The sequence below is a fragment of the Lygodium microphyllum genome, chromosome 9, assembly GCF_053477565.2.
Source record: "Lygodium microphyllum isolate KBCC chromosome 9, Lygodium_microphyllum_v1.1.10, whole genome shotgun sequence".
NCBI lineage: Eukaryota > Viridiplantae > Streptophyta > Polypodiopsida > Schizaeales > Lygodiaceae > Lygodium > Lygodium microphyllum.
Genome location: NC_141143.1, coordinates 8,301,962 through 8,446,140, shown reverse-complemented (window position 1 = coordinate 8,446,140; position 144,179 = coordinate 8,301,962). Strand labels below are relative to the sequence as shown.

Sequence of the window (144,179 nt, the reverse complement as noted above, 5' to 3'; positions counted from 1 at the left end):
CCGCCAGGGGGGCCGCTGGCCCCCCTGGGACCCCCCAGCCAGGGGCCGCTTCCGCGGCCCCCGGACCCCACAATAGGGGCCCCTTTTAACTCCCTTACCACGCAACTCAATGCAATGTGCCTCGAGTTGCTACCAGCTTAACCACTCCGTCTAACCCAAAGATTAGACCCACAACAGTCACCTTTTTTGCCATCCGGTCACATAGACCTCATCTGATATACAAGTCAGGACTCAACCAATGTCCGGGCTCACATTTGGCTTCTCCTCATAATGGGGGCCTTACAACTTTGAGCACCATGGATCATTGGTAGCACCTAATGAGGGTGGGGCATTGATCATATCTAACACCCCCCCTCAATGTCCACCCATAGGTGAACTATCTCCTCGGCCCAATGCCGAGTCTCTGAAGATGAACTTGAAGCAGATCCTTCGTAAGTGCTTTGGTGAAGATATCTGCTCCATTCTCCTCTGTTGGACAGTAGACCAATTCCACTATCCCATCCTCCATCAAATCACGCACATAGTGATACTGGATCTCTATATGTTTGGTGCGTGCATGAAACACTGGATTTTTGGCAATGGCGATGCAACTCTGATTGTCACATCTCAGCACAGTTGGTTCTTCATCCTGCACTCCCATATGCCATAGAATCCTTCTCAACCATACGGCCTCACATGCAGCAAAACAAGCTGCCTTGTACTCTGCTTCGGTAGAAGACAATGCCACTGTTGGTTGCTTCTTACTAATCCAAGAGAAAATTCCTGAACCCAAAGAGAAACAATAACCAGAAACTGACTTCCTGGAATCAATGTCTCCTGCCCAATCTGAGTCACAGTTCCCCACAAGAGAAGTTCCGAAACTGTATGTGATACCATAGTCAAGAGTTTTCTTCAAGTATCTGAGCACTCGCATCCCAGCCTTCCAATGACTCTCATGAGGTTTGTTTGAGAACCTGCTCAAAACACCAACAGCAAAACTGATATCTGGTCTGGTGTTACACAAGTAGATTAGACTGCCGACCAACCTCCTATACCTCCCAATGTCTGCTAGTGCTGATGTATCCTCAACGGATAACTTTACATTCACCTCCATAGGTGTAGCTATCTCCTTGCACTCGGTCATGCCAAATGCCTTCAAGATCTCCCATGCATACTTCTTCTGAGAGATGAAGATCTTTCCTGGCTCTTGCCAGACTTCAATCCCCAAACAATAGTGCAGCAAGCCCAAGTCTGTCATTTCAAACTCAAAACTCAAAGCCTTTCGAGTTTGGTTGATCATATCTTCATAGTCACCTGTAATAAGAAGGTCGTCCACATATAGGACAATCACTACAGACTTTTTACCATCCCTGTAAACATACAAGTTAGCATCTGAGGCACATCTTTTGAAGTTTAGGTTTAAAAAGAACCTATCTATCCGTTGGTACCATGCTCTGGGGGCTTGTTTCAGCCCATACAATGCCTTCTTCAGTTTACACACTTTGTTCTCAGAATGGGGGGCCTCAAACCCTGGTGGCTGAGCCACGTACACCTCCTCCTTGAGGTCACCATTTAAGAACGCTGACTTAACATCCATTTGGTACACTGGCCACTTCTTGTGGGCAGCCACTGCAAGTACCGTGCGAATAGTGGTCATTCTGGCAGTTGGGGCAAATGACTCTTGAAAATCAAACCCTTCAACTTGTGAAAATCCTTGGGCAACCAGTCTAGCTTTGTACTTTTCTAAGGTACCATCAGCCTTGTACTTTACCTTCCAGATCCACTTGGTGCCAATAATCTTCCGCTTTGCTGGCCGATCCACTAGCACCCAAGTGTCATTCTTCATTATGCTGTCATACTCCGCCTGCATAGCAGCCTTCCATGATGGATCTGCAAGTGCTTCTTCTAAGTCAGTTGGCTCCTTTACTTCTCTCATAATCTCAACCATCAAGGCCATGTTGACTATGTGAGCAGAAGCCCTCCTTTGCTCCTCTATTCTCTGAGACCTCCTTGGTCCGTCTGCCTTCTCCTCAACAGATGCAGGCATAGGATTATTGTGGTCATAGAGCTGCTTCACCCAGCGCGGCAATGGCTTTTCCGGTGGGGTGATGTCAGGTTGGTGAACTTTTTCCTCATCATCTGAAGATGATGCTTCCTCCTCCTTAAGGATAGGGATAGCTCTCGGGACAGGTTCATAGTGGACTACTTCTTCGCTTGATGATAAAGTGGAAGACCTTGCCTTCTCCTCCTCCACTGTATGCGGCTCCTCCTTGAACACCACATCACGGCTCGCGATGATCTTCTTTGCCTCTTGGTCATATAACTTGTAAGCCTTTTGCTCATCACTATAACCCAAGAAGATACATTTTCTGCTTTTTGGTTGTAACTTGTTTCTCTTCTCATCTGGAACATGTGCATAACATTCACATCCAAAAATTCTGAAATGTGAAACAGATGGTTTCTTACCAGTGTAAGCCTCATGAGGTGTTTTTCCCTTGAGAGCCTTTGTGTAGCTCCGATTTAGAATGTAGACTGCAGTATTAACAGCTTCAGCCCAAAAATGGTTAGGCAATCCCTTGCCCTTTAGCATGCATCTTGCCATCTCCACAATGGTACGATTCCTGCGTTCCACAACACCATTCTGCTGAGGTGTGTGAGGCGTCGTCAATTGACGCTTGATCCCTTTGCTCTTGCAAAAGCCTTCAAACTCCTTTGAGTTGAACTCACCACCACCATCTGTTCTAAATTTCTTCACACTTTTCCCTGTTTCATTCTCAACAAGTATTAGCCATTCTTTAAACTTACCAAAAGCTTGAGCCTTATCACGAAGGAAGTACACCCACATCTTCCTACTGTAGTCGTCGACAATCAACATAAAATAAGAAGATCCCCCCAAGGCCTGTGTAGGCATCTTACCACACAAGTCAGCATGCACCAACTCTAGAGGAGCATGTGCTCTATTCTTGCTTTCTTGTGGAAATGCCTTTCTCTGTTGCTTGCCCATCATACAAGCTTCACATGGTTCCTTCAATTCAGTTATTGTAGGTAGGTGAGCAACCATACCTTGCTTTTGCATCTCCTTCAATACTGCAAATCCGATGTGTCCAAACCTTTCATGCCAAAGCTTACTTGTGCCCACTCCAGCGGTGGCTGTAAGAGCACTTAGCTCATACAGGTTGTTCCTCCTTTCTCCTTTGCCAACAATTGTGCCAGCACTATCAATAATTTCTGCACCTGTCTTCTTGAACCTTACTTCATGACCAAGATCAGTTATGGCAGCAACTGATAAGAGATTTCTTCTGATTTCGGGAACATACAACACATTTGAAAGCTTTTTGACTTCACCATTTGCAGCAACAAAAGAAATAGTACCTGTGCCCGCAGCAGGGCATTTAGCATCATTTCCAACCGTCACAGTGATGGATTCTTGTAGAGGCTGCATAGAACTGTATAGACCTTTCTTGTTGGTCATGTGACGGGAGGCCCCACTATCCAACACCCAAGAGTCAGTGGTAGATTCTTCTTGCGCCGAGGAGCACACTTCCTCAATGGTCGCCATGAATAATTCCAACTCTGCTTCAGCCGTATTGGCTGTCTCTTTCCCTTTACTTTTAAGGGTACCATTCTTTTCATCTGCCTTCTTGACACGACAATCTGCAATTGCATGTCCTTTCTTCTTACAGTAGAAGCACTCTCCTTGAAACTTCTTCTTGCCGCCCTTTTTCTTTTTGTCACCATCATTTTTGGTGGAGGAAACACCTTTGCCTTTTGCATTGGCAGAGAATGCAGCATCTCCATTGTTGCTTCCTTCTCGGGCTTTCAGCCTCAACTCCTCCTCCATTAATAATGCACAAAACTCCTCAAAAGTCAAAGCTTGAGGTCTCACCTGAGTATTAAGGGCAGTTACTAGTCCATCAAACTTTTGTGGACAAATCCGAAGACACCTCCGAGCTAGCTCTTCGCTAGTCTTTTGTATCCCAGCGCCAGCCATCTGGTCGCGTAGATTCTTAATCCGAGTGATGAATGCTTCAACCGTCTCTCCTTCAGCAAACTTCTCCGCTGCTAGTTGATTCTCCAAGTTTTGAATCCTTGTTTGGTTTCGTGTTTCATACTGACTCCTTAGTACATTCCAAGCCTCCGACGCTTTGGTTGTATGCTGAATCAGAGTCAAAACACTGTCAGAACAGCTTGTAACTAAGGCACACAATGCATCTGCATTCCTTCGTTTCCAAGCTCGTAGAAGATCTGCATTCGGAGGAATCATCACACTAGGATTTGATGGGTCGGGGGTAGGCTGTGGTTCTGCGTCAGTCCCCAGCACAGTCTCCAGAAGCTCATAAGAATCAAGGATAGTAGTAATTTTGAACTTCCACAAGGTGTAGTTTGTACCATCTAACTTGCCTTCGCTGAAGGTTGGTGGACGAATCCTCAGTGTTTGAATAGCCGGTACAGCAGCACCACCTCCTGCACCGCTTCCGGATGCGCCAGAACTGCTTCCCGGAGTCGACATCGTTTCTCTTTGCTGTTGAAGCCTTTGCCTCTTGCACTCTCTCCGATCTCTAGAGCCCCCTGGGCTCTGATACCATGTAAAATATTACACGGCGCAGCGAACAGAATCTGAGAAAGAGATAGAGAGTACACAACAGATAAGAGGAGAATCAGTAAAATTCTTTAACTCCAAACAACTGATACAAAGATGGCTCTGTCCACCCGTGCGCTTCCAATGAATGAAGCTTAGATGGCGATCTAGACAGAAGATAGGTGAAGAGCTTAAGGCTAGCTGGAACAACAACTCTGACTGGGTGAAAGATAAGTGTAAGATGGCTGCGAAGGGGTTTAGCTTTTATAGCCCGCGAAGGTCGTTAGGTCGGCCTGCTGACCGACCTACCATATGAGCCTCCACTAGTCGGCCAGGGAATATTCCAGGGAATATTCCCTTTACCATCGGGCCGGGGGCGCTGCCCCCGGACCCCCGCCAGGGGGGCCGCTGGCCCCCCTGGGACCCCCCAGCCAGGGGCCGCTTCCGCGGCCCCCGGACCCCACAATAGGGGCCCCTTTTAACTCCCTTACCACGCAACTCAATGCAATGTGCCTCGAGTTGCTACCAGCTTAACCACTCCGTCTAACCCAAAGATTAGACCCACAACAGTCACCTTTTTTGCCATCCGGTCACATAGACCTCATCTGATATACAAGTCAGGACTCAACCAATGTCCGGGCTCACATTTGGCTTCTCCTCATAATGGGGGCCTTACAACTTTGAGCACCATGGATCATTGGTAGCACCTAATGAGGGTGGGGCATTGATCATATCTAACAATTGTTGCATAGACTCTATAGGTCCTAACCATTCGGTGATAGCCCCTCTCAAAGAGGGCAATTCCAGTTCAACCACAAAGATGGCTTTTGTACCATAGACCAACTAGAAAGATGTATATCATGTTGTGGCCTTATGGGAGGTTCTATATGCCCAAAGGGCTTTTGTAAGTCAATTGTCTCAATTATGGTGATGTGTAGCAATTGTCCTTGTCAATATCGAATAGAGGATGCGATTGGTGACTTTGACTTGGCCACTTGCTCTAGGGTAATAGGGTGTGGACTTATGATAGCAGATCTTGTAGATCTCTATTAGCTCTTCCATGATCTTATTTAGAAAGTGAGTGCCTTTATCACTAACAAGCTCTACGGGTGACCAAAGCAAGTGATAATGTTCTTGTATAGAAACAAATCTATGCTATTACATTCATTGTGCTTGAGAGCTTTGGCTTCACACCACTTCATTAGTACATACCAGAATGTATTTATTATGTTTCCTTCTATTTGGAGGGTTGATTGGGCTCATGAAGTCAATATCCCACTTCTCAGATGTCTTTAGGAGAAGGATGGGTTGCAGTAGCATGTCATTGGTTTTTATAAGCTTTCCCATCTTTTGATAGACATCACAATGCTTACAATAATCATAGGTATATTTATGGAGGGTTAGCCACCAATATCCTACATGTCAGAGATGCGGGATCTAGAGCATGGAAAAGGCGGAAGCTATGGAGGATGGAAGATGAAGAGAGAACTCATGATGACATTGACAAAGACAACTGTTATTACACAAGTGAATTAGGTTCCAAGATTGAGACTTGGACTCATAAAGACATTCTTGTAGTACTAACAATGACATAGACACTTGATAGAAAGACACAAGTACTATTGCATTATCATCATATGAAAGTGATAGTCAAGTACATCATTATATAGGATTGCTTGGTAGCACACTACATCATTGTGCCTATGGGATCTGTCTCTCTTCCTAGAATGAACTGCATCTCCCTAGCCTAACTGTTCCATACAAAGGGGCATACATAGGGTGTGATTGGCAGATTCTCAACACCCCTCCTCAATCACAACCTGAAAGTACAAAGTGTGTAGAGGCTTTAGTGAGAGCTGCACCTGCAAAGTGTGGGCATACCACAAACATGGCAAAACACCAGAGGCTGTCGCAAAAAAGGCTAAATGTGGGTACCATAAACATGGTGGACATCCAAAGGCTGTAACAGGGGCCTCACAAAGTATACAGAGGCTGTAGTACAAGGCTACATGAGGAGTTTTTACAAGCTTATGAAAGGAACATTAAGGCAGGTACAATGCTTTTAAAACAGAAAATGAGAGACAAGGACCGATAGGCCCTTGTGGTCTTTTTCAGCATATGCTTTCTCTTTGTCAGCATGGAAAATCTTCTTGTCTTTCATCTTTGGTTCTTCAGCTTTGAATGATGTGATCATTTGGTCTTCATGGCAGATCTTCTTCTCATCCTTCTTCTCTTCTTCATTGTCTGTTTGGTCTGCTTCTTCTTTGACTTTGCTTGCATCTTTAGTCTTCATGTCCATGTCTTTGTCCCCGTCAAGCAAAGACATCTCATTCTTCATGATGGCCAAGGTAGCTGGAGTGTCTTCAAAAACTTTAGATGGAATCATTGATTGCACTTTAGTGTGAGCAACTCCATGTCTCTCTGCAAGTAGATCACAAAAATCTTCTATGTAGTGTAGATAAGCAACACAGGTCATGTTACTTTTCATGAAGTGCATTCACATAGAAATCTTCTTGGTTATCATAGATATGACCAAGAATCTGCTTCAAATCTGTGAGTAAATGGCAACCAAGTTGATCTTCAATGTGTCAAAAGACACAAGTGAAGATAGTGTTAAATCAACACTCTTAAGTATCAAGGGATACTAGAGTTGAAGATGGTGATTCTTGATGTCGATCCTTTGCTTGATGAACCTGTTGTTTGAGTCCCATCCTTGCTGGTAAAATCTTGCTGAACACTGAGTAAATACTCAGATCAGAGTGATAGTACTTGCTTTGCCAAATGGAGGAAGAAGCTTGAGACTTGGTGTTGATGTCTTTGAACTTCCTTTACTGATTTGATGCTGGAAGCTTCAGATCTGAGTTGCAATAGCCTTGTCTAAGTGCCAATAGCTTGACAGGAGTGAAAATTTCAAGTGGTTTATGAGCTTGAACTTGACATTGCTATGGTGGAGCTTTAGGGTTTCTGCAATCAGGCCGACTGGTTTTTGGGCTACTGCAACTCGTGGGATGGATTATTCGGTGTGCTGGTTGATGAGAAGCAAGCCTATGGGGTAAGCTTCAAAAGCCCTAAGCCCGCAGGGTAAATCGCGCAGCGCAGAGGTAGAGTCGGCCAGCACAGGCATAGATCTGGACAACAATCACGAATCTGAGCAATGCTGGAGCATAGACCAATGTTAGACTGTTATGCAACAGAGGGAAGCGCAAGGAGTTTAGGAACAATCCTCCAGAAGGAAGCATATGGAGATATTGCTTTATTTGGGAGATCCAAGGCCTCAAAGGCAGGTAGGTGCAGGTTTGGCTATGGCTGCCAAACAGGGCTGTGAGAAAAAAGAGTAGAAGATGAAGTCTTGAGCTGGGTTGAGCTCAAGCTGAGCTAGATGAAAGTGAAATGGAGCTTAAGAGTAATGCCATGCCCATCTGGGCTCTGATACCATGTCAGAGATGCGGGATCTAGAGCATGGAAAAGGTGGAAGCTATGGAGGATGGAAGATGAAGAGAGAACTCATGATGACATTGACAAAGAAGACAATTGTTATTACACAAGTGAATTAGGTTCCAAGATTGAGACTTGGACTCATAAAGACATTCTTGTGTAGTACTAACAATGACACAGACACTTGATAGAAAGAGACAAGTACTATTGCATTATCATCATATGAAAGTGATAGTCAAGTACATCATTATATAGGATTGCTTGGTAACACACTACATCACTGTGCCTATGGGATCTGTCTCTCTTCCTAGAATAAACTGCATCTCCCTAGCCTAGCTGTTCCATACAAAGGGGCATACATAGGGTGTGATTGGCAGATTCTCAACACTACAAGTAGAGCCTTCATGGCCACCATCACTTCTCTTGCAAAGTGTCCACCACTTGGCTCATCATGGCATGCCTTCAACACAATCCCAATCTCACCTCCTACAACACATCTCCACAACACTACATCTTTGTCTTTCTTGTACAAAGCGTTGCCTAACAAGGTGTAGGGGAGTGATTCCAACAAAAGCTTCTTCTTCTCTCTACTAGAGAATCCATCGGGGTATTGTTGCGTGGCCAAGAGGTTGGCAATATCTGCATACCATAGAGTCACAGTCTCTACTAGAAACATAGATGTGTTAGGAAGATCAAGATCATCTTTTTCCTCTTTTGCAGGTGAAGGGATTTGTGACAAATGATCAACCAGAACATGGGAATGACCAAGTTTAGTAACCACTTCAAAATCAAACTCCTGAAATAGAAGGAGCCATCTCATTATTCTTCCCTTGACATCTACATTATTCATTAGAAATAATAGAGCTTTATGATCCACATAAAACTTGAAGTGCATCGAACAGAAGGTAATGTCGAAACTTCTCCAAGGCGAACACCACCACCAAGCACTCAAGGTTTATCATTGTATAGTTCCTCTCTCTATTAGTGACTTTTTGGCTTGCATAATAAATTGGTTGGTCCAACTTTGAGGAGCCTTCTTAATAAAGAACTATGCCTAGCCCTTTGACCAATGCATCAATGTACACATAGAATTCCTTTGTCCAATCATGAGGTTGTAGGATGGGTGCTTTGATGAGATACTGCTTCAAAGTGTTGAAGTTTTTTTTGAAATTTCTTGTCCAAATGAACTCTACATCTTTTCTCAAGAGCTTATGCAAGAGGACTACCTTTATTACAAAATGTGTGGTGAACCTCCTATAATAGTCCACATGGCCAAGAAATCCTCTCAACTGCTTTAGGTTAGTCAGTATAGTTAGGGCCACAATCTTCTCAATCTTCTTTAGGTCTATTACTATTCCTCGTGCAAAGACAGCATGGCCCAACACAATGCCTAAAGAGACTCCAACAATGTATTTGTTAGGACTGAGAGAGATCTCATACTTCCTAAATCAATCAAAGCACTACTCTAAGTGTCCCTAATGCTTACAGAGCAGCCTGAAGTCACAAAAATCATTAAGATATACCTCAATAAAATCATGTAGGTGATTTTGGAATATGGCCATCATGACTTTCTAAAAGGTATCATGGGTGCAACAAAGCCCAAATGGCATCACCCTATAGGCATAGGTACCCCATTCTATTGAGAAGGTTGTCTTTAACTAGTCTTCTTCTGCAATTTGTACCTAATTCTATCCACTAAAATCATCCACTAAGAAATAGAGTTTATGGCCTACCACTACGTCTAACAATTGGTTGGTGAAGAGGATAGGAAAATGATATTTTTTTGTTTTGAAATTTAGCTTTCAGAAGTACACATAGATCTGCAACTTTCCATTCTTCTTAGGTACAACCATGAGGGGCAAAATCCTTTCACTATTGGCCATTGTGGATAGATGAACTCAGCTTCTAAGAGCTTCAAAAACTCTGCTTTCACCAAGGTAGAGTAATTTGGATTCATGTGTCTCTATCATTGCCTTTTACAGGCTTAGCATCAGACTTTAGATTGGTGTGATGTTGACATACAGTGGGATCACTCCCCTTTAAGTTTTTGTAAACCAAGCAAAAACATTGAAATTCTCCTTCAATAGGTTATCCAACAACTCCTCTTTTGGAAGGCTATTGTCCATTTTGAGGGAGATGTCTTTTTGTGTTATCAACATCAATAGAAGTTTTCTTTTCACCTTCCACTTCCCAAATGAAGGTCCCATGGATTTCTTCTAGATATAGGTTAGTCTCCTTCAAGTGAGTGGTATCCTCATTTGATGCTCCACTAGAACCAGCTTTTTGATCTTTCGTGGGGACTCGTCTTGCTCCTTGGAATGCTAAAATGGTATCAGGTTGTTTTGTATTTTGTTGAAGAATTAATTACTTCCTGACTTGAGAACTCATCTTCTAAGGATACATCCAAGAATGTCACATAACACAGACCATCTAAATTTTGTTCAAGTTGCAGAACTTGTTCACGAGGTGCATCATCATCATTCTTTCTCAAGGCTTATTTTTCTTAATCCACTTATTATAAATATTTTTCCTATGATGAGGTTCATTTACTAGTCCAAAGGGTACCACAGTCATGCTGTCTAACAGCATGGGATCTTGAGCTTTTGTGGCCTCTAGGACTTCATTCTCATTAGTATCCTCTTTTGGTTGGATAGCTTGTTCCACATCACTTTCATAATTTGTACCTTCACTTTCATCATCGTCCACTTCGGATTCTATCTCTGCCTTTGTGGGGGGCTCTATAGTAAGAGAAAAACAGGTTCTCTATTTCTGCTTTTGCTTTTGTCTATCGCTCTACCATGGCCATGTAACATAGGGAGCAATGTACCCATCCCTCTATCTCACTATTAGAAGTAATTTTAGAAGCCATTCCTAGCTCTAATAGGAGATATTCACTCATTAACAATGACTTTGCATCTTTAAGAGTTGTCTTTTAGTTCCCTTACTATTAGGGACTGTGCTTCATGTTTCTTTGGGAAATTTTGCTTGACAACATCTTCTTTGGCCGATATTCCATGTGTAGCCTCATTGGAAGGATTAGAGGAAATCTCTATGGAGGTGGATCCATGTCCTTTTTGAGCACCATATAGTTTCAATACCACTTTCTTTGGTCCCCTGCCTAGAATTAGGATTCCTTTGAACTAATTTATCCTTGCTTGTGCTTCAAACATCCATGGTCTTCCAAGTAATAGAGGGTAAGATGTTCCATAAGAGTTGGGGACTTTACCACTAGGTATGTCATCCAATAATCTCATCTTGCAACGATGGTCTTGATATAAGGAAGGACACCTAAAGGCTTGATTCTACTCTGATGAACCACTAAGTGGGTTACATGCCTTGTAGACCTAGATCTTTCATCATCACATCTATCATGATGTTCACTAAATATACTCTATCTATCAATGCATTTGCAATGAAACAACCTTCTATCTAGATTCCAGTAGTCTCTAGTGTGCTAAGGTTTAGAAAGGCATTGGCTATGTCCACCTCTTTTAGAGGCTATGGGGCTCTGTTGAGTTTTGTAACAATTGCAAGGTTTGCAATCCTTAGACCACATCATCACATGAGAATACCTTTGAATCTCTTTCTACAACACTAAAGGCGCCTCTGCCTACCCGCCCATGTATTACTACACTGACAGTACCCGCCACTGCACACTGCAAGTGGCAGACGCCCATCACCATCACTTTATTCTTTTTTTTTGTAACAATTTAAATAAAGGAAGGCTCAATCACACATTGTGACTGTTGAAGTTCCCATTTGGTCTCTCTCTCTTTCTTTCTCTTGCTCTCCCACCGTAGCTCTTCCAATCAAGCTTCGCTCCTTCTCACCTTTCAATTAGTATCATTGAGCATGGTTGCTCAAGCATCTCAACTTTCTTTGTGACTCCTTCAACTTCCTATTGATTACCTACACTCATTGGGTCTCCTTTTCGGCAACCATAGCCAACTCTCCCGAGCTTGCGTCACTCCCCGACTTCCCAAGCACCTACCCGACCCATTTGGGCACCCTTAGGGCATTCCCTCACATGTATTGGAGCTCTCTTTTGTTATTTTACTTCAATCCACAGGTTTTGTGAAGCAGGACAACCATGTCCTCTTGCTTCTTGTGATGCCTACTCTCTACCGATGACTTTTCCCTTCAAGAGGGAGCTCCTGGGGTCCTTAACCACTCCCCCAATCTTGCCTTGACCTTGCCCAACCCTTCCATATGCCCCAAATCAATTTGGGCTAGCTTGAAGACCTGCAAAAATTACGCTTTTTAATTCAGCCCTCACTTGGCACTCATTCACAACTTGAAAACTGATTTACCTCAATCCAAGACTGTTTTCCATAGTCCACAAACAACCACAAATAGTGTTACATCAACACTTTATGTTTATGCTTCGTTGGCATTGACATTGGTTGCTCAATTGGTCCCGAATGCTAAGGGAATGTCTGCCTATGATATGAGATGCTTTTGGGGCTGAATTTGCTCAGGCATTGACTATTTTACACAATCCACAGGCAGCCCAAAACAGAATAGCCCCTTGTCATTACATTTTATGCTTATGCTACATGGTCATTTGATGCCCGATTATGCTCGGTTGGTGCCTATACATATGGGGAATTATGTCTATGGTTTTGCGCTTGGATTGAGTCATTGTTTGCTCAATTTTGAACATTTATTTGCTACTTGAATATTTAGGGTTGAAGCTCTTTTTCTTATGTTTGGATATGCCTATTGCATTCGGGCTATGTCTTGGATGTACACATTGATGTAGTGACTCTCGGGGATTGACATAGAGCTTGGATTTGCTCTCAAATCATTGGTTAAGCTTGAGCTCACTTTGCATAGCATTGGGATCTTCATCTCTTATGTACTGTGCTTATGTCTGATCGGTCTTGACATGCTTGTCCTATGCCACTACTACATGCCCGTTATATTGTTTAGAGTTGGATTCTACTGACCCTTTTTTTGTCTTGACATTTGATTGTTGCTGGAGCTTACATTGACTATTTCTCGGTTTGCCAAAGTTATAGTTTGGATGTACTTGATGTCTATGGATGCTATGTATGGATGCTGCATGGCATATATGCCCATGAGATCTTATTGATGCTTGATCTTGGATCTTGTGGGACTGGTGCTATCATATGCCCTTGTTGAGCTTCTTTACTTAATATTTATGACTTTTATGCCAGTGGGACCATCTTTATACACTTGGTAGAGCGGTTTATGGTACTTGAGCAATTGAATACTTGAGACTGGGATCTTCACTTGGATGTTGTATGGTTGATATGTGGTGGCCCTCACAGATGTACTTTGGCTGATTTGGGCTTTGCACTCTTGAGCATACACCTCTTTGTGTTAGGTCTTCCCATTGTTGTGTACACTTTTCCCTATTACACAGGGGGTGTGTCGACTTACTAGACGGATTCATTTGACATGCTTGGGTGTTTGCTCGATGTACGTATGACTATTACATGCTAATTTATGACCGCTTGATGCTGGTTATGCTTTGATTGTCAGTTGACTTAGTGCATTAATTTTTCCTATAGTTTGCTCTCATTGTACCTGGATGTAATTTATTACAACAAGCAATTATGCATGGATTGACATGGAATGTTCATGCTGAATCATCCTGATTTTATGTACTTTTAATGATACTTGGTAGGCAGCATCATTAGCTATTAGTTCATGGTCATTTTGCCTTGGTTTTGATGGTATTTTGGATGTTTACAACAGAAAATAGCAAGCTGTTTTGAACTGTCTACACGATTTTGGACTGCAGTATGGCATCTTCTTCTACTGATAGTTCTATCTTCAACATCACTAAGCTTGACAGTACGAATTATGCCTATTGGAAGAGCCAATTTTGGCAGGTATTGGTACAGAAATCTCAAATCAAGCCACTAAGGATGCATAGCAAGTAGCATGAAACTATGGATGATGATGAATGGGATGAGCTTGATGAGTTATGCAAGTCCACCCTCATCTTGTCTCTCACTGAATAGGCATATTACAATGTGGTTGAAGAAGCACAGAGTACTTGGCGGCTTTAGGATAAAATTAAGAACCTCTATGACAAGAAAATTCCAGCAAGTCAAATGTATTGGTTGAAGCAACTTATTGACCTACGTGTGAAGGAGAATTTGACAATGTCTACTCATTTGAGCCAGTTCCATGCTATTCTCAAGAACTTGACTTCACAAGGCATTACCTTTAATGATGAGGTTACTCCATTGTTTTTGCTTGGGATTCTAAGTGAGTCATGGGATGTATTTTGCACTATCTTATGTACTCCTGCTACTATTTTGAACTTGCCTGATGTAGAGAGTGCTCTTCTATAGGAAGAGATCAACCATAAGAACTTGGATGCCTCTCATGTGTCGCATGCTTTGATTGTTAGAGGCAATGATGGTAAAGGAAAGAAAGACCATGGGTATGGACATGGCAAAGACTCGAAGAAGTCTAGGTTTAAGTCGTGTGGTAAGTCGCGCAACAAGTCTCGTGGGAGAACTGCTAATGTGACATGTCATCATTATAGCAAGAAGGGTCATATGCACTCACAACGCATGAGTTGCGCAATGAGAAATGCAAAGAGAAGGGGAAAGACAAAGTACAAGAAAAGTCCTCTGATCACAGCATTATGCCTGTGAAATCTAGTGTGAAAATCGAGGAGATAAATGTCACGCAGATTGATGAATCCGATGGGAAGTACATACTTGCAGCTAGCTCTTGTGATGCTACACTATTGACAAGGTTCACTCTATGCATGCACAGTGTTGTCTTTTGGATTCTGGTGCTTCATTTCATGTTTCACCATGCCATGAGTGGCTCCATTCCTACCGCACTGTCTCTGGTTCAATTCTCTTGGGTGATGACAAGTCACTTGCGATTGTTGGCATTGGGGATGTACGACTATAGTTTTCTACTGGCACTACTTTTATGTTACAGGATGTATGTCATGTACCTATTCTCACATGCAGTCTTATGTCTGTAGGGCAACTTGATGATGCTAGATTTCATGTTTCATTTGGGGATTTTGCCTAGAAGATCACCCTTGGCAGAGCAGACTTGTGCTTGCTAGAGATGTCAAGGGTGGTAGCCTCTATCCTTTTGTAGTTGATGGGTCCTATGTTGACTATGTTTTGTTAGTCAGTTCCATCCCACATGTATCTCTTTGGCATGCCCGTTTGGGCCATATGTCCTTGAAGGGAATGAAAATGCTTTCTAGTTTGCAGTAGTTATCATCCCTTGACTATGCATATTATAATTCATGTGAGCATTGTCTTTATGACAGACATATTAGGAATACACATAAGAAGTTTGGTAGGACATGCATGAGTGAGCCCCTGGTATTGGTACATTCGAATGTCTTAGGGCCCATGCCTTTTCAATCTATGGGTGGTACAAAGTATTTTTTGACATTCGTTGACGATTTTTCATGTAGAGTCTGGGCTTAACCCATTAATAAGCTTAAGTCAGATGTCTTGGCTATGTTTCAGAGATGGCTTACATTGGTTAAGAACCAGACTGGGCATAGGCTGAAATGCCTTAGGACTGACAATGGGGGAGAATATGTGTCACTTTCCTTTCAGCAGGCTGTGTGACACAAGGGGTACTAAGCATTAGTTGATCGCCCCCTATACCCCACCACTCAATGGTTTAGCTAAGCAAATGAATAGAACCATCCAAGAGAGTGTACGCAGTATGCTTAGCCATGCAAGCTTACCACAAAGCTTTTGGGCTGAGGCAGTCAGTATAGCTGTGCATGTCATAAATAGATCACCTTCTAGTGGTTTGGATTCCCAAGTTGCAGAGGAGATATGGACTGGAAAACCTCTGTCTTATGCACATCTATGTGTCTTTGGATGTAAGGCATTCTGCCATGTGCCCAAGGTACTAAGCTAGATCCTAAGAGTATCAAATGCATTTTCCTTGTCTATGGAGATGTAGGAGAGATAGGTTACCGCCTCTAGGATCCACAAGCACAGAAAGTCATCCATAGTCATGATGTAGTCTTCCATGAAGACAAGAAGCATAGGTAGCTTGAGAAGGTGGTAGAGATACGCAAGGTTATATTCTAAGAGGAGCCACGTGCTCCTGCACAGTCAGTTGGACAGCCTGCAGCAGCAGTTGGTACACATAGCCATGGTGTTGGACAAGATGCTAGACATGCAACAGAGCCTTCAGTAAGATGGTCTACTAGAACTAGACTTCCACCTCATTGATTTGAGCCCTCAATGCATTATGTCTTGGTTGTAGATTCAAGAGAGCCTCTCGCCTATGATGAGGCTCTGCGTAGGGGTGACAATCACTCCTGGGAGAGGCCTATGTAGTTGAGATGGACTTCCTGCATAAGAATATGATTTGGGATTTCGTTGCATTGCCTCAGGGAAAGAAGGCTTTGCCGTGCAAATGGGTGTACACGCAAAAAAGTACCCCTAGAAACCCCAAGCTGGCTTATAAGGCAAGACTTGTTGCTAAGGGTTTTAAACAAGAGCATAGAGTTGATTTTGATGAAGTATTTTCTCTTGTGGTCAATATGACCACCCGACGCTTGGTTTTGGCCTTAGTCATGCAGCTTGACTTAGACATGTATCAAATGGATATCAAGACTACATTCTGTCAAGATTGTGGGAGAGAAGGAAGGAGTCTCGCTTGAAGCTTTCTTGCTTGCACAATGGGGGAAGACACACAAGGGTGGAGGCTGAAAACTGTTTTTTTCTTCTTAGTTGTGTAAGCCAAAAGAACTCAAGTACAAAGAAAATAGAAGAACCCTCTATATGGGTCTCAAACCAAACTCAACTAACTAAGGTGGCATACTAACTGAGCCACGAACTAGAGTAGATAAGGATAGCTATCATGTAGCTATTATTCATCGGCGGTGTACCAACCGCGTCTGCAACTGACAAGTCGGTGACATAAGTACTCAACGGTCACCCTGGCGTATCACGAGTGGAGCTTGATATCTCAACACTCCCCCTCGAGCTCAATCCCAATTCCTGCACACCAAGCAGGTCTCTGAACTTGCGCAGCTTCTCTGCGCCCAATGCCTTCGTGAATATGTCAGCTACCTGATCCTCTGTGCTGACATAAACTAGATCAATAAGACCTAGTAAAACCCTCTCTCGCACATAGTGATAATGCACCTCAATGTGCTTTGTTCTAGCATGATAGACTGGGTTATTTGCCAAGTGTATACTACTCATGTTGTCACAATAAATGACAACTGGCCCATCTGTAGACTGATGCATATCATAAAGTAGCTTATGCAACCAAGCTACCTCACATGCAGCCATTGCTGCACCCCTGTACTCAGCCTCTATGCTCGACAAGGCAACTGTAGGCTGTTTCTTGCTGCTCCAAGTGACTGCAGCACTCCCAAAAGAGAACACATATCCACTTGTAGATCGTCTATCAGAAATACTACCAGCCCAATCAGCATCAGTGTATCCATGCAGCTGTATCTGAACCCCAGTCTCATAAAATAGTCCATACTGCAATGTGGACTTCACATACCTGAGTATGCGTCTAGCTGCATCCAAATGTGGTTTCCTTGGAGCCTGCATAAACTGACTTACCAATCCAACAGCATAGCTCAAATCTGGCCTGGTAATAGTCATATAAATCAAACTTCCTACTATGCGTCTGTACATAGTAGGGTCTTCTAGAAGCTCACCTGCATCTGTGCTCAGCTTCACATTTTGCTCCAAAGGAACTGAAATAGGCTTACAGCCTGTCATCCCATATTTGGACAGCATGTCCAATCCATACTGCCTCTGCAAGAGCTGTATCCCACTTGGTGATCTAATCACCTCAATGCCCAAGAAATAACGCAGCTCTCCCAAATCCTTCATCTCAAACTTCTGCTTCAATAGCATTTTCACATGAAGGATATCTTCATCACTGTCACCTGTCATAATCAAATCATCAACATAAATGACAAGTAGCATTATACCTTTCTCTGTTTTTCTCACATAAAGTGAGAAATCTGCCTTGGAAATCTGAAAGCCAATAGTGACAAGATACTGTCCTATCTTGTCAGACCATGCTCTAGGTGCTTGCTTCAAGCCATACAAGGCTTTCTTCAACCTGCAAACAAACTCAGGATGAACAGCATGCACATAACCTGGTGGCTGCTCCATATAGACCTCTTCTTGCAAATCACCATGCAAGAAGGCATTCTTTACATCCATCTGATGTAAAGACCATCCCTTTGATGCAGCCATAGCAATGACTGCTCTTACGGTTGCCATCCTTGCAACCGGACTGAATGTTTCTTCATAGTCAATGCCATATGTTTGTGCATACCCCTTGACTACTAATCTTGCCTTGTATCTATTCACAGAACCATCTGCATTGTGCTTCACCTTATAAACCCACTTACAGCCAATTGCATTCTTACCTTTAGGCAAAGGTACCAATTCCCATGTAGCATTTGCTTCCAAGGCATCCATTTCTTCATCCATGGCTTTCTCCCATTTTTCTTTTCCCATGGCTTCCTCAAAAGAAGTGAGTTCTGGTTCCTGTATCACTTTGACCATATATGCATAGTGAATGGCTGTAAATCCATCATATTTCAGCCTATCCACAGGATACCTAACTCTGGTAGACCTGCGCAAAGTGGGTTCACTCCCAGGTGCTCTCAAAACATCCCTGGTCTTCCTTACTCCAGGTGTAACAATAGAAGGAATACCCAACTCATCATCAATGCTCTGTTCTGAGCCACTGGATTCACCATCCACATAAGAGTGACCTGCATTCACATCAAACATGGGCTGATCAACCTTCTCTTTTCCTTTTCGTGATACCTGCATACCACTATCTGCATTGCTTTGAGAAGATTCTCCTGATCTCAATCTGCCTGTCCATGGCGAAGAATGTGAACCACTGCTAGAGGACGCTCCAGGTCCACTAATATTTTGTGACTGCTGCTGTGAATTCTGTGTAGCATTACCATTTTGTGCATCTACATCATCAATCACATTTACTGGTTTATACCAGCTACTCATCTCATCAAAAACAACATCTCTGCTCACTGTAAACTTACGAGTAGAAGGGTTATAGCATCTATACCCTTTTTGCTGCAGAGAGTAACCAATAAAGATGCACTTCTCAGCTTTTGGATCCAACTTGGATCTCAACTCATCTGGCACATGTACATAGGCAATGCAACCAAAAATTTTCAAATGAGAAATATCTGGTTTCCTACCAGTATACCTCTCCTCTAGAGTCACCCCATGTATTGCTGCAGTGGGAGTCCTGTTCATTATATAGACTGCTGTAACAACTGCTTCAGCCCAATAAAAATCTGGCAGGTCTTTTTCATTGAGCATGGCACGAGACACCTCTCCAATATGTCTGTTTTTTCTTTCTGCAATTCCATTTTGCTGTGGGGTATGACTGCATGAATATTGCTGCTTTATGCCATGCTCCTGCAGGAACCTTGCAAACTCATTTGAGAGGTACTCTCCCCCTCCATCTGACCTTAGGCATTTTATCTGCAGACCTGTTTCTTTTTCAGCCATAGCTTTAAGAGTTTTGAAATGCCCAAAAACTTCACTTTTCTTTTTCATAAAATATACCCAAACTTTTCTGCTATAGTCATCAATAAAACTGAAAAAATAATGACAGCCTCCAAGAGATGCAGCTTTAGTAGTCCACACATCAGAGTGGATTAATTCCAATGGCTTCTTACTCTCTTGAACATGTCTAGGAAATGGTTTCCTTGCCTGTTTTCCAAACTGACAGGCTTCACATACCTTATGCATTTCTGCAACCTTGAATTTAGGCAATCCTGCAACAATGTTTTGGGCCTGCATTGATTTAAGTCGCTGTACATTAACATGACCAATGCGTTTATGCCAGATATCAATATCTTCAACTACACCGGTCCCATGTGCAAACATTGCTGCACTCAATTCAGTCATGTCTGCATCCAACGTAAACATTCTGCCCTTCTTCTTTCCTTTTGCTATCAAGCGACCTTTATTTTTCATATCCTCAACAAAGCATCCATGAGGATTAAATCTGACCTGCAAGCCCTGCTCAACCATTTGACCAACAGAAACCAGATTCTTGGTGATATTCGGGACATGAAATACATCAGACAGGTATTTCTTTTTCCCATCCTGCATAGACAAGGGAATTTTTCCAATCTGCACAATAGGATGTGCAGTATCATCACCAGTCTCCACAAATCCTGGTTTTTCCATTTTACTTGCATCCTCCATCCATTCTGCATGACCTGTCATGTGGTTTGATGCACCTGAGTCAACATACCATACATCATTGCTTTCTTCTACACTTGTCACAGAATTGTTCATGTGGTGCACCATGAACAGATGCTCATTTCTGTCTTCACCCTGTCTACTAGAAGATGCATAATTTCCTTGTTGCAGTTTTCCATTCATGATGTCATTCTGCTTTTTATAGCAGTCTTTAGCCATATGACCCATTTTACCACAGTAGTAGCATTCAACATTACTGTTTGCATTTTGACCTCTTTGCCATCCACCACGACCTCTTTGGCTCCCCCTGCCTCTAGAGTTACCACGTCCTCCTCCATAGGATTGGTTTTCTTGAGTTTGCTGCATATTCTGATTTCTACCACGGCCTCCAAATCGGCCTCCTCTACCTCTGCCTCTACCTCTTCCAGCATTTGAGTAGAAGACAGCTTCTTTTGAAGTTCCTCCTGAAGAAGATGCACCACCATTTCTCTGCTCCTCAGAAATTAGAAGAGCAATCAACTCCTCAAAATCAGGAAATCTTTCACGAACTGAAATGGATGTCCGAAACTGTGCATAATCCTTTCCTAGACCATTCAAGGTCACAGAAACTAAATCATCATCTTCCACCGGCGACCCAATGGAAGCAAGTGCATCTGCAATCTTCTTCACCTTCATGTGGTAGTCATTGATGCTCATATTTTCTCTTTGCACATTGTGCAACTCTTGCTTGAGCTGCATTTTCCTGGCTTGCGTATTTGTGCTATACATCTTTGACAGAGTATCCCATGCCTCCTTTGGCGTACTTGCATCCTGAATATGCACAATCATAGAGTCTGAAATGCTGATAGACAGCCAATACATAACTTTCCTGGCTCTCTCATGCCATGCTTTGAATGCCTGCATTTGCTGTTGATTGGGAACATCAGGAAGAACTGGTTCTTCTTCATTTCCTGCAACAAATTCCCAATATCCTTTTCCCATAAGGAAATTCGTCATTCTAAACTTCCATGCTTGGAAGTTGTTCTTGTCAAGCTTTTCACTGACAATCTGTGAAAGTGAATCAGACGCCATTACAGAACACTGCAAAAAATTCTGTCACTGCAAAAAACACAGCATCACCCTCACAAGGGCAAATCTGCAAAACTGGCGAAAGTGGTATTTGACCACACAGTCACTTCCTAGTGACGATTTTGCATCAACAGGCAACAGGGATGATTCTGTAACTCCCAATGTCTCTGCGCACAAGCATACGATGCAATTTCTACAGAAACTTTTCACCGACCTGTAGAACAGTGGTCGCACAGCATAAAACAGGGCTTTTTCCTGAGTGCGTGCAGAAAACTTCCGCCTCCAAAACAGGCCCCGAAATGGCCTCAAATCAAAAAAACAGGGTCGCCGAGAGCTAAAGCTCTCGCCCGCAGCATATACTGCCCTCTTGCTTCAGCGCGAAGGGCGTCTCAACCTGAGACAATGCACTCCTGCAATTTCCGGCTGTGCTACCTACAGAGATCTGCTCCCAAAACAGAAAATGAAAGCAACACTGCTCCTCTTACCAGAACACCGCGAGCTTGGCTTGCTTTCTTGAGCTCCTTACCACGAACAAGGCTCTGATACCATGTCAAGATTGTGGGAGAGAAGGAAGGAGTCTCGCTTGAAGCTTTCTTGCTTGCACAATGGGGGAAGACACACAAGGGTGGAGGCTGAAAACTGTTTTTTTCTTCTTAGTTGTGTAAGCCAAAAGAACTCAAGTACAAAGAAAATAGAAGAACCCTCTATATGGGTCTCAAACCAAACTCAACTAACTAAGGTGGCATACTAACTGAGCCACGAACTAGAGTAGATAAGGATAGCTATCATGTAGCTATTATTCATCGACGGTGTACCAACCGCGTCTGCAACTGACAAGTCGGTGACATAAGTACTCAACGGTCACCCTGGCGTATCACGAGTGGAGCTCGATATCTCAACACATTCTTGCATGGGGATTTGCATGATGAGATTTACATGGAGTAGCCTAAGGGCTTTGTAGAACCTGGTAGGAAGCACCTAGTGTACAAGTTGAAGAAAAGTCTTTATGGCTTAAAGCAGGCACTTAGGGAGTGGTACCATAAGTTTGTTGCCTTTATGCAGTCACTGGGCTGCAACAAGAGAGCTATGGATCCGTATCTTTACATGAAGATAGCTCGTGATGGCTCATTGCTTATTTTGGTACTTTATGTGGATGATATGCTGATAGCACGAAAAGCTCATGATGTGCTGGATGCTCTTAAATATCAATTGAAGAATAGCTTTGAGATGAAGGATTTGGGACATTGGAACAAGCCTCTCACATTCTTGGTATGCACATTAAGCGCAATAGGCATCAATATGGACTACTCTACCTCTCATAGAGAGAGTACATTCATAAATTCCTTGAGCATTTTTGCATGCAAGATATGAATCTTATTGACTATCCATTACCTTCTTATGTGAAGGTCTCACAAGCTGAATTTTCACAGATAGATTAACAGAGAGCTAAGATGACCAAGATTCCTTATGCATTAGCCATGGGTAATTTGATGTATGCCACGATAGCCACTCATCCAGATATTGCCTTTGTAGTTGGTATTGTAGCATGCTATATGGCTACGCCCAACAAGAAACATTGGGATGCTTGAAGGGTATCATGAGATACCTAAAATGCACAATAGATATGTGTATTTGCTATGGCAGCTAGGATACTGAAGTTGTGGGGTGTACACAAACTCCGATTATGCAAGACATGTAGATAGTAGGAAGTCCACTTCTATCTATGTATTCACCTATGCTGGAGGTGCTATCTCTTGGATGTCCAAGGTTCAGAAGTGCGGCTCTCTCTACCACTGAGGCCGAGTATGTTTCAACTAGTGAGGCTTACAAGGAGGCCATATGGTTGGGTGTTTGGTTCATGACCTTGGGATTGATTCTATACCTACGCTGCATTCAAACTCTATGAGTGCTATTTAGCTAGCCAAGAATCCGGTCTTCCATGTGAAGATGAAACACATTGAGGTGAGGTATCACTACATACGTGGGATTGTGGAGGACAAGTCTGTTAACCTTGTCAAGATCTCCACTTACGAAAATCTTGTAGATCTGCTCACGAAAAGCCTCAATACTAAGCACTTTGTCTATCGCCTCATGAGATTGATAGGCATTGGATGAGATGACGCTTTTCCTCATCCTGTTGTACATGTGTACATTGTATTGTCTTTTCTCTTTTTCTTTTTCACTCCTTTAGGGCAGATTTGTCTTTAAGTGTGGGAGGTTGTTAGGGGTAAAGGCGCCTCTGCCTAGCCGCCCGTGTATTACTATACTGAGAGTTTCCGCCACTGCACACTACAGGTGACGGGGTGCCCATCACCATCACTTTATTCTTTATTCTTTTAGTGACAGTTTGAATAAAGGAAGGTCTGGTCACACATTGTGACTATTGGAGTTCCCATTTGGTCTCTCTCTCTTTCTTGCTCTTGCTCTCCCGCCATAGCTCTTCTAAGAAAGCTTCAATCCTTCTCACATTTCATGGGAGACATTAGCAGTTGATGGAATGTCAAGTTAGGATGACAGAAGGTATCTAGATCCTTGACCAATTCATATTCCTTTATTACATCCAATGGCTTCTCCAACCAACTAGGGAATAGTTCTATACCCACTTTCAATTTACCTCTTTCTTCAAGCAGGGTTTGCATCACCACTTATTTTATCATGGGAGATACATCCACCTCTTCTGTCTACTAGACCTCTGGTCCTACTTCTTTAATTGTCTCTATATCCTTATGTGGCACTAGACTGCTCTATACTATACTACTCTATGGCTCTGTTGGGAGCTTAAACTCGAAAACTTTTGTAGGTAGGATGTTCTTTTTTGGAGCAGTTAGATCTCCTTTCTTGGCGTACATTTCTATAGTAACTTCCAACTACACCAAGTTGGAGGCAAATTCTTCGGCCTTCTATTGGTTATCTATGGCATTAGCCTTGATAAGGGCTAGGGACTAGGATAATCTTTGGTAGTGTGGCTATCTCCTTTGCACCGACTGCACAAGACCTTGTAGTTCATGGACCTTCTAGGGTTTGGACAGTTTAGGGAGGTATAACTCTTCTCTCCACATCTGTAGCATTCCACTTCTAATCTTTGTCTACTACCAAACTATCTTCCTCTGTAGCTTTAGGCATAGGAAACCTCGTTGGACCAAAATTATGACCAAACTCTTTGAGCTTTGGGCCGATATCTTGGGTTACCATCTTGGATTCTAGCAGGTTGAACCTTGCTTCCTCATCTTTCTTCCTTTTATCATGCATCTCCTTTAGAGAGCAGACATACTATGTGTGGTTGTTTCTTAGGAAATATGAGAAAAGGCTCTAGGAATAGTTATTTTTTTGGTACATTAAGTAACACCATATTGGGGAATATGGGAATTTCCCATAAGTTTGGGACATGTGATCAAATCTTTGGATTTGTCATAACTTGAACACTATAACTCCAAATCAAGCGCTCTATAGCTCAATAGATTCCATTTTTCAAGCACTTTTCAATGATAGGTCACATCATATGGTTTTGAGAAACTTATGGGCATGCTATCCGGGTGCCACCTTTTTAGTATTCAAAAAATGGGAATTAGGAGTTTCCCAAACTCACTAATGTTATGTTAAGTGGCTAAATGTCCTACTTGATAACACTTTCTGCACCATTTATTCGATCACATCACATCTCTTCCACCTCATGCAATACTAGATATGATAGTGTTATTCATTTTTAGTATCTGCAATGGTTCTGTAATCACATCCATATGCTCTTTCTTAATGATTACAACTAAATTGGACAAATAGTCCTTCAAATTTTCTCCTCCTAGAGTACTCACAATATAATTTTGAAAAATTTCTATAATTGGTGCATAGGCTAGTTGGGTTGGTCCAAAGAGTTCTCTATTCTAACTCTGATTCAAAGCCCCTATGGAAATTGTTGATTGTTAATTCCAATCAGGAGAATTCCATTGTTATTGTTGAGTTAACATTGGAGGAACTATTTGAGATCATTCTCTTTGTAGTTGAACTATCATTTGAGGCATTGCTGCACAACTACCATGGATTTGGTCAAGGTCTTCATTGTATTCTCCATTGAAGATTGGCAATGGGACTACATTCATTGGTCTATCATAAACATTTCAAGGATGGATCTAGCTTAGAAGGGGACATTGGTTCACCATTGGGATTTCTGTAAAGAGAGTTGCAAGGACATTAAAGGAAGCTTTTGTTGTTAGCTTGTTCTCATAGCTTTGAGTTTTGCCTTCTCTCTTCTCATGTATCTCTAGATTCATTCTAGTGCTTGCCTCTTGGTCGCATCATTCATTAGGGAGTTGGCTTCACCCAGTTTTTTTGTACTCAACAAAAGGAAATTAAAAGGGATTTAGTCTCTGGAAGACTCTCTTGCTAACATATCTTCTACTTCCTTCTTTTCAATGTCTTTGAATTTAGCTTTCGTGCCACTACAAAGGGGAAGATATATAGTTTTGAAGATATCAACATTCATTCTTTTGAGGATCGTCATAGTGCCATTATCCTGATAATATCAATTTTGGAGGATTTCAATAACATAGGTTGTGAAGAACATTTTCTACCAGCTTCCAATGGCTTCCCAATCAGACAAAATAGAAGGTTGTTAATACAGTAGGTGTCCCATATATCTTACTATTGGATATCCACGAACAAGTCTTAGCTCTTTTCCTTATTATTCTTGTGAACCTCAACAATATGAGTCTTGAAGCTTCTTCACAATCTTCCACTTAATGATATATGGAAATTCTTTATGAAATGAAAAATCTTCCATTAATACTCATTCTATCTATTTTGGTCTTTAGTTTTATGAGAAACATTTGGCTATAGTGATACAACTTTCTATAGCTTTTAGAAGACAGTGGGATCAATCTATCACATAGAGCCCACATCAAGATAGTGACATGTTTCCACCATTGAGAAATGCACTTCTTGTAGAAAGTGTCTTTGGAAATGAAGATCTCCAATTCTTCAACAATAATAAGAATCCTACAATCTTCCATTGCCTTTCTTCCTCTTCAATAGTGCCATTGCTTTCATTTTTAGCCTTTGTTGGTGCTTATTGATGGAAGTTCTATCTTGTCACACCAACAAACATGTTCTTTATACTTTGATCAACCACAAGAATTTAAAAAATACCAAGAATAACCAATCTTCACGTAGCATCATATAGTGAATCTCCCATGAACAACAAATCTTCAACATCTTCTTTATATTCTTCATGGAAACCATCAAAGAACCAAAAGAACACAAAGGAATTATCAACTTTGAATGGAATTCATCACATAGTATTCATATTTCATCATCTTTATTGTCTTTATAGTTTTTCTCTTAATCTCTCTCATGTAGATATAATGTTTCTTTATATAAATTTTCTATCTCTCATACACTATATTTCTCACATATGCTCTCTCTCAATAGTACATTAGAATAAAAAATAATGAGACTCAATAGTCCTCTCTTGGTCATTGATACCCCTCTCAAGAACTATGCCCAATATTAAGGGTCATTAGAGACATTATGATGACCTTTTGAAGCTCACTACTTTCATTGTCACTTTAGTCTTCAATTCAAGTCTTCATCAGCTACTTCTTCTATCTTCAAAGAACTTTCACTAATCTCTTTCCAATATTAGAAAACATTTCCAAGCTAAACATCCATCCATCAGAACACTTACAATAGCAAACATGACAAAACAAAAGATTTACAAAAGCTCTACAAAACACTTCACAGAAGGTTTACAAAAGGCATAAAAACCATATAGCTCATACCAAAACCCACTCAAACCATTAAAAAATATCCATTATACTCTCAATCATTTCTCAAACCATTCATCTACAATCATAACCTCTCAAACACAAAGAAAACAAACCAAAATAGAAGCAAAACAGACCCATCAGAACCAAATATACACCACAAAACCAATCAGTATATCATAACTCAATCAGAAACCATCATGAGCTCCTTAAAACTACTCAATCCATTCCAAAACACTTCAAAAAACTTTCAAAATCAATCAATAAACCCTCAAAATCAACCATTCAACTCATAAAAACAACAAAAATCATCTCAAAAAATAAGTCAATTTATCCCTCAACAATGGCTAGAGCAACACTACTTTTTCCTATTGACATTCAATCCAATAGTCAGAAGAAGCTTGGATCTTCGAGTTGTGTCAAGGATTTTGCCTTACATTCTATTTGGTGCTTCCAACACAACATAGTGATCGTTGTCTTAAGTAGTGGTCACAACACTTAAAATTATTTTTTCATAGCAGTATGCAAAATCCAATATGGGATAATGTCTTTGGTGATAATGTTGATGCCTACTCTAGGAAATTGGACCTATCATGGTGATTGGGGTCCTAGGGCCTTTGATATAGCACACAATGGTGGCTTGAGCCCTTGGGGCTATCAAATGATAGTGACAACTATTGAAGCAATCACCATGGCAATGTTGTTGATGATACTCGAGGCATCACCCACATACACTATTGACAAACGCAAGTTGATATGATTCTCAATTCGTTGGCTCAATGTGTTGTGTACTCAAGATACTATGGATCTATGTACCACACACTCTTGGTCAGATTTGAGACCTTGGTGTATGGTCAATTTGGTTTAGCAAGAATGTTCTATGATCTCATGACAAGGCCATGTCCAAGGTGGTGGGACTCAACCCAAGGTTCCAACATGATTGAGTTGATACTATCAAATCGAGCAAAACTATGTCCTACTAGGAGCTCAAAGTAGCCTTTTAGACACCCTGTAAGGCTTGTCAAATACATGGAACTTTATGCCCATTTTGAAGTGGTCCAACACTCATTATTTGCTATTAATAATAGTAGATTATGTAATATGTAAGGGAATATCTTTTTATACAGCATCCCTTACCTCCTCAAATTATGCTTTGTTTCACACCCGTATGAAGAAGTTAGTCGACACTATGGAAGTCTATCTCAACTTTGGAGTTCCTGTGGTTAGTAATCATCAATTCTCAGAGAAATTGCAAGTCTATGGATTTCTCTGGCTGAACACAACAAGACTTTAGGTACTTCAATAAGATTTAGTATGTCATCTATCAATCAGACTAGCTAAGTATTGGTACCATCATAGCTAGTTGTACTTCCAACTATCTCGATTGAATCTTATGTCCATTAACTTAATTTTCAAATAATGTTCATAGATTCCCATAGTGAATACACAGTAAATTATAGCAAGGATATTCTCTAATCATCGATCAAGAAAAACACTCACAAACAATTTGCTAAAAGACCAATGTTGACTACCTAGTCATCAACCAACTAATCTCTATGCAACCTCTTTGAGCACAATAATGAAAATTCAAAAACTTTAGAGGTTTTTAATAGTAAATTTTTAGAAAACCATGTCTCACAATTGATTCAAAAAAATAGTCCCAATCATACCCCTATTAATACTGACTATGTTCACTGCACCTAATAGTCAATGTGTGGGTCTAAAAATTTGTCATGAAATCACAATACCCCATGCATGTTCAACCCTAAAACTAGATTTTACACTCATAATTTGAAGCAAAAAGACCAACAGTCTTTGTTCCAACCATGCACTTATGCTCTTGCTTTTTTGGGCTACTCATAATGACCACAACTAGCAAGTTTTTTTTCGTCTTCAGGGTTGTGTGACCCACCAGACTATCTACTTTTCAAAAGATATTTTCTCACATACCCATGCATCATCAATTGCACTTTGATTTTACAATTTTCAGGGGAGTGAGTCTAACACTCAATAAAATTTAATTTTATAATTTTTTCCCATAAGTGACATGGCATTTAATTTTGACACCTCTTGTGTCAAAGGATCATTGTTCTTTTCTCACTGCTTGCACTCTCTTTATCTCTTTTTTCAATATTTTACATGCTCTTATTTTTTTCTTGTTTTTTCTTGCTTCTTGGTCATTTTTTCTCTCTTGCTCCACTTTCACTCGATTTTGCCAAACTGGTTAACAATTAGATAGGGTGTCAAGAATAAGAGGCACCCTAAATGCAAACAAGCTCAACCATATTCAAGGTGAAAAAATTTGAAATGAAATCGTTCTTTTGATTCCAAACTAAATGTATCTCATCCTTGTTCATCTTCCATATTCTTTGTGCTTCAACCATGAGCTCTCTATTGAGAGAAGAGGCTATCAATACCTCTTAAATTAGTTGAAAGAAGAAGAAAACTATTACTTCAATCCCTTGAAGGCTCACTCACCTTTTTCCTACATTCTAATGCATACTATGGATTGTGAGAGTGAGAGAAAGAAAGAGAGAGGTGTTAACAAAGAGATACCATAGAGAGGGAGAGAGAGGTAATGAGCTTGTTCCGACTTCAAGGAGCAAGTAGAGTAGATTGATTTACTGTGTGTAAGGGACATGGGATCAAGAAGCACAGAGCCATGAGAGGAGTGACAATCAGAATGGGTGGAGCTTTGGAGCCCATTGATAGCTTCTAGATTCCAACTCAGTGAATTCCTAATGCCCTTCTATTTTCTTTTTGTAGTGGTTTTGATAGCTAAGCTTGAAAGAAGAATACCATCTTTGACTAGGCAAGGTTAGAGAGATGCCATGGCTTGGAAACCCATGGTGTGAGATGCCGTGAGTGATTGAAAGGTTGAGAGTATGTGAATCGATACACATTCGTCCACATAATCCATTTGGAGAAGAGGGAGAGTATTGAGAGGCTCACAAGAGAATGAGTGAAACAATTACAAAAGAGCCCATTACACATATGCTTGAACCTCCCATGAAATCATTTTGTGTGCCTATGATCATACTAAACCTCAAGCTATTGAAGTAGCCTGGGATGAAATGGATTTGCAACCTTCTCTAATAACTTGAGAATTGGAAGATACTAACATAGTGGCCATGGTACCCCAATGATAGCCCTAATGCTAATTTGCTAATATATGAAGGGTTCTTAAAGAGACCTAGATGACAATGGAACAAGCTGCACCAAATGCTATTTGATTACCATAATGACCTAACACCAACCCTAATGCAAACTAAAGACTCTGAAGAAACAAAATATAGACCATTAGAGTATGAGAGTTTTAAATAATGAGTCAATTGAGAATGACTTGATGGAAGGACAATATAGCAAATTTGGGTGAACCTAGATCCCTTGAAGTTAAAAGTTGGTTATTGATGCTAATATATTAGAATAAAATCCTAAATTGAAATGGCCAGAGTACCTAGAGGTCTTGAATCACAAAATTTTAAGGTAGAAGCCCATAGTCCTAATCCTTGCTCTTGAATTCCTTTGGATAGAGAAAAGAGAAAACTCAAACCACCCTAACCACCCTAGGAAGTCAAAAGAGTCAAGCCAAGAGTTGAAATATAGCATAGATAGTGACCATGAGATTCCCCAATCTACCAATGTGCAAAGGAAGAAGGCTGATGTTCTAGTCAACTTGCAAAGAAGGTGATTGAAGACTGCTCAAAGGGATGTAGACTTCAACATAAGAAGTCATAAGTAATCCTAGGATCTCCCAAAGCACTTGAAAAAATTCAAGAAGGGGAATCATGCCATAGTGATGATTGGCACAAAGAGACAAGCTAAATCTAGTGATCCCCTTGAGGGACTTATAAAAGTAAAGGATGTAGACATTGCATTAGATGGAGAGACACCTACACTAGTGTATGTCAGGACCTTACTAGGACAAGCTTATAAACATGCTTAAGGAGTTTTGAGACATGTTTGCTTGGAATTATAATGATCTCAAGGAACTTCCACACCTTGTGTTAACACATTCAATTTTAATAAGCCTTGACACCAGGACAATCAAAAAATGACCCTATCCATGAATCCAAAATATGCATATCATGTTTTCAAAGAAGTAGACATGCTTCTCAAGGTAGGATTCATCTATGAAATTGAGCATACAAACTAGATATACCCAATATTGTGGCAAAAAAAAGAATATAAAAATATGATGTGGATAAGAAGGTAAATGTAGCTACCAAGAGAGACTACTACATCCTATGTGAAGCACATGATGGAGCACTTGGTAGGTAAGGAGATGTACAACTTCCTCAATGGCTTTTGGGGTTGTTCAAGTCCATTCGGATGGTAGGTATAAAACAATTTTTGCCACACAATGGGGAGTGCTTGCATATGTAGTCATGCCTTTTGCCTTGACCAATGCATCAACTACATTCCAACACCTAATATGCATGACCTTTAAGGACATCCTATAAAAAATGTCTTGAAGTGTTTATGGACAACCTTTATGTCAACTCTAGTTGGAATGAACACTTGAAAAATATAAATTTGGTCTTTAAACAATGTAGGAAATTTCAAGTCTCCCACAATCCCTTAAAATGTTAGTTCTAAGTAAAGCACGGGCTCATTATGGACCATATCGTATCCAAGAATGACATTATGATAACTATAGTGAAGATTCATGTGATTACAAACTTACCACTACCAACCTGGAAGGTAATCCAATGCTTATTGGACCACTATTGATAATACATCATTATTATTATATGAATTAATATACATGTCATGGGAGCTCACGCTCAACCACCAAGACCCATAGACTGCTTATTTCTTCAAGCGTTTCAAGAGAGCTCTAATGGCTATCTCTCACCTAGCCATCCTACGAGTGTAGTGAGCTTACCTTGTTGTCAATGTGAGTAGCCTCCTCCCTTGCACACCTTAGTAGCTCCATGATTCTTGATGCTAGCTCAAGCATCCTCAAACCTCCTCCATCTCCAAGCTCCATCCTCCATAGCCGCACACGCGAGAAAAGAGAAGAGAAGAGAAGAGAAGATGGTGAAGAGCTTCACCGTCTTGATCCCTCACTCCCACACACTCACTCCCTCACACTCTCACACTCCCTCTCTCAAGAGCACACACAAGAAAGAAGAAGAGAAGAAGAGAAGAAGAAGAGAGCTCTTGTTAGCCACACACCAAAGAATGAGCTTCCATTCATTTTTTGAACTTTATATACAAGCCCTAAAATCCCATGGGCACCCATCCCCTTTTTTACATGACCGGCCATTGTGGCAAGGTCCTTTTTCCATTTCCCTCTTCTAGCTTTATGCCTCTAGCCTATGCCCATCTAATATTTTACAATTGGCACAGGAGGGAGCCTGGTGCTCTTTTACAAGAGTTTTCCAAGTTTTTTGAGGCGCCTTTCATTTAAAATTGCACCTTTGGTCTCGGCTTAGCTTTTAGAGGTCGCTTGCGTGTCTTTGCTCTTCTTCCATGCTTTTTCCACTTTTTCCTTCATTTTTGGCCATCTCGACTTGGGGTTAACATTACTCCCCTCCGAGACAGGTGCCAGTCCCATGGCACTTTTGTGTTGTTGTAGGGTGGTAGGCACTTGGGCAATGACGGTGTAAAGGGAAGGGCCACATGTAGATTCAGGTGTGTATGGAAGCTGATGTTTGTTGGGGAAGCCAGATGGATAGCAAGTGGTTGACGAGGGCCTCTGAAGTTGGTGGTTTGCCGCTTGTGTGATGCCTAAAAGGAGAAGGTGCGGTGCTCTTCCTAAGGGGAGTGTCTACCTTACTGTGTTAGTGCAATGTGCTCGTGCTAGTGGAATTGGGAGGTGGGTCTAACCGCAGGCAAGACTGGGTGATGTCCCACACTTGAGGACCCCATTTGTGTTAAGGGAGGTGCGGTGCAAGTGGCTTAGGGTGACAGGTCTAACCATAGGCGAGTGTTAGCTCCCTAGGTATGTCCTGCCCTTGATGTGCCCTAAGCATGAAGTGGGGAAGCAAAAAGGGCTAGGGGGTTAGGAGCGGAGCCGGCCGACCGAAGCCACTGAGCACGCCTAACTTGAGGACCCCTAGGTGCAGTGATAGTGCTCTATGTGGTGTTTAAGTGCTTCTACAAGTGAGTGCTTGTGTGCTTTTCCTTTCATGTTATTCTTTTCTTTGCTTTGACTTTCCTTTTCTTTCTTTCTTTCTTTCTTTCTTTCTTTCTTTTTAAAGTTGCAGTTGTGGAATGACAGCCAAGCCTAATTTTCTTCATCTGAATGAGGAGGGGAAGGGGGTCGGATGGATTTGCTCAAAAATTGGTAGCTTTGCATGTATCCTTTCATATTCATGCAGACGTGGAGAGAAGTGGTGGAGAGGAAAGGGTGATTGCACCTAGTGAATTGGTTGTCATTCATATCTTCTAGGAGGGCTAGGCAAAAAGAGGGGAGGAGACTAGCCCTCATCATAAGACGAGCCATGGCGCAGCTGTCAATAGAGTTAGGGTCAAAGAAGAGGGGAGGTAGGCCGCGCTCTTGTGGAGTCGGGTCCTGCTTAAGGAGTAGCTTAAGTAACCTAAGGTAATTACAGGTTGTTACAAAGGCGAGGTCAAGGCATGAGGAGAAATCTGCAAGAAAGTGTGTCATAGAATCATCTTGGCTTTTGGAGTTAAAGAGAAGGGCATGCTCGAAGGATACTACATCAGAGTTATAAATAATAGGGAAGTCCTACCGCCCATGGAGGGTGGCATCAAAATCCACACCTACCCTTCGAGGGTATGCCATGTAGGGTGTTACAAAACGCCATCCAGGCGAGCATACTGATGTCGCATACTCGCCTCCTCCACAGGGGTTGGCTTTTATAGCCCTGTATAGTGTGCGGAACTTCAAAAACTTTGTTCTGCTTCTAGTAATCAGCCACTTCTGTTCCCCAAGAGGTCGGGGTTTTTTCTCGCTCTTCTAGCCATCTTTGCCCCAACCGGCCACCAATCGTGATGACCTCATCCATCACCTTGAGCGGCAAGACCCTCCGCAGACTGTTGGATAGGAGAAAACTAAAGGTGAATGGATCCTTTTCTTGTTCTTGTCTCTCCCACAGCACCAATTCTGCATGGAATCCAATGGGGATATTATCAGGGCAAGGTGGGAGGGGTGCGGATGGCAGCACGGCTGGTTTGGCTCTCAGCTATTTCCTGGTTTCCTCTACTAGCTTTCTGTGTCTTTCCCTAGATGCGGCTTGTCTTTCCGCAAATGGGTCCTCCTATGGTGGCTCTTGAGACTGCGGTGAGGGGGTTATGGGACTACATCCTCCCTGAATCGGTTCATGTTAATCTCAAGTTCTGCTTCCTCCCCCTGCCATTCTCCCTATGGTGCTTCCTCTTCGAATCCGAGGGCGTCAATTTCCTAGGGGGTTAGGCCGACCAGCAATAGGTATTTTCGTTGCTCGTCCAAGCTCAGCCTAACCTCCGTAGGTTGGGGTGGCATCTGCAATCCAGCATGTAAGGCTCTGCGTGCAATGTTGAGCTTTCTTTGTGTCACCTCCAACGAGTCTCCTTGCTCTGAGCGGGTGGTGTTCATGATGGTGTCGAGGAAGGCTTTTTATTGGGCACCAAAGGCCACTTGGGCGGCTTCCGCCTTGCTCTCTGCAATGATTTTCTCCTTCTCTACCAGAGCAAGGCGATGTGCCAATGTCTTCACCCTCTTTTCATTATGCACAGCCCACTCCTCTGCTCTCTTATTCATTTCCTCCATGCTCTCTCCTTGCTTCAGGGTTAGTATCATGAGCATTTGCTCTTGGTCCTCCAACTCCCTGACCAGTCTCTCTTGCTCTTCTTTTTAAGAGTTTAATTGATTTGTCAGGCACTCAATTTCTTCTTGCTACTCCTCTATGTCTTGTTTTCTCTCCTCATCTCTGGCATTCATCTCAGCCACAAGTGCATCAACCTGAGCAGATTTCGTAATGAGCTCCTAGTATTGCACTATCAGGAGCTTGTGCACTCTTTGCATCTTCGCTAGCTCTTGTGTTTCGTTCTCGAGCTGCTGTCTCCAGTGCTCCTCCCTGTCATCCTTAGCCTTTATTTCTTGTTTGAGATCTGCGATCTCCCTTTGTTGCATGGCTATCATCCTCGTTTTATCCAACTGAAAGGTTGCTACTGATTTCTTCTCAGCTGCCAACTCAGCCACAGCTATCTTGTGTTCCTCCTTAGCTTTCTCCAATTGGGAGAGAATCTCAACGATGTACTCGTCGTAATTAGCCGATGGCATCATCGTTGTGTGGATGGGTAAGGTTGAGGCTTCCACCTTCTGTCGTTTAGGATCTTGCATGGATTCCGCATCAGTACAAAGCTGGCCTCTTTTGTCATGTGGCCATGGTTTCTGTGCTCTGTCCCTAGGCCATCTCTTTGTTGATGAAGTATTGCATCCATGCCACGATATTTGACATGTCGGTACTGGTCGGGATGCTAGGGGTGATGGTGGTGGGTTCAATGGAAGGCACCAAGAGGGTAGGAATTGGATGAATTGGGGCCTTGCCCTTGCCCTTAGTGACTATAGGTGGCACGATCTTCGGCACCTGTGTGCTAGACTCTGGCCCTTCTTCTCTATGTGGGCTCAAGTTTCCCAATTCATCAGCTCAGCTTTGTTGCTCGATGGACCGGCGTGTGGCTTCAGCCAAGTCCTCTTCCTCCTTCCTTCTTACTTCTTCCTCTTCCTCATTAGCCTTTCTTCTCCTTTCCTCCTCTACTTTTCTCTGCTCTTCCTTCTTTTTCTCTTTTTCTTCTTTTTCCTTTCTTTTCTTCTCCTCTGCTTCATGTTTCGATGCCTTCTTTGCTTTCTGTAATTCTTCTTTCTCCTTCTCTTCCTCCTGTCTCTTCTTCCTCTCTCTCTCCTTGGACTCTTTTAGGAACTCTTTCTTTGCCCTTTCCAAGTCTTCTCTCTCCTTCTTTCTGCATTCGTTATCCTTCTTCTTTCTCTGTGTTGTCTTCTTTTTGGGCTTCTTGGTTGTCTTTTTGCTTGTCTGTTCTTCCCCTTCTTCCTTTGTCTCAGTTCTATCGGTGGGCCTATCGTTGTCCTGGTGAGGAGGTGACCTTTCTGGCATTTTTCCTTCTCCTTGTTCTGCATCCTGTGCTTCCTTCACTGCCTCTTGGATGAGCGCAGTCAAGACACCTCCATACCCGATGAAGGAGGCTTTGGAGGAGGCTTTCTTTCTTTCTGTAGCTTTAGAGGCTGGAGATTCTCCTCCTGCTGGCACACTTCCTAGGGCCAATGCTTTGGTTGCCTGGTCGATCGTTTTTCGCACATACCCATTCTAGTCCACTTCATCTAGGGTATGGGCTACTACATTCTCCAGCACAGGTACGCTAATTCGATGCATCAATGAGTTGCAATGCTGGCTAGAGAAGAGCATATGTATCATCTTGGCTTGCATCCTAGCTTTTGCATTGGGGATATCTTGGATGCTTATGCTGTCATTTGTGAGCACATCTTCCCTCTTCATTTTAAGCATGGCATAAACATCCCTTTTCTATTTCCTCTCCGTCTTTGGCTCCAACCCCAAAGCCTTCTCCACCAAGGCTGGGTCTAAACGAACCTGTACCTGCTTTGCATTTTCTCCTCTGCCCACCGTCACAGTGCCACATTCTTGATATGGGTTGTACATTTTGAGGAACTCCACACACTTCAGGTGGTCCAGCTCCTGCGAGAACTTTTCAAGATACTTTGTGAGGTTGCATTGTTCAACCACCCTCCTAGTTGCTTCCTCCTTGGCCACCACAACTTCTACATTGTGGATGGTTCGAAACTTAAGCTGACTGAAGGCACGGTTCTCTAGGTAGATGTGGTATTGCTCTCTTTCCTCATCTGTGAATGGGAGTCATTGGGCGTAGTCTTGCTGCGACATTTTATGTTCCTGCCATAAATTGTAACTTTCATTAGTGCTTTCCACATATTAATTCGCTGATTGCTAGAAAAGAAAAACTCTATGCTTTTTGAATGAATTCATTAAGAAGCAATGTAGATTTTCCTTTTCAGACTTGGACTTTTTTCCCTTTACTTCAAAGTTTTCATGCCCATTTTCCTCCCATCCGATTTTTCATAATAAATGTTTATGTTTTTCACTGATTGATTTACCCCCTCTGATTCATTTCACGTTACCCCCTCCCCTTCCATCTTGAGAAGAATCCTTCCTAGGATTGAGGGTCAAAAGGTCAAGGGCTTTCGGCATGTTGGTGTAGGATTTACTTGTGAAGGAGCCAAGTATAGAAATTTGGATTGTATTTCAATTGAGCTTCGTGGTCCAAATCAAAGGGTCGAATTCCCACGTGCGTGATCTATGTGAGAATATCTGTGAGGAAGTCACCAGAGTCGACACGGCTAGCAATGTGTAACTCTTCCTCAGTCAACAAGCGATCGAGGTAGGGGTGTCCTTTGATGTATTCTTCCATGGGTCGGCCCCGAAGAGTAGTTAACACTCTATACGAGGTGGGCACGATGTAAGTGGGATCATACTGTGCTGTTTTGATGGCGCGGCATTCTCAGTGTTGGTCATTATGCGGCATCCTTCAACTTCTCATTGCAACCTAAGAGCGTACCACTGCCTCAAGAAAGGTGATCCAGTATCAGCGAGTTGTGATAACTCCGCGATTTCTTGGTCAGTGATAGCAGAAGTGGTTCGTGGATCGTATGATGTGATAAGGCATTGTTTGATGGCTTGCTCCTTGGAGATTTCACTATTAAGAAACTCAGCAGAGCAGAGCGTGAAGCTTTTGCGAACGCGAATTCAAAGGTTTCCCAAGAGCAAGGCATATTTTACACTTCAGTTGCAAACTTTTAATAGACCTAAGTCCAAGCGGTCGTAGCTTAGCGCGAGTGACATGAAAGTGTCATCTAGTCTTTTAATACAATCCACCACGTCATCCCCAATGTCTTCAGCGAGATCAGCGGCTAGCGCTAAAAAGGATTTTCGTTCATAGGAGGGCATAAGGCGACAGGTGGTTAAGGTTTGACAGAACAAGAGCTTTTGACAACGAAGATGGGTGGTTGGGAGGGTTTGCGAGTTTGTGGTTGGGCCGCTTGGATGTTGAGTGGATTAGGAGCAGCCCCACCGACGAACGAGCTGCTACATTCAGGTTGGAATTGGGAAGGCGGATTGACTTTGGCGGGTGATGACTCTTGTGACGGAGTCTGTGGTTTGGGCCAATAGGCTTGTGGGACTCTCTTGAGCCTAGGCGTGGATGAGGTGGATGGTTGTGGTTCAGGAGAGCACTGCAACTTGTGGTTTTGAGGGTTTATGGAACGCGATTTGATCAAGCTTGAGGGCGGTGTATGAATGGTGCCTTTGGCCGTGTGGGCCTTAGGGATCCATAGCCAGGTATTTTCCTCGTAGTAGCCTTGCACACGTAAGAGGGCTTTAGGGATCCATCTTTGCTTGATCATGCGGCGCTTTCTGTGACTACGTCTTGGCCTCCTAAGTTTAGACTTTTTGGTCTTATGAGGATAAGAGCATCGACTCCTAGGCAGCAGTTGCAGCTGCTTAGGCTTCCCTTGAAATCTAGGTTGTTGAGCCTTATGTTTTGCTACTGTGGGCTGTGATTCCTAAATTCTGGGAGGTGGCAACTGCACACTACCTTCCTCCTTAGATTTGGTTATGGAGAATTCTATCGGTGGCTTTGCGGATGGTGATGAAGTCGCGCAGCCCTTGCTAAAAGCTGTGACAATGCAAACGTTGCCTATTGCGAGGTGGATGCGCTGCGACTCATAATCGACATTGCAGTGAGTCTACTTTTTGAAAGTGCGCCCTACCAGCGACTCCGTGCTTGTGTCTTTAGCATTTGGAAACACGTAAAAATCATTGCCACAGTCTCAGACTCGATAGAAACGGCTACTTTGCACTTGCCGAGGAGTGCATAGAAATGGGCCCCATATGGGCTTACTTTAGCATTCGTGGGCTGAAGTGGTGGCCTACCAAGTTTGATCCAATGATCGTGAGTTAGGACATTGAAGTCCGCTCCCTCATCGATCAAAGCATTGAAAGCACAGGTTTGTTTTGCAATGACCGTTATATGGAGGTATGCGGGCTCTACGGCTTCCTCATCCTCGTCATCAATCTCAGTGATTGTGGCCACTCGTACTTTGACAGGCAATTCTAACATCGGAGGCTCGTGCAAAGGATGGGTGGGAGGGTAGTACTTCTTGACACGACTACCATTGAAGAAGCCTATTCCCTCACCATCTAAGGTTTCGAGTTCGACATTGCCTATGCGACTGATCGCATGAACTTTGAAGGGTCCAAGGCCTCGAAATTTCATTTTTTGTTTATGTCCCTTAACGGAGTAGAGGAGCACTAAGTCGCCCTGTTCAAAGTCACGCTGCTTGACATGCTTGTCAAACCAACTCTTGCGACAAGCCTTCTCACATATAAGTGCATGGGTGGCTAGAAGATGGGTCTCTAATAGGCGTTCAAGCTCGACCAAGCGTTGCATCCATGCCTCCTTCCCTTCCCATCGTTCTTGAAGGGCTATTCTCAAGCTAGGAACAAAGAATTCTAAGGGTAGGATTGCTTATGTTCCATAGGTCAGCCTGAACGAGGTTTGACCGACATCCGTTTTATAAGCTGTACGGTAAGCCCACAAAGTTGCCATAAGCTTGTTGTCCCAGTCGCTACGTGAGGCTAAGACTACTTTGGTCAGGACATTGACGAGAATCTTATTCGTGGATTTTGCCTAACCGTTCGCCTGAGGGTAGTATGGCGATGATTTGCGATGGATAATGAGAAAGGTGGACAGGAGATGCGCTATCACTTCGTTGATTAAGTGCGTGCCTTGGTCACTGATCAGTTTGATGGCAGTGTTCACCTTCTTGTAATTGACACACACTCGGATTTTTCCATTCTTTTTCATCGCGATGACTATGGGTGATACCCAGTCTGTGTGCTCAATTTCGTAAATGAATCCTGCTCTCATCAACTTGTCAATTTCCTCTTTGACAGCATGAGCGTGTTTTGGATTCATAGGGTACGATCACTGCTTGACCGGCGTTGTGTTTGGTGTCATGGGCATGTTGTGAGTCACGACACTCGGATCTACCCCCTTAAGCTCTTCCAAGGACTAGGCGAATACGTCTATGTACTCTCGTAAGAGAGCGACAAGACTAGTTTCTTCTTCCTCAGTCAAGTCGTCGGCAATGAATACTAGTTGGGGTGTTTCCCCTTCCTGGGCCAGATTCACCTCCTTGACCTTGGTTGGTCCCTCGATTGGTTCGTTGGTTTGTCCTTGACATTTGGCACCTAACAGAACTACTACCCTATCCCCTTTTTTGAATTTCGTGAAGCGCTTAGGGAGGTCCTGCGGTTTTCGTTGTTCTTCCATTCGCGTATCCCTGGGTTGTTTTACATTTTCCTTCCTTAACCGTCTGCACCTTAGGTGGACGGGTAGGTCCCCCTTCGTACATCTTGTTGTGGGCGGCCTAGGGATTTCTGGATCACTATCCGAACTAACCTTCGACTCAGAGTCAAACTCCCCGTCTTCGCTAAAAGAGGTAGTTTCCCCTAGTGGATGTAGTTCAGATGGTGATTCTGTCCTAAGGATTGGTGTCGTCCCTGGCTGGGCTAAGCCTGCTTGTTCAAGGTCTATGGCTCCTACGTGTTCCAAGGTCACATTCCATGCGCATGACCCCTCGCTCTATCCTAAAGATATTTCTTTTCTACGGCTTGGAGTCTGCTCGTATTTGCTCTATTTCTTGTCCTTCAGTGTCGTATTCTACGGTATCTACTTCACCCTCAGTTCCATCACTGAAGGATTGGCAGTCTTCGTATTCGTCATTAGAATCCCCTTCATCAGACTGCTCGTCATCTCCTAGGGCTTGGTACACCTCTTGTCGTTGGTCAGGGAGTAGGGCCCAATTATACATGAGGTTTAAGTCATGCACTCTAGTCCATTGCCAATTGGATTCACCTAAGAGATCCTGGAGTGGTTTGAAGTTTGCAGCTGAATTGCCAGCTAGCTTGTCTGTCAAGTATTCCAGCATCTCCTGGAGCTCCCTTTTGTTAGTTGGGACTTGGAAGTTGACAGGCTTAGGCTTTTCCCGAAGGGTTCCTGCCATCATGCAGACTGGTACAGAGAGTGTGTCGCTAGGCTTGCCGATCGTTTTAATGGTTTGCTCATACGCCTCATGATCTGAGAATGGCAGGTTGACGTGCATCCCATCCCACTCATCCTCTCGGCATGGGATATACTTGGTTAAGGGCCCATAGGACTCCTTGACCTAAGTGTTACCCTTCAGCATAGCAGAGATGGCGTCTAGGTTGACTGGTGAGGTCTTCCAAGTATCCATCTCTATCCTTACGGCATCCATTCTATTACTAAGGAAGGTCAAGCCGTTACCCCAATCTTTGATGACTCTAGTGTTGCGCATCCAGGGTCGGCCTAATAGGATATCGTAGTCCACTCCCTTCATGACTATAAAGTCAACAGAGAACTGGACGCCTGCAATCTTCACTAGCCAATTCTTAAGTACCCCGAATGGCTTTACTCTCATACCATTTGCTAGTGTGACATTAAACCTAGCAGTTTCAGCAGGCGGGTTTTCCCAAGTCTGAAGCATTGCGTGGCTAAGCACAATAACCTCAACTCCCGTGTCTACAATTCCCTTTCTTGTTGTGTCGCCTAGGGCTAGGACCGGTAAGACTACGTGCATCTCAGAATCTTCCCAGAAGGCATTGACGTGCAAGGATTTAGGCACAGAGTGCAGCGTCAAACTCAGTATTTGCCTTTCTGCATCATGGTCTTGAGGGTCTGCCATGACCTGCTCTTGTGACCCTTCGACCCACTGCTTAAGATCTTGCCATAGGGTAGGATGCTGCCTAAGCAGTTCTCCCAGGCTAAGTGTTATAGGGGTAGTCACTAGCGTGGTCAGGAGATCGTTGGATACTCGTCTCTCCCCCAACCTGGATTGTCCTGGCCAATGGCCTTGACTGATCTGCGACTCTGTAGCATCAAGGCTTGGTCTTAGCGGCATTGCTTGTGGTGCGGTTACTTCTACCGACTTAGGTTGAGGCAGTGATATTGGCATGCTTACACTAGAGAGATCATCAATCTCGTCCTCTATGATGGGCTCAACATCCTTGAGATGCTCTTGAGCCTCCTTCACCCATTCCTTCACCTTTTCTATGGCCTCTAGCTGTCGCTTCGGATGCAGGTATTTCCATACCTTAGCGCTTCCCTTTCTCGGCCGTCTTAGGGGCTGAAGTCTCTGCCTTTGTGTGTCTGAAACCTTCTTTTCAGCAGGCAGAGTCGTAGCACTCTCGGTTTTTAGTGCGACTTTAGATTCCGATCTCTTCTTTTTCTACCTGCAGCTTTTTTCCCTATCGAGGCTGCGTCAAGATTGCTAGATCCTGGCAGAGAGATGCTGGCCTACTTCGTTTGGTCTCGGGTCATGACCCACAATGGGATAGGTGTGGCCTCCCCATCAAGGTTTTCAGCACCAAACAGCCCCAATGGGACAGATGGTACATTGGCTGAGCTAGAAGATGGCTTTTGCTTTGGGCAATCTACGAAGAGATGGGTGATTCTGCACTGTGCGCACCTTTGGTCAGCCTTGTCTCTGTTTTACTGCTCTCTTTCAGGGCAGCGTGATGAGATATGACCGAGGTGACCACAAGTCCAACATATGATTGGATCATGCGTCTGCCCTCCTAGGCCTCAACCTTGTCCTCTTCCTAATGCCATCACTGGCACGGGTCGATAGTCCATGAGGACAGTGTTGCCCTCGTCATCATGCGAGATGTAAGGGTATATGTAAGTTTCTTCCTCACTTGGCTCTTCCACGTAGTGGACTGGAGCATCGCTCGGTGGATGGGTCACGTAAGGACCAGGCGATCTAGGGATGCCCGTAGGATTTATTTCCATCCTAGGAACAGCTAGTTTCATATCATTAGGCGCAGGAAGGGCCAATGGGGCTCCCCTTCCAAAGAATGGCTGCGGCCTGTTCGCTAGGTAAGGCTGGCCGTAGGGTTGCGAGTACGGAAGTTTTCTTGGTAATCTACAATGCACGACATCATGGCCAAACCTACCGCAGTTAGCACAAGGTCTTGACCTAGGGTCTTGACACTCGGCCGGTAAGTAGTTTCCGCCATAGTACACGCATTGGACGTGCAGGTGTGTTGGTCGTCTCAACATGTCTTCCAACTTGGCTAATTCCATCCTGACTTCAACCAAGTGTCTCGGTGGCCTTCCCCTTATCTTGGGATGATGGGATTGATCGCTCACTAGAGGCTTACGCTCTCTTTGAACCTCGCGAGTTGGTCTCCTCTACGTTCGAGCTCCTGGAGCTCCGCTCTTAGCTGATCATCGACTCTGATGGCTTCCTCAAACACTCTAGCTATCGCGTCTCGCTGCAAGCTTGAATTGCCTGCCAAATCCTTATATAACTCCTCGTCTCGAATTCCGCTGATGAATACAATCGAAACTGCTCTATCAGTCAGTCGCTCGCCCAGAGGAATTCTCTTAAAGAGACTCCTCACATGGGTTACGTAGTCGCAAATGTCCTCCTCTTTCTGCTTGACGTTCATCAAGCGTACTAGTAGATTATCGGAGTATCCAAGCTCGAAAAATCTCTTAATGAAGAGATCCTTGAGGCCATTGAAGTTGGCACGCTCTGCAGCATCTAAGCTCGTATACCACGTCCTACCCTTGTCCCCCGAATGCTTGCGAGCGTTGAGTTAGGTCGTTGAGGCCGTTGTCTTCGCAGACTTGCTCAAATTGCTCAACAAAGCTGTATGGGTCGTCATGGGGTTGGTACTTGTCGAGTTGCTTGCCAACGATCGGTATTTTGGACTGGCTCTTTGAGCCTTGGTTCACCCCTAGTCCTACGAGCAGCGATGTCGCTAGTGCCGCGGCACTTTGCTCTGCAGTCATGTTATCTAGCAGTCGCTTCATGAGAAGCTCGCTCAACGTCAAGTCCCCCTCTAGGGCTCTCTCGCGATCTGCTCGGTTCCTACCTGCTAAGTTTAACACTCGTTGCACCTCGCGCAACTCTGTACTTTGCCTTTGGCTTCTAGCCTGTTGATCCCTATTGTATTTGGCTATGCTTTGCAATGCTTTGCGGGCTAGCTTTCTCTCCTCTTCTAGGTCTGCGATGATAGCATCTGATGTCCTACCGCGGTGCTCATACCGGGCATGTGCGTCGTAACTGCTTACCAGCTCTACTGAATAGCATCTGGGAAGACGTTCAAATCCAGTTCCTCATTAGACCTGTGGTCTGAGCTTTCCTCTGCCATTGTCGAGTTGTCTTGCTCCACCAAGCTGTCAATTAGATTCAGTAGACTTGTTAAATCCACGTCGCTGGCGCCCCTTGCTTGGTCCTAATCTGCGCTTTGATGGTTTGTCTATGTCTTGGGTCCTCTCCTATTGGTGGGTTCCTTGAGTGGTTTATCTCAGTGAGTTCCTTTAATTATTGAATACAAACCTCAATTTATGATCACTCAGTGCGTGTGTCATTTCTCGTGCACTTGTGCTCAATCAGACTTTCAGCTTTCTTAAGTGTACTTCAAGTGTGGAAATTCAATGTGAGTGCAGCAAGCAATTCCTAAGTGTCTTACACACTCTTGCTTGTTTCGGGCCTGATAGGCTTGTAGATCAATTTTCTGGCCGTTTTGTCAGGGTTTAGGAATTTTCTCATATGTCGCCTTGTTCATTTTCGGTCAGTCAAGTTTTACAGCTCAGCGGTTCGCATCTAAGTCCTTGGGTCTCGCAACTGCCTACTTCTAGCTGCTAAGCGGCTGCGCTTTATGATTTTTTCCTATTACGTGTGCTAGAATCAAGTTCTGAGCGCCTGAAGGGTTTCGACAGTTTACGCTGCTGCATTTTAACCGGGTCAGGTCAAATTTTTGAAAATTTTGATAAAATTTTACACTCGGACCAACTGGTCCAAATTGCACAGTCCGAGTAGGTCACTCGAACGGGCCGAGGCACAGGGTCGAGGGCCGAATTTCAGGGTTCGACTCGGATAGTTTTGATTCGGATGGGCAGAATGGCAAATTTGAACAAGGTGATTCGGACGGGCCGAGGCACTTGGACCGAGGGCCAAATGTGGAAAGTGGCCGAGGGCCGAATTTGAGACACGGACGGTTCGTTCGGACGGGCCGAGGCCGAATGTGCCACCTGGCCAAAAGTTTAACTCAGATGGGCTGAATGGGTGGACTCGAACAGTTTGCCTCGGAAGGTTCGACTAGGATTTGGGCCGAGTGGGCCGAGTGACAGGGGCCAAGGGCCGATTCTGGGACTCGGCCCAAAAAAGGCCACTCGGACGGGCCGAGTGCGGTGCATGTAAACAGCGCGAACACAAATTTGATCGATTCACAAGATTTAAGCAAGCACAATGGCCATGCACTTCCAGATCCTATCTAGGGGAGTAGAGGGAGAGATTCATATACCTGAACGGGCCGGTAAGTGCGTCGGTGATGCGATCGAATCGATGCGGGTTGGAGCCTCTCTCTCTCTCTCTCTCTCTCTCTCTCTCTCTCTCTCTCTCTCTCTCTCTCTCTCTCTCATCTGCATATCTTACTATATGCAGATGACATTGTGTTGGTGTCAGACTCAGCTCAGGGATTACAGCAGCATTTATTAGCATTGGATGATTTTTGCATACAGAGAGGCATGACAGTGAACCTTGGTAAAACCAAGGTTCTTATATTCCATACATCAGCTCAGATACGCAGATAGAGTGTTTTCATGGCAGCAGGAGGGAGTATTGAGGTCACTGGATCATACGTATATTTGGGAGTCACCTTTACAGCAGCTTCAGGGACTTTCTCGATGACACAGGCAGCTCGTGACCGCCTCACTAGAGGATACTCAGCATTGGCTCTTATGGAGCGACAGTGTCATCAGGCACATTTCCAGGAGCCCCGCACCAAGGGGTGGCTCTTTGATACTCTAGTCACTCCAGCACTGATGTATGGAGCAGCTATGTGGGGGCCAGGCCTTGCTGATTATGTCTGGACATTGATGGAGAGACCTCAGGTGATCATGATATCTAGATTGATTCACAACAAGGCCTCAGTCCCACATGACATTGTGCGAGCAGAGCTTGCCACACCGCCCATGCTAGTCGAGGCATTATTTCAGACAGTCTGCTTCCTACACAGATTTCAGGATATGGACAAAGATCGCATTGCATATAGAGCATATATGGCATCTCAAGAGATGGCTCGAGCGGGGGATACCACATCATGGTATGCACAGACTAGAGCTTGGCTTGACAGACATGGGCTAGACATTGATAGACTCCCACCTCTTCTATATGATACTCAGGCTCCCACTTACACCCTCTCTCTCTCTGAGAGGAACAGAGTCATCAGACAGGAGATATGGCATATTTATATACAGAGGACATGGGTCAGCCCTGCACAGCCACTGCCATCGAAGATGGCACATTATTATACACAGTTCTTGAGGATATCAGAGCAGGGATTCATAGAGATTCCGAGATATATGCAGATCTATATGCCACATCGATTGAGAGTTCTTATTGGACAGCTCAGGGTATCATCACATCAGCTTATGATTGAGAGTGGCAGAGCCAGTGGCATCCCGCGGGAGGAGAGGATATGCCCCCTTTGCAGATCAGAGGTGGAGAGTGAGGAGCATTTTGTTCTTAGATGCCCGGCATACTCAGAGTTGAGATCTAGATACACATTGAGAAGCTCACTTCAGGGATGTATGACTGATATGGATCAGAGATCATTTGGCCGTTTTCTGGGAGAGGCATGGCACATCAGAGAGCAGAGCACACAGCGGGTCCCAGTCAGAGAGGGACCCACCCAGACGACTATTACACAGTTCTTTTAGACAAACAGAGTGAGAGCTACTGTACCAGCCTCCAGCCAGACCTCCGGGCTCACACTACAACAGGCTGAGGACCAGCGTACCCGACGCCGCACGAGGATCCATGGGTTTCGGACCCCACAGCCACACCGACAGGAGATCCGGAGGATTCTTGATCTACATCAACAGCAGACTGAGATCCGACGACACTCGACACATTGGATCTCAGATCTCCAGTTTGCTCTTTCTCCACCGTCGATGTACCACAACCTGCATCCAGGAGGGATCACCTGCTATTAGCGACTTCGACGACTGCTACTACATCCCAGGATAGTATATCTCCTTGCATCTGTTATATATACACATCGCACCACTTTATCACAGCCGACAGTTGTTCCCCTATCACAGCCGACATTTGTTCCCCTTTTGTAGCCATTATCTGGAGTACCAGAGCTACATACGCACATACACATACACGACACTTATCACACTCACAGCACCGTATTTTCAGTTTCCAGTTTTTAGCTTTTCATTCAGCACTTTTATTTTGGATAGCTGGACCTCATCAGTTGTATCACGGTTTGTCTCATAGGCCAATTTTGGTCTTTAGAAGACGTTAATATAACTTTCTTTCTTTCTTTCTTTCTCTCTCTCTCTCTCTGAAATGGCACAAATGAGCTCTCCCTTGGCCTCTTGGCTCTTATACCCCTTCCCGGGTGTGGTGTTGATGCCCCCAATCACTCACTTGCCGATCTTAGGCATCACTAGCGAGCGTTTTACCAATTTTTGCACGCTTTTTGCCCTATTTTGTCCTATTTTAAAACAGTAAACCCTACCGTTCTCCGGTTTGATTTCCTAATTCTAACCTACGCTAAATGCAACAAAAATCGAAGGCAAAAAACTGAAATAAATTCTCCATGTTTTCTAATCATCAAACAACCAAAATATCCCAAAATACGTACTTGTTTTGAAGATCAAAAACACCCAAACTTCCTACCTATCTCAAGCTCCGTTTCGGGGATGAATCCCCTACTCCGATGCTCGATATGAGGCGCGTAAGTGCTCAAGCTTGAATCCGTTGGTCCCGACAACGGAACCAAAATGTCATGGGAGCTCACGCTCAACTGCCAAGACCCACAGACCGCTTATTGCTTCAAGCATTTCAAGTGAGCTCTAATGGCTATCTCTCACCTAGCCGACGTGTCGTCGATCCTACAAGTATAGTGAGCTTACCTTGATGCCGATGTGAGTAGCCTCCTCCCTAGCACATCTCGATAGCTCCACGATTCTTGATGCTAGCTCAAGCCTCCTCCATCTCCAAGCTCCATCCTCCATAGCCGTGCGCGCGAGAAAAGAGAAGAGAAGAGAAGAGAAGAAGAGAAGAGGAGATGGTGAAGAGCTTCACCCTCTTGATCCCTCACTCCCACACACTCACTACCTCATACTCTCACACTCCCTCTCTCAAGAGCACACACAAGCAAGAAGAGGAGAAGAAGAGAAGAAGAGAAGAAGAGAAGAAGAAGAGAGCTGTTGTTAGCCACACACCAAAGAATGAGCTTCCATTCATTTTTTGAACTTTATATACAAGCCCTAAAATCCCATGGGCACCCATCCCCTTTTTTACATACCGGCCATTGTGACAAGGTTCTTTTTTCATTTCCCTCTTCTAGCCTTATGCCTCTAGCCTATGCCCGTCTAATATTTTACAATTGGCACAGGAGGAGCTTGGCGCTCTTTTACAAGAGTTTTCCAAGTTTTTTGAGGCGCCTTTCATTTAAAATTGTGCCTTTGGTCTCAGCTTAGCTTTTAGAGGTCGCCTGTGTGTCTTAGCTCTTCTTCCATGCTTTTTCCGCTTTTTCCTTTATTTTCCGCCACTTTTCGCTATCTCGACTTGGGGTTAACAATACACTATTGATATTAATATTTCAACATACAATATTTTGTATTAAATTACATCATTATTAATTAAAATATTAATATCATTAAATTTATTCATATTATTAATAGATCAATGTTAATGAGATACTTATGTTAATATTATCTAAGTTATTACTAATATTAACTATTTTAATTGTTATATTCTATCAATATGTACTAATAAGGTTAGTGCAATATAAATCTATGCAATGATATAACTATTAAAATTAGTATATTAACATAGGTATTAATATTAATCACACTAATAAAATAGTATCAATGTATTTGACTATTTACAATATATTCAATATTATGGACTATTATTACTATAAAATATGGAATGTTAATTATAAATATAGATAACCTTAACAATAATCAAATGAATGCTTAATATATTTGGATATTTACAATATATTTAATATTATGGACTATTACTAATATAAGATATTAATTATAAATCACAAATATAGGTAATCTTAAATGCCTTTTGCATAGTGTAGATTTTGGTATATTAAGTATTTATTGTATGATCACAACAAGAAAATGAAATGCCTATGTGTGGAGTATCTTGCCACATGAAGCAATATATAAAGCATTGGTATAATATTATATTTAATATTAGATATACATATCATATTATATAACATTATTATGTGCATGCATGTGCGTGTGTATATTTTTTATTAATCTATATAGATTAGAACTATAAGATTTAAAATATATATTACGTTATATGCTATATAGCACACGTGCATCTCTCTCTCTCTCTCTCTCTCTCTCTCTCACACACACACACATCCTGCATCCAGGAGGGATCACCTGCTATTAGCGACTTCGACGACTGCTACTACATCCCAGGATAGTATACTTCCCCTGCATCTGTTACATATACACATCGCACCACTTTATCACAGCCAATAGTTGTTCCCCTATCACAGCCGACATTTGTTCCCCTTTTGTAGCCATTATCTGGAGTACCAGAGCTACATACGCACATACACATATACGACACTTATCACACTCACAGCACCATATTTTCAGTTTCCAGTTTTTAGCTTTTCATTCAGCACTTTTATTTTGGATAGTTGGACCTCATCAGTTGTATCACGGTTTGTCTCATAGGCCAGTTTTGGTCTTTAGAAGACGTTAATATAACTTTCTTTCTTTCTTTCTTTCTCTCTTGGCAGTTGCACACCTCCTCACATCAACTAGAGATTGAGACTGGCAGATATAGATCCATTCCACCAGAGGAGCACATATGCCAGATATGCCAATTAGAGCCAGAGACAAAGGTGTAAAATATTACACGGCGCAGCGAACAGAATCTGAGAAAGAGATAGAGAGTACACAACAGATAAGAGGAGAATCAGTAAAATTCTTTAACTCCAAACAACTGATACAAAGATGGCTCTGTCCACCCGTGCGCTTCCACTAAATGAAGCTTAGATGGCGATCTAGACAGAAGATAGGTGAAGAGCTTAAGGCTAGCTGGAACAACAACTCTGACTGGGTGAAAGATGAGTGTGAGATGGCTACGAAGGGGTTTAGCTTTTATAGCCCGCGAAGGTCGTTAGGTCGGCCTATTGACCGACCTACCATATGAGCCTCCACTAGTCGGCTAGGGAATATTCCAGGGAATATTCCCTTTACCATCGGGCCGGGGGCGCTGCCCTCGGACCCCCGCCAGGGGGGCCGCTGGCCCCCCTGGGACCCCCCAGCCAGGGGCCGCTTCCGCGGCCCCCGGACCCCACAATAGGGGCCCCTTTTAACTCCCTTACCACGCAACTCAATGCAATGTGCCTCGAGTTGCTACCAGCTTAACCACTCTGTCTAACCCAAAGATTAGACCCACAATGGTCACCTTTTTGCCATCCGGTCACATAGACCTCATCTGATATACAAGTCAGGACTCCACCAATGTCCGGGCTCACACTTGGCTTCTCCTCATAATGGGGGCCTTACAACTTTGAGCACCATGGATCATTGGTAGTACCTAATGAGGGTGGGGCATTGATCATATCTAACACCCCCCCTCAATGTCCACCCATAGGTGAACTATCTCCTCGGCCCAATGCCGAGTCTCTGAAGATGAACTTGAAGCAGATCCTTCGTAAGTGCTTTGGTGAAGATATCTGCTCCATTCTCCTCTGTTGGACAGTAGACCAGTTCCACTATCCCATCCTCCATCAAATCACGCACATAGTGATACTGGATCTCTATATGTTTGGTGCGTGCATGAAACACTGGATTTTTGGCGATGGCGATGCAACTCTGATTGTCACATCTCAGCACAGTTGGTTCTTCATCCTGCACTCCCATATGCCATAGAATCCTTCTCAACCATACGGCCTCACATGCAGCAAAACAAGCTGCCTTGTACTCTGCTTCGGTAGAAGACAATGCCACTGTTGGTTGCTTCTTACTAATCCAAGAAAAAATTCCTGAACCCAAAGAGAAACAATAACCAGAAACTGACTTCCTGGAATCAATGTCTCCTGCCCAATCTGAGTCACAGTTCCCCACAAGAGAAGTTCCGAAACTGTATGTGATACCATAGTCAAGAGTTCTCTTCAAGTATCTGAGCACCCGCATCCCAGCCTTCCAATGACTCTCATGAGGTTTGTTTGAGAACCTGCTCAAAACACCAACAGCAAAACTGATATCTGGTCTGGTGTTACACAAGTAGATCAGACTTCCGACCAACCTCCTATACCTCCCAATGTCTGCTAGTGCTGATGTATCCTCAACGGATAACTTTACATTCACCTCCATAGGTGTAGCTATCTCCTTGCACTCGGTCATGCCAAATGCCTTCAAGATCTCCCATGCATACTTCTTCTGAGAGATGAAGATCTTTCCTGGCTCTTGCCAGACTTCAATCCCCAAACAATAGTGCAGCAAGCCCAAGTCTGTCATTTCAAACTCAGAACTCAAAGCCTTTCGAGTTTGGTTGATCATATCTTCATAGTCACCTGTAATAAGAAGGTCGTCCACATATAGGACAATCACTACAGACTTTTTACCATCCCTGTAAACATACAAGTTAGCATCTGAGGCACATCTTTTGAAGTTTAGGTTTAAAAAGAACCTATCTATCCGCTGGTACCATGCTCTGGGGGCTTGTTTCAGCCCATACAATGCCTTCTTCAGTTTACACACTTTGTTCTCAGAATGGGGGGCCTCAAACCCTGGTGGCTGAGCCACGTACACCTCCTCCTTGAGGTCACCATTTAAGAACGCTGACTTAACATCCATTTGGTACACTGGCCACTTCTTGTGGGCAGCCACTGCAAGTACCGTGCGAATAGTGGTCATTCTGGCAGTTGGGGCAAATGACTCTTGAAAATCAAACCCTTCAACTTGTGAAAATCCTTGGGCAACCAGTCTAGCTTTGTACTTTTCTAAGGTACCATCAGCCTTGTACTTTACCTTCCAGATCCACTTGGTGCCAATAATCTTCCGCTTTGCTGGCCGATCCACTAGCTCCCAAGTGTCATTCTTTATTATGCTGTCATACTCCGCCTACATAGCAGCCTTCCATGATGGATCTGCAAGTGCTTCTTCTAAGTCAGTTGGCTCCTTTACTTCTCTCATAATCTCAACCATCAAGGCCATGTTGACTATGTGAGCAGAAGCCCTCCTTTGCTCCTCTATTCTCTGAGACCTCCTTGGTCCGTCTGCCTTCTCCTCAACAGATGCAGGCATAGGATTATTGTGGTCATAGAGCTGCTTCACCCAGCGCGGCAATGGCTTTTCCGGTGGGGTGATGTCAGGTTGGTGAACTTTTTCCTCATCATCTGAAGATGATGTTTCCTCCTCCTTAAGGATAGGGATAGCTCTCGGGACAGGTTCATAGTGGACTACTTCTTCGCTTGATGATAAAGTGGAAGACCTTGCCTTCTCCTCCTCCACTGTATGCGGCTCCTCCTTGAACACCACATCACGGCTCGCGATGATCTTCTTTGCCTCTTGGTCATATAACTTGTAAGCCTTCTGCTCATCACTATAACCCAAGAAGATACATTTTCTGCTTTTTGGTTGTAACTTGTTTCTCTTCTCATCTGGAACATGTGCATAACATTCACATCCAAAAATTCTGAAATGTGAAACAGATGGTTTCTTACCAGTGTAAGCCTCATGAGGTGTTTTTCCCTTGAGAGCCTTTGTGTAGCTCCGATTTAGAATGTAGACTGCAGTATTAACAGCTTCAGCCCAAAAATGGTTAGGCAATCCCTTGCCCTTTAGCATGCATCTTGCCATCTCCACAATGGTACGATTCCTACGTTCCACAACACCATTTTGCTGAGGTGTGTGAGGCGTCGTCAATTGACGCTTGATCCCTTTGCTCTTGCAAAAGCCTTCAAACTCCTTTGAGTTGAACTCACCACCACCATCTGTTCTAAATTTCTTCACACTTTTCCCTGTTTCATTCTCAACAAGTATTAGCCATTCTTTAAACTTACCAAAAGCTTGAGCCTTATCACGAAGGAAGTACACCCACATCTTCCTACTGTAGTCGTCGACAATCAACATAAAATAAGAAGATCCCCCCAAGGCCTGTGTAGGCATCTTACCACACAAGTCAGCATGCACCAACTCTAGAGGAGCATGTGCTCTATTCTTGCTTTCTTGTGGAAATGCCTTTCTCTGTTGCTTGCCCATCATACAAGCTTCACATGGTTCCTTCAATTCAGTTATTGTAGGTAGGTGAGCAACCATACCTTGCTTTTGCATCTCCTTCAATACTGCAAATCCGATGTGTCCAAACCTTTCATGCCAAAGCTTACTTGTGCCCACTCCAGCGGTGGCTGTAAGAGCACTTAGCTCATACAGGTTGTTCCTTCTTTCTCCTTTGCCAACAATTGTGCCAGCACTATCAATAATTTCTACACCTGTCTTCTTGAACCTCACTTCATGACCAAGATCAGTTATGGCAGCAACTGATAAGAGATTTCTCCTGATTTTGGGAACATACAACACATTTGAAAGCTTTTTGACTTCACCATTTGCAGCAACAAAAGAAATAGTACCTGTGCCCGCAGCAGGGCATTTAGCATCATTTCCAACCGTCACAGTGATGGATTCTTGTAGAGGCTGCATAGAACTGTATAGACCTTTCTTGTTGGTCATGTGACGGGAGGCCCCACTATCCAACACCCAAGAGTCAGTGGTAGATTCTTCTTGCGCCGAGGAGCACACTTCCTCAATGGTCGCCATGAATAATTCCAACTCTGCTTCAGCCGTATTGGTTGTCTCTTTCCCTTTAGTTTTAAGGGTACCATTCTTTTCATCTGCCTTCTTGACACGACAATCTGCAATTGCATGTCCTTTCTTCTTACAGTAGAAGCACTCTCCTTGAAACTTCTTCTTGCCGCCCTTTTTCTTTTTGTCACCATCATTTTTGGTGGAGGAAACACCTTTGCCTTTTGCATTGGCAGAGAATGCAGCATCTCCATTGTTGCTTCCTTCTCGGGCTTTCAGCCTCAACTCCTCCTCCATTAATAATGCACAAAACTCCTCAAAAGTCAAAGCTTGAGGTCTCACCTGAGTATTAAGGGCAGTTACTAGTCCATCAAACTTTTGTGGACAAATCCGAAGACACCTCCGAGCTAGCTCTTCACTAGTCTTTTGTATCCCAGCGCCAGCCATCTGGTCGCGCAGATTCTTAATCCGAGTGATGAATGCTTCAACCGTCTCTCCTTCAGCAAACTTCTCCGCTGCTAGTTGATTCTCCAAGTTTTGAATCCTTGTTTGGTTTCGTGTTTCATACTGACTCCTTAGTACATTCCAAGCCTCTGACGCTTTGGTTGTATGCTGAATCAGAGTCAAAACACTGTCAGAACAGCTTGTAACTAAGGCACACAATGCATCTGCATTCCTTCGTTTCCAAGCTCGTAGAAGATCTGCATTCGGAGGAATCATCACACTAGGATTTGATGGGTCGGGGATAGGCTGTGGTTCTGCGTCAATCCCCAGCACAGTCTCCAGAAGCTCATAAGAATCAAGGATAGTTGTAATTTTGAACTTCCACAAGGTGTAGTTTGTACCATCTAACTTGCCTTCACTGAAGGTTGGTGGACGAATCCTCAGTGTTTGAATAGCCGGTACAGCAGCACCACCTCCTGCACTGCTTCCTGATGCGCCAGAACTGCTTCCCGGAGTCGACATCGTTTCTCTTTGCTGTTGAAGCCTTTGCCTCTTGCACGCTCTCCGATCTCTAGAGCCCCCTGGGCTCTGATACCATGTAAAATATTACACGGCGCAGCGAACAGAATCTGAGAAAGAGATAGAGAGTACACAACAGATAAGAGGAGAATCAGTAAAAGTCTTTAACTCCAAACAACTGATACAAAGATGGCTCTGTCCACCCGTGCGCTTCCACTAAATGAAGCTTAGATGGCGATCTAGACAGAAGATAGGTGAAGAGCTTAAGGCTAGCTGGAACAACAACTCTGACTGGGTGAAAGATGAGTGTGAGATGGCTACGAAGGGGTTTAGCTTTTATAGCCCGCGAAGGTCGTTAGGTCGGCCTATTGACCGACCTACCATATGAGCCTCCACTAGTCGGCCAGGGAATATTCCAGGGAATATTCCCTTTACCATCGGGCCGGGGGCGCTGCCCTCGGACCCCCGCCAGGGGGGCCGCTGGCCCCCCTGGGACCCCCCAGCCAGGGGCCGCTTCCGCGGCCCCCGGACCCCACAATAGGGGCCCCTTTTAACTCCCTTACCACGCAACTCAATGCAATGTGCCTCGAGTTGCTACCAGCTTAACCACTCTGTCTAACCCAAAGATTAGACCCACAATGGTCACCTTTTTGCCATCCGGTCACATAGACCTCATCTGATATACAAGTCAGGACTCCACCAATGTCCGGGCTCACACTTGGCTTCTCCTCATAATGGGGGCCTTACAACTTTGAGCACCATGGATCATTGGTAGTACCTAATGAGGGTGGGGCATTGATCATATCTAACAAAAGCAGCATTATATTTGCCGCTACCCAGTGTATTATGAGGTCCGTGGTCATTTCCACTCTCTCTTTAGAGATGGATTTGGACCAATATCCAGAGTCATCAATTTTGCCAATCAGTGATGCCTTGGCCTCTTTCTTCTTGAGATATGATGGCTTCGTGACATGCGCCTCACGAGTACAACTACTTCAGGACACCGAGGCCCTTCATAGAGGCAGCTCAGAGACTTCTTTGCAAAGGAGACTCAGAAGACTGCAATATAGTTATAGCCAAAATCCACATGAGAGCCTCTCTCAACGCCACAGTCCATGCACAAACGAGTATTGATTGATTGAGCCGTTCAACTTAGCTGATCCAGATGTCCTAGGCCTCGACACAAACACCTACAACACCTTCATAGGCGGATACAGGGGATTGTTGCTCGGCTAAAACTAGGCCCTCCATACCCACATGAGATTGTACCATTTGGAGCTCATTGTTACTAGATAGAGCTCTATGTTTTACACATAGCCATAGTCAATTTCCTTTCTTATTTTTCTTTGTGCTACATATTTTGCCTAGATAGTTGTACCATCATACACATGATTGTAACTCATGGTCTCATAGGTCATTTTGGCCTTTTGTAAACATTAATATATCATTTCATCTCTCTCTCTCTCTCTCTCTCTCTCTCTCTCTCTCTCTCTCTCTCTCTCTTTTTGTGGCCCCCATCTCTCTCCGATTACTCTCTTTGTCTACTACTATTACTACTATCGATGTTGCTACTGCTACTACTACTACTAGAAATCAATAAGCTCTGATATATCAAGTTGAAAACAATAACAATACATTAGCAAACTCAATTTCATGGTTTACATGGCATGCATGGTGTAAGGAATGTTCATTTAAGATATCATGCAACTTTCACCCTATCTTTGTTGCACCTCGCACTCTCAATCACTCGCTCTTGCTCTCTCTTTCTTGACATTCAATGTCCATGGTGTAAGCAATGTTCATTTAAGATATCATGCAGCTTTCTCCCTATCTTTGTTGCACCTCGCACTCTCAATCACTTACTCTTCCTCTCTCTTTCTTGACATTCAATGTCCATGCTCTCTCCACTACACGTGTCATTAAGGTAAGGTGTGTGTGTGTGTGTGTGTGTGTGTGTGTGTGTGTGTGTGTGTGTGTGTGTGTGTGTGTGTGTGTGTGTGTGTGTGTGTGTGTGTGTGTGTGTGTGTGTGTGTGTGTGTGTGTGTGTGTGTGTGTGTGTGTGTGTGTGTGTGTGTGTGTGTGTGTGTGTTCTATTTTCTTGAGGGAGGGAGGGAGGGAGGGAGAGACATGTAATTACATAAGTATGAGAGGCATGTAAGCATGAGAGATTGAAGTAAAGAGAGAGAGAGAGAGAGAGAGAGAGAGAGAGAGATGCATTGTGTAAGAGGAGGATAGAGAGAGGGAGAGACAAAGATAGAGAGAGAAGAGAGCTATTGTTCTAAGAATTGCTCCCAAAGTCAGTATTTATGAAATTTGAGGTTGTAAAAAATCTAATAGTATGCCTTTTGTCAATACTCTATTGGTGAGCCTAATTATTGCTTGAATGAACTTTCAAGTTTGTTGTAAGAAAATTCATCTCTTTGTAAAACTCTAATCATATCTCTTGGGAGTCGGGTGGTGTATCTACATTTAATATTGTTGGAAACAACTTACACAATATTTGGGAATTTTAAAATTGTACTAGGAGCTACTTGAGAGGTAAGTTGTTTGAAATAATGTGTTTCAAGATACCTATTGCTAGTAATTGCATGACTCCTACTTGATTAAACTTGAGAGGCTAGTAACCCCATTGCATGATGACGGTGTTAACTTCACATAATTAACTTCTTCAAATTCTACTCCAATTTCCAAGGCATTGTTTGTCCCATTCCCATCCACATTCAACTACTATGTGCTACTTGTAGCCACTTGTTAACATTTTTTACTCCAATTTTGCTTCCAATGATATTGTTTTCCTATTCCAAGGCATTGTTTGTCCCATTCCCATCCACATTCAACTACTATGTGCTACTTGTAGCCACTTGTTAACATTTTTTACACTACTAATTGTTTGTTTCTATCAATGTATTTTGTCCTTATATAGCTTTGCTCTTACCACGAGAGGTCTAGAGTGTAGATTGCCACCTAGATGAGAGATCACACGTGAGGAAGGTTCATTACGTAATATCATACCAACCATACAATAGGTAAGAAATCCTTGGCAAAAACGGTGTATAGAGATGGGCGCCGAAGAGACTCTAATAAGAATAGAGGGGTAATCTAGTCTAGGGTAAGATATTCCATGCTATAGAAATTTGGGATAGGTCGAAGTATCCCTTCAGTATCATTAGAGATTAGATTAAATGGAAACTATTAGTGAAAGAACTCATGGAACTTTGGTCAATTAAGTAATATCAAACTAGTCTTATAATAGGGAAGAAATATTGGCAAAAACATTGTATGGAGATGGACACTAAAGAGACTCTAATTAACTATTAATTACCATTCTTCAAGGTACCAAATGATCCATCTATATCCATGTCCATAATTGGGTTGTTCCTATCCTGCAAAGCCTACCTATTCCATTTCTGTCCACACTCAACTCCTCTATTAACATTTTTAAAGCTAGCAATTGTTCTATTTCTATCCATGCATTTTATTCTTACAAGACTATGCTCTTGTTGCCATTGGAAAATTAGTTGCTACCATTCTTCAAGGTACCAACTAGTCCATGTGTTGCCATATAAATTATTTTTTGAAAGTTTGGCTCTTGTTGCTTCTCTTTTTTTAGGATGCTTCTCTTTTTGTGTAAGTCAACCTTTTGCAAGAACTCTCTCATAACATCATCATCTTCCTCATTTCCAAGCATAAGAAAACAAATCTGGCAAACTTATAGAGGCATAAGATACAAATCATTAGAAAAATGATTAGACATTCAAGAAACAAACTTGTAGAAGCATAAGAATATAAATCACTAGAAAAATGGCTAGACGTTCAAAAAAAGTTCCTAAATACAAGTTGTAGAGGCTTTTTCCACTTCTTATAGTATACATGGCACACTACTCTTTTCACTTTTTGAAAATAAAGATTTTACCAATTGGCTTGCTATTAGCCCCAAATATGGAAAATTCTTAAAATAGATTGTTTGAATCTTCCACATCATTCACAAAAGAGCCCTATACAACCTTGAATGTTGACATAATATTGAATATCACCTAGAACTCAAGGATTGTGGCCCTAAGGAAGTGTGCCTAGTTGTGATACTAAGGATATGTTAGGGTATGGTTGTGAATCTTGTGACCTAGGGCTCAAGCTGCAATTGTTCCTGTGCAATACAAGTGTGCAGCTTATAGGATTGGGTGCATATGCCTAAATTCTAATGTATATGTGAGTGGCCTGTGTGTCTAATGTAGGTTATGAGCACCTATGTAGTGTGAAGTTAAGAATGCAAGCATCTACACCTAGATCTTTTCTTTTCTTTTTTCTGGGGGGGGGGGGGGGGGGGGGGGTTTCAAGGGCTTTCCTCCTCAACCTAGCCTTCTATACGGTAGTGCCTATGTATCCTAGTAGGTGTGATGCCTTAAGGTAGTGAGGGTGCCCCTATAGAGGTGAATTCCTATACACATAACCTAATGTCTAAGTGAGCTTGTGAACATAAGGATATGTGAAGTGGTGATCCTAGGGTATGGCCTACCTAAGGGATGTGAAGTATGGTGATATGCAACGAATGTGTAAAAACGAGTACTCTAAAGTGATGGATGTGGTGGCGAGTGGGTAGTTGAAGTGTGTTTATGAGTGTGATGAGTGAGTTTAGATGTGAAAGCAACTTGGTGGTGAAGCCACAAATGTGAACAAACTTTACTCATTAGACTCGATGCTTGCGATGTATCAAGGATGATAGCAAGTGTTGCAAGCTATTATCTAGACAAGTGAGTGCCTAAATGCAAGTCTCATTAACCCTAATAATATCAACTAGGCATAATTGTGGCATGATTGAGCGTTCATGTTGCAAACCCTAATCATGCAATCATGGGCAAACAATGTTGATCAAACTATTGAATGCTTGAACAACATGATTTCACTTTAGCCATGTCCCTATCTATGCCTCGCTACACAATGATGGAACCATAAAGGCGAAGCATCCCAAAACAAGCTTTCGAACCATCAATAGCTTGATGCGGACCTCCTTGTCACATTGATGTCATCTTGTGATGATGCCCCTGAAGCGGTCTATATGAACACTCACATAGAAGCAAAAACGGTTGTCTTGATTTGCTTCCACCTTCTAATGCAGCACATCTTAACAAATCATTGTGTTGTCTATTTAGTCAATAAATACACAGAAGAACGCAATAGTCAAACATGATGAACAAACTCAACAATCCCACATTTGCTTTTAACCTTGAATCTTAGCTTACAATCAGGTTCCAATTTTCACTCTAATGTAAACAACTTATGAGTCCAAATAAGGTCATTTATTTTCATGTCATACACACACACACACACACAGTGATGCACCTATGCTAACTAGGCGAGAGGATTCAACATTTATGCTAACTCGGCTAAAGGATGCAATATTTATTAGTCACTCAAACATCCCATAAGGTAATGAACTTCGGTGGTTGGGTACTCTTTCAGTCTGCTCCAAAAGGATTGACTTAAAGATCCCTATACTTCTAAGGTCTTCCTAAAAACAACAATCTAACTTCAATCCAAGAAAGTCATTTTGCAATCAATGAAAGTTGAGAGTAGCTAACACTGCACTTGGTTCAAAGAGTGATAGTTGCTTCTATGGCTTCAAGAGTCAATACCTACATTTCCCTAAAACAATGTTAGCTCGAGTTCTATCATTTTATACAAATGGACACAATTGCTCAACGCTAATCATAATAGTAACAAAGAAAGTTACCCAAATAATTGGATCCATTTGTTCTTAGGATAGGTTGTCGATACCTTTATCCACCCTCTGCACCCAACATGCTTTAGTTATCTAAGCAGTTTAAGCTACCACACTGTCTGAATGCAAAATCAACTTCCTTCATCAACGTGCCACACAAGGTTCATTGCATGTTCCTTAAGCCACAACCATACCACATTAACAATCAATTATTTAAAATTAGTTCCTTTTAATAATTATTCAATTGTTTTATTACGATCCGTGTAAGATATTGGCTTCCAAAAAGTTGCTCAATCTCCTTTTAGAGGTCTTCCATCCCAAAACTACTAATGGGGATCATGAAGTCCAACATTCCTATCATAGGCTATCAAGGGATTTACTTGCTTGGCGCTAACCTTATCTCATCTACCTAGGTGATGAAGCAACAACATGCTTGGCCTTTTCCACCACTTGGCTCTCAAATCTCGATACCAAGCAATGTTCTTTTGGGATTTATTATCATCTTCACCAATAACTCCAATTGCCATATAAGCACTTGAATCTTCTTATTATAATTACAATAACATTTATAAATCACTCAAACAAAATTAGCGAATACAATTCTTTCTAAGACATCCTAACAAAGAGATTAATTTAACAACATATCCAAGTTACAAAAACCTAAACTTGTCAACTTAATAATTGGAGATCACTTGCTCCTTCATCGTTTGATTTCTGGTGACCTTGTTACCTCAAATGACATCTCTATCTCACAAGGCTTCTGTATCTCTCCTTTTGGGCACCATAGTGATTCATGAATAACATCTCAATGTTTGACTTAATGAATGAAATCCTCAATGATCTTGACTGATGGTGAGTCAAGAGGTGAGAAGATTGTTATCTCTTCCCTGTATTTATCTTTCTAATCTACCTTCTCCTTTCCCTCTTATAATAAGTTCTTTTATATATATATAGGAGAGAGAGAGAGAGCACGTGTGTGGACACATCCTTACGAAGTTCCATTTCAACCTTGTGCACCTTCTTTGCATTCGAAGCCCAACTCTGGACATCTCATCAGTGAAGGCTTTGTCCAATGCCTGGAGGTCTGGCCCTCTGTCTTTTGCATGCGATGCGTGCGAGTCTACCTCCATGCCACCATTGTCTCCCACCATGCTCGGCCTGCATGTAGACCAGGAGGGGTACCACGACAACAGGCTGACTCGACAGCTCACGGAGTTCTCACAGGCTCTTTCTCGCCAAAAGATTGTTCTCCCGGTGGGTCTTGTTAATGGCTTCCAAGTAACGTTACTGTTAAGCTCCAACATCATCATGATAGAAAGCTTTGCCGAACTCGATCTAGACAAGAATAGACTTACTCGCCTCTTTATGTCCTAACTCAAAACTTGTAATAACTTACCTATTCACGATGTTAGATTCATGTGTTGTTGTGAAGACTGTTAAAATCTTGAGGTTTTGCATAAGACTGCGTGTTATACTTTCAAGGTCCTTAAATCTGTGTGTCACTCTTTCATAAAAAATATTAGACACGAAAACTTTCACACCTTCCATATATTTGACTAATGTATCAGCTATGGAGAATACTGTTTCCTGCCTCAGAAAGTATAAATCTGCTTCTGCTACCAGCAAATATTTGATTCAGTAAACAGCTTGTAGCTTTTCAACCCATAGGTTTGAGGATTCACATAGAGCAGATCACTTTCCTTTTTGGATACACCATCTACAATCAACATTCTTTAGGCATTGTTTAGGTCTCCCTTGTTTTAGGAAAATCACAACTCATCTGAAGTATAATCAAGTTCAGATTGTTCATTTATCTCCTGGAAACATGCTGCATCCCATGGATAGGGGAACTTCAGCACAGCTGCTGCATGTGGAGAGTCCCAAGTCTTGTAAACAAACCTACAAAGAGCGATCAAGCATGCATCAATAAAACCATAAAATAAAGACATTAAAGATTGTGGCCATTGAAGATTGACTAATCAGATTGTAAACCTTTTCATTGAGGAAACTAAGCCTTCATTAGTCTGAACCAGCACCCCTCATCCATGTCTACCCAACCCTTGAAATCCTCTTTCCCTTCCAAAAAAATCCCCCCCACACACACTGCACTTTCCTGGTCTTCCCACTCTCACTCCACACATGCACCCCCACTTTTCTCATCTCCCCCACTCTCCCTCCACCCATCCACCTCTGCCTTTCTCCTCTCCCTCCACACATGCACCCCCACTTTTCTCATCTTCCCCACTCTCCCTCTACCCATCCACCTCTGCCTTTCTCCTCTCCCTCACTCTCCTTCCACCCACACCCCCTCCACAAACCCACCCCCACTCCTTATCCCCCCCCCCCCCACTTTTCACCTAGCACCTACATGCCCCCTCCTTTCACACACATTCCTCTCCCCACACTCCTTGTTTGGTCATTTATGACTAGAATGAGCATGCCTTTCTTTGTGTACTCAAAACCCTGGTTTGCAAGTGCTCATGGCATGATGCCTTTGTTTAGAGCAAAGTGGCATGTACAGCTAGAGATACCCACCTGCAAGTAATTATCATAGATCTCAAACTTGGTGAGGTAATGGCACGATACACACACAACAAATTGCATCCACAAAAAATGAATGCATGCAAAAGAAACACAAAACAATTGCAACCACAAAAATGCATGCATGCAAAAGAAGGTAAGTGCCTGCGTGTTTAACATCTGTACTTTCTGACAATATGTGGGCTTAAAAGAGTGTGTTGATAGCAACTCAAATTGTGCCACAATAGACACCATTCAAACCTCAAAAAGATGAGGGAAGTTAAAGAACAAAATTTATTGCAATCGATGACAGGATGAGGAACTTACACTTTGATTGGAGGCCGTGATATTATCACAACAACCTGCAAGTCTTCTTGTGCATCTGTGTTCCTTAACTACATGTCATCATAAACAAACAACTTTAGTACTAAAGTTTCATCATCCATAACATAGTCGTTGGCAATAGGTCCTTATTTACCTGATGGACATAATTGACAGGGATAGTAAATGTGGTGTTCGAGGAGATGATGTGTTCTTTTGGTTGCCCTGGAAATTTTGTTTTAGTTTCAGTTTCCAGAAAAATAGATCCTTTCCCTTTCAACACTAGAAAAACTTCTTCGCAGGAGTGCCTATGAATCGGAGTTCCAGATCCTGGAGCAAACGTTTGAAGCCAAACTTCAACCTGCACAAAATTAGCACCATCAGATCCAGAATATCAATAAGAGTGACACTCCAAGGCATTCTTCCAAACTTTTGCAAGCAAGCCTGGATTTCAAAACCTTGGCATGCAATGGAAGTCAAAAAATCATGAGGAATAGCTCAAGTGTGGGGATAAGCACGATAGATCTACCACACGACCTATGATGTAACATCCAGATGGTGAAGCAATACAAGTAGCTGTAGCAACACCACGTGGTCAAAACTGCATAGGACAAGAGCATCCATACAAAGAAGAGCTAGTGAGAAAGGCTTTAGTGAAGATGTGCGGCAGAGGTAGATGCTGTCTGCATGAGGCAATCCAAAGGAATACAAGGCTGAAGGTTTTTTCGATAAAGAAGCATGCAAAGCAAATTTGGCATATGCTTGAATCATACAAGAGGCAGGTGGCCAGTCTTCGAAAACACAAGTTGCATTTGAAACAGGAGGTTTTCATTTGGCATTGTCTAATCACAAGTTTACCCTACAAGAAGTCAATCCATGATGTTCTACTCACAAGTTTTCTAAAAGACCTTGTATTTCATCTTAGTGAACATTTGGTGGCTCACTGGGTACCTCCCACCATTCCATTACTGAGTTGCGTGTCTTTGTTATCATTCTCGTGTGCTAGCTTTACATTTTCGTGTGTATAAACTGTGTTCTTGTGATGTGAACGTGTGTGTGTGTGTGTGCGCGCGCGCGCGCACATTCATGCACATGCACATCCATCTCTCTAGGCTCATCTGCTTGTATCTATCTGCTTGTCCAACAACACAGCTCATCCGTCTCTTTCTACTCATTTGCAACAACACACTAGTTTTCTTCAACACAGATAGACAGTCCGCAATGCAAAGAGTCAGTCCATCCGACACAATTCGCCTTCTCTCTCTCGTAGCTGATGGACAGGTCATCTACACACTAAGCTTGTAAAGCATTGTCTATTCAGTCTGTCTAGTCTATCAAACTTGATCACCTGTAGCTTTGCTCTATTGGATCCCTTTCTTCTCTCTTCGGAACCGTCTATGTCAAGCCACAGCAAAACCTAGGATCCTTGTTTGTTCCCAGATCATCTCAACAATACAGCTATTTGTTCTCTCAGCAAAGTGCCCATCTGCTTTCTCAGTCCTAATCACTAAAGCCTGCTCTCCAACAGTACAACAATCAATGACCCTCCTTTCGACCCAGTCCACCCCCTTAAGCAGTACAACAGCTCACCTTCAACAATCCAAGCAATCTCCTCTCTCTCTCTCTCTCAAATAGTGCAGCAATTGTTACACTTATCGTGTTCCTTCGTAGTTCTAGTGTGAATGCTCCCTTATCCATGGGCACTTTTTACCTTCTAGCTAGAGAAGGGCTTTTTCCCCAACCGAACATCCCTCAATGGTTGTGCTACTTAGTATCTATCTTAGGGATTGCTGCCCACAAAACATCTGACAGCCGGCGCACTATCCATCTGCCATGCTGCTATAAAACTCTGACTAGTGACCTAATCTTCCCCGTCTTGCGACAGCCGTTAGAAGCAGTCCATGCAACACGAGCGCCAACAGTCACGTTGCTTCCCTGAGAGCCTGTATTGTATGCCAACAGCCTACGTCACTCAAATTCAGCCTGACAGTGAATATTACAAAACTATTCATACACCCGGCCTTAATCAGCATTAACCCCATAAATAAAATCATATTCATGTGCAGCCATCTTAACAGGCACAAAATTTGGGGATCTTTGCAGCAAACTTCAATTTGCACTCAATTTCATAAAAAAATTGGAGCTTTTGTCCAAAATCCCCAAATTTCACAAACATTTTGGGGTTCTATGCTCTATATACAAAAATCACGAAATTTTACATCAAAGATTTCAGCCTTTTCACATTCAAGCCCAAATTTCAACAAATCGACTTGGGGCTTTTGTGAAATTTATCCAATCCATTGACATTGAGACCAATTACACCTTCTACACCAACATTCGGTCGTGCACAATAGCCAAGGATACTTCGGATAAGCTTGCTTTGTTGTATCAGGTGTGCAATGAGGCTCGTGTAGCCTATTTGTGCAAACGGTTTGAGATGGAGCACATGATAGAGGGTGATTGAGTGAATGTCTACATTACACATATCAAGGACATAACAAAGCAACTTGCAAATATTGATGAAATAATTCACGATGCCTCTCTTATTTTCATAGTCTTGGCTAGCCTACCTGATACTTATCAGAGTTTCGCTACTACATTTCGCTACTTGCAAAAGGAGATGTCGATGCATATATATTTGATACGCTAGTGTTTGTTATTGCAAAAAAAGCAATCACTCATAAATCGCTCTAACATAAGTAGAGAAAATCAAGCATTTGCAACTAGCCATAGAAACAAAGGTAAGTCATGGTAGCCTTCAAACTCAAAGGGTAAAGGCAAATCATCTTCTTTCATGAACTCTTCACGCACAAAGGATGAGGGTGCTAAGAAAAAGAGATGCAATTACTACAAGAAAAAGGAGCATGTTATTGAGAAATGCAAAAAAAGAATTGCAAGTGAAAAAAAAATGCAATCGGGCATGACTGTTGCTAAAAATTTGGCACGTGTGAAGGATACAGCATCACATTTAGGAAGTTTGGACATGTCTTATGCTTTTTTCCGTGCATTGTTCATATGATCCTTCTTCACATACACATGCCTTATCAGTGGGGCTAAAAACAGTAGTACATGGTATTTTGATAGTGATGCCTCCTAGCACATAGCATCCTTTCGTGACTTATTTGTAGCATATACAAATGTACAAAATGAGAGATCAATTGTATATGCAAATAATGCTTTGTATGCAATCCAAGGCATTGGAGAGATTCCTATCATTGGGGTAGATGGAAAAACTATCATGCTTAAAAAGGTCTTGTATGTGCTTGGCATAAAGAAAACTTGCTTTCAGTTTCAGCTATTCATATGTTGGTTTTGTGGTTAAATTCCATATGAATCGATACAATGTCTATGACTATAGTGAAGGGAACACTGTCATTATCATTGGCACATTGTACAACGGCCTCTATTAGCTTGATCTATATAAGAGAAAAGCGATGCACTACAAGTTGATGTCACCATTATGGATGACACTAAGTTATGGCATACTCAATTTGGTATTCATATATATGCTTTAAGGTATAAATCAAAAGTGTTTGCATGCTTTCAAGCCTTCTTGGCCTTGGTTGAATATGGCAGTGGATGCAAGTTTATTACACGGTATACAAATAGAGAGGGGAACACATGTCATAAGAGTTTAACTTCTTATTGGCTAAAAGGGCATTGTACAGCCTTACACACCTCAACAATCTAATACATGGCCAAATATTCAATTTGGAATCTCTCAATTGACACACTTTATACACAACCCTAGTACTACACATTGGCAAGCAATTAAATGTATCTTTCGCCATCTTAAAGACACTCAAACAATGATGATTGGCACTTCTCTTTGCTTGCATGCATTCACGATCAGTGATCATTGAGTTGGTTGTTTTGACGCATGGGTAACCACTAGTGAAAATTGTTTCATGCTTTGTGATTTATGTGTTTCTTGGTTGAGCAAAGAGCAGTCTACAATGGCCACATCTCACTATGAGACTGAATATAGGGCAATATTTACAGCTACATTAGAATGTGTATGGCTCACATGCCTTTTGGCCAATCTTAGGGTGGGATAGCAATCATCCACTCCTATCCATACTGATAGTCAAAGTGCCATGGAAATTGCAAGGAAATATTTTATGCTCGCACTAAGCACATTGAGGTGCATTATCATTATGTCAGAGAGAGGCTCCATACAAGGGAGATTGACTCGATTTATATCCCTACACAGAATAACTTGGTAGATGTGTTTAAAAAGCTCTCTCTAGAGAGAAGTTTAAAGCCTTTCATAAGACTCTAGGCTTGATACCATTTGGGGATTAATCTACCTATTTCTTGTATACGTTCATATCATTCACTCGAGGGGGGTTTGTTATACTTACCATGTTCCTCCATAGTTCTGGCGTGAATGCTCTCTTATCCACACGCATTTTTTAACTTCTAGCTAGAGAATGGTTTTTTCCCCATATGAATACCTGCCTATGGGTGTGGTACTTAAGAATTGTACTTACTTTCATTATCATTCTCACATAGTGGATGTGACCTTCCTTGAAGTTCCAGCACTCTCTTCTTTCTTGCTATTTACTTGTTCACTATGAGTGTATCTAAGTGTGTGTGTGCTATTGAATCCTAACCTAACAGCAATTTGTCTTCACAATCTACAATCACCCTCGTTCTCAAGCCCCCTATCCCCCCCCCCCCTCTCCAAGCCCCCTTTTCTCTCCCTTTCAAATATCACCCAGATAGCCCAATCGCTTTCCTCACCATCCCCAAAGTCCATACATATAGCCAGTCCTTATCATTCACAGAGTCAGCAACTAGTTTCCTCGAACCCTTTGTCTAACTCCCAAATAAGAGCTTGTGCATAAGCACGTGTCTTCAAAGAGTTTCAATATTTACGTCACCTCCCCATACAAGGGCAGCACCTAGTGGAGAGAGTTAGACTTGAATTCTCCTCCTAACAGCAAGATATGCCCAAAGACTTTCTCAACCATGCTGGCCACACCACCAAAGCCAACTTGAGAGCCAAGCTCATGGGAAGACCATGGAGCCACCCAAAACCACACGCCCCATCTCTCCTCCACAGCCAACTAATCCATGTAGCCTGACTTCTCTCTCCCCCCCTCCCCCCCCCGCCCCAAGAGGGCAGAAACAAGTGGTTCACAGCAGCAATACAAGGGCTGTTCATCCATAATTTTCAGCAGCAATTGCAGGTGTTTTTTCAATCAGATTGGCAGGATCATCTCCCAAGACCCCCAGCACAAAGGGAGAGAACGATAGAGAATACAATGGGGTGTGGGGTCAGTCTAAACACACAGTGGAATTGAACGCACAGAGCTGCCTAAACACACCACATGAAATTTGCAAAATGCAAGACAGTAAGCTGGAAATCATTCAAAAGCAAATGAAGACATGTATGAATGAAATCATGGGCAACTTACAAAAGGCCATGCACACTGATATGGCACAAATGCTCCTGAAATGTAAGGACAGTTCTTGCACAATTTGTGTCATGGAAAGAGGATATAGAAAAGGGCATGCATGAGAGGAATGAGGTTATTATTGATCTGAGAGAAGAACCCATGGAGTGCAAAAGGCAGTTGGAAACACGGAGGAAAGACATGTATGACAGCCACATACAAAGAGGGGTTGAAAGAGGATATAGAAAAGGGCATGCATGAGAGGAATGAGGTTATTATTGAGCTGAGAGAAGAACCCATGGAGTGTATAAAGGCAGTTGGAAACACTAAGGAAAGACATGCATGACAGCCACATACTAGCAGAACTCCAAGAGGGGTTGAAAGAATGTAAAAAGCATACATTGTTTCATATGTATGAGAGGGGGTGATTACCCCAAAAGTACAAGATGAAATAAATGAGATTTGCATACACATGGAAAAAGAAATTAACTCACGGGCTACAATGACCAATGGAAGCACAAGTGAAGGAAACCACACAATGGATTGATGTGGTCAAAAAGCAAAAAACAGCACCCATCCACAAAGTGGAGGTCATAAATGCCACTCTTGAGGAGGCAAACCATAGAGTGCACACAACACCCAAAGATACTAAAGTGGAAAACTATATGCTAAGAACCAGAGAATGCTTGATGTAGGGTCATCTAAGAGGCTGCCACGATATAGGGTGCCACTCGAGCATGTACACCAAAGTGTTAATAGCCTCGACCCAAAGGCACTCAACAACCTCTGCTACGAACAACAAAGAGCGTACCATGTTCATGATTGTCCAGTTCCTACACTCTCCAACGCCATTTTGAAAAAGAAAGTTAGTAGAGGTGAGCTAGTGAGAGATGCCATGCTCCAATAAAAACTCGATGAACACGTAAGAGATACCACAATTGTCACTCCTCACACAACCCACACGACGACCGGTCTGGTTATGAGCCAGCAACACCCATGCAAAAAAGTAGGTGAATGCATCAATTTCATGCTTTAAGAAGCACACCCACCTGTTGGATGTAAGCCCACACAAATCAACATGGATCGATCTCAAGGGTGTCTCACCTCTATATGTGGACTGCTGAGGGAATGGAGTACGATGTTGTTTCTGTGAAAGTGCGCAATGGAAGGACAAGAACATAGAGAAAAAGGTAGAGAGGAACAGTAGTAAGAAGAAGAAGGAAGATGAATGCTGAATACAACGTGTGGATTGATTAGTCCCTGCATGCAACCCGAGGCATCAGTGAGGGTACCAAATCAGGTTGAGAATGATGATGGCAGAGGAGTATGCCGGAGACGGAGGAGTGAATCAGCAACGTGTAGAAGATGAATGAATCTGCCCCAGCCAGCCACCTATAAATAGCTGAATAATGCCGAAACTGGCCAGTCTGCGGTCTACAAGGCCAAAAATGGGCCAACCTGCCATAAATACTGCTGACCGCAGTAAATGCAGTCTGACTACACATGCTGCCTGCAAAAATGATGGCATGGCAGTAGGATGCAGACGTGGTAGTCGCAATATGGCTGAGGGCAGCAAAATGATTGGAAGACACATAGAAAAAGCACACTAGGCTATCAGAGCTCCCATGTCTCCGTCAAACTCTGACAAGAGCTCACAACGAGGAGATGACAAACAAACAATCCTAAAGTAGGCAGTATTAGCAGCTTATGCAAGATTGTGGGATTACTCAATTCTTTGAGACACCTCTTTGCCCACGCAAATCAGCCAGGATTCATGCCAAATGGGATCTTTCACTCTGTGTAAACTTTGCCCTTATGTCACAAATTCTCCAAAACCATGAGCCTACTACAATCCATGAGGCTCTTGCATAGGACGTTTGGCGCAATGCTATGCACATTGAGCTTCATTCTATCAAGCGGAACCAGACTTGGGAGCTGGTTCCCCATCCAAAGAAGCGGAAAGTGATTAGTGTAAAATGGTAGTGTAAAATGGGTCTATAAGACCAAGTATCTTGCAGAGGGGACCTTGGACAAGCATAAAGCTCGGCTCATTGCCGCAGGTTTGGATTATTTTGAGACCTTTGCACCTACAACTCGGATGTACACTATTTGAGCTATCTTGGAGGAGATTGGTTCTCCCCAATCAAGACCCACTCAATTGCATATGGACAACCAAAGTGCCCTAGCTTTGGCTAAGAACCCGGTGTTCATGCCCAGACGAAACAATCGAGGTTTAGTACCCTTATGTTCAAGAGCAGATCGTGAATTCTGAGTTATCTATGGTTTATAGTCCCATAGAGGACAATGAAGCGGATCTCTTCATAAAGCCTTTACCCACAGCTTCCATGCTTCATCACATGAGATCGCGGAGCTTGTTTGCTCTAACTATTGTTTAATGACCCGTGTTATGCAAGATCGAGAACCCACCTCCATAAAGGAGGCTTTATAGTCCACACCATGGAAAAAAGCTATGGAAGCCAAGTTGGAGGCTATTGAGAGGAATGGCACTTGGTACCTCGTGCCTCGCCCCTCTCATAAGAAGGTGATTGGCGTCAAATGGGTCTTCAAGACCAAGTACCTTAGAGATGGTTCTTTGGACAAGCACAAGGCTCGTCTTGTTGCTAAAGGTTTTGCACAGCGCCCAGGATTGACTGTCATGATACTTTTGTCCCCACTGCTCATATGGCGACTATTCGAGCTGTTCTTGCCTTGGCTGGCCATAGGAGATGGCCTGTCTACCAGTTGGATGTGAAGTCGGTCTTCCTCAATGGTGATTTGAAGGAGGCGATCTATGTACAGCAGCCTCCTGGCTTTGGATCTTCAGATGGGAAAGTCTACAGGTTAAAGAAGGCCTTGTATGGCCTCGTGCATGGAACGATAAGATTGACTCTTTCCTTCAGTCAAAGTTGGGATATCGACGTTCCAAGGCTGGTCCGCAGCTTTATGTACACACTTCCGAGGCTGGTTATGTGCTTTTTGTGTTGTATGTTGATGATTTGATTGTCACAGGTGATCATGCACAGAAGGTCAAAGAGACGAAGGCAGCTTTACATCAGGCGTTCGAGATGACGGACTTGGGTCTACTCCACTTCTTCTTGGGCCATGAGATTTATTAGTCTCAGAGGAGGATTTTCATCTCTCAGCAGAGATATGTACAAGAGCTCTTGGTTTCTTTTGCGATGGAGGATTGTCAGACCATTTTGTCAGAGTGCAGCGGTGCGAAAGCGTAGGACTAAGAGAGAGAGAACACAGAGAGAAGAGAGAGAAAGAGACAGTGGAAGATGAAGATCTGCTATATCTGCTATATAAAGTGTGATGTATACAAAGATATGCAGATATGTACACGGGCGCAGTGCGCTGGACTACGTGTCTCCACCTCGACGATGCAACCTGCTGTTCACCTCGAAGTCCGCTGCAGTCTGCACGGTCTCCTGTCTGAAATCTGCGAACAGAGACGGAATCTGCGCGAGCCACCAGCCTGTAATCTGCGAGCAAAAGAATGTGGGCAGAAGACTGAAAACTCAGCTATAAATAGCCAAAAACCTGGGGGCCAGAATATGCAGGTCGGCTGCATTAAATGCAGCCGACTGACAGGAACAGGTCGGACTGCCACGTGGCAGTCCGACTGCAGTCCGGCCGACTGGCTGCCGGCCTAACGGCTCTGATCGCTAACACCCCCTCTCAGAGCTTGGGCGGGGCAGAAGCCTGAGGGATCTGGCATGTCTCCGAAGTAGAGCCTGGGGAAGTGCCTTCGTAAACAAATCTGCAAGATTGTCCTCCGTCTTGTAGTACTCCACGGTGATGGTCTCATCCAGAAGCTTCTCTCTGATAAAATAGTACTAGATCTCTATGTGCTTCGTCCGGGCATGGAAAACAGGATTCCGTGCCAAGGCAATGCAACTCTCATTGTCGCACTGCAGCAAAGTAGGACGAGTCTGGGGGCAGCCAAGCTCCTCCAACAATCTCCGAAGCTACACAGCCTCACATGTGGTGGAAGACGCGGCCCGATACTCCGCCTCAGTAGACGAAAGGGCTACCGTGGGCTGCTTCTTGCTACTCCATGAGATAACACCTGCACCCAAGGTAAAACAGTAACCTGTAGTAGACCGCCTGTGGTCCACATCACCGGCCCAATCCGAGTCGCTCCAACCTGCAAGAACAAGATCTGAACCACCTGTGCTTGCTGGATAAAGTATCCCTAAATCAGATGTCCCCCTCAAATACCGAAGTATCCTCTGAGCAGCCTGCCAATGCACCGTCTGAGGTTCACTCATAAACCCTGCCAAGAGCTCCTGTACATATCTCTGCTAAGAGATGAAGATCCCCCTCTGAGACTGATCAATCTCATGGCCCAAAAAGAAATGGAGTAGACCCATGTCCGTCATCTCAAACGTCCGATATAAAGCTGCCTTCGTCTCTTGGACCTGCTGTGCATGATCACCTGTGACAATCAAATCATCAACATATAACACAAAAAGCACACAACCAGCCTCGGAAGTGTGTACATAAAGCTGCGGATCGGCCTTAGAACGCCAATATCCCAACTGTGACTGAAGGAACAAATCAATCTTCTCGTTCCATGCACGTGGAGCCTGCTTGAGGCCATACAAGGCCTTCTTCAACCTGTAGACTTTCCCATCTGACGACCCAAAGCCAGAAGGCTGCTCTATGTAGATCTCCTCCTTCAGATCACCATTGAGGAAGACCGACTTCACATCCAACTGGTGGACAGGCCATCTCCTATGGCCAGCCAAGGCAAGAACAGCTCGAATAGTCGCCATACGAGCAGTGGAGGCAAAAGTATCATGACAATCAATCCCTGGGCGCTGTGCAAAACCTTTAGCAACAAGGCGAGCCTTGTGCTTGTCCAAAGAACCATTGCTAAGGTACTTGGTCTTGAAGACCCATTTGACGCCAATCACCTTCTTATTCAGGGGCCGTGGCACGAGTGACCAAGTGCCATTCCTCTCAATAGCCTCCAACTCGACTTCCATAGCTTTCTTCCATGGTGCGGACTGTAAAGCCTCCTTCATGGAGGTGGGCTCCCGATCCTGCATAACACGGGTCATCAAACAATAGTTAGAGCAAACAAGCTCCGTAGAATGTGCCTGGTGCCACCGCGACCGCCGCAGACCATCCTGCGGTCCCCAAACCTCCGGGACCCCCTCGATCCCTGAATCACAGAGTGTGTCACGAGCCCAACGAGGAGGAGGGCAGACCTCTCCTTGCGGACCTCTCCTCGTCTCTCTCCATCAACTGAAGACTCGGGGATATCCACCGGTGGTAACTCCTCGGGGGTGACTGGTGGAACAGTAGACTCTGTGTCAGAAACAGAATTAGAATCAAAAGGCGCGGGCTCCAAAGGAACTGTAGCGGGAGCCCAACTCTCCCCTGGATCTCCAAGAACGGGATGCTCCTCACCCGCTGTTATAGCCGGAACCTCCACAAACCGCACATCTCAACTGGTGTACACATCCCGCTTGACGGGATCATACAAACGATAGCCTTGGGACTGGGAGCTGTAGCCAACAAATACCTGTCTTCGGGAAGCTCCTTCAAATTTATCACGATGAGCCTTGGGAATGTGAACATAGGCATCACACCCAAAGACCCTAAAATAAGAAACATCGGGCTTAGTCCCAAAGTAAGCCTCAAAAGGTGTCATCCCATCAATGGCCGAAGTGGGGGATCGGTTAAGGATGTGGACTGCAGTAGCCACAGCCTCGGCCCACAGGAACCAACTCTTCCCACCGAAGAGTGGACTCCCGCCCCGATGCAATAAGGGCGGAGTAGAAAGTACCGAATCATGGCGGCAACTGGAACAAGAGTGTAATCGCCATGTCTTCGGAGGAAATCGGCTTCCCCGCATTCTCAACCTGCATCTGAAGCTGTCTAAGCTTGTTGATGTGCTCCTGCAACGAAGAAGACTTGTTCACGGACAAGATCCGCATCTGTACCTCCAAAGAAACCCGCTTCATAAGGGTCATCCGGTTATACATCTGATCAAGCTCCAACCATATCTCTCAAGCCACCGTCAAGTGCTCGATGTGAGCGATCACGGCTGTAGTACAAGACAGAAAAAGAAAGGAATAAATCCTGGCATTCAGTTTGTCCCAGTGAGACTATGCCTTGGCCAACTCCGCACGAGCATCGGAAGAGAGTTTGGACTCATCTCTCACCGAGGGCCGGTCGATCTCCACCTGTACAAGCTCCGCCAAATCGTAGGACTCAAGGATGGCCAACATCATCACGCGCCAGATGCGGTAGTTGTCGCCATCGAGCTTCCGATCTACGGAAGAGCCGGTAAGACAGGCACCTTCCGATCCATAATCATCTAGAACTCCAAGTCAATCTCTGTAGATATCTTCACCTGTAATGCCTTCACAAACGCAAAAGCAGCCCACTCTGACTGTGAAAACGCAGCCTACTAGGGCTCTTCCGCGTCCCAAAACTTCTTCACCCGCCGGAGGTGATGAAAAAGCAAAACTTGCACTTGAAAGCTGAAAACTCAAACTTCCACCTCGTCAAACAACAGTAAACAGCAGCAAATCCACCACCTGGACTCCTTTCCCGCGCGCCCACGCTCGCTTCAGCCTTGTTCCGAGGCGCAGCCCTCCTGCCTGCCCTCAAATGCTGAAAACGCAACCTTGTGTCGCGATAGAAACCCCTCTTCAGGTTGGTTCTGCACTCAGTCAGCCCTTCAACACTGCTCTGATACCATGTCAGAGTGCAACGGTGCGGAAGCGTAGGACTGAGAGAGAGAGAACACAGAGAGAAGAGAGAGAAAGAGACAGTGGATTTACGAAAAAAAAGAAAGAGACAGTGGAAGATGAAGATCTGCTGTATAAAGTGTGCTATATACAAAGATATGCAGATATGTACACGGGCGCAGTGCGCTGTGCATTGTCCAAGATCTATAGATAAATTTGTATTTTCAAATTTGCATTTACTGTTTGCTGCTGTAATTAAGTTGTAATCAGGGACTTACCACCTATCCATGGAAGGAAGGCTGGTTTCATGGTTCCTTGTGACTCGAATGAATTGAAGGCATGGAAAGAATGGAATGCAAAAGACAAGAAGGTGATGTATTGGCTATCTACAGTCATTGATAATACTATGCTAGAATATATTAGGAATGTAAAAACTTCCCATGCAGCTTGGACAATTTTTTAGAACATGTTTTCAATAAATACAAAGGCACGAGAGATTCAACTTAAGCAAGAGTTAAATACATTAAAGAAAGGGAAAATGTCTGTCAATGAGTGTGTTTTGAAAGTGAGAAGCATTTTAAATGCTTTAGTGGTGATTAATGCAATGTATGATGATGATGATTTAGTTTCATCTACTTTGGGTGGCCTTGATAATGAGAAGGCTTGAAAATCATTTGTCACTTCTGTATATGTATGAAAGCCACTTCCAGATTTTGATGAGTTCGTCTCTCTCATGATTACTGAAGAGATCAATATGCAAGGTGGACTCATTTGAAAGAAATGGTGAACAAGTCCAAGCATTTTACTCAAGTTCAAGAAGGGGACATGGCAGATCCTCTTCGAGAGGCCGTAGTATGGGACGTACTCATGATAATTAGCAAAACAAGTTAAATTAGTAATTTGGTGAAATGTAGGCTTCAAGATGCCATGGAAACTTTGAGGCAGGGGAAGCTCTAGAACAAAAGGTGGATAGCAAAACAGAGGTTTTGGAAATTGTGCCATTGTTTGCCATTATTGTGGCAAAATACAGATGTATTACATGTGCCATCAATCACAAAGAATTTAGTATTTGTAGGCCAAATGGTAGAGCAAGGATTGTAGATTCAACTTACTGCAAAAGATTATTTTGTAGAAGACTTTAATGATAATTGTAGGTTGTAGCGCGGTCAGGAGATCGTTGGACACTCGTCCTTCCCCTAACCTAGATTGTCTGGGCCAATGGCTGCAGCTGATCTGCGGCTCTGTCGTGTCAAGGCTTGGTCTTAGCGACACTACTTGTGGCGCAGTTGCTTCTGGCGATTTAGGTTGAGGTGGTGATATTGGAGTGCTTATGCTAGAGAGATCATCGATCTCATCCTCTATGATGGGCTCAGCATCTTTGAGATGCTCTTGAGCCTCCTTCACCCATTCCTTTACCTTTTTTATGGCCTCTAACTGTCGCTTCGGATGCAGGTATTCCCCTACCTTAGCACTTCCCTTTTTGGCCGTCTTAGGTACAATAAATGTTGCTATATATGCTAAAGGAAAAAAAAAAGGTTGCGGACATTGACATATGGCATAAACGTATTGGATATACAAATATACAAAGATTAAAATTAATGTAGTCCAAATGATTGGTTATAGGGTTGCCTACTTTTAGGAGTTCCAAAATTTCATAAAGTATGTGAAGCATACCAATTTGGTAAGCAGGCAAAACAACCCTTTTCTCATGACAGATATATCAGCAAAAATATACTTGATGTTGTGCATATAAATGTTTGACAGCCTACACAGAATGTATCTCTAGGTGGCAACAAATACTTTGTCACATTTATTGATGATTATTCAAGGAAGCTATTGGTATATTTCATCAAGAAAAAGAATGATATATTTGAGTACTTTAAATCTTTCAAGGCGATTGTTGAAACAAAAACAAGCTTGAAAGTTAAGTGCTTGAGATTATATGGAGAAGGAGAGTACCTCTCTAATGAGTTTAGTAGCTTCTTGAGGTCTTAGAGAATAAAGAAACAGTTTACTTACAAATATATCCCACAGTAAAATGGGATTGTAGAAAAAAATTCATATTCCAGAAGTTGCACGAGCATTGATGGCTGAAAAAAATATGCCAAAATATTTTTAGTATGAAGCTATTCATACTGATGTCTATATTATGAGCTGAACTCTTACAACTATAGTTCAAGGGATGACCCCCAAAGAATGCTTTACAAGCAAAAAGCCCGATATGTCACACTTGAAAGTGTTTGGTTGTATTGCATACATTCATGTGCCAGATGAGCTACGAAAGAAACTTGATCCAAAGACTGAAAAATGTATTTTTATTAGATACTCTTTAGAGCAGAAGGATATCGTTCTTATAACCCTGTCACAGGTGGATTCAGAGTGAGTAAGGAGGTTATTTTTTATGAGATGAGTACTTGGTATGCATCTACTAATAATGTATTAGATTATGATAATCATCCTGATAGCTATGTGCAAAAAGAAAACGAAAGAATCATGAAGCCTTAGTGAACCAAAAACATCATCTGATACTACGCCTACAATTAGTTCTTGGTCTAGAAAACTAAGCAATAGCCCCACATATTTAGGTGGATCTACAAGTGTTGCAGGTAAAGATAAAAAAAAGAAGAAAGTGTTGGATCGTAATGATGCATCTACTAGTCATTTGGGATTTGATGGAGATTCTAATGGTTTAGAGAGTTTGAGCACTCAATGCTACAGTTTTTTACAACCTTGAACACCAAGAAATAGCCCCACCAACCAAAGTAAAGACATACCCACTAGTAGATTTTCTAGTGTCAAGATCTCCTGCCATGTCCGAATCACAGAATCCGTGAAGAAAGACCAAAATCCTTCACCAAACAACCAAGCCAAATAGTTTCCTTAGAAGCTTCTATGGCTAAAATATACTCTAAGCCTCTGTAGCACTCAATGCTACAATTTTTTACAACCTTGAACACCAAGAAATAGCCCCACCAACCAAAGTAAAGACATACCCACTAGTAGATTTTCTAGTGTCAAGATCTCCTGCCATGTCCAAATCACAGAATCCCTGCTACTCTAGTGTACCCTTTCCATACCATATACACTTTTCCTGTGTATTATCTTTTAAGTATCTAAAGATACATTTTACTACTTCCCAGTGTCGCTTGCCAGGGTTAGACATGAATCTACTAACAACTCCCATTGCATGAGCAATGTCAGGGCAAGTTACAACCATGGCATACATCAAAGAACCACAAGCTGATGCATAAGGTATGTCCTTCATAGCACTAGCAGCTGCATCATCCTTTGGGCAATTAGCTTTGCTAAGCTTTGTATGTGGCGGTAAAGGCACACCAAGAGACTTAGCATCAGCCATATTAACTCTTATCAAGTACTTTGCTGATGAGAGAAACAACAAGTGCTACCCTCTATCTCTGTTAATCCACATGCCCAAAATGTGTTCAGCTGCCCCCAAATCTTTTATTGAGAAGGCTGAACTCAGCTGCCTTTTAAGAGCATTTAAAGCTTCTTACAATCAGCATGTCATCCATGTATAAGACCAGCACAATAAGGCTTCCATTATCAGCATTTTTAGTGTATAAGTAGTGATCTACATGACTACACTTAAATCCATCACTAAGCATTAAAGTATCAAACCTTTTATACCACCATCTAGGGGCTTGTTTCAGCCCATATAAGCTATGTTTCAGCTTACAAACTAAATGCTCTTTTCTTGGAATAGCAAAATCTGATTTAACTCTAAATCCAAGGACGCAATGAGAGCAAACAAGACACGGAGCGTAGCCATCTTCACCATTGGTGAAAAAGCCTCCTAGAAGTCTATGCCTTCCTACTATGTATAGCCCTCAACAACCAAACGAGCCTTGTACTTAGGCTTCCCATCAATACATTTCACCTTGTAAACCCATTTGTTAGGGATAGCTTTCCTATCCTTGGGCAAAGGTACAAGCTCCCATGTGTTATTCGCATACAAAGACTTCATCTATTCCTACATAGCAAGCTCCCACTTTCTCCTGTTTTCACATGATTGTGCCTCTCTAAATGTCAAAGGCTCACCTTCATCAATCAATAAAATGCAATCCAAAGACAGCTGAAACCTTTGTGGCTGCCTTCTAACACGTGTAAATCTTCTTACCCAATACTAAAGAAAAATGACTTTTTTTAAACTTAATCCCAAAATTACCCAATGATCTGTATTGTTAGGCAATGGACCTACATCCTCAAATATGTGCACACCATCAACTGGTGGCTGATTTTCAGCATTTTCTTGCTACTGCAACTTGTTTTCAGCTTGTTCTTCTTGCTGTCCAATTCCATCCTGTGCATCTATTTGCTATCCATTATCTTCGAGCTGTAGCACAATAGGTTGCTGCTCGCTTTCAGCATCAAAAGGAACAGAATCTTCAACTAATGGTTGCTAAATGGCTAGCTGTTCAACCTTTTTCTAAAGGTCAACATATGTAGCATTTTTCAGCAACTTTGCCTCGTTAAATACTACATCTCAGCTGCATACTATCTTCCTATCCTAAGGAAGCCAAACTCTATAACCCATGAAGATGCCCTTAATGCATTTCATGTCTAGTTTAGTCCTCTAATTTACAAGAACATGCACAAAGGCATCACAACCAAAGACATGCAAATGGTCATATGAAGCAAGTTTGCCAAACCAAACCTCTTCAAGAATGCCATTTTCCAATGCATGATTGGGAGAGCAATTGCATACATAAACTGCAGTTTTAAGAGCCTCTCCCCAGAACTGCTGCGGGAGATTAGTTGTGGACAGCATGCATCTGACTCTCTCACAAAGTGTGTGATTATATCTTGCAACCACCCCATTGGATGCAGGATTGTAAGGGGCTGTCAACTCCCTCTTAATGCCATGCATCTCACAAAACTTTTTAAACTCATTAGAAACATACTCGCCCACATTATCCATTCTTAAAGAATTTAACTTAAGCCCTTTTTGTGTAGCAACAAAGGCACGAAACCTTTTAAAAGCATCCAACGCTTCCTTTTTGCTCTTTAACACATACACCCATGACTTTCTACTAAAATCATCAATAAAAGTGACAAAGTACCGTGTACCCCCATGTGAATTAACAAGCATAGTGCACACATCAGAGTGTAGTAAGTCAAGAGTATTGGACATTTTAACAACACCACAATAATAAGAAGACTTCACATGTTTTCCATATATGCAATCATTACAAAAATCAACACCAGAGCCTTTTACATCAAATCACTCTACAGAGGAGAGAACCTGAAGGCCTTTCTCGCTTATATGGCCAAGTCTTTTATGCCAAAGTTCCATTTGTGAATAAACTTCAGCCACAGCCAAAAACTTGCCAAGTAATGCTTTACAATGCAAACAATACAAAGTCCCCTTTTTGTTGCCTTTAACAATCAACATAGAGCCCTTGTGGACCTTCCAAGATCCACCACCAAAGGTAGTAAAATATCATCTTACATCTGTTACCAGTCATGTTTGTCATGCCTTGTCATCTCCTGCCTGTGAGCCTCAGTCTGAGTCAGACGAGGACTTTAGGAGCTCTGACTTGTCTATCACTTGTTTTGACGGAGGAGGTAGCTCATTCTAGAGCACTCAGATGTGCATTTCCCGGGGCAGTTTCTGCATTCATCAGCTTGCCTCACCTGCCGGACATTGTCCACCCTTTCCGGGATTTTTCTGAGCATTCCTGGCATTTTTACCAGCATTAAATGCTGGTCAGATCAGCATTAAATGCTGGTCGGACATATTTATGGCCTCAAATTTCAGGTTGGCCAGTTTGTGGGTTTTTTGGCTATTTATAGCCATTTCCCACTTGGCAGTCAGTTGTATTATCATCTTCCCTCCTTCTTTGGCAAGTGCACACTCCGACTCCGTCATCTTCCTCCGTCTTCGGTGCTGCCATCATCATCAGCCTAATCTGGTGCCCTCACTGACGCTTCGGGCTGCGTGCAGGGGCTGATCAGTCCCCAGTTTTGTATTCAGCATTCATTACAGTCAGTGCAGATTTTCTTCCTTCATTTTCTGCTGTCTCTCTCTCCTCCTCTGTGTTCGTGTTCTTCCGTTGCGCACTCTCACAACATCATGCTACCCAACTGACAATAGACTTTTCTTTAAGCCAGGTACATACCTAACATCCTATAAAATCAGCCCTTGGCCATTTTCAAGGGCCAAGTGAATGGTACCTACACCCTCTATTTCACATGCATAATTGTTGCCCAAATAAACCTTGCCTAGGCAACCTGGAGTGTATTTATAAAATGACTCCAAAGAGGGAGTAATATAAAAAGAGGCATCGCTATCCACTATCCATGATTAGGACAGTCCATCTTGAGCTAAAAGCAAGGCATCAATCACCTCCTTTTTGGTAATGTGCATATCACCTACTGCTGCCATAACATCTACAACATTACATGAGGCTACAACAGGTATCTCTCCAATGTCACAGAGCTCTTCAATGACCACACTAGATACAACATTTGCCTTTGCAACTTCTTTTGAGGGAGAGCTGCCATCATCTTTCTTGTCGTCCTTCTTTTTCTTTCCTTCTTGTTTCTTTCTTTCTTGCTCTTTCTTACAGCACCAACAATCGAGCTTTTTATGCCCTTTACGCCCACATTAATAGCAAGTAACATCCTATTGTTTGCCCTTGCTTTTACTCCTGCCTTTTTTTTTAATTTCTTGCATTACCTCTCTTTTCTGACCTGTCTCTAAGATGATAGATTAAACCGTTGCTTTCTCCACTAGACTTTCTTCTAATCTCGTCATTGAGAATACAGCCCCTAACACCATCAAAGGCTAAAGCAGGGTTGTTGCTTAGTGAAACAACCAAAGACTCCCAGCTATCAAGCAAAGTCATCAACAAGAAAATAGCCTTCAATTTATCATTGAAGGGCTGCAGGGCTGCAATCCAAAGTCTTGCAATTGACTCAAAATCCCTGTGAAAGCACTCAAATGCTCCAATACTAGCTTAGACTCATCCAACTCCATGTTCACAAGCTTGCCCATGAAATGAACTCGATTTACTAGAGTAGTATTTTCATAAGTGTCCATCAACTTTTTCCATATGGCATAAACCATATCAAGATGCTTAATGTCTGTAAGTACATCATCAGATTTAATATATGCAATGGCCTTCTTGTTGAGTCTAACCCAATCCTCATCTCTCATAGCTGCAAGCTTGATTTCCAAGAGAGAATCGTCACAGTCCTTGAGAAACAAAATGCCTTGCATCTTATTCTTCCAGAAGCCAAAGCCAGTGCCATGAAACCTCTTGATTTCAAGCAAGAATTTAGTATCACTACTGCTAGAAGCATTAGTGGCCATTGTTCAACAAAGTGCCAAGTACCAATGTTGTATTTTATGACAATGAATATTAGGCTAAATATTCAGCTAATTTCAGCCCAAATTTTCAATAGATAAGAGCAAGATTTAATCCAAGATCATGTACAGCAGTAGAAGGAATAACTTTCAACAATATAACTGAGATTTCAGCATATAATCCATGCATACACCACTGCAAGGTGACTCCCCCTTCAGCAATATCACCAAAAATACATTTGCAACAATCCCAAATCTGCAAGTGATCCCTAAGACTGCTGCACCATGAATATTCAGCAATATATCAGCTCAATGGGAGTTGTCAAACATGTGTAATTCATACGTATGTGCTCAAAAGCACTTTTGATACACAGAAACACCAGAATTCTCTGCAATTTCTTCAAAAATCTCACAAGCGGGAGATAATAAGCTCAAATTTCACTACTTACAGCGTCAAGATTGCTTCAACAAGGTCCCCAATGTACATTTCACACATCAATTTTGCCAAAATTCACAAATTTCAGCAAAAGCCCCAAAATTTTCACTGATCAATCTACCCCAATTGCATTAATATGTGTTCCCGAGAGCATAAAACAAGCACATTTAACAAAATGTTGCAGAATTTTACAAAAGCTCCAAATTTCTCTGGTCCAAATGTGCACCAATGTCAGTAAATTTGGCTCAGCTGAGCAAAATTTCACTAATGCATGAAAAACCCCAAATTTTTCAAGGCCAATGTGTACAATTTCTGCAATTCCCAGGTCCAACGCAACTATTATGCATGACCAGCATCAAATATGGGAAAACTCCCAATTTTCCAAGCATAAAAATGCACAAATCTGGGAGTTGTGCGTATGTGTGTAAATCCCCGTCAATGAAGAGGAATAGACTGCAGGAATTAAACTTAAAAAATTTTGACGAAAAGAGCTGTCGAATTGGTGCCCATTGACCTACCTGTTGTGTCACATTGTCGCTCACCTATGGCGTGTGACCTATCCTATCGCCTGCCATTGCAACTACTCACGCCGTCGCCGCCTACTAGTCTTGGTCAAAACAACTGTTGCCAACTGGCTTGCCGTGCCACGCCAATCAGGCTGACTGCCTGTTAGTCTCCATCTGGTCACGAGTTGCCGATGGGCTATCAGCTAGTCAGTCAAACACCTGCTCACACTCGACTGGTTACAAGGTAAGCTGCCTTACTCCTCCTTTGTGCGCACACACAAAACTAACTCTCATTGTCCTCGAGAAGTGCGCACACACTTTCCACAGCTCTGACGCCAATTTGTTGGGATGAGTATGCAATGAAGTGCGAGACAGAAATGGAGCAGGAGCAGTGCTGAGAGTGAGAGTGAGAGAATCCCAATATGAGTGTACCAATTAAGTGACAATACACAAAGAATAAAATGTATTATATGTTAGGGTACAAATAAGGGTGTTTTCACACCCGTAAGTTTAAACACACGGAGATTAAGGTACTTTACACCCAACAGAAACAAGCTGATTATCTAGCACTACTTCACAAATATTTAACATTTTTCTTAAAGACCTTTGATGCCAGTGAGATAGGCATCCATATTACCTCCTCCTAGGTGAATATTTTCCAATTGCTTATGCAGCAAGCAACAGTTTGCTGCCCTCAGGATTTGTTCTCAAAGGACGGCTCTCTCCCTCAGCCCACTCCCATGATTATCCATGGTTGTTGACTCTGCTCCTTGAGCTGCCTCAATTATATCTCTACTCTTCATCATTCATTCATTTACAATTGATGCATTCTTCAATCTCTTCTTCTTCTTCTATATTATTGTCTAAGTTCATTGTGTGTAAGCTATGTTCATAAACTCCGCGATGTTTCCTTAGCAAAATCAAGCGCATCTTACACAAGTGTTGCTCTCTATTCATGTTCTCTATCTTAATGTCTTGTCTCTACCTGACTCTTACTACTCATCTTTAGCATATATTCAAACTACTCGTCTTCAGCATCTGGGTAAAATCAAGTGAAAAAAGTGGTTGACTCTCACCTTCCCTTGTCTTCATCTCAATGTGAGAGTGCACAACAAAAGAAAAACATGAATACGAAGAGAAGAGAGAGACAGCAAGAGAGGAGAATGAAGCAATAATCTGCATTGAATCTGAATGTAAGGCTGAATACAAAGGCAGACCCTGCACGCAGCCCAAGGCATCAATGGGGGCACTGGATCAATCTGATGACAATGGCTGCACTAGAGGCTGAGGAATGCCAAAGGCAGAGTGTGCTGAGCCTCTAGACAAGAAAGAGATGATCTCCAAGTGTGGAGGGCTGGCCATATACAGCTGACCCCAGCCAAATCTGGCTGACCTGATCGGCCCAAAACTGGCCAACCTGACCAGGTCGGATCAGCTGCAGCAGTCAGCAGCATTAAATGCTCTTCAACCAGCCTGTGCAAATCCCAAGGCAAGTGCCCGCAAACTGGCAATGAAAATATGCTGCCCAGCCACTGAAAAAGAAATGCATGTGGCCAAATACCAGTGTGAACTGACTCTAGACACGCTGAAAAAGAGATGCACACACCTAGACTAAGTGGAAACAGTCAGAGCTCCTCTATCTCCATAAGACTCTAGTGAAGCTCACAACCAAGGGATGACAGATTGACAAAACAACACGCTAAGACTCAAAACCTTTGTGAGCATATCACTCTAACCTGAGCCATCTTAACACTGTCCATGTACATAATTCTGGAGTTTGCAATCTATCCACAGTTTTGAGGTCATCAAGCTCCAACCAATGAATTTTCAAACTTTGCTACAACCAATTTTTGAGTCTCTACAAAGTAAATCATTGAATTTTTTGCATCTCCACTAGACTTCGCTTCATACTTCAATTATCCACAAAGGATCCTTTGTTTATCATTCAAGGAATGAAGACATTATTATTTTCCTTGCATATCTTCCCAAAGTTGAGTCCTTCACGTGCATTAATTTTCATTGAATCAGTGTTACAAAATAAACCCTAAAATGATTATTTGATGATAAATTTCGAAGACTCATGGCCTCCAAAAGCAACAACTAACAATTTCTCTACACATATTTGTAAGTGATGATATGCAAAAACATTGTGCACCAAGAGGCTGTTGAGAGACCCCTAGAACCCTAGAATAGCTCACCAATGCCATGCTCAAGATGCACAAAGGGTGTTTCTCTTATCTAAAGCTGCAGAGTGGAAATCACAAACTTTTGGTGTCTTGCAAAAGCAATTCGATTTGCTAGACAGACAAAATTTTGAAGTTGTTTGATAAAGCAGCCACATACATTGATTCCACATTGAATACAAAAGATATATCATAATATCAACCATGCAAAGGAGCTTATTATACCAATTGTTTAATGTTCTTCAATGTATACAAACATGGTCCATAAACAGAAGTCCCCCTCTTTACTAAGATGACAAACTTGGTTCAATCTTCCTTGAATGTTCATGCTTAGCATCCAAGGCAAACAATATTCTGAATTTCACATGTAGAATGCTGTCCTCATCGAAACAATAAGAATATCCAACTACAAGGCTCCTCAAATGCGTGCTCCTAAGACTGAGAGAAGAAACCAGAAACGTGTTGAGCACCAAAACTCACTGTAACATGCTTTCCTTAACTTATGTTCAACAGTTGGGCTTTTCATAAAACCATTGCCAACGTGTGGAAAGTAGCATCCAAGCCGGCAAAGGAGTCAACTATAAGTTCCTCAATTAAATTGCATGCGAAGACACCAAGACAAAAAAAATTCTACAACCCACAACTTCCCTCTACTGTTTAACTTTCATATCATCTCCTTATGTAACTTCAATATCAAATAGATAAACATTATAACTTGTTGACATTAAATTAGCATATACTAATAATTTGAGTTGTACCTCCTTCATTCCATGATGTGTTGCTCCAGCAATTGTTATGTGTGAAAAACCAGGTCTTCCATAGTTGTCTTCATGCATATCACTAACACGTCTTATAATTGGGAGGTCTACAAGCACAAGATGTTCACGATTGCAATCATCTTTCAACTCAACCTATAGAGTATGCAAAATATTATGAGAAGGCAAGAGCACTAGAAGAGCCATTCATGCTCCATGCATGATATCAAGGAATGGGAGGGGTAGCAGTGTTGACATTTTTCAATGTATATGCTTGATCAGCAACCCTACTTGCTGAACTCAGTCTTCTGAAGGGAAGATGCCTATAAACCTCGGAATACACTGTATAATACTGGAATACTGCACACTGTATAATACTGGAATACTGCACATTCAGAAGGACAAAGGAAAATGCTGAAATCGAAATGCAAGAACATGCACCTGAGTTCGGACACTCGGGCGACGATCCAGAAGCAACAATCCTGCAGGTGTGGAAGAAGGTTACAAGTATCCAAACGTGTATTTTCGCCATGGCTCCTGAAACACTCGCTTCACCTCATTCACAAAAGTCGCTAGATTTGCATGCAAGATGGGATATGTTGCATTTTTATCTCGATTATGTTTACTCGTCTGGGATCTGCTTAAGTGCGGCCTGCAGGAGTGAAAAAATCTCGGTGAATGGAGAAGGCAGCGGGTCGATCTTGGTGAATGGAAAAGGCGGAGAAGGTGGAGGTCACAGCACGTTGCCAAAGAGTCCGGGGGCTCGCCGATTTGGCGTTTTAACACAATTATTTTTCTTTCCATAATCGAGTGGCTGCCTGGCGCCAGGTGGTGTGGTAAGCAGCCATCTATTTCACACCAAACTGGCTGGCCTTGCGCGGTTTGCTTTCGAAGTCTGGGGGCATGGCCACTTCCCTTTGTTCACAAATGAATAAATATTAAAAATAGTGTGTTTCACGCACATTGCACACAATGTTTCGTGCTCGTTCTACAAAATTCCATGGCTATGAAAAAAATCTATATTGAGATAAATCACAGAAGTATGTCATAAACTATATATATTTACAGTGTACAATAGACAGCATGTGTTTGTGCACATGTAACATACCATTACATTGCGACTTGTTGATAGCACTCACACACACACACACACACACTCTCTCTCTCTCTCTCTCTCTCCATCCACACATTATCACAGTATTATTACACCTCCATCTATCTTTGTTAACACATCTAATCTTGTATGTCACAGAATTACTGTTAGTTTTCAATGAAGCGTTAACTTCATGGGAGGAACACAGTTATATATTTGTGAATCTATACTATTAGTTAAGTAGAGGTGGGGGGCGGGTGCCACATGGCAGCCCCCATCTCCCCCACAAAAAAAAAGAGAATGCAGGGGCGGGTGCCACGCGTCCAGCACCCACCCCCCGCAAAAATCGCTCCCGCCCCGGTGCTTCGCACCGGGGCGAGTCTAGGCGCGGAGCGCCTAGTTGTATTTCAAGGAAAGACCACACTGCCAAGCAAGCTTGACCAAAAAGTAGAGAAAAAGGGACAATATAATGCCAACCAAACCTAGCAGAAAATTAGAGAAAAAGGAACTCTACGTCTTTGCATCAAACCTATATTCTCTCAAAAAAACTTTCTTTTTCTCAAGCATTTCTAAGACCAAAGGTGCTTCAACAACATTATGCATCGAGGCTCTTGTAAGAATGTCTAGAATGTTCACAATTGGCACCCCTAGTCTTAAAAAGGTTTCTTTTACCCACAAAGACACACTTAACTATACTTAACGATAGAAAGTACCACAAAGAGGAATGGAATGTCTAAAACAATAGCAATATTACCCACTGAAATTTGAAGAAGGAACACAAATCTCTATGTTGCATGATGACTTGATTGGATGCAAGTGCAATTAATACACCCTAACCAGACACACAACAAATCAAAGAACTTGTGATGTTGAAAGGAGAAGGGGATCCATGAAGAATGTGTTTTTTAGATGAAGAATGTGCTTAAGGGGCCCCGAACACAAAAACAATGGACGTATCTCCCATACTACACCTCCATAAATGCATGTGTTGAAGGGTTCAAATATGGAAATGTAGGAAGTTGCTCAACAACACGAGCTAGGGTTCTACACATAATGGCATCTAATATAAGGGGTGTGAACTGCTCCTACAAGTGCAAATTGGGCAGTTGAAGCAAGATAATATCCAAAGGTTGGAGTGGACATCAAATTCAACATGAGAGGCACATGAAACATGACGTACAACAAAGTCTCAGAATATTTCAAGTAAACATCAAAGAGCAAACATTGTACGCTTCAAAATCTAATGCGAATGTATATTATTTCCATTAAAGGTTCACCTAATGCATTGTCAAGGAAACAAAAAAGGAAAAGGTTAGTGAAGTAGTAAACAAGAGGCTATTGCAACCACACGTGTGCAATGTCTTCAATGAGAGCACAATGGAGTGCAAGCAAATGTTGTGGCAAACAAACTTAAAATGATGCACTTCAAAGATAAAATGTGTTGAAATACGATTTGTCAAAATAATGAGCACCTTAGTCAATTTTCTTAAAGGAAGTCTCCTTGACCCACAAGCACATTGCAGCGCAAGCTTTGTTAGGAACCAAAAATGAAAAGATAATGTATATAACATTCATGAAAGATTCATTAAATGCACTATCAAGGGAACAAAAAAGACCAAGGCTAGTGCGCCAAATCTTAATGATCCTCCTGTATGCGCACGTGCAATGCTCTAAACGAGAGCACAAATGTGAGTAGACAATATCAAAGCGATGAACTTATAATTGTGCAATCCCCCCCCCCCCCCCCCCCAAAAAAAGCCATCTTAATCTCTTGATGGAAGATTCTTGAATATTCACATAACAAACACCGATGCAAACATTTCACTTTGCACTAGAAGTAGAAAGGAGACTTGACTCAACTATATTACAATCCTTTGAACCTATCCATAGACATTTTCAAATACGAAACTTTCTTTCGCATGGCAAACACTTGCTTTGAAAAACAAACAAATGACACATGACAATCATTTTGTAAGTCCACTTTGATTGTCTCCTTTTCAAAAACACCACGCATGTGGAAGCACTCCCTTGACCATGATGTCCACATATGCTCTTGTCTCAAATGCAACATTGGTTGCACCTTTCAATTCTAGCCACAACTCATCAATGATATTGTGAAAGTCAACCTCCACAACCTGCACATGTTGAAGAACACCATAAAGTAATGTTATTTAAGATTGCATTTCCTTAGCCAAATGTTCATTTGCAACAAAAACATGATCACTGATTTGTTTGAATTTCTTATACAATTTAACATGTTTCTGCAATATCGAAGAAGCCATAGCTTGCTATGAAGATCTTTGACACTTGAGGGTAGCAACATGTATTTACCTATCTCCCACTTTCTTTTGCACCTCATGCAATGTTCCCTCCCCTTTTGTAGCAAAAGGCTTATCGCCGAAAATAAAATGACAAATATTTTATACCATCTTCATATACTATCTACAACATTATCATATTGAATCTCAATGCGAAGTTACATTATTGAGTAAACGTAAGATATGAGAATATGTCGACTCACACCAAAACCAAAGCACGCAGCTAAAATGCAAATTTTATTTGAAATGACCAATTACAAAGCCATCCATATGCATATATTAATGTGTTAATGAAGCTACATCCATTCAAAATTTATGAAACAGGGCAATCAAGAAGGTCAAATTCTCCATATCCCATTGAACAACACCTAGGAGGCAAGATTCATCCACATTTTATCATTGCATCCTTTCTCAAGCCATAGGTATGCATATTATTGGAAGAGGTAGCAAGTACCAAATTAGGAATGGTTTTCACAACATTGTAGGAACAAAGGATTGCCCGTTGGCCAGCTACATATGAAACTATAGTACATTTGGGAGAAATGTATAGTAGCAAGCAACAACAACACTATATATACCTACTGAAAAGCATAGAAATAAAAGGTAGAGCCTAAGTGGAAGTACACAAGCGAAAGCAACATCAAAGCAAGAGCTATGATGGATGGAGAAAAAGAGCAAGAGAGACACATAACAGTGTGAACTCCAACAATCACAATGTGTGATTGGCCTTCCCCTTATTTAATGTGTGTGATCATGGTGTGTGAAGTAAATACGAGGTAGCATAGGCAAAGGCACCTTTACCCCCAACAACCTCCCACTTAGAGGTGAATCTGCCTCTAGTGAGGAGAGAACAAGAAAAAGTAACAAAGTATATATGTACAAATCCCATGTATGATTTTTCTACAATGAGTCATACCCTGGCTGCATGGCCCTTTCCCAAGAGGACTATCACCTATGTACATGGCCTCCTCTCATAAGTAAGGGGCTCACCATAATCTATCACCATAACATAGTCCATAGAGGGCTCAAACCGAGATCGGGTTGATGTATCTCTACTAGATCGTAGGCTATGGGGCTTATACATCCTATCCAACATTATGATCATGGGCCACTAGAACATTAGTTACATGATATCTAGTTTCTTGTACATTAAAAGGAGGAACCACCTGAAATATATCACCTATATACCTCAATTACTACTCATGATGCTTATGTGTCTTCTTCTCATGAAAAACAACATCATGGCTACGAATAACCTTCCTAGCCTATGGATCCCATAGTCAATAACCCATCTCACCTACATCCCCATAACCAAGAAGGATGCATTTCGCTAATTTAGGATCCATCTTATTGCATTCATCCTTGAAAACATGGCAAAAAGCCTCATATCCAAAAAAATGCAAATGAGCATGTGACAACGGAGGTTTTCTAAACTATACCTCCTCTATAGCTTGACAACCAATAGGGATCTATTTATCAAGTATACGACAGTAGTAACTACCTCAACCCAAAAATGTTGTGGTAAGCCTACCTAGGTAAGCATACTACAGATTCTCTCTTGAATCATCCTATTCATGTGCTCAGCAACACCATTCTAGGCTAGGTTGTAAGGGGCGGTCAACTAACTCTTAATATCCCCCTCATCACGAAATTGCTCAAATTCTTTAAAGACATATTCATCCCCATTATTTGACCTTAGGCATTTCAGCTTATACCCAAATTGGTCCTTAGTATGAGCAAGCCAATGCTAAAAGATAGCCAATACATCCGATTTCTACTTTATGGGATATGCCCAGACCTTATGCGAATAATCATAAATGAAAGTCACAAAGTACTTCATGCCACCTAGTTATTGAGACAGGGCATGGGACCATACACATCAAAATGAACAAAAGCCAGAGACTCACCCATGTGCATAATGCCAGACTTCTCATGAGAACTACGTGTCTCCATGCCATAAAGATAATAATCACATTAATCAAAACATTTGTAGTCAAGGGATGGAAGTTACTATAAACGAGAAATCATTTCATTCATTTTAAGGACATGTGTCCAAGGCGAAGACACCATAAAGATACATATGGTATGTCAATCACAATCAAAACATGGTTAATATACCCATATATAAGCAAGGGATAGAGGCTACCATCCTTGGCACCTCTAGCAAAGACAAGATTCCCATGAGTAATCTCCCATGTGGAATCACCAAAAGATACACGATATCTTGCATCATCCAACAGTTTACCAAAGAGTAGGATTTTGGTCAAAGAAAGAACATGGCATACATCATGCAAAACAAAACTGGTACATGAAGCAAATTGCGGTCTAATATCCAATACCAAGTCATTTCCTAGTCTCACAAAACCTGTCATGGTGCAATATGAATGAAACTAATCCCTCTGTGGGGTCACATGGAAAGTGGACGAGGCATTGACTGCTGCAGCTGTAATCGCCATCAAACTCAGGCTCCAAGGTATTTATCTCCTCAATTTTCATGTTGGAATTACTAGGAATAATGTTGCAATCATCAGACTTTTCCTCCACTTTGCCCTTGCCTTTCTCCTTGCACTTATTATCGTGCATCTTATGGCATTGCGGATGAATATGGCCTTACTTCCCATAATAGTGACGTATAAGAGAGGCCTTATTGTCATGTTTGAATTAGACGAAAACACACCTTTGGAAAATTTGCACATTGAAGGAGCGAATGCAGTCCTTTGGATAGTGGGCTATCAAAGTAATCTCTAGAAGGTGAAAGACAGTTATGTAGGGAGAGGGTGTCCTCTGATGTTGTTGAAGATGTGGAAGATTATCACCAACTGTTGAGGGAGGGGATCATAGTCCTTTGATGCCAAGGAGTGGCTTGGCCAACAAAATACAAATCCTAGAGTGCCAAACCTCTCAAACTCAGGGAGATTAGCCTAGATGTTGAAGTTAGGTGAATAATGATGACGCTAGATTATGGAGGATGAGCTGAGCTACAAAAATGCAAGTCCTAGCAGCCTTTGTGTGATAGACTAGTGACGCCACATGTGATGGAGGAGGAGCCAGCCTGCTGCAAAAACACAGGTCCCACCAGCCCCTGTGATAGACAAGTAATGAAATCACCGACGCTCGATGATGGAGAATATTGCTAAAGGCTAGGATACTGACACCAAACTGGAAATGATGATGCCATGCAAGGAGAAGACCTCCATATTGAAAAACACAAGTGAAGGTGAAGGAGAAGGGTGTTGATGCCAAGCATATGATGGTGACACCAAGTGGAAGATCCTCCAAACTCAAGAACTGATGTTGGAACAGGGCACCTAACTCAAAAGAGGAAGGGTGAAGGCAGTCATGAGCCATGAACGGCAATGTCCTCGAAAAGGGGTGTGAGAGGAGTGGAAGGGACTTGTGAGAAAAGGCAAGTGGTGGTGGTGACCAAAGGGGGAGGTGGTAGTGAATGAATGAAGTGATTGTCTATTTATAGGCATAAACTGTTAGGGGTGGTGCACCATTGTGTGGGCACTCATTGAAAAAGTGGCCAAAATGTGAAAACGAGTCCTTTTTGGGATTGTTAGCACAAAACCTTAAATGAACTATGTAAACTAAAGAAGTGGGCTTCTCAACACCGCCTCTCAAGCCCAAAAAGGGATAAAGAAAGAGGAGCGACGAGAGATACAATGAAGAAGAGGAGGATCTTAGAGATCCAAGATTTCCACCTAAAAGGCGACTTGTAATAAGGAACACTAGATGGGATGAACTGTGGAACTTTACTCCACCTCAGGAGAGAAGCCACTAGCTTTGCAATTCCATGCTAGAAGCAATGCAAAGGCCTCATCACCAAGTTACAATTGAACCTCCAAGTCCCCAATCTAGGATGTCTCTGAAGATCCTGGGTATTAATTAGAGAAATGATCAGCCATGCCAAAAGAGTAAAGGGTAAGGGAGAAACTTCATGATAAGGAGGTTCCTCCCCCTTGAGCTTAATAACCTGCTCATCACAAAACTACTAAAATACTTTAGAGATATATTCATTCCTATTATTTGACCTTAGGCATTTCAACTTATATCCAGGTTGGTTCTTAATAAGAGCAAGCCAATGCTGAAAGATAGCCAACACATTCGATTTCTACTCATGGGATATGCCCAGACCCTATGATTGCCAATGAAAGTCACAAAGTACTTTGTGCCACCTAGTTATTGACAAGACAAGGAACCATATACATCATAATGAACAAAATCTAGAGACTAACCCATGCATGTAATGACAAAATTCTCATGAGATCTATGTGTTTACATGCCATTGAATCAAAATATTTGTAGTCAAGGGATGGAAGTTGTAACGTGCCTGCTTATCGGCTATCCAGGCATGTTTTGAGCAGTCCATTGAGAGACGAATCTAAGCGTCATTGCCCGACACTCCTATGGAATGCTATAGGTTTTGTCCCCTAGGGTTTCTTGAGTCCATCTCACAATGGAACATTCACAGCCGAACCCACTGGGATCGACTTGAAATTTGGGTTCCTAGTGGTCAAGGTCTCCTGACATAATTCTAGTGCCTGGTCCTAGACATCCTACTTTACGCAAAGATACCCAAGCCGAAGCAGCTCCATGCCATGCTTGGTTCAAAGAGAATGGGAAACGAGAGGGATACGTTGCTCAACCTCTCTACCCGTAGGACATAGTCCCATTCCACTCCCCTAAAACGGCATGAATTGGGGTTGTAACCTAATAATTACTAGGGGTCAAGACGTCAATAAGATCTTGTGAGAAGCCTCCCAGTTCTTTGGGACCACCTTGCCGTAGGACGGACTAGTCGGGGGTTCTGCCCACCCGCTTCCCTCAATAGGCATTCTTTGGTTATTTAATTAGGTCCTATCATATTTATGTGTGACATTTAAAATCAACGTCCTTAATTAAGCCTTTTAGGGAACAGGGTTCGTTCGTGTAACTTATAGCATTGACACAAAAATAGAGCAAGTAGTCCTTTTGACAAACAAGTTCCTTAACTTATCTTCAAGTTAATCTTTGTCTCCTGCCCATGTAGGAGAAATTATATGTCCCTTCTACCCTGTAGAAGAACTAGTCCAAATCACATGGCACCACAATTTCCATCCTTTATCTAAAATATGATCTTCCAATGTTACAAACGTTGGGGCCACGGCAATCTTCAACTCTGTTTCGGACTTAGCAACAAGGGGTGTCCAGAGCTCCACCTGACCTGCAAGCTACCTAGGAGTGAAACACCATTCTCGTGGTTGGCCTTTTCACCACTCAACCTTCGGCACGTGAATCGAGCAGTGCCATTTTCGAGTTAATCTGTGGTGCGATCATGGAGGTGATCCACCCATGCAAAGAACCTTTCCTTAATTAAATCATTTAAGAATCAGGCACATTCAAGGCAATCAGCCCTTATATCATTTTCCAAGAAAACATTCCTTTATCCCCATGGCAAATTGTCATCATAGACCCCCATCATGAATTTACTATCAATCACAAGCACTTGGAATAATCATTCAAATGACAATTCAAAAATCACCTGAATGTAAAAGCATTTAGGGCATTGTTTGATAAACCAACAAAACCAATTGTATTTTTTCAAACAATGCAAGAATAGATGCGATAACATTTCCATTGCATATTCGCTCTCCCCCTTGGGAGCTAATAGCGATACTATGCAAAATTTACTTAACACTCCCTTCCTTTGGCTAAGGCGTACGATGAGGTCTCCTATAAGTTCTATCATTTCAAGGCAAGATAATCAATATGGCAAGAGCATTTATGCCTCCTCTCTAAGTGGCATATATCTTTTAGCCTTTCCCTAGCGCAATGCTATGCACACTTTTTTACTTGATTTTATCTTCCTTTCTCCTATGGCAAAGAATGTGAGACAAATTTGAAACAATTATAAGCTCTTATACGATGCAAGACTATCTTTCAATGTAAAACAATTCCTGAATTATTGTGTAAGTTGTAATCAATTCATGGTTTGGCATCACAAGTTAAACTCTTCAACCCTTATTTAATGCAAAACCTTCATTGGATGGATGCCAGACTTTTTAATGCGAGATCATTTCATGTACCATTGGTGTATGTTTCATATAATCTTTCCCATGCATATACCATCTATGTGCATAACCCTCAAGGTAACCTTGTGAACCTTAAACAATATTGTCCTAGGTAAAGACTATTTGAAGACTTATCGATGCTTAATAATCTAGAATCTTATATGCTGCTTATGCTATGCATGGATTTGTCGCATATCAATTAGGTGCAATTAGCTTCCCTTGATACAAGCACTTTGCAAACTTCATCTTCGAATATTTGAGATGAAATTTATCATTTTCAATGACCTATTCTGGTGTGGCATAGTACGGTCCTAATGTGTCCCATGTGGAAATCAAAGCAAAGAACTACAACTTGGAAATGTACTATTTTTATTTGGTACCGTAGTTGTATTGGTGGTGATACCCTCGCTCGAGGCTTTGTTGTGGATAGTGGGATTTCCACCTACACTCGACATCCTTTGCTTGGGGGACCATTCTCGATCTTCCTTTCTTCTAGGCACAACCCCTATTGGAATCCCAGTAGCCTCTTTCTCAAGTAGATGGCAAAAAGGGGGGAAAAAGCTTGCAGAAATAGGGATTAAGTTTGCATGGAAGGGAAGGAGCGTGTGGTCACCCTCTAAGGAGGGAAAAAGAAGGAGAACCTTCTAGAGGGTTCTCTCTCTCTCTCTCTCTCTCTCTCTCTCTCTCTCTCTCTCTCTCTCTCTCTCTCTCTCTTTGTGTCAGTGTGCCGTTTAGGCTTCCTCCTTTTCTTTGATTGGGGGGGGGGGGGGGGGGGGGGTTTATAGTGGGAGAGGTGGGGAGGAAGTGGAGTGGTGGTGGTGCCACCACCCACCACTTGTCATTGATCATGGCGGCGGCCTAAGGTGGCCTGGGGGGTTGTTAGACCATGTGGGCTTCCCTTCCATCAACATTATCGTCTTCTCCATCGTCATTGCTTTCTTCCTTCCTTGTCATCATCTACTTCAATTCCCCTCCCTCGTCGGCATTGTCTCCTTCTTTCCCCCCACCACCAGTTGTTCGGCATTGATAGGGGAGAAATATTTAAAAAATCAATTTAATTTTAATAAATATTAGGGGGGTTCCTATGCAGAGGGGACGGGGATATTATAGAAGTTGCTACATGCGAGAAAGCATTTTCATTCCTTTTAGGGACATGTGCCCAAGGCGACGATGCCATAAAGATAGATGTGGTATGCCAATCACAATCAAAACATGGTTAATATACCTAGATACAAGCAAGGGATAGAGGCTGCCATCCTTGGCATCTCTAGCAAATACAAGATTCCCAAGGGTAATCTTCCACATGGAATCACTAAAAGATATATGATATCCACCATCATCCAATAGTCTAGCAAGAGTAGGCTTTTGGTTAAAGAAAGAATATGGCATACATCATGCAAAACAAAAGTGCTTCCTAAAGCAAATTGTTGTTTAATATCCAATGCCAAGTCATTTCCTAGCCTCACAAAACATGTCATGCTACGGCTAGGATGCTGACACCAAACTGGAGATGATGACACCATGTAAGGAAAAGACCTCCAGATTGAAAAATATAGGTGAAGGTGGAGCCTATAGGAGAAGGGAGTTGAAGCCAAGCAGATGATGGTGACATTAGGAGAATAGGGCACTTGAAGCAGAAGAGGAAGGGTGAAGGTAGCCAAGAGCCATGAACCACAATGTCCTTGTGAAGGGGTGTGAGGGTAGTGGAAGGGGCTAATGAGAGAAGGGAAGTGGTGGTGGTGGTGATTGAAGAAGGTGGTGAAGAATGACCGAAGAGAGGGGTGGTAGGGAATGAATGAAGTGACTGCCTATTCATAGGTATAAGTTGTCTAGGGTGACACACTAGTGTGTGGCCACTCATTGAAAAAGTGGTGAAAATGTGAAAAGTAGTTCTTTTTGGGGTTGTTAGTACAAAACCTTAAATGAAGTGTGTGAGCTAAAGAAGTGGATTTCTCAACACCTCCTCTTCTTTCCAAAAAGGGATTAAAAAAGAGGAGGAAAGAGAGATACGATGAAGAAGAAGAGGATCTTGAAGATCCAAGATTTTCACCTAAAAGGTAACATGTAATAAGGAACAACAGACATGATGAACTGTAGAACTTGACTCCACCTCGGGGGAGAAGCCACTAGCTTTGCAACTCCAGACTAGCAGGATTTTGAAGGCCTCATCATCACCAAGTTGCGACGAGACTAAACCTCCAAGGCCCCAATCTAGGTAGTCTCTGAAGATCTTGGGTATCAATAGGAGAAATGACTCCTTGAGGACAACCATGTCAAAAGAGGAAAGGGTAGGGGAGGAACTTCATGATGAGGATGTTCCTCCCCCCCACCTTGATCTTAATACTCCACTCATCAAAAAAGTGCTCAAATTCTTTAGAGACGTATTCATCCCCATTACTTGACCTTAGGCATTTCATCTTATATCTAGATTAGTTCCTTATAAGAGCAAGCCAATGCTAAAAGATAGCCAATACATCTAGTTTATGCTTTATGGGATATGCTTAAACATTATGTGAATAATATTTAATGAATGTCACAAAGTACTTCGTGCCACCTGATTATTGATAGGGCATGGGACCATATACATCTGAATGAACAAAAGCCGAAGACTCACCCTTGCACGTAATGCTTTACTTCTATGAGAACTATGTGTTTACATGCCATAAAGATAATAATCACATGAATCAAAACATTTGTAGTCAAGGGACATAAGTTACTACAAGCGAGAAAGCATTTTCATTCCTTTTAAGGACATTCACCCAAGGCAATGATGCCATAAAGGTACATGCGGCATGTCAATCACAATCAAAACATGGTTAATAGACACAGATACAAGCAGGGGATAGAGGCTGCCATCCTTGGCACCTCTAGCAAATACAAGATTCCCACGGGTAATCTTCCACATGGAATCACCAAAAGATACATGGTATCCTACACCATCCAAAAATCTAGTAGAGAGTAGGCTTTTGATCAAAGAAAGAACATGGTATACATCATGCAAAACAAAAGTGCTGCTAGAAGCAAATTGCAATCTAATATCCAATGCCAAGTCATTTCCTAGTCTCACAAAACCTGTCATGTTGGAATAGGAATGAAACCAATCCCTATGAGGGGTAACATGGAAAAAACTCTTGAATCACGTAGTCAACATTGAGAAAAAGTGGAAAAGGCATCAGCCGTAATCATCATCAAAATCAAGCTCCAATGTATTTATCTCCTCAATTTTCATGTTGGGTTTACTAGGAACAATGTTGTGATTATCAAAACCTTCCTCCAATTTGCCCTTGCCTTTCTCTTTGCACTTATTATCGTGCATCTTATTGCATTATGGATGAATATGACCCTACTTCCCACAATAATGACATGTAAGAGAGGCCTTATTAACCATGGACTTATTGTGAGATTGCCAGCGAGAACAAGACCTCTATGAGTCTCTATCACAGCAATCATTACTGATCTTACCATCATGTTTTTCCTTAATAATCAATGCATGAAAAGTATGTGCTACATCCACATTCCCTCTATTTATCTCCTGTGTGAGTAAGGTGTCAAAAATAACATGTATGCTCTGATACCATGTTAGAAGTAGTAGGTATGCTTTGATGGCATGTCAAAATAAGTGACACTCCAGAGAGACAATAGGGTTTTTCGAGGAGTAACATAGAGTGTGTATGGTAAATATTGAGAGTGGAAAAACTTAGAAACACAAGAAGAACATGGTTATGATGCACTGAATCATGTTATGAGAAAAAAAGATGATACAATGAAGTCGAAGCTCAAAAGATAATTGCACTGTCTTATCTGAATCAACAACAATAGTGGAAAATCTGCACATTGAAGGATGGAAATGTAGTCCTCTAAGTAGTGGGCTATTGAAGTAATCTTTAGAAGGTGTAAGATAGCTATCAAGGAAGCAAATTGCAGTCCTTTGATGGTGTTGGAGATGTGGAAGATGATCACAAACTATTGAGGGAGTGAACTACAGTCCTCTTATGCTACCAAGGATTGATCTAGGTAGCAAAATGTAAACTCCAAAGTGTCAGAGCTGTCAAACTCAATGAGAGAAACCCACATGATGCTGAAGCTAGGTGGATATAACAATGAACCCAAATGATGGAGGATGATGCAAGCTACAAAAATGTAGGTCCCAACAGCCTCTCTGATAGACTATGGATGCCATGTGATGGAGGAGGAGCGAGACTGCAAAAATGCAGGTCCCGGCCACCCCTGTGATAAACAGTGATGAAATCATTAATAGTCGGTGATGGAGACTGTCGCCAGAGGCTAGGATGCTGATGCCAAATTGGAGATGATGACATTAGGCAAGGAGAACACCTCAAGACTAAAAAACTTAGGTGAAGGTGGAGCCTAAAGGAGAAGGGTGCTGATGCCAAATAGATGATGGTCCAAACGCAAGGTTAGATGTTGGAATAGGGTGTTTGAAGCTTAAAAGAAAGGGTAAAGACAGTCATGAGCCATAAATCGAAATGTCCTCCTGAAGGGTTGTGAGGGCAATGGAAGGGGCTAGTGAGAGAAGGCAAGTGGTGGTAGTGGCTGAAGAAGGTGGTGAAGAATGATTGAAGAGGTGATTGCCTATTTATAGGCATAAGTTGTCTAGGGTGGCACACCACTATGTGGGCGCTCACTGAAAAAGTGGCTAAAATTGAAAAATGGTCCTTTTTGGGGTTGTTAGTGTAAAACCTTAATTGAGGTGTGCGAATTGAAGAAGTGGGTTTCAGAACACCCCCTCTCAGGCCCAAAAAGGGATAAAGAAAGAGGAGTAACGAGAGACATGATGAAGAAGAAGAGGATCTTTGAGGTCCAAAATTTCCACCTAAAAGGTAACTTGCAATAAGGAATAGTAGATGAGATGAACAATAGAACTTGACTCCACCTTGAGAGATGCACCACTAACTTCTCAACTCCATGCTAGAAGAAATTCGAAGGCCTTGTCACTAGGACCTCTAAAGCCCTGATCTAGTTGGTCTCTAAAGATGCTAGGTATCAATAGGAGAAATGATTGCTCGAGGACAACCATGCCAAAAGAGTAAACGGTAGGTGAGGAACATCATGATGAGGAGATTTCCCCCTTCCCCCACCCCAAAAGCTTAATACCTTGCTCATCACAAAATTATCAAATGCTTTAAAGACATATTCATCCCCATTATTTGACCTTAGGCATTTCAGCTTATACCTAGATTGATTCTTAATAAGAGCAAGCCAAGCTAAAAGATAGCCAATATATTCAATTTCTACTTTACAACATATGCCTAGACCTTATGCAAATAATCATCAATGAAAGTCACTAAGTACTTCCTACCACCTAGTTATTGACATGGCATGAGACTATATACATTAGAATGAATGTCTGGACCAAAAACAGGCTAGACAATGGCTCTCTAGCACTAGTCGGACCTCTAAGGCACACAAGACACCCCACACGGCCTTGCAGCCAGGAGCGTCTAAGGAACACGCTATACTAAACTCTAATATTGATCTTGCATTTGTACCAAGACACAATCCAATGTTTGCCCTCCCCTACTCCTCATATGGAGATCCCATGCACATTGGTATAATATACCACGTATCACATACACAGGAGGCAACCTCTTGGTTGAAACACCGTGGCCCCATTACAGCTCTCCTACATCTCGGGGATTGGCCCCTTGATGCGCTGCTCCAACATAAAGAACAAACGTTCAAGCTCCACTCTTTTGTATATCGAACGATCTAGGAGTTGATATTTCCTCACTAAACTTACCCCAATGAACCACTCATCTATCCTACAGCCTAGGGATCCTCACACACTCCACATTGGTCATTTATTTAGCAATCAAGTGCTATACATCCAGGTTTTATACCATGGGACATGTAAAATGCAGAAGTGTATGACCATTGTGTGAAACTATTTTATGATTAGAAATCAACCACAAGGTGTGCAAAACAATCCTTTAATGATTTTAAGCCTGTGCATTATTGCAGCGTTGCTAGAGACTAGCACCGAGTTTCCTCATGCTACTAGTCTCCTTATATTTAAATTTTTATCGGCCTATATGCTATACATAAACCAAATGAATCATAAATTTTTATATTTCTAGCAATCTCTCACTTTTACAATCTATTTTCTCCCTAACCGGTTAGGTTTTGCCACATTGCATATGTTCAAGGTTCATTTATATGTCATTTTTTCATATGGAAAGTAATAAAAATACACTAAAACACAAAAACAAGGCTGACCCGAGGCTTAATCCTCATGCCTCAGCCTTGCTAAACATTCACAAATATTAATCATATTTTTTTCTAATTATTTATTACAAAAACCTAAAATTTCTTTATTTTTCTCTATTTATTTCTTTAAAAGTTATAAAAAATTAGAATTGTGAACTCTCATTGATAAAAAAAACTCAGCCCCATTTATATATATATTTTTATTCCATGGGAACTCAAAACACTCACTAAAACCCCCAATTTCTATGATTTCTTTAAAAACCGCACTTTGCGGGTTTTACATGTTTTGAGGAAAAATTATTATATCATCAAAATTTTTGGTTTTTTAATTTCATTTCAAAGATAATTTAGCATATGCAACCAAGATCAATCAACATCAATCATTTCCTTCAATTATCATTCATAAAACGAAGAAAAAGAACACTTACTCATAGAGACCCACATGTTCAAGGTACGTATCCTGAGATTGAGAGGCCATTAATGCTTCCCTTTTGCCACCAATGCACTCTCCAACCCTGATCTACATCCTCTACTACTCAATCAACATCGTTTGCTTCAAAATCATCATCAACCCCCTCCCCCTTCTCTCTTTCATTGATGCATATGAGCAGCTCACAAGAGAAGAGAGAAGAGAGGAGAAAGGAGAGAGAAAGACAAAAAATCAAAATTTTAAATCTTCCATTAAAACGGGCAATCTTACATCCATCTCCTTCCTCTCTCTGTCCTGATCGAGAATATCTCTCTCTCCCCTCAAACGAGTGTGTATCGAAGAGGCATCGGCAAATTTGAGGAGGTGTATTGATGCTTCCATATCTGTTCGACTATTTTTTTAAATTAATTTGAGGCTTCTTATTAAGCCTAAGGCTTAAACCATTAAAATAATCGGTTCATCTTTTTGTGTTCACACTGTCCCGCAAGTGGATATTTCGGTTTTGAGGGGGCAAACGGACTCGAATCCGAGATCCGTCTGGATAGGCAGCTTCACAGCATCGAAATCTATAAAGTTGGCCTTTGTCGTGCACTTTTTGGCTCTCGAATCTAGCAGTTGCTTTACAATGCCAAACCTTGTAAGGATTAAATGGGGGGTCAAACGACCTTCGATCGATGAACCGAGACTTGCCTTGGATTCCTAACATTAAAATGCATCTAGGAAAACTCTAGCTCGGCCATCTGCCACCATTTGATTTTTCATGAAAAATTGGTCTTTAACGTTTCTTGGGCACTTTTTCCTCCAAAAATGGCCTCAAATGCTTTAAGCTCGGCTTAAAATCAGCTCCTACAATCCAGCTCTCAATGAACAATATCCAAATAGTCACCCATGTGTGTAATGCCAGACATCTTATGAGAATTTTGTGTCTACCTGTCATAAAGACAATACTCACATGAATCAAAACATTTATAGTCAAGGGATGGAAGTTACTACAAACAAAACATCATTTCATTCCTTTTAAGGACATGTGCCCAAGGCAATGAGGCCATAAATATATATGTGCTATGTCAGTCACAATCAAAACATGGTTAATAGACCTAGATATAGGCAAGGTATAGAAGCTGCCATCCTTGGCACCTTGAGCAAATATAAGATTCCCACGGGTAATCTTCCATGTGTAATCACCAAAATATACATGACATCTTGCATCATCCAACACTATCATGCAAAACAAAAGTGCTGTGCAATGCCAAGTCATTTTCTAGTCTCACAAAACCTCTCATGCTACAATAGGAATGAAACCAATCCCTATGTGGGCTAATATGGAAAGAAACATCGAATCAAGCAGCCAACATTGTGAAAAAGTGGACAAGGCATCAGCCATAATCGTCATCAAACTTAGGCTCCAAGGTATTTATCTCCTTAATTTTCATGTTAGGCTTATTAAGAACAATGTTGCGATTATCAAACCCTTCCTCCACTTTGCCCTTGCCTTTCTCTTTACACTTATTATCGTGCATCTTATGGCATTGCGGATGAATATGACCCTACTTCCCGCAATAATGACATGTAAGAGAGGCCTTATGACCATGTACTTATTGTAAGTCTACTAGCGAGAATGAGACCTCTGTGAGTCTCTACCATAGCCGTCATTATTGCTCGTACCATCACGTTTGCCCCTAACAGTCATGAAAAGTACATGCTACATTCACATTCTTTCTATTTATCTCTTGTGTGAGTAAGGTGTCAAAAATAATATGTATGCTCTGATACCATGTCAAAATAGGTGACAGTGTAGAGAGATAGTAGAGTTTGGAGGGAGTAACACAAAGTGTATGGCCAAAGAGAAGAGAAACTTAGAAACATAAGAAGAACATGGTGATGATGCATTGAATCATGCTATGAGAAGAAAAGTTGATACAATGGAGCTGAAGCTCAAAAGATAACTGCAATGTCCTATTTGAACCAGGAGGTAGCACATGTGGAAAATCTGCACATTGAAGGAGCAAAATGCAGTCCTCTAGATAGTGGGCTATCGAAGTAATCTCTGGAAGGTGAAAGATAGCTGTCGAGGGAGTAGGACCATAGTCCTTTGATGTTGTCGGAGATGCGGAAGATGATCACTAGCTATTGTGGGAGCGAACCACAATTCTTTGATGCTGAGGAGTGACCTGGGCAGTAAAATGCAAATCCTAAAGTGTTGGAGATGTCAAACTTAGGGAGAAGAGCCACAATGCTAATGTTAGGTAGATAATGATGATGCTAGATGATGAAGGATGAGTTGAGCTACAAAAACGCAGGTCACAATAGCTTTTGTCATAGACTAGTGATGCAATGTGATGAAGGAGCAGCCAAGTTGCAAAAATGCAGGTCCCAATACCCCCTCTAATAGATAGTGATGGAATCATTGACACTTGGTGATGGAGACTATTGCTAGAGGCTCATATGTTGATGCCAAACTAGAGATGATGATGCTAGGAAGGAGAAGACCTCCAGACCACTGGTGAAGGTGGAGCCTAAAGGAGAAGGGTGTTGATGCCAAGGAGATGATGGTGACTCCATGTGGAAGATGCTCCAAATGCAATGCCTAATGCTGGAACAGGAGGCCTAAAGCAGAAGAGGAAGGGTGAAGGCAACAATGAACCATGAATTGCAATGTCCTCCTGAAGGGGTGTGAGGGCAGTGGAAGGAGCTAGTGAGAGAAGGAAAGTGGTAGTGGTGGTGACGGAAGAAGGTGGTGAAGAATGATAGAAGAGGGGGGTGGTAGTGAATGAATGGAGTGACTACCTATTTATAGGCATAAGCTATCTAAGGCGGCGCTCTAGTGTGTCGATGCTCATTAAAAAAGTGGCCAAAATATGGACATGAGTCCTTTTTGGGTTTGTTAGTGCAAAACCTTAAATGAAGCGTGTGAATTGAAGAAGTGGGTTTCTCAACACCCCCTCTCAGGGCCAAAAAGGGATAAAGGAGGAGTGAGGAGAGATACAATCAAGAAGAAGATGATCTTGGAGATCCAAGATTTCCACATAAAAGGGAACTTGTAGTAAGGAACAGTAGATGAGATGAATTGTAGAACTTGAATCCACCTCGGGAGAGAAGCCACTAGCTTTGCAACTCCATGTTAGAAGGAATTCGAAGGCCTTGTTGCCAAGTCATGACTGAACCTTCAAGGCCCCAATCTAAGCAGTCTCTGAGGATCATGGGTATCAATAGGAGAAATGACCGCTCGAGGACAACCATGCCAAAATAGTAAAGGCAGGTGAGGAACTTCATAATGAGGAGGTTTCCTCCCTGAGCTTAATACTCTGCTTATCACAAAATTGCTCGAATGCTTTAGAGACATATTCATCCCCATTATTTGACCTTAGGCATTTCAGCTTATACCCAGATTGGTTCTTAATAAGAGCAAGCCAATGCTGAAAGATAATGGCCATGAAAGGACAAGACCTCTAGATTGAAAAACATAGGTGAAGGTGGAGCTTGAAGGAGAAGTGTATTGATGCAAAGCAAATGATGGTGACACAAAGTGGAACATGATCCAAACGCAAGGCTTGATGCTACAATAGGGCAACTGAAGTAGAAGAGGAAGGGTAAAGGCATCCATGAGTCATGAATCACAATGTCCTTGGAGCCCCAAGAGGAACACCAAGGAAAAGGGGATTCCACTACAAGAAAATCTATCTTGTAACATCAACAAGCTTTTATTTCATTCTTTTGATGATCAAAACAAAGAAAACAACAAATCTTCACATAGCATCATAGTATATATCTCCCATGGATTTGATAGAATCAACCATAATCATCAACATCTTCATAGAATACTTCAATAGAACAAGGAACATAGAAGAATACACCATCTTTGAATGAAAATCAATCACATAATATTCATCTTCAATGTCTTCATATTTCTCTCTCTCAATCTCTCATATACAATTACACTGTTTTGATAGAATTGGCTATCTGTGGCTCTCTCTCTCTCTCTCACTCTCTCAATAGTACATCATATCCTCACTACAATACTCTCATAATGACTCTCAATAATCCTTCTTAGGTCTTGAATGCACCTCCCAAGAGGTATGTCGGATGTGAAGAGGCACCAGAGCCACTACAGTGTCTCTTTATAGCTCACTACTGTCACTGTCACTCAGTCTTCTCTTTAGTCTTCAGTCTGCTTCTTCCATTTTTTTTAGCTCTTTTAAACTTAGATTCATCCTTGCCAAAAGTTAGAAAACTTTTCCAAAGTCACACATACATTCTACAAAACACTTACAGAAGATCTACAGAACATTACAATACAGGATCAGAGTAGATATAGAACAGTTATAGAGCAAAGACAGAGCAGAGACAGAGGCTCTATAGAAGGTTTACAGAGGGTTACAGAAGGTCATCAGAGAACAGTATATCCTCATAATTCATACTAAAACCATTCCAAACTATTAAAAACTATTCAATAAGCTTTTAAAAGATTTCAATCTTCATCAATCATCAATCCATGCTTCATACAGAAGAAAATTAGAACAAAACAGAAGCTATATAGAAGGTATACAGAACCAATTAGAACCTCATAACTCAACCTATCAGAACATAACAGAGCTTCATATCTCTACTAAGAATCATCATGAACTTCCAAAACATAATCAATATCATCCAAAATACTTTCAAACACTTCCATTAATAACCATACATCACTCTAAATCCATAAAAAATCAATCATTCAGACCTCAAAAACAACAAAAATTAGTCAAAAATTCAGTCTTTTTTCACTCTCAACATATCCCCACACTTAGAAAGGAAGCATCCTCGCGACCTAAGGAAAAGAAGAATATAAGTTCACTAAGGAGCTCAATTTTAACTTCCGTAGTATCATCAATAATCTCTCCAAACCACGACCCCAACTTATGACCGGTATCTGATAAAAAAAACTACTAAAGGAAGACTTCGTTATTCATTAACTCATATGATTAATCATTTAAAAGTCATAACAAATTTGTAAAGGATATAAGAGGTTCTTCTTGAGCTTTCCATCATAAGCGTTTCATCTACCATCAATAGTTTGAAATGAGCTCTCGAACAAATTATTCTCAATTAGCACGAACTCATCACATACAATTATTACAACACACACAAACACTAACGTAACCATTTGAATGACACCTCCAGAAAGAGAGATATATCATTAAGAATCATCCAAAATACATTGCAAAGGCATCAATGAAGGTGATCCCTTTTGAAGGCTTGGTGATTTCGAAAACGATCCATGGAAAAGGACTCATCCACAAATGTCTTTGGAAGATTTTGAAAGAACTGCAGGCAACACATCCTTTCTAGCAAAACAAGGTATTTGCTAGGTAGGCATAGGGCATGAAAATACAAGACATCCAACTGTTGGGAATCAGTGTTCACATTGACATTCATACAAAGCTTTGGAATGGCCTTTTGATCATTATGGGAATGCCTATGCATATATGCTAGATACCAAGCAAAATGAGCTGTCAATCTCAGTGAAGGATCTAGAGATTGTGAATATTGGTGAGCAAAATGAAAGTAATTCAGGTATGCTTAATTGGCAGTTGTCCAATCCCCTGGAATTAATGGCCAGTTTATCTGTGGTCTCGTAAGAGAATCAGTCGAGCTCCATTCTCTTCTTTTGGGAATCTGCTGATCAAATCCTTCGTACTCACTAACCAACTGAGGGGGTTGAGAAATAGAAGTGGCAGGAGATGGAAGTGGAATAAGTAAAATAGGATGAAGAGATGGGTAGGCAAAATCATAAAAGGAGGAATAAGCTAAAGAAGGAGTGGCTGAAAATTTAAGTGAATCAGTTAGAAAAGGTGTCAATTGATAAACAGTAAAAGTAGAAGGTATATGGATAGATGGAGAAGGGCATGGTGGAGAAGGGGAAAATACTCGATCTTCGATGAAAGAACAATAGGTAGATATAGGAATTTGAGAAAAACCTTGAGGTTGAAAAAGAAGAGGTAAGATAGCTGCTGAATTGGTTTTATAAAGGGAAAGATAAGTATCATAGCGATGGGCCATTTGTTGGTAGTATAATAGGCTAGGAACATAGAGACCTAAGATAGACCTTCTCTGATAGGCATAAAAAAAGGTTAAATCAAATGGATGGTTTTTGGAAAGATAAGCTAGGAGATCCATCCTCAGTTGGTTAGTGCTCTGCACATAAGTAGAAGTTGTATTCTGACGTTGATTCAGGACCACATAATCAATCATTGAGTGCCATGAATTGTCAGGGCAAGTAGCCACTTTTGAAGAATAACACTAGAATATGTCATCTATCCTCAACTCCAAATAGTTGACATATAAAACAGCTTGTAAAACCACATCCCCCACATACCAGGCCAAATCTACATCATCTAAAATCAACAGATCACCTCGTAGATACATATAAGACAACAACATGGTATTCGTCATCACAGAATCTTCAAAAACCATACAGACCACTTCTGTCAGCAAATTAGGAGACCAAGCCCCACTCCAACCATCTGGAAGGTCCATCGTTGAAAGCTTCATATAGAAGGCCAACTTCTGCAAACTGATAGTGGACAAAGAAAGAATGGTCTGAAGGAACATACTCTTGAAAGTGCTCAAATGTAGACCATAACAAATCCATTCTGGACTGCAATCTTTCCACTTTATCTTGAAACAATGGACACAATGTGGCTTGTCTTTGGAGAACTGCCAAGTCCTGCTTAGAGATAGAAGAAATAATAGGAACATTGGGGCTTGGAGAAACGGACCATGACTACGCCAGTTGGTCCTGCAACTGCTTAATCTAGGAAGCTTGTGATTCCAATATTTTATGAGCAGTTTGTAAGGTTGACAGTTTTACATCTAAAAGAGTCTAAAACTCTTGAGCTTCTTTGGACATCCTCTCTTTCTCCTTTGAGACTTTAGTGACCTCTGACTGAGCTTCTGTTTACTGAATTTTCAAAGAAGATATTTCTTCTCTCTGGGTCTCAATCATTTGGGTTTGCTGCTCCATCTGCTTAAACAGATTTGCAAGTGTGTCTTTAGCAAAGGCTAAATCTGAGGTTGCCTTATGCAACTGGTCTTTGGACTGCATCAATTCTTCATAGAAAGAAGCATACAATTGTTGAACACAAGCTGTCACTGAAAGTTCAATCGAAATTTCGATGTCATTACAAAGGAATGGAATAGTATCTCCTGATACTAAACTGTTCAGTGAAGGGACTGATATTTCCAAAGAACCCTCTCTATGTGCCCTCAATAAATTGTTACATGTGAGGTAGGCAGGGAGGTCACTGCCAGATGTAGTAGGGACTGTGACTGAAGGAAGGACTGAGGGAGTTTTATATGCCACATGCTTCAAGCGCTTCTGCTGAATGACCAATGGAGGAGGGGAATCAAGATCCTTTATGTCAATAGTTTCTGACTCTTCTGCAGGTGGAGGGGGAGGAACTGGATCAGATGGAGGAGGTGGTAGCACACCCTTCTTAAGACCTGAGTATGTCAAGAAAGCATATAAGTAGGAACCATAGGTGACATTTGTGACATTTTCTTTGGTTACTTTGACAAAATATTGGTCCATCTTTGTAAGCATGTAAGTACTCCAATCAATAGCCACCCCTTTTAACACCATCCTAGAAGCTGTGAAGAGCTCTTTGGACAAATAATGAGATGGTGTTTTGGCAGGCATAAACCTATCTCGGAGGAACTGGTAGACTAACTTCCAAAGAGGATTAGTGATCATGAAAAAATATACTCCTCAAGTGTTTGTCACTTTCTTGACATCCAGAATCTCTTTGGTCTACTTCTGTAACAGCTTGTAAATCTTATCATTGGAGAATAATTGTCTAGCTGTAACAAAGGGCTCTCCTTTGTAGGGAAGAGACAAAGCCTTCCCTAACCCTCGGGGTGTCAATACCATGGAAGCACCATGAACCAGGCTCGACTTCTTACTGTATGATGCAAGGAACTCATCACATAGGGATGGATCATTTGGAATCAATGGGAATGAAGCAGCCACGAAAGTCTCAAGTCCTGATTTCTCTATAGACTCAAAAGCCAATAGGGAAGAATAATCCCCACTAATCAACAAGACATATTGGATAGGATGAGGAGCATGAGGCGCCATTCAGATGGAAAACACACATACCACAACATAGACAATCACAAAGAATGCCTGAAAAACAACCAAAGAGCTATAAAAAAGAAATCAATCAAAAGAAGGACACACACACATATACGTAACTAACCAATTTACCACCCCAAACAACCCACATCCTAGAAAAAATTCAGCATGACCTCTATACATATGCGACCGAAAACCTCATGCGATGCAACAAGCAAGCATCCAAAACCCTATATCAGGCAAGAAAGAAAGAAAAACTACAAACCGTACTCGTAATCGTAGCACATAAGCAAACTGTAATACCATAAAAATCTATAGTAGGACCTAACCACCATAACTTTGACCAACAAGTTCAACTTAGAGGACTTCATACGCCCATCCCACGAAGCGTATTTAATAAAAAAAAGGGAAAAAAGTACAGTGAGAAAAAATGGTTTTAATGAAGGGTTCATTTTAAGAAATTATTAATAATGGGTGATATTTTATTAGGTTATAAACCTTAATAAGAAATTATTAATAATGGGTGACATTTTATTAGGTTATAAACCTTAATAAGAAAACAACGGTTTTTTCGTAAAATTTTAATTACAAATTATTAGGGTGAAACGGTGGTTTAGCGAAACCCGAACTATGATTCTCAGACTGGGGTCTCTAAATGCAAATTCATTAATTAAAAATTAATGGTGATGTGGAGCACTTTTTTGCCAGCGCGTGCTTTTTTGTGACAGTTGGTTCATTTTTATTAAAAATTAAGATGCCTCTTAAGTGCACATAGAGCGTGCAAAGTGAACGGCTGGTTGATTTTAAATTATTAGAAACTGTGTGTTTAGCGCAAATGCGCGTGGAAAAGTGGGTGAATAAAGTTGATTGTAGCAATTAATTGTGGTTAAGAGATAATGAAAATGAATAAAGCTCATAAATAAATAAATACATGGTAGGAGTGTGTATGCAATAAACTGAAGGCGCAAGTCTCCCAAATGCAAGGAATCCAGTAAAAAAAAAACAAACACCACTGACTGGAAAAAATAAAGCACCTTAGTGTTTTTGTTTTATTTAGATTTTATTTTTATTTTTATTTTTTTTATTTGTGGATTTTTTTCTTTTCATCTTTGAATTTTAGGTGTGTTTGTATTGTGTATATTATTTATTTTTGGTTTATTTATTTTGCTATTTTTTATTTTCTATTTTTTTAAAATAATTAAAATGGGATATAGGACCATGAATGTATTGTGATGTGTAAGAGTGGGATTTCAACAATCTAGCAAGTGTCAATAATGTGTTGTAATTTATCCATGATTTTCTAGCTGATTTTTGGAATTTAAAATGAATTTTCATGAGGTGAATTATTAAATTTTAGGATTTTGACTTCAAATAATATTTTGGCCATTTATGAAAACATTTTCAATTGAAAAATCATTGGCAAAAGGGACGAGGATTTGTGGAAATTTTTTAAAATTTTCTAGATTTATTTCTAAATTTTTATCAATTTTTAATGAAATTTACTCATTTTGCATGTATTTTTGAAGGAATTTTTAAATTTTGATTTTTTTGTAATTTATTTTCTTGAATTTTCACTTAAAAAATATTTCAAATGATTTCAGTAATGTTGGAAAATTTTTAGAATTTTTTTTGTAATTTTTTTCAATTTTAATGAAATTTTGATTTTTAAAGGTGTTTTATGTTTATTTTTATGTATTTTACGGGTTGGAAAATAAAAGGCGACACCTGATTTGCGTGTGAACAACTGACTACAACACTTCACCGCACGGACGAATCGAAAGCGTGTCCTCGCGTGTGAATGCTCGCTAGCACACCCGTACACCGAGAACGACCACACAACGGGAGAACAATGGAGGCGAACGGGCAGAAACAGGGGTAGGGGTGGAGAGAGGGGGAAGGGTGCTGCAGGAGGAGGAGCTAGGAGGAGGAGGAGGACCAGGCGGAGGAGGCGGTTGGTGGAGGCGAGGCGCTGGCGGAGAGAAGGAGGGAAGGGAGGCTGGGGAGGAGGTGCAGGTAGCGGTGGGGGAAGAGGAGAGGAGGCGGGCAGGAGGAGAAGGGCAAGTGGTGGTAGGGAAGTGGTGAGGGAAGGAGGCGGGCGAGAGGAGAAGGAAGGGAGGGGCGGCTGAAGAGGAGAGGGAAGGGAGGTACTAAGGACGAAGGAGCAGGAGACAAGGGAGGACGAGAAGGAGAGGGAAAGGAGGGTGGAGTTGGAGACGAAGGAGGGCGAGAAGGAGAGGGAAAGGAGGGTGGAGTTGGAGACGAAGGAGGGCGAGAAGAAGAGGGAATGGTCGTAGGGGCGGACGAGGAGGACGACACGACGAATGAATCAGGTAACCGTGTTTTTTTTTCTATTTTATTTTCATGTGTGTGTGTGTGTTTTCTTTTTTTTTCTTTTTTAAAAATTTTGAATGTTTAAATTTAGTTTTTTTTTTCCGTGTCGTTTAATGTTTTATGGTGTGGTATTTTGTTATTTTTTTTCTCTTTCCCCTTTTTTTTCTTGTTTAGTGTGTTTGTTTCTTTTGTTTTTCTTTTTTTCGTGGGTTTGTTTGTTAGTTGTTTTTTTAAAATATCATTTTTTTATTTTGTGTATTTGGTTTGTTGTGTGTTTGTTTTTTGTATTTTTTTTTGTTTTAAATAAAAATAAATTGAATATGGGTGTGCAAAAGGAACGCACCCTCGTCCTGCACGCATGCACAGGGCAGGGGTAAAAAAATTTGCAATGACGGGATCAAACGGGGTAGGGACGGCAATGTGCAAACCACAGATGCCATGGGGGTGTTCCAAGGTGCGTAAAACCAGAAACAGACGCGTTCACGCGCGATACAAGAAACGCGACCACACGGCAAAAAGGAAGAAAAATTAATAAAACCCAAACCATACGTCAGATCGAAAATCCGTGAAAAGTAAAAATGTGCTGGGAGATGAGAGGAAGATGATGGAAAAATGCAACACCAGGTCCGGGACAAAATCAGGGTGTTCACATGGGAAAAACACAAAAAACAGACCTGAAAACACTTATGTGTATTAATATCGAAAAATTCGTGCATTGGAACGAAGTGTGGAAAGAATGAAAATTATGAAAACAATGTGTCAATAACCCTATCATGACAAAACGCAGTTCCGATTGAGATAGGATGCGTTCACATGGGAAAAATCCAAAAAAGGGACCCGAAAATGGACTTAAAAATTAATATGGGAAGAACTGTGCATTGGAATAGAGAACAATAAAAAGGAAAAATGTCCGAAAGAAAGGGATTCACAGGGCTGGTGGATCCAAACTCAGTTTGGGGGAATTAGGAGAGGTTCATATGGAAAAAACACAAAAAATACATCCGAAAACACTTAGAAAAATTAATAACTAAAAATCCGACAGTTGAAAGAGGAGGGAAGAAAATGAAAAAATGGAGGAAAGGTTAGCAGGACACGACTATCAAATTAAATTGGAATTCTGATGCAAATAGGACATGTTCACATGGAAAAATATAAAAAATAGGCACGAAAAAGGCTCGAAAACTCGTAAAAATTAATAACGGATGAACTGTGCATCGGAATGATAGGGAGTAAAAGGAAGAATGTCAGGATAAATGGGTAGGGCAGGGCTGGCACATCAGATCAAGGTTTCGAAGCAATAAAGGCGTGTTCACATGGAATATCTTTCAATTTACGGAAATTGCTTCAAACATTAATAACTTGGAATCGTCTGTTGAAACAGGAGTTGGTAAAAAAGAAAAATGGGCAGTTCAAAGGGACGAACATAGTGTAAGGTTGGATGTGAGTCTCAGTGAACGTAGGGTGCATTCACATTGAAAAACCACAAAACAAAGAATAAAGGCAAACAGTCAAGGAACAGCTCCGGGGACAGGGTGAAATAGAACGGAGGAGTGGGGAAGGGACCCCATCAGAGTAAAATGAAGTCATGGCATAGATGCATGATTATAATAGGGTATATGCATGGAGGTATGCAACATAGACATGCAGGGACGCGTCCCCACACTTAAAACCTTAGTAGGAATGGTAAACCGAACAACAAGGACCTAGTACCACACATCAAACCAACCACGAACGTCCCCACACGTAAGACATGACTGTCACTGAGAAACAGAAGGTGTAGGGTTAGAAGAACTTGGCCCAGATTGCCGAGGAGGAAGGTTGACTATCAAGATTGCGTCTTGTATCGTTGTCGGCTCTAGGAGGTACCCAGGTGTCTTCACAGCAGACGTTCTTCGTCCTTCGTGGCAGGGACCACGCGGCACCACCCAAGGAGGTAGCTGGTTGAAGGGATCGTAGGAAATTCGTCTATGACGAGGGATATTTTACTCAACTCACGATCACTCAAATGGAATGAAAGAGCAATCACTTACCCCATTACTAACATCACTCGATGAAATAATGATGAAACCCCAGAGCTCATATCCAATTTAGGAATCGACAAGGGGATGGTGCAGAGAGAGTATGCTAGGGTGCACAATTGATGGTGCATTAGTGCGTCCAACCCCGTCTGGCACAGGTGTAAGGAGGAAGGCTAGGGAGCCTTGTAGTGCAGTGTACAGAACAAAATGATGTGTCCTGTGCTGATGGCATGCCGATTTCATCCCCTGCAATACATCTCCACAATACTTCATCTTTGCCTCTCTTGTACAGTGCACTGCCTAGCAAAGTGTAGAGGGCCGATTCTAATAGAAGCTTCTTCTTCTCACAGCTTGAGATACCAGGAGGATACTATTAAGTTGACATGAGATTGGCTATGTCTGCATACCAGGGAGTAACTATTTCAACTAGAAATAAAGAAGCATCAGGAAGGTCAGGATCATCCTGTTCCTCTTCTTCTGTTTGAGGGATCCGTGATAGATGATCGGCTAGGACATGGGAACGGCCAGGCTTAGTGACTACTTTGAAATCGAACTCCTGGAATAGGAGCAACCATCTCCTCAGTCGTCCTTTAACATCTGCTTTGTTCATTAGGAAGGACAGGGCTTCATGATCCGCATAGAACTTGAAATGTGTTGACAATAGATAGTGTTGAAACTTCTCCAGTGCAAACACCATTGCTAAGCATTCAAGCTTTGTCACTGTGTAGTTCCGTTCCCTATCAATGACCTTTTGGCTTGCATAATATATTGGTTGATCTAATTTAGAAGGGCCCTTTTAACATAGGACAACACCTAGCCCTTCAACTGATGCATCTGTGTGCACATGGAACTCCTTCGTCCAGTCAGGAGACTGCAAGATAGGTGCTTGGATAAGGCAATGTTTTAGGGTATTAAAGGCTTCTTCACAATCATCAATCCAAATAAAATCCTCATCTTTCCTTAGCAGCTTGTGCAGAGGGGCTGCCTTGGTTGCAAAATGTGCAATAAATCTTATGTAGTAGCCCACATGGCCAAGAAATCCTCTCAATTGCTTGAGATTTATTGGTGCTGTCAAGGCGGCAATCTTTTCAATCTTCTCCAAGTCTGTTGCAATTCCTTGTGTAGAGACAATATTACCCAGAAGAATTCCTGATGAGACGCCAAAGACACATTCGTCGCGGTTGAGAGAAATCCCATACTCTCGGCATCTGTCAAAACATTGCTCTAGGTGTCCCCAGTGCTCACGGATCAAACTATAGACACAGAAGTCATCAAGATACACCTCAATGAAATCATGCAAATGATTCTGGAAGGCAGCCATCATTACTCATTGGAAGGTGGCAAGAGCATTACAGAGCCCAAATGGCATCACTTTGTAGGCATAGGTCCCCCATTCTGTGGTGAAGGTTGTTGTGAATTGGTCCTCTTCTACGATTTGGACTTGGTTATATCCACTGAATCCATCCAAGAGAGGGAATAGAGCTCATGGCCTGCCACTGTATCCAACAGTTGGTCTATAAAAGGGATAGGAAAATGATCATTCTTTGTCTTCGAACTGAGCTTTCGAAAGTCGACACATATTCGAAGTTTCCCATTCTTCTTGGGTACTACCATGATGGGCGAAACCCATTCACTGTTAGCCCCACGAGATAAATGAACTCTTCTTCAAGAAGTTTCAATAATTCAGCCTTCACCAGAGTAGAATAATTAGGATTCATATGCCTTTGTCTTTGCCTTACAGGTTTGGCATCAGGCTCTAGGTCAATGTGATGTTGGCATAACGTGGGATCAATTCCCTTTAGGTCTTTGTACGACCAAGCAAACACGTCTAAGTTCTCCTTTAGTAAGTCTCGCAAGACCACTATTCTTCTTCTGGAAGATTGAGACCCACTTTCAGGTGACGTTCACTACCGTCAGTATCCAAGTACGTTACTTATCTTTCACCTTCCACTTCACGGATAAATGTCTCATGGATTGCTTCTAGATAGAGGGATGACTCTTTCAAGAGAGTAGTATCCTCGTCTGATGTTCCGCTAGAACCAGTGTCCTCCTTCTGAACAGATGACTCATTTGTCTTTTGAGGTTGTTGGGAAGGGTATCAGAGCTTTGTTTGCTTCTGTGTGAGTGGTGATTTCTTCTAGACTTAGGTATTCATCTTCAGAAGATGCATCTAGGAATGTCACATAACACAGACCTTCTAGAATCCGTGGCTTTGATAGCTCTAGCTTCTGTTGGCAGGGGGCATCATCATCATCTTTTCTTTGGACTAAATGGTTAGGGCGACAGGAGCCACTAGCAAACTTAATTTTTATGATTTTAATCCATTGCTTATACAAATTCTGCTTACTTTGTAGTCCATTAGCCAGTCCAAATGGAACCATGGTCATTCTGTATAGCACCCTGAGATCTTCAGCCTCTGAGGTCTCTGTAGGGACATCAACAAGATCATCCACTATCAGAGGAAATTTTTCATATGCACTTTCATAACCTGCTTCATTTTCTTCCTCATCATTTTCATCCTCTTCCTTTGGAGGCTCAGTCTCTACTTCTGTAGAGGCTCTATAAGAGAAGAACAGATCTTCTGCCTCTGCATCTGTATCTGCTTCTGCTTCTGTCATAGCTTCTGACTCTACTTCTGCCTCTGGCTCTAGCTCTGTGTCTGTTATTGTCTCTATGACTGTCTTTGTATCCGCTCTGTCTCTGTTCTACCTCTGCTCTGTCTCTATATCTGTTACTACTCTGTATCTGTTCTGCCTCTGGTCTATCTCTGCGGACTGTCATGTAATAGGGAGAACAGTACATCCATGCTTTTATTTCATTGTCAGAGGTGATTTCAGAAGTTAATTCTAGTTGAGGCAGGAGGTATTCTTCCATGGACAAGGAATTTGCTTCTCTTGGTAGTTGGCTTATAATGCCCACTGTTAGGGACTTTGCCTTTGTTTTCTTAGGAAAGATATGCTTAACAACCTCTTCATCTCCTGATCTACCATCTGTTACCTCGTTGGAGGAGTCAGTTATGACTTTGATGGATGTGGATCATTGCCTTTTTGCGATCCATACAACTTTAACACCACTTTGTTGGGTCCTTTGCCTAGGGTTAGGGTTTTTGAACCAGTTCGTCCTGGTTCTTGCTTCAAAAAGCCAAGGTCTTTCCAACAGTAGAGGGTATGAGGTCCCATAAGAATTTGGTTTGACCACCAGGTATGTTAGCCAATAGTCTCTTCCTGCAAGGGTTGTTTTTACGTATGGGAGGATGCCCAACGGTTTGATTCTGCTTTGGTCTACCAATCTGATAAGCCACTGTGTAGGTTGAATTCCTTGCAACCCTAAGTCCTTCATTGTCACATCCGTCATTATGTTTACTGATGAGCCTCTCTCAATCAATGCATCTGAAATAAAGCATCCTTCTATCCATACACTAATCTCTGGGGTTCCAGGATCTAGGAAGGCATTAGCCACATCTACTTCCTTTATAGGCTCCGGGGCATTGATCTTGGTCGCTGTTGAAGGAGCGATCCTTAGTCCACGTCTTTTTGTCAAGATGCTTTTGGATTTCTTTTGGCAGCTGGGAGACAACATCAGTAACTATTGGAATGTTAAGTTTGGTTTAAAAGTATCTAGGTCTTTTACCAAGTCATAATCTTTGATAGGATCCACAGGCTTCTCCAGCTGGCTGGGGAATGGGGCTATATCCATTTTCATCTTTCCTTTTTCTTCTAACAAAGGTAGCATTGGCACTTTCTCTGTTTCTGGAGGTGCTTCTACATCGTCTATGTCTTGGGCCTCTGGTCTTGTTTCTGGGACTGCTCTGTGACTCTCTGTAGCACTACAGTGCTTTGTATTGCACTGTTCTGTTCTGTACTACTCTGTCCCTCTGTTGGTAGGTTGAACTTCACAGTCTTGGCATGAGAGTTATTTTCATTCTGAATGATTGTTTCCTTCTTCTTGGTGCGTGTGATAGCGGCAACTTCCAACTCTATCAAATTGGAGGCAGACTCTTGTACCTTTTGTTGGCTATTAGTGCCATTGGCCTTTACAGGGGCTGGAATTGGATAATCCTTTGCAGTGTGGCCTTCAACTTTGCATCGGCTGCATAAGGGCTTGTAATCCATAGATCATCTAGGGTTTGGACAATTTGGGGAGATATCTCCCTTTTCTCCACACCTATAACATTTCACCTCTGATATCCCGCCAGACTGTCGGCCTCTGTAACTTTGAGAGGGAAATCTCCTTGGACCAAACTTAGGACCAAATTCCCTAGGCTTTGGTCCAATATCCTGTGTTGTCATTTTGGATTCCAGTAAGTTAAATCTTGCATTTTCATCCTTCTCTCTTCGTTCATGCATCTCTTTCAGAGAGCAAATATCCTCTGTATGGTTCTTCCGCAAATAGTAGGAACAGAAGGCCCTAAGAATGGTTGGTTTTCGGGTACATTTAGTGGCTAAATGTCCCACTTGATGACACTTTTCACACCATGTATTAGAGCGCATCACATCTCTTCCAGCTCCCGCAGGAGTGGATATATTGGCGGTATTTACCTTCAGCATCTGTAGCTGCTCTGTAATTACATCCAGAAGCTCTTTCTTAATACTTACAAGTGAGTTGGATAAGTAGTTCTTCAAAATTTCACCTCCTAAAGTACTTGTAGGAGGGTTTTGGGAAGCTTCTGTAATTATTGCATACACTGGTTGGGTTGATCCAGAGGGTCCTCTGTTCTGGCTTTGGTTCAGAGCTCCTGTTGAGACTTGGGGTTGTTGATTCCACTTGGTAGGGTTCCACTATTGTTGAGTTTCCATTGGAGGAATTGTTTGAGGCCACTATTGTTGTGGTTGAACCATCATTTGAGGCATTGTCATCTGCAGTGACCACAGTGGGTTAGGTGCATTATACTGTGGCACTGTTTGCATCTGGGGATAGGGGTAGGGAACTATCCATGGGACTGCATTTTGTGGGTATACCATTCCTAGCATGGAAGGAGGTAAGACTCCTCTTCCTGGAGTCATTGACAGCCTTGCTTCAACTTCGTTATACAATCTTGCATCTTCCACCGCAGCTTGCAGATTGAAATGTCTTCTCAATTCTACGAACTTGCGAACTTCTGGTTGTAGGCCTGTAATGAATACTCCTTTCTGGATACCTTCGTCCAAATGATGGTTAGTCCATCTCTTTAGGATGGATTCCATTCGCGAGACATAAGCTTCTACTCTTTGTCGAGAGGACTGACTTAGGTTCATGAACTCCTCTCGCATCTGCTCTTCAAAACCTTCATGCCTGAATTTAGTGAGGAAGGCCAACTTCAGATCGTCCCATGTGCCAAAAGTTCTGTTGTTTGTCTCTCATACCACTCAAACGCCGCGCCCTTGAAAGTGGTGGAGAATATTTCTAACCAATGCTCAGGGGTTCAGGCATTGTTAGCCACACATGCTACCATAAATTTTGCTACATGAAGATCAGGGTCTTCATTGTACTCTCCCTTAAAAACTAGCAATGGGACTACATTTGCTGGCCTGTTATCAATATTTCCAGGACGAATCTGATTAGGAAGGGGACCTTGAGTTACCATGGGGACTTCTGTAAAGAGTGCTTTTAGGGCGTTAAAGGAGGCTTTTGTTGCAAGCTTGTTCTCAGCTTTGATTTTTGCCTTCTCTCTTCTCACGTATCTCTAGACTCGTTCTAACGCTCGCCTCTTGATTGTGTCATTCATTAGGGGGTTGGCTCCAACCAGTTGGTTTGTACTCAACAGGATAGAATCAGAGAGGGCTTCAGTCTCTGAGGGACTCTCTGGCCAACATCTCTTCCACTTCCCTCTTTTCAACATCTCTAGATTCGTCTTTCAAACCACTAGAGAGGGGGAGATATTCCATTATGAAAGTATCAAAACTCATTCTTCTTAGGATCGTTGTTGTGCCATTATAATAATGCCAGCTTCTGAGGGTTTCAACAGTGTATATTGTGAAAAACACTCTGTCTACCAACTTCCAGTGGGTTGCTAATTGGACAAACAGAAGATTGTCAGTGCACCAAGCATCCCACGTATCTTGCTGTTGAGCATCCACGAACAAATTCCAACTCTTTTCCTTCTTGTTTTCGTGAACCTCCACTGACCACAACTCCTGAAGCTTCTTCACAATCTCCCACTTGATGATGTCTGGAAACTTCTCAATGAATGCCAAATCTTCCATGGATGGTCATTCTCTCTGTTTCTGCTCTTCAGTTTGTTCCCAAACAGTTTGCCACCAAGATGCAAGTTTCTGCTGCTTCAAGAGGAAGAGGAAACAATCCACCACATAGAGCATGCATCATGATGGTAATATGTTTCTGCCATTGTGGGATGAACTTCTTATGGAAAGTGGCTTTGATAGTGAGAATCTCCAACTCTTTAGTGGAAGAAGGAACTTTGCAAGCATCCATTGAATTTTTCTCTTCTTGGCAATGCCATTTCCTTCATTTTCAGCCTCTTTTGATGCTTGTTGATGGCAAGATTCCCCAGCTGCGCACCAAAAACATGGAGCCCCAAGAGGAACACCAAGGAAAAGTGGATTCTACTGCAAGAAAATCTATCTTGTAACATCAACAAGCTTTTATTTCATTCTTTTGATGACCAAAACAAAGAAAACAACAAATCTTCATGCCGCATTATAGTATATATCTCCCACGGATTTGATAGAATCAACCATAATCTTCAACATCTTCATAGAATACTTCAATAGAACAAGGAACATAGAAGAATACACCATCTTTGAATGGAAATCAATCACATAATATTCATCTTCAATGTCTTCATAGTTCTCTTTGTTAGAAATGCGGGATCTAGAGCATGACATAACCGGAAGCTATGGAGGATGGAAGGAGAAGTGTAGACTCATGATGGAATGGACATTGTTTGTTACACAAGTGAATTAGATTCCAAGATTCAGACTTGGACTCATAAACACAATCTTGTGTATGTGGACAATGACATTGACACTTTACTGAAATGAAAAGAGTACTATCATTGCATTAAGAAAGGAAGCAAGTACAATGCTTTATAGGAAAGTAGGAAACTGCAGTAGGCACCATTGTGCATATGGGATAAGTTAGCCTGCATGTCCTTGACCCTGAGACTCCATACAAATAGGCTGTTTGAGTGTGATTGCTGATTCTCAACACCCTCCTCAATCACAACTAGGAAAGGCACAAAGTGTGTAGAGGCTGTAATGAGAACCACCTGCAAAGTGTGGGTATACCACAGACATGGCAAAACACCAGAGGCTGTCGCAGAAAAAGCTAAGTGTGGGTACCATAAACATGGTGAACATCTAGAGGCTGTAACAGGGGCCTCACAAAGTGTACAGGGACTGTAACGCCAAGTTACATAAGGAGTTTACATAGCTTATGGCAGGAAGCATTAGGGCAAGGAAAAATACAAGGCTATTAAAACAGTCTATCAGAATTATGAGAGTACAAGGACTGATGAGTCTTGTCCTTCCGATCCTGGTGATCTTCATCTTCTTCTTCCTTTGCTTCATTTTCTTCTTCTTCTTTGACTGCGACTAGATAGGCCTTTTGGGATCTCTTTCTTGCGTGGCAGAACTTCTCGGTGTGTCCGGTCCTTTTGCAAAAGTCACAAAAGAGCTGATCTTTCTTGCCTTTGTACCTGTTGCCAACATATAATGCATGCTCATCTCTAGAGGTACTTGGTTCTTCTTTAGTTTTTAGCTTCTTTTCTTCTTCTAACAGTGATGCCTGGATATCAACAAGTTCAGGATTTGGCATGTTGATTAAAGTTGTTGATACGTTATTATATTCAGGAGGCAAGCTCTTAAGTAGAACACCGATGCAAACATCTTCATCCATTTTAATGTTGATTCCTGCAAGTTGGGTTAGGAGTCCTTCCATGTAATTAAGATGTGTGGCAAGTGATGTGCTGGACTTCATTTCAAGCCTGAAGAATTCAATTAGGAGACCATACTTTGATGATTTAGATTGTGCACCGAACAGGGTGTCAAGTCTTTTCCATGTATCCTGTGAGGTCTCACAGTTATCCACGTGATGGATATAACTGTTATCTAGCTCCAATTTGATAATGGCCTGGGCTCTGTCATCATTCTTTTGCCAAGTAGTTGCAAGGTCCGCATCCCGCGGTTTCTTCTCTTTGCCATTTGTGATGGCCCAGAGACCCTTCTTCATCAGGATGAGCTTGATGCGGGTTTGCCAAGTGTGGAATCCGACTCCTTTGAATTGAGCATTTGGCGAGTCTTTGCCCATGTTAGATTTACGGGAACAGTAGCAAATCAACTTCCGACTTTATTAGATTTGAGCAACAGAAGAATTGATTGAGAGACACAAGTGCTAAAAAGCACTAACTGAGTGTCAATGAATACCAAATCTGCAAAAGTCTTTTACTCCAACTCCAAGTGATCTTCCCCTTCTTGATTTGATGCTGATGTCTTCAGATCTGAGCGACAATACTTTAACGAACTTCAGAGAGTATTGCTCAGTGATTAAAATCACTGTTGATAACTTCAGTGAGAGAAACAGTGAAAAATGTCAAGATTTTGAAGCTTTTGGCTATGGTGGAATTAGGGTTTCTGAGACAGGGGCCTGGTTTTTTGCTTATTGCAAGAGCTACAGTGTTGAGATATCGAGCTCCACTCGTGATACGCCAGGGTGACCGTTGCGTATTTATGTCACTGACGTGTTAGTTGCAGACGTGGTTGGTACACCGCCCATGAATAATAGCTACATGATAGCTATCCTTATCTACTCTAGTTCGTGGCTCAGTTAGTATGCCACCTTAGTTAGTTGAGTTTGGTTTGAGACCCATATAGAGGGTTCTTCTATTTCTTTGTACTTGAGTTCTTTTGGCTTACACAACTAAGAAGAGGAAAACTGTTTTCAGTCTCCACCCTTGTGTGTCTTCCCCCATTGTGCAAGCAAGAAAGCTTCAAGCGAGACTCCTTCCTTCTCTCCCACAATCCTGACATGGTATCAGAGCCTTGTTCGTGGTAAGGAGCTCAAGAAAGCAAGCCAAGCTCGCGGTGTTCTGGTAAGAGCAGCAGTGTTGCTTTCATATTCTGTTTTGGGAGCAGATCTCTGCAGGTAGCACAGCCGGAAAGTGCAGGAGTGCATTGTCTCAGGTTGAGACGCCCTTCGCGGTGAAGCAAGAGGGCAGTATATGCTGCGGGGTAGGGCTTTAGCTCTTGGCGACCTTGTTTTTTTGATTTGAGGCCATTTCGGGGCCTGTTTTGGAGACGGAAGTTTTCTGCACGCACTCAGAAAAAGGCTCAGTTTTATAATGTGCAGCCACTGTTCTACAGGTCGGTGAAAAGTTTCTGTAAAAATTGCATTGTATGCTTGTGCGCAGAGACATTGGGAGTTACAGAATCATCCTTGTTGCCTGTTGATGCAAAATCGTCACTAGGAAGTGACTGTGTGGTCAAATACCACTTTCTCCAGTTTTGCAGATTTTTCCTTGTGAGGGTGAAGCTGTGGTTTTTGCAGTGACAGAATTTTTTGCAGTCTTCTGTAATGGCATCTGATTCTCTTTCACAGATTGTCACTGAAAAGCTTGACAAGAACAACTTCTAAGCATGGAAGTTTAGAATGACGAATTTCCTTATGGGAAAAGGATATTGGGAATTCGTTGCAGGAAATGAAGAAGAACTAGTTCTTCCTGATGTTCCCAATCAACAGCAAATGCAGGCATTCAAAACATGGCATGAGAGAGCCAGGAAAGTTATGTATTGGCTGTCTATCAGTATTTCAGACTCTATGATTGTGCATATTCAGGATGCAAGTACGCCAAAGGAGGCATGGGATACTTTGTAAAAAATGTATAGCACAAATACGCAAGCCAGGAAAATGCAGCTCAAGTAAGAGTTGCATAATGTGCAAAGAGAAAATATGAGCATCAATGACTACCACATGAAAGTGAAGAAGATTGCAGATGCACTTGCTTCCATCGGGTCGCCAGTGGAAGATGATGATTTAGTTTCTGTGACCTTGAATGGTCTAGGAAAGGATTATGCACAGTTTCGGACATCCATTTCAGTTCTTGAAAGATTTCCTGATTTTGAGGAGCTGATTGCTCTTCTAATTTCTGAGGAGCAAAGAAATGGTGGTGCATCTTCTTCAGGAGGAACTTCAGAAGAAGCTGTCTTCTACTCAAATGCTGGAAGAGGTAGAGGCAGAGGTAGAGGAGGCCAATTTGGAGGCCGTGGCAGAATTCAGAATATGCAGCAAACTCAAGAAAACCAATCCTATGGAGGAGGACGTGGTAACTCTAGAGGAAGGGGGAGCCAAAGAGGTCGTGGTGGATGGCAAAGAGGTCAAAATGCAAACAGTAATGTTGAATGCTACTACTGTGGTAAAATGGGTCATATGGCTAAAGACTGCTATAAAAAGCAGAATGACATCATGAATGGAAAACTGCAACAAGGGAATTATGCATCTTCTAGCAGACAGGGTGATGACAGAAATGAGCATTTATTCATGGTGCAGCACATGAACAATTCTGTGACAAGTGCAGAAGAAAGCAATGATGTATGGTATGTTGACTCAGGTGCATCAAACCACATGACAGGTCATGCAGAATGGATGGAGGATGCAAGGAAAATGGAAAAACCAGGATTTGTGGAGACTGGTGATGATACTGCACATCCTATTGTGCAGATTGGAAAAATTACCTTGTCTATGCAGGATGGGAAAAAGAAATACCTGTCCGATGTATTTCATGTCCCGAATATCACCAAGAATCTGGTTTCTGTCGGTCAAATGGTTGAGCAGGGCTTGCAGGTCAGATTTAATCCTCATGGATGCTTTGTTGAGGATATGAAAAATAAAGGTCGCTTGATAGCAAAAGGAAAGAAGAAGGGCAGAATGTTTACGTTGGATGCAGACATGTCTGAATTGAGTGCAGCAATGTTTGCACATGGGACCGGTGTTGTTGCAGATATTGATATCTGGCATAAACGCATTGGTCATGTTAATGTACAGCGACTTAAATCAATGCAGGCCCAAAATATTGTTGCAGGATTGCCAAAATTCAAGGTTGCAGAAATGCATAAGGTATGTGAAGCCTGTCAGTTTGGAAAACAGGCAAGGAAACCATTTCCTAGACATGTTCAAGAGAGTGAGAAGCCATTGGAATTAATCCACTCTGATGTGTGGACTACTAAAGCTGCATCTCTTGGAGGCTGTCATTATTTTGTCACTTTTATTGATGACTATAGCAGAAAAGTTTGGGTGTATTTTATGAAAAAGAAAAGTGAAGTTTTTGGGCATTTCAAAACCCTTAAAGCTATGGCTGAAAAAGAAACAGGTCTGCAAATAAAATGCCTAAGGTCAGATGGAGGGGGAGAGTACCTCTCAAATGAGTTTGCAAAGTTCTTAGAGGAGCATGGCATAAAGCAGCAATATTCATGCAGTTATACCCCACAACAAAATGGAATTGCAGAAAGGAAAAATAGGCATATTGGAGAGGTATCTCGTGCCATGCTCAATGAAAAAGACTTGCCAGATTTTTATTGGGCTGAAGCAGTTGCTACAGCAGTCTATATAATGAACATGACTCCCACTGCAGCAATACATGGGATGACTCCAGAGGAGAGGTATACTGGTAGGAAACCAGATATTTCTCATTTGAAAATTTTTGGTTGCATTGCCTATGTACATGTGCCAGATGAGTTGAGATCCAAGTTGGATCCAAAAGCTGAGAAGTGCATCTTTATTGGTTACTCTCTGCAGCAAAAAGGGTATAGATGCTATAACCCTTCTACTCGTAAGTTTACAGTGAGCAGAGATGTTGTTTTTGATGAGATGAGTAGCTGGTATAAACCAGTAAATGTGATTGATGATGTAGATGCACAAAATGGTAATGCTGCACAGAATTCACAGCAGCAGTCACAAAATATTAGTGGACCTGGAGCGTCCTCTAGCAGTGGTTCACATTCTTCGCCGTGGACAGGCAGATTGAGATCAGGAGAATCTTCTCAAAGCAATGCAGATAGTGGTATGCAGGTATCACGAAAAGGAAAAGAGAAGGTTGATCAGCCCATGTTTGATGTGAATGCAGGTCACTCTTATGTGGATGGTGAATCCAGTGGCTCAGAACAGAGCATTGATGATGAGTTGGGTATTCCTTCTATTGTTACACCTGGAGTAAGGAAGACTAGGGATGTTTTGAGAGCACTTGGGAGTGAAACTACTTTGCGCAGGTCTACAAGAGCTAGGTATCCTGTGGATAGGCTGAAATATGATGGATTTACAGCCATTCACTATGCATATATGGTCAAAGTGATACAGGAACCAGAACCCACATCTTTTGAGCAAGCCATGGGAAAAGAAAAATGGGAGAAAGCCATGGATGAAGAAATGGATGCCTTGGAAGCAAATGCTACATGGGAGTTAGTACCTTTGCCTAAAGGTAAGAATGCAATTGGCTGTAAGTGGGTTTATAAGGTGAAGCACAATGCAGATGGTTCTGTGAACAGATACAAGGCAAGATTAGTAGTCAAGGGGTATGCACAAACATATAGCATTGACTATGAAGAAACATTCAGTCTGGTTGCAAGGATGGCAACTGTAAGAGCAGTCATTGCTATGGCTGCATCAAAGGGATGGTCTTTACATCAGATGGATGTAAAGAATGCCTTCTTGCATGGTGATTTGCAAGAAGAGGTATATATGGAGCAGTCACCAGGTTATGTGCATGCTGTTCATCTTGAGTTTGTTTGCAGGTTGAAGAAAGCTTTGTATGGCTTGAAGCAAGCACCTAGAGTATGGTCTGACAAGATAGGACAGTATCTTGTCACTATTGGCTTTCAGATTTCCAAGGCAGATTTCTCACTTTATGTGAGAAAAACAGAGAAAGGTATTATGCTACTTGTCATTTATGTTGATGATTTGATTATGACAGGTGACAGTGATGAAGATATCCTTCATGTGAAAATGCTATTGAAGCAGAAGTTTGAGATGAAGGATTTGGGAGAGCTGCATTATTTCTTGGGCATTGAGGTGATTAGATCACCAAGTGGGATACAGCTCTTGCAGAGGCAGTATGAATTGGACATGCTGTCCAAATATGGGATGACAGGTTGTAAGCCTATTTCCGTTCCTTTGGAGCAGAATGTGAAGCTGAGCACAGATGCAGGTGAGCTTCTAGAAGACCCTACTATGTACAGACGCATAGTAGGAAGTTTGATCTATATGACTATTACCAGGCCAGATTTGAGCTATGCTGTTGGATTGGTAAGTCAGTTTATGCAGGCTCCAAGGAAACCACATTTGGATGCGGCTAGACGCATACTCAGGTATGTGAAGTCCAGATTACAGTATGGACTATTTTATGAGACTGGGGTTCAGATACAGTTGCATGGATACACTGATGCTGATTGGGCTGGTAGTATTTCTGATAGACGATCTACCAGTGGATATGTGTTCTCTTTTGGGAGTGCTGCAGTCACTTGGAGCAGCAAGAAATAGCCTACAGTTGCCTTGTCAAGCACAGAGGCTAAGTACAGGGGTGCAGCAATGGCTGCATGTGAGGTAGCTTGGTTGCATAAGCTACTTTATGATATGCATCAGTCTGCAGATGGACCAGTTGTCATTTATTGTGACAACATGAGTAGTATACACTTGGCAAATAACCCAGTTTATCATGCTAGAACAAAGCACATTGAGGTGCATTATCACTATGTGCGAGAGAGGGTTTTACTAGGTCTTATTGATCTAGTTTATGTCAGCACAGAGGATCAGGTAGCTGACATATTCACGAAGGCATTGGGCGCAGAGAAGCTACGCAAGTTTAGAGACCTGCTTGGTGTGCAGGAATTGGGATTGAGCTCGAGGGGGAGTGTTGAGATATCGAGCTCCACTCGTGATACGCCAGGGTGACCGTTGCGTATTTATGTCACTGACGTGTTAGTTGCAGACGCGGTTGGTACACCGCCCATGAATAATAGCTACATGATAGCTATCCTTATCTACTCTAGTTCGTGGCTCAGTTAGTATGCCACCTTAGTTAGTTGAGTTTGGTTTGAGACCCATATAGAGGGTTCTTCTATTTCTTTGTACTTGAGTTCTTTTGGCTTACACAACTAAGAAGAGGAAAACTGTTTTCAGTCTCCACCCTTGTGTGTCTTCCCCCATTGTGCAAGCAAGAAAGCTTCAAGCGAGACTCCTTCCTTCTCTCCCACAATCCTGACATACAGTGCATCATTTTCAAAACTTTTTACATATCTAGGAAGCTTATGTCATGGGCTACCAAAGCCCCATGGAGATTGTGCAGATCGTGGTCAGTATGCAGCGCGCAGGTGCCGCGAACAGAATCGGCGCAGATCTGGATAGCGAGGTCAAATTTCTGCAATGCTAGAGCCAGGGAGCATCAATGTCATTGATTATTGTACCAAGATGAAGCGCCTTGAGCAGAGGAACAACTCTCCAGAAGAAATCGTGGGCTGAAATGGCCTGGTTGAAGAGTTATGGAAGCTCCAAGCAAGGTAGGTCCTGTCTGGCTATGGCAGACACAGAACAGAGATTGGGGATTTTCACAATGCTGAGCTCCAGATGGTCCAATGTCCTGGATTGATGTGATACAGGGAAGCTTTATGAGTTGGGGAATACTTTTCCAGAAGGAAACTCCAAGTGATTTGACCTGTGGAGTGAGATATAAGCAGTTCAATCTGACAGGGTGTTGCTGGCTATGGCTGCCATGGAAGCTTCAGTGAGAGTAGAGTTGAGAAAAGAAGTCATACACTGACACTGAGCTGGATGGAGGTTCAGAAGAATCAAGAGAGGCTGGAGAAGCAATGCCATGCCCAACTAGGCTCTGATACCATGTTAGAAATGCGGGATCTAGAGCATGACATAACCGGAAGCTATGGAGGATGGAAGGAGAAGTGTAGACTCATGATGGAATGGACACTGTTTGTTACACAAGTGAATTAGGTTCCAAGATTGAGACTTGGACTCATAAACACAATCTTGTGTATGTGGACAATGACATTGACACTTTACTGAAATGAAAAGAGTACTATCATTGCATTAAGAAAGGAAGCAAGTACAATGCTTTATAGGAAAGTAGGAAACTGCAGTAGGCACCATTGTGCATATGGGATAAGTTAGCCTGCATGTCCTTGACCCTGAGACTCCATACAAAGAGGCTGTTTGAGTGTGATTGCTGATTCTCAACACTCTCTCTCAATCTCTCATATACAGTTACACTGTTTTGATAGAATTGGCTATCTCTGGCTCTCTCTCTCTCTCACTCTCTCAATAGTACATCATATCCTCACTACAATAGTCTCATAATGACTCTCAATAATACTTTTTAGGTCGTGGATGCACCTCCCAAGAGGTATGTCTAATGTGAAGAGGCACTAGAGCCACAACAGTGTCTCTTCATAGCTCACTACTGTCACTGTCACTCAGTCTTCTCTTCAGTCTCTTCAGTAGCTGCTTCTTCCATTGTTTTAGCTCTTTTGAACTTAGATTCATCCTTTCCAAAAGTTAGAAAAATTTCCAAAACTCACACATACATTCTTTAGAAAAATTACAGAAGATCTACAAAACAGTACAGTACAGGACCAAAGCAGATACAGAACAGTTACAGAGCAGAGACAAAGGCTCTATAGAAGGTTTACAAAGGGTTACAGAAGGTCATCAGAGAACAGTAGATCCTCATAATTCATACTAAAACCATTCCAAACTATCAAAAACTATTCAATAAGCTTTCAAATGATTTCAATCTTCATCAATCATCAATCCATGCTTCATACAGAAGAAAATCAAAACAAAATAGAAGCTATACAGAACCAATCAGAACCTCATAACTCAACCTATCAGAACATAATAGATCTTCATATCTCTACTAAAAATCATCATGGACTTCCAAAACATAACCAATATAATCCAAAACACTTTCAAACACTTCCATTAACAACCGTACATCACTCTAAATCCATAAAAAATCAATCATTCAAACCTCAAAAACAACAAAATTAGTCAAAAATTCAGTCTTTTTCCACTCTCAACAGTCCTCTTGAAGGGGTATAAGGGTAGTGTAAGGGGCTAGTGAGAGAAGGAAAGTGGTGGTGGTGAAGAATCAATGAAGAGGGGTGTGACAGTGAATCAATGAAGTGACTACCTATTTATAGGCATAAGCTATCTAGGGTGGCACACTAGTGTGTGTGTGTTCATTAAAAAAGTGGCAAAAATGTAGACACTAGTTCTTTTTGGGGTTGTTAGTACAAAAACTTAAATGAAGTATGTGAATTGAAGGAGTGGGTTTCTCAATACCCTCTCTTAAGCCCAAAAAGGGATAAAGAAAGAGGAGCTATGAGAGATACAATGAAGAAGAAGAGAATCTTGGAGATCCAATATTTTCACCTAAAAGGTAACCTATAATAAGGAACAGTGGACGGGATAAAATTTAGAACTTCACCTTGGGGGAGAAGCTACTAGCTTCACAACTCCATGGTAGAAGGATTTTGAAGGCCTTTCCACCAAGTCATGACTAAACCTCCGATGGCCCAATCTAGGTGGTCTCTAAAGATCGTGCATATCAATAGGAGAAATGACTACTCAAACAGCCATGCCAAAAGAGTAAAGCTAGGTGAGGAACTTCATGATGAGGAGGTTCCCTCCCTGAGCTTAATACTTCACTTGTCACAAAATTGCTCAAATGCTTTAGAGATATATTCATCTCCATTATTTAACCTTAGGCATTTCAGCTTATATAAGAGCAAGCCAATGCTGAAAGATAATGGCCATGCAAGGAGAAGACCTCTAGACTGAAAAAGATAGCTAAAGGTGGAGCCTGAAGGAGAAGGGTACTGACAGGAAGTAGATGATGGTGATTCCAAGTGGAACATGAGCCAAACACAAGGCTTGATGCTACAATAGGGTGCCTAAAGCAAAAGAGGAAAGGTAAAGGCAGCCTTGAGCCATGAATCACAATGTCCTCCTGAAGGGGTATGAGGGTAGTGGAAGGGGCTAGTGAGAGAAGGAAAGTGGTGGTGGTGATTGAAGAAGAAGGTGAAGAATGAGTGGAGAGGGGGCTGGTAGTGAATGAATGAAGTGACTACCTATTTATAGGCATAAGTTGTCTAGGGTGGCACACTAGTGTGTGGATGCTCATTGAAAAAGTGATGAAAATGTAGACACTAGTTCTTTTTGGGGTTGTTAGTATGAAACCTTAAATGAAGTATGTGAATTGAAGAAGTGGGTTTCTCAACACCCCCTCATAGGCCCAAAAAGGGATAAAGAAAGAGGAGCTATGAGAGATATGATGATGAAGAAGAGGATCTTGGAGATCCAAGATTTTCACCTGAAAGGTAACCTATATAATAAGGAACCGTGGATAGGATAAACTTTAGAACTTGACTCTACCTTGAGGGTGAAGCCACTAGCTTCACAAATCCATGCTAGAAGGATTTCGAAGGTCTCACCACCAAGTCGTGACTAAACCTCCAATGTCCCGATCTAGCTGGTCTCTAAAGATCTTAGATATCAATAGGAGAAATGTCTACTCGTGAATAGCCATGCCAAAAGAGTAAGAGTAGGCAAGGAACTTCATGATGAGGAGGTTCTATCTCTGAGCTTAATACTTCGCTCATCACAAAACTACTCAAATGCTTTGGAGACATATTCATTCCCATTATTTGATGTTAGGCGGTTCAGCTTATACCTAGATTAGTTCTTAATAAGAGCAATCTAATGTTGAAAGATATCCAATACATCGTGTTTTTGATTTATGGGATATGCCTAGACCTTATGCAAATAATCATCAATGAAAGCCACAAAGTACTTTGTGCAACCTAGTTATTGATAGGGTATGGGACTATACACATCAGAATGAAGAAAAGCCAAAGACTCACCCATGCGCATAATTCCAGACTTCTTATGTTGAGAATTGCGTGTCTCCGTGCCATAAAGATAATAATCACATGAATCAAAACATTTGTAGTCAAGGAATGGAAGTTACTACAAATGAGAAAGCATTTTCATTCCTTTATAGGACACATGTCCAATACACTGATACCATGAAGATAAATGTGGTATGTCATTCACAATCAAAACATGGTTAATAGACCCAGATACAAGCAAGGGATAGAGGCTGCCATCCTTGGCACCTCTAGCAAAGACAAGATTCCCACGGGTAATCTTCCACGTAGAATCACTAAAAGATACATGATATCCTGCATCATCCAATAGTCTAGTAGATAGTAGGCTTTTGGTCAAAGAAAGAACATGGCACACATCATGCAAAACAAAAGTGCTACCTGAAGCAAATTGCAGTCTAATATCCAATGCCAAGTCATTTCCTAGTCTCACAAAATCTGTCATGTTGGAATAGCAATGAAACCAATCCTTATGTGGAAAAAATGACTGGCCAAAGACCAAGACACTTTTACCCAGGTCAGCAAGCCAACTCCTAAGAGTTGTTGCACTAAACAGGTGATTGTTGCTACTAACAATGCTAATTTGGTTTAGTCTTCCATTAGTTGTATGGCATTTTGTTTGTAGTAGTCCAACTACAAATATTCTACACTTCAGTAAATTATATTAGACACTAGATTGCTAAACCTAAGATAACTACGGTTTCCCTCCATCTTTCAGGAGCGGCTTCTCATAAATTTCTCCTGCCAACTAGTGGCGGTTTATCCAGGAAGTCTTGATATTTGACTTTAAGAAGTTTGTTTCATGTAACAGATCCCTTGGATCTATTTAAATATCTCCATTTAAGTTCCTTTGTATATTTATCTTCTTCAATTGATTAAAATTATTTCATTTTATTTATTTAATTAACAACAAACATTCAAATCAAAACAATCTAACGTTCTAAAAACCCATAACTTCTATCCCTTGGTAAACGTCTCCCCACTTTGTACCGCAATTTCGTCATTACTTATTAGTATTTAAATACTTAATTCACTTTGCGAATATAACGTCCTTTTCTTCTTTTTCTTCACTAAATACAAATCAGGACTAAACCAGGTACTTTCCGCACTCTAACGAAATCACATACATAGTTTATTTTACATTCCCATATTCCCTGTTAATTTATAAATGAGTCTTAGTGGCCCTTCACTCTTCCTTGCAATCATCAGATGATTTCTTTTTAATATGAAGAAAACATAAATCTTAAATTTGGATGCTGAGGCTTTCCCTCATGCCATCAAACAATTATTTTATTACGTTTCCGATATTTGTAATCTGAATTTAAAGTTATAATTTTCTTATCATCAGCAAACATCATAAAATATTATTACATCTCTCAATTTTTTTAACCCATCTCCATATTATTGAATAGTACATCACGTATCGTTTTACTTACTTAAAATAAAAACACCATGTTTATGAAAAAATGTTTTTTTCGATAGAATATAATTAAACTGATGTTTCTTTTCATCTTAAAGCTTACAAAAATTCATCAGCAATCAAGAATTGTCTTTTCAGCTTTCCATGTAAAGATCCATATTTTTATTGATAGAGAACATTTTTTATTTAAATGAAAACTGCTATTTTGCTTTGAACATAACTAGTTTTGAATTTTTAAATATGTTAAACCATCTCTAAATTTTTTTATAAAAATTCAGTAAATTTTTTGAGTTGTAACCTTTATAGGAAAAAAATGTCACAACTTATAAATTTTCAATCAACCATTTTATAAAAAATTATTTGTGTTATTTTTAAGTCATTTTTAAGCATTTTCGACTATTTTCTATTTCTAATAAATAGAAACAAGTCCACATAAATGCAAACAACCATTCAACATAGAAAAACAAGTTTCAAAACATTTTCTAAAAAATATTAACTAAACATTTACTTATAATATATCATTCATTTTAGATAAATGGTTTAGGCATATACTTGTAAATCCCGCGGGTCGTTGTCGCGTCTTTGAAGACCGTGTCCTCTTTTCGTCCAGTCACGTAAAGTCTAACTTCCAGTCAGTCGTCCTGACCACGAGTTCTTTCTATCGCCCTTGCTCTCCTTCAACTTCTTGCGCGCTATTGATTTTAACGATGGACACTGCCCTTTAGGGGGTTTAAAAGAATTAAACTTCTAATTAAGAGTTTATTGGCCATGGCTTTTTGTATTCTTCATGTCGATGACTTGAGAGAAGATAATGTAATTATGGATCTTGGCTATCTGATCACGGATTTCTGTGCGAAGGCAGGCGATTGGAAGAGGGGAAATCCTGCTCCAGACCTACAATCTCAATCTACCCAAGTGTATTGAGGCTCCGAATTGGCCATTATGAAGAAGGACATGGCGATGGAGGACAAGAACCAAGATTTGCATTTCATCTTGCTGTAGCATAGTTGTTTTCCTTATCCAAGCTCTCCTAGACTTTGATTTTTTCCTCCTCATGCAATCTAACCCACCCAGAGAAGGCGCCCCATCTCCCTCTCTCTTTCTCCACAACTTGGTTGATTCTCTTCTCCTCCTAGTCGGTATGGTGATTGGTTAAGATGTTGGAGGTCAAAGGATTCTTCTCTTCTCCATGTCTCTGTTAAACGATCCCCCTCCCTACTTCCCATTAATAATCATGCACCATGATACCACTATCATGCTCCCCTCCTCTTCCATGGCACCAGAAACTCCAAGATCGTGTCTCTCTCCACCTTGACGGCTAGTTAGATGGCGCCTTCATCCCCCTTTTGGCCTCTTAGAAAGACAAATCGATTGCTTTCTTTGATATCTGGTGAAAACGAATGATTTTTGAGCGAAAAGAAGAGCAGACCACCCCTGCTTCTACTTCTTCTTCTTCTTGCTTTATGGATAATTCATCGGGGCGAGGCCATGATCTGGTACTTGCTCCGGTTCCATCTCCTATCCGAGAATGACAAAGTGCAGTTGCCCATTGATTGCTCGTCCTCCTTCTTGGCAAGTGGCTGGTAATGCGGTGGTTGCCTGGTTGTGATCTTGCTTGATGATTGAGGAACACATGATATGGTCTTCTTTTTCTTTCCTGTCTCTTCGAGCTAGATAGGTTGGGGCTGCCCATCTTGTGGGTGAGAAGCTGGTGCAGAAAGGCGCCATCGCCACAGCTTGCTGCTACTCAATCCTTCGCGCCTCGTCATTTTTAATCTGCCTCTTCATCCTCATCTCCCTTCCCCCTCTCTCCAATTCGCAGACATGCCCAAATCTTTCCCCACAGTTTTTTTTTTCAGCGATAGAGAGATAGACGCCACGAGAATGTAACTGCCCCCTACAATGAGAAAGCCTACATAGGGTAATATAGGCACCTTTGCACCCTTTGAAATGTCAATGTATGAGGTATTACTACTAGTTGATGACCTCAATGACACAGGGACAACCCTTGCTCGTCTAGTCTAGCCAACTTTACCATATGCATGGTAGCCAACTCCTCCTCCATAACAAACTTTTATATTTCCTCGAAGGTTGCTGCAAAAGTCATTGACATGATCATGTCCATTAAAGACCACACGAACATCTCTTGCTTCATGTAAGGTGGACAAGAAGCTGGAGTTCACTTGTGCACAACCAATTGATCCCTCTTGCTTAACTCTAGTTATTGAGCAAAGACTTGCCATATGTGTCTCAACTAGAGGAATGTGAAAGTAAGCCAAGGCAGGAATCTTACCCATAGATGTAAATGCATTGATTTTGTTTTGTTCCTGCAGTTCGATAGATAGCTCTTTAAACAATTTCTTTTGGCTTTCTTGAATCCACCCATAACCATGTATATCCTCTTCACCTTGGAGTAGTCCCCACTATCAAGCATGTAAAGATTTAAGACACTTCTTCTTTCATGCTCTGATCCCAATGGGCCTTGCACTTCTAAGTGGTAGTTACCAAATCCATCTATGTGAGTGACGAGTTTGTTGCTTGAATTCTCCATCCCCTTAGCACCTTGTACATCATGGTGTTTAACTTCTTTTGGATATACTTGTGACAAGGTGTAGTCCATGGTGGTAATGTATTTTTAAAAGAAAAAAAGAAAAAATAAGGATCGTTGAAATATGAAGAGACCACCACATGTGTTGTATAAGAGTGTTAGTTGATGAGGACCACAATACTGGGTAATCAATCATAGATAGATCATGATCATCAAGTCGTTTCCGAGTAGAAATATGCCCTACTCCTAATCACTGCGTATCTTGGATTGATGTTGCAAAATTTCCTTTGGCACCCTTTGGAACCACACAAGGATGAATGCACATATGACATAGTGTGTCCTTATAACCTTTAACGCCTGGCACACACAAGGGACCAATTGTTTACAATTGAGAACCCACTTACACCCTTGATTGAAGTCAAATGCCTTATCGGGGAATTACATTTTGGAATGATGAACATCAAACATGAAAATCTTGCTTTGGCATTAATTCACCGAAAGACTCCTCCATAAGCTTGTCTAAGATTGTGTCTAACAGGCTCCGTGTCTACAGGTAGTAAATCCAGTCTTCTCTTTGCCATTATGCCTCCTTTGGATCACTTCGTCCTTGCAGGAGTCATCCTCTTGAATCTAATATTCAACACCTCCCCAAAGAAATCTCCATAATAATGACCAATGATCTAATGATCACCCCTTGATCATCACTGCAGTATTACTGTAGACAATAATCACAATCATAATGCTATGTATTTTTCATAAAGAATTTCATCGCATAACTAATGAAATCCCCCATCCCTGAGATTAATACTAAGATATCCTATCAACTTGTCAAGACCTTGTGGTTTGTTTAAAATTCCCCCGAAAACTCCTAATTTATAACAAGGTCCTATCTCCTCTAAGTAATACTAATCCCTACAGGAAAATTTTAAACAGTCATAGCTGAGATTCACTAAATAGACCTATCAAATTTTTATCTAAAACTCCACCTCCCTCTCATACAAGAACTTTCTCGTACCAACATCTCCTAGCTAGACTGCAAGGACACAGCCTCCAAAGACAACAACAACGAACACCGCATCTGCATTAAATTCATGTAAAAATTTAGTAATAAGGTATCAATTGTATACAGTTTTGCCAAAAAATTGTTGCAATAAATGGCATGTTTTTAGGTGTTGTCATTTTCCCCCACTTAATTGCGAAGTGTCCTCGCGAGCACAGCTACATCACGAAGATTCAGCATCATGAACACAACTACCACGAGCACTGCTATGCAACTTTGAAAGAAAAATATACTCTCCTCCACTTAATTGCGAAGCGTCCTTGCGAGCACAGCTACAAGATCTGCAAAACCGCACATGGACAACTAGTAGACACTAAAAAGATAGGAAAAATACTTGTTGGTGTCATATTAAAACACAAACCATACAAGCATTTCAAGTAAATTGTATAAAAACTTATGCAAACTAACATTCTCCCTTACTCACTCTCCCCAGTGAAATGCATAACAGAGCTTCATCCATTGCATAGAATATACCAACTAGGAAGCTGTCTAGAGCCGCTAAACAACAATAATCCCTCTAGGCAATAAATTGCCACACTACTATCCTACTAAAAATATTGCTTTAGAAATAGCGTCACTGATAAGATCGTTACTTAACAAAGAACCCAAACAAGGCAAACTAATACTACAACACTAAATAGGACTCCTAGGGTTTAGCTGCTAACCCTCCACATTCTACTAGAACAACCAGGCAATGGTTCATAACTTCTAACTGTCCAAGGCTTTTCTTTTAAGTTTATGTTTAAATGGCATTTTTTTGTTTTTTTAATGTCAAAAGAGTATATACATTGATTCTCTTTCCCAAAAGGTCCCACCCCAAAGAGATACAAGGCATCGGACGCAGGGCACCCATCAAGGAAATCCCTACAGCCTACCAGGACCTCAGAGGCGATGGTTATCTTCTTTTGGTTGTTTTTTTTTTCAAACCCTGCAGTCTCAGGGTGTTTTTTTTTTCTTTTTTCTTCTTTCTTTCTTTCTTTCTTTAAAAGAATAAATATATAGACTCTTCCGAACTTTTAGTATTTGGATTGGATTTTAAGTAGTTTTTTTAATTATAAAAAGGATCAGCTAGAAAGCTAAGAATACATTACTTAATTGAACGGTCAAACATTTCAGCTCAACAACTTTGCTTGAGGAATCTAATCTAACGCATAATACTAGTCACTCTGCCTAGGCAAATGATAAGCAAAGAATACTCACCAGCTCAGCATCTCTCTTCCACGCTACTCCTAGTCAAAATTTCGTGGAGAGAACCTTGTTATTCAGCTATCCCACATATCGCTAGAAAAGCGACCAAAAGATAGGGGAAAACTCTATAGGATTCCTAATCGGACACCCATACAATGAAATTCACTATGTTATGCACACAGATCACCCCCTTTTTAATCACTCCCTAATGCTAAGTCCCATCCCTTGTGAGTGGACTTCATATAGACAGAATTGTATATATATCATTCATATTTGTTTAAAATATTTATTTATAATTCCTCTTTAATTACTTAGGTTTTTTTTGTTTAAAAAAAAAACATATCCAATTTCATTCCATCAAATTTTTTATTCTTGTATTTTTTTAAAATACCAAAATGAATATGAAATAAAAAGTTTAGGTATGAAATAACCTGGTATGATCGTGGATATTGCAACTCCAAGAATCAGCAACAAAAGCATACAACAGTGTGTAACGCAAAATCATAGTCAAATCTGCACATGAAACATACACTAGCCAGTACAATGTTAAAGGGTTAGATAAATAATAAAACTTTTCCATGTGCAAAAGAATTGTCAGATACTCATGGCACAATCTCGATCAACTAGACAGTCGTAACGCTCCCACTGCTTGGTTGTTTAAGAAGCAGTATATTTCTCCACTTGATAACCATTCTTGCATATAGAACTGGCCATCTCACTAACTTAAATATCCCAAACCCCAGCACTGAAAGGAATACCCTGACCGTGCGTGTAACTAACTACCTAACTACGTGGAAAATAAAACTAAAGTGCATGAAAACCTACAGGATATCAATAACTCAAAGCATTGTATGTTAAAAAAAAAAAGATATATTTTTGTTTGTTTGTTTGTTTTTCAAAATGTAGAATAAAAGAAAAACATAAAAGACTAAGAAAACAAAATATCTAGACTAAAATCTTCAAAGTCTCTGAGATCTTCTAGTGAAAACAATAATCCTAATCTGAAATCATCAAGACTATCTAAGTCAAACCTATTAACTAAACTATCAGCTATGGGATGCTCAAGAATAGCCTCTAGCGTAGGCATATCAGAAGTCACAGATCCGCTATCAGGTGCATCGCTAAGAACCTCCATCACATCATGGAGCGAAGCCAAAGCTGCATCATCATAGTAGGGCATAGGGGCCACTGGTAAAGCATCTAAGGAATGCCCCTCGGTCGCATCCATATACCAACAAATATAATCCCAACATGGGCAGGGAACACTAGTATGCAAATCATGGTAAGATGGAGTAAGGCGGTAGACAGTGGAACGATACCGTGCGAATTCTGCTTGCTCTCGGCCTACCCTAGACTGACCAGTGCCGCGCTCAGGAGAAAAAACACTATTATAATCATGACGCTGGTAGGTATAACCAATCATTTCCTGCATGGTAGTGGTACCATAGCGTCGGAAGTATGTGCGACACTGCCAACACAAGAGCTGAGAATGCACAAATAAATGCCGCTGACATGACCTACAACCAAAAGGTGGATGATACTGTAAACAAAAAATAATCACAAAAGAAGAACCACAACAGGCCTCCCCTCTCGGTGCATATAAAAACCTGTCATGCGTCTGAAAACGCGGAATATCGTAAGGTCCAGCATGAACAGGATCAGTACTATCGGCATCAATACGAGGGTAAAGCGCATCCATCCACAAAAAGGCCATACCTGCATCCCATTTAAACCCCCCCCCCCCCCCCCCCCCCCAAGAAAGAAAAGACATCCAAGGGTGGATTAGTCAAAATATTATTTTAACTACTAACCTAACTATACCTAACTAGCCTAAGTCAAAAAATGTTTAAGGCACAGGCCATTGACCCTAAATATCTCATTTTCAGCATTAATATCCTGCACATCAAGAGAACCATTATCATAAACATTAATCACCTTAAAAGGTCCCAACCAACGAATTTTAAGCTTCCCAGGAAATTTATAATAATGACTGTCATAAAGTAAAACTAAATCGCCTTCTTTAAACTCCCGTACTTTAATATTCTGGTCATGCCATGCTTTACGACGTTTTTGCATTGCTTCTAGACTTTGTAGAGCTAATAATCTTTCCTCATCCAACTTTACCAATTGTAAAATCCGTTGTTTCAAAGATTCAACCTCACCTAGTCGTAATGATAGAGCTACTCATAAAGTGGGCAACTCTTGCTCAATAGGGAATATAGCATTAGTGCCATAAACTAAATTGAAGGGTGTATTTTGCACTGTCACCTTATAAGTAGTTCTATAGGCCCATAACGCTTCATATAAACGTTCATCCCAATCTCGCTTGTGGGAAGCAACCGTTTTAGTTAAAATCCCACAGATAATGCGATTGGTTACTTCAACCTGACCGTTAGCTCTGGGATAATAAGGCGTTGATTTGCGATGTTTAATTTTATAGATTTCCATTAGCTCGCTGATAAGACCATTCAAGAAATGGGAACCTCGGTCACTTGCTAATTCCAGTGGGCAACCAAAACGTGTAATAATATTCTCATACATAAACTTAGCCACATCAATGGCTTTATCCGTTTTAAGCGCTTTCGCTTCCACCCACTTTGTAATATAGTCAGTACAGACTAAGATATAATGATTCGATCGATATCTAGTAGGCGGATCAATTGGGCCTACAGAATCAATTCCCCATTTCTCAAAAGGTGCTAATGCTAATATAGGTGTCAAAGGCATAGCAAAACTCTTAGAAGGACGACCAGTCCTTTGACATACATCACATTTTCGACAATAATAATAAGCATCTTTAAATAGGGTAGGCCACCAATAACCAGCTAATAGAACTTTTCTTGCAGTCAATTCACCGGCAAAATGGCCACCACACGGCTCATCATGCAATGCCTTAAGAACCACTGGTACTTCATCTTCCCTTACACAACGTCGATAGATAACCTCGCATGGAAAAAATTTATAAAGGTAACCCCCTAATAATCCATAGGAGCGTGCTTGCATTAATATCTGACGTTTCCTGCGCTTATCAGCACCAGGTGGATATCGAGTAGTACTAACTTGTGTCTCCACAGTAAAAAGTGATGCATCCGGCAAATCATCTTCCACACCTTCCTCCTTGTCTGATGTTAATAATCGTGATAGATGATTTGCTAGAACATGAGCTCTACCAGGACGAGTAACTACTTGGAAATCAAACTCTTGGAATAACAACATCCAACGAATCACACGTCCTGAAAGTTTTGCTTTATTAAGCAAGTACTTTAACGCCTCATGATCAACATATGTAGTAAATTTATTCCCTAATAAATAATGACGAAATTTCTCCACCGCAAATACCATTGATAGGCATTCTTTCTTAGTGGTGGTATAATTTCTTTCTGCATCACTTAAATTTCGACTCGCATAATAAATTAGATGATCCACCTTATTATCATCTGCTTGGCACAAAACAGCCCCTACAGCATACATAGATGCATCAGCATGAATATGGAATTCCTTTGTCCAATCTGGGGGTGCGAGTACTGGTCCTTCAATTAACTTATGTTTAAGAAATTCAAATGCTTTCTGGCAAACATCATCCCAAGTAAAAGGAGTATCCTTTCGTAGTAGATTTGTCAAAGGTGATGCCACCTTTGCAAAATCGGAAATAAATCTCCGATAATAATTTAGATGTCCTAAAAATCCACGCAATTGCTTAAGATTTGTTGGAGGTGGAAGTGCAGAAATCTTAATAATTTTAGCTGGATCCATGGCAATACCTTCTTTAAAAACGATATGCCCCAATAAGGTTCCTTTTGGTACTCCAAAAACACATTTATCAAGGTTCAAGGAGATACCTACATCGTCACTACGCTCAAACACTGGTGTTAGTAGCTCAGGCATTTCGTTTGCCGTACCATAGACACAAAAGTCATCTAAGAAAACTTCCATCCATTGACGTAAAAAATCTTGATAAGCTGCAATCATAACTCTCTGAAATGTTGCGGGTGCATTGCACAAACCAAAAGGCATTACTCTATAAGCAAATGTACCCCATTCAGTAGTAAATGTAGTTTTGGATTGATCTTTAGGATGAATTAGTACTTGGTTGTAACCGCTAAATCCATCCATGAAAGAATACAGCTCATAACCAGCAACCTTATCAAGTACCTGATCAGTAAATGGCAAAGGAAAATGATCTTTACGTGTTTTGCTATTCAGCTTTCTATAATCGACACAAATGCGAATCTTCTTACTATTCTTCTTGGGTACTACCACAATAGGAGATACCCATTTACTGTATGCAACAGGATAAATGAATCCAGCATCTAAAAGCTTAGTAATTTCAGCTTTCACTAACTCTGCATACACAGGGTTTGTTCGTCGTTGACGTTGACATACAGGTTTTGTGCCTGGTTCTAGATCGATAAAATGCTGACATAATTCAGCATTGATACCCTTAAGGTCCTTATATGACCAAGCAAAAGCGTCAACATGCACTCGTAGGACTTCTTCAAATCTTTCACGATGTGGTGATTCCAATTGGTCTCCTAAATTTAAATATTTTCCTTCTGCCATTTTAAGCTTAACTACTTCAACTTCAGGCTCTTCAATAAATAGAGAGTCTATTCTTCGTGGCTTAATTGTGGGCACATCTTCGGATATCTGCATCAATACATTTTCAAGCAGGTTATTCTTAGTACTTGATTTCGGTGCTTCTTCTCCCACATT

General features: G+C 41.8%; 1 protein-coding gene and 1 pseudogene across 2 annotated transcripts; both read right to left on the bottom strand.

Annotated features, from left to right (window-relative positions):
• Positions 1–62,140: 62,140 nt before the first annotated feature.
• LOC148030796 (auxin-binding protein T85-like) lies at positions 62,141–87,675 on the bottom strand. Of its 2 annotated transcripts, none has more exons than XM_087684322.1 (5): positions 87,226–87,674; positions 86,788–86,894; positions 63,620–63,823; positions 63,469–63,536; positions 62,141–62,520 (listed from the first exon to the last, which is right to left on the bottom strand). In XM_087684322.1, exons 1-5 carry the CDS (start codon positions 87,314–87,316, stop codon positions 62,391–62,393), a joined length of 600 nt encoding a protein of 199 aa, XP_087540448.1. In that variant the 5' UTR covers positions 87,317–87,674; the 3' UTR covers positions 62,141–62,390. The 2 variants fall into 2 exon arrangements, with proteins under 2 accessions (XP_087540448.1, XP_087540449.1); XM_087684323.1 differs by lacking the exon at positions 62,141–62,520 and adding an exon at positions 62,995–63,156 and having other exon boundaries at positions 87,226–87,675.
• A 2,199-nt stretch (positions 87,676–89,874) lies between these two features.
• LOC148030795 (putative inactive purple acid phosphatase 29) lies at positions 89,875–137,290 on the bottom strand (annotated as a pseudogene).
• Between the last annotated feature and the right edge of the window lie 6,889 nt (positions 137,291–144,179).

Coding starts and splice junctions, on each gene's coding strand:
- LOC148030796 (XM_087684322.1), bottom strand. CDS start 87,316: ATGGCGAAAATACACGTTTGGATACTTGTAACCTTCTTCCACACCTGC. Junction 86,895..87,225: donor GCCCGAGTGTCCGAACTCAG/GTGCATGTTCTT, acceptor TTGTGCTTGTAG/ACCTCCCAATTATAAGACGT. Junction 63,537..63,619: donor CTGTCAATTATGTCCATCAG/GTAAATAAGGAC, acceptor GATGACATGTAG/TTAAGGAACACAGATGCACA.